The sequence below is a fragment of the Setaria viridis genome, chromosome 5 (genome assembly GCF_005286985.2).
Source record: "Setaria viridis chromosome 5, Setaria_viridis_v4.0, whole genome shotgun sequence".
Taxonomy (NCBI): domain Eukaryota; kingdom Viridiplantae; phylum Streptophyta; class Magnoliopsida; order Poales; family Poaceae; genus Setaria; species Setaria viridis.
The window spans coordinates 24,922,044-25,065,417 of record NC_048267.2 but is presented as its reverse complement, the minus strand read 5'-3'; the positions used below and the strand labels follow the sequence as shown (position 1 = coordinate 25,065,417).

The following is a 143,374-nucleotide window of genomic DNA, read 5'->3' as shown; positions in this document are numbered from 1 at the left end:
ATAACGTAAATTCAAAATATAAATTGCTAGCTTAGATGACATCCACCAACAATAGCATGGATGAGAAATAAATACGAAGTCGCCGAGCCCACCGGCACTTAGCCACACCTTCAGCAGGACGAGACCTTTACTTGCAACAGGGTGGGATAAAACCCTGAGTACTATGTACTCAGCTAGACTTACCTGACAGGAGAGAAAACGAAAAGACTCTCAAGGATATGCAAGGCTTATTTGGTGGAGCCGGTTGGATAGCATAACTTTGCAAAAGAGCATAACTATCCTGAGTCCTTACTTTCAATATTTTATTCAATATTTTAGCATCAAGTTTAGTGAAGCTATTTAAGACTAAGTTTGGAGCATTACAATAATAACCATATCCAGCTTATAAAAATAATCCACAGAACCATCATCTTTCATCAGAATACTACGATGTTGGAAGCTCCTCAACTTTTTCACTATTCGGGAGAGACGGCGATTCGAATCGATTGTAACCAGCTGGGTAGAAATCCATAATACAAGCCCAGGCATATTGCACGAAGGCAGCCTTAGGTCACCTTTGGCACAATTTGGGAACACGTCGTGGGTTTGAGCTAAGCCGCACACTCAGGGGCAGCCGGAGCCAGGACAACAGGCCAAGCCTGTCGAAGGTTCTCCCTATCCCCCGCACATACTTCCTCCCCTCGAGTGTGCATGTCATACATAGCATCTCCCAGCCCGAATTGAGTTATTCAGCTTCGCGGTCTGAACGACTTATCCGACCAACTAAGTGAAAGGGTACGTTCAATCTCGAGCAAGGTCCAACAATGGTACAGTCCTTAACCGACACAGGCGGGATAAAACATGCACACAAGACCTCCATGTCCTGCTGCCTCTCAATCACCAAATCCTACCCGGTCTCGATTTATTCCTCATCACATGGTTCTTTTGTATGATAGCAAATATAGTTAACCATGTCAGAGTAGCCACCTATCTTGCAGGTGATAGTAATCACCTGACTTCTACCAGTATAAGCATGGCTAAGCATTCGTTGACCTAATCATACTAGTAATGGTACAAGTGTGTGTGTGTGTGTATTGTGGACAAGGTAGGTCAAGTTATGCAGCAACGGTTTCATCCAACTCCTGTCAACCTAATGCACAACACAAAAGTATACTCGAGTGCATTTGCAAAAAGAGAGGGTAGGAGACTTAGAATGCTTCAGGGCTTGCCTGGGATCCAACACTAGGTCAGTGTTTGTTCGATGACACTCGCTTGGCGAGTATCTCCTGTCCAGGCATGTACTCCAGTGGGTCCTTCCATCTTTAGGATCCATCCACCAACACCATCTTCTGGTCGGCTCCAATCACCCCATTCTTTTAGTTCCTCGTGTCGGGCATCTAGCATACCTAGATGAGATGCAACAATGCAGATGCATGAATGCGGAGAATGATAACATGAGATGCATCACATAAAAGCATTCAAGACAAGCACAAAGTTACACCAAACATACATAAGCACTTCGCGTTGCATAATTAAACATCACACAACCTATCATGCTAGGATAGCAAGGAAGGTAGCACCCAGCATGACACAAGTTTCACAAGTTCTCAGGTATATTAACTTAACACCATCAAAGGCATGAGCCGCACTTAGCAACACACAAAGCAAAGCAAGGTGAAGCAAACAACTTTAGGTACAAACACAGATTCTGGACAGCAGCACAGCATTCAATTGTTTTATCCATAACCAGAGTTCTAGGCATCCAAAAAGAGTGATATTAGACTTTATGGAAAGGTAATTAAATTACCTACAACTTTTCTATTATTACCAACAACAGACTCTGTAGCTAACAAGGTCAAAACACACCAAGAAGCAGAACTGCATAAACAAAGATAGAAAAGTAACATGATCTTCAGAGATGCATATCTGGAGTTATATTCATCCAACAAGCATGATCCTTAACTTTATAGAGCTCTTATGAAGTTATATATAACTTTCTTATTACCATCTCGAGGTGATTCAACAGTTAACAAGACCAAACAACATCAAGAAGAAAATCTATCTAGACTCGGACAGATTCTGACATTAAACTTTAGACAACCATATCTGGAGTTATAAACCCCCAAAAGATATGCTATTTAACATTTTGGAAATCTTATAGAAAGTAATGCAACTTTTTAATTGTCACCAAGAGGTGATTCACAGCTTAGCTAAGTCAAACAACACAATCTTTCAGATATGTATAGAGCACATGCAAAACCTTTTAGGGAAGTTGTAAAATCTATAACTCCCTAACAAGCAGGCCTAAAATCATGAAATTTTAGGACAAGCAAGATACGGAAGTTATCCACAACTTTTGTATGGATCATATTCACAGATGACACCATTTGCATCACGAAATTATCACTACAACAGAAACTATGCATGCAGCCATTTCAGCACATAAGCAACAAGGCTCTTCATTTGGTTTTTAAACAAGATAGCATGTATACAAACAAACATTGATATAACAACTACAATTATAGAGCTACTCAATATTAGTCATAGCTAACATGAAAAACACATTAAACACATGTCTAAACATGGAGGCTACATGATGTTCATCTTTTATTGACATTCACTGGACACTTTGTTGGTGTTTGATGACCAGCAAGTCATCACGGGGTTACCCAGGACATTGTTCGGGGGTCTTCGGCATGTGTAGAACTCGGTGGTAAACACGAAGACAACTATTTTTACTAGTTTAGACCTCTAGAATAGCGTAATACCCTAGTCAAAGGGGCTCGCCGGGAACGGAGTCATTGGACGGTAAAACGGAACAAGGACGATAGAACAGCGCGATGGTGTGCTCACCTTCAGCCGAGGATTGACGGTTTTGCTAGATTTGCTCGCTAGAGTTTCACCGAAAAACTCGCCGGAGTTTAACAAATGTGTATGTTTGGCGTTGAACTGCGGGAGCCAGGGTGGTCGAAACGAGATGGGGTTTGCGGTGTTGGAAAGAGGACATCAAGGAGATCACCGAAAAGTATTTATAGGCCGGGCTGGAGTCTGGATTTATTTTCCTTTTTTTCTAATTTAGGAATTAAATTTGGATTTGGAAACAATTCCAGAAAATCCTGAAATCATAATTAAATCATGAAAAATACCCAAAAACTCCAAAAAAAATCAGGAAAATTCTTGGAGATGATTTGGGACACAAGGAACCCAAATAGAAGACATAGAGTTCCTAGAAGGATTTATAGAACCAACCAAAAATTGGATTAAGCTCAATGAAAATGAGAATAAATTCTAGAAAAAGTTGAAAAATTCTTAGAAAAACTTGGTCATCGTCTGAATGCATTTTAAAAGTTTTTGCACTCAAGAAAAACTAAGATGCATCGGCATGAATGCGCAGACACAGAACAATATTTTTAAATTTCAAAAAACAAACAATTATTTTTCCTATACTAAATTCCTGTAAAGAAAAATAAATGTTGGGAAATTTTTTAAAATTATGAGAAAATCATTGTTTAATTATTCCTTTTAATCACATCCTGAAATTTAAAAATTTTAGGGTGTGACAATACTACCCCCTTAACAGGAATCTTGTCCCGAGATTCGAAGAGAGAAGGAACAAGGAGGAGGGAGACAAACAAGATTCGTATTGCAGAGTGGATAGTCTTTCATCTTTGCTTGTCGCGAGTAGAATCTCCCTGCTTTCTTCATCTTCTTGGGTCTTGTAATCATCATTGGAGTAAGATTAGGGATACGAGGGTAAGGCCTTCTTTTCTTCAACTAGCTTCCATCTAGACGGTGGTGGTGACGATAACATCTGCTTATTGACATTGGTGTTGCCTTCACTTTCTTTCTTGATGTCCTTCATTGGAATAGGGAGATAGAAAGAAAGATGACAAGGATGTGGGAGGTACAAAATAAGAACCCAGCTACGCAACTAATGTCATTGTAGGTAGAAGACCCTCAATACACCAACAATCATTACAAAGAAACAAATCAGACAAATTCATAAAGACAAGCATCATCATGCAAACATAGAACTTCACCAGTCAACACACAGTCAAGGAACGATGCTAAACGTTGTTAGTAGGGTTGCAGGGGATCATCCTAAGCAGGGTGTGGCGGATCCACTTCGGATCTACTTGGTTAAACATGATTTAGCCGCCTGATACACGACGCTCATGCCTAAGCCGAGTAAACACGAAGTGCCGTCGGATTTTCCTCCAATTTAACCACTTGAACAGGACCATTTTAGCAAACTCACACGAAGGTGAGCGGTTCCAGAGAGTACAACAAGTCCACCGGGTTAACAACTTAACCACTTAGTTTGATTGTGAAATAAACATCAGAGTTTTTACAGGATTTCAGAAAAAACAACAGAAGGTAAAACGCTAGCGGAAGCAACGTCGGGGTCGGACATCCCTGGTGAGGCCAGCAGGGACATCACTGATCCCTCTCCTCGCTGTCCGAGGAGGGATCCCACTCGACCGTCCAACCCGGAGGGAGCTGGGGCGGCCAAGTGCCAGCAGGAGAAGGGTCGGGAGCAGCAACTTCACCTGAAAAATAGGAGCCACAACAAGGCTGAGCTACTAAGCTCAACAAGACTTAACCGACAGGAGTAAAACTACTCCACACTTCTAGACATGCAGGGCTTTTTGGCTGAGGGGTTTGTTTGCCAAAAGCACTAAGCAAAACCCTATTTTCCAGTTTTAGCTCCGGTTCTAAGTTCATTAACCGATCTAGGTTTTGCAATCTATTCTAAGCAATCATAGAACCAAAACAAGGTATGTATATATCAACAAAACCATGTCATCATCAGATTCCTCATTTACTCAGGGTGACATAGCAATCAAGCAATCTCAAACTGTGAGAGGCAGACGAATCGATTCGAGTTCTTTAACCATGCATGGTGAACCTAACCTCACGACATCCGCGCACCCGGAGGTCGCTTCCTGTGTCGGCCTTCCCCATCAATCCCCTAACCCGTGTCGGGCCCATTTCCTTTGGTGCAAGGTTCCACAGACCCGGCCTCTGCCGTTTTGCGACCACGCTTGCCACCACGTGCGACAACCAGCAGGGGAAACTCCGTTCCAAGAACAATGGGGCGACCGCTCACGTCTAGGTTCAATCCGGTACTTGGCTTCCTCATCCCATACTAAGTATGAGGTTAGTACTTTCAAACACTTGATCACGAACACCACCACTGTCGGTCCTTAGCAAGTTTCTTAGATAGACGGGGCGATCATCCGACCACCAAAGAGTTACCCAAACCCTACCCCGTCCATCGTCCTTATAGTTGTAACAGAAAGGTAAACATCCAACTCCTACAACTCGCGAGTGACAAGGAATCACTCGGCTTTTACCGTCTCCTAGTTAGGCAAAGCAGCTACTCGGTCCAACAGCTAGTGTTCAGATCATAGGAAACTAGGTCATGCATCTAGGGTTTCAAACAACTCCCATACGTAAATGCACAAGCATGTTTTAAGGAAGGCATGCGCAAGTTTGGAAAACAACACAGGGCTTTCATGCAACCGGGGCTTGCCTTCGAGCAAGGAGGAAGAGAACTGCTCGACTTCGGGGGCGGCTTCGGCTTCGGAGGGTAGGAGCTCAGCTACACCGTCGTCTTCTAGCGCCGGGTGCAGCTCGTAGAAGCCATCGGCGAGGTGCAGCTCTACACGAATGCAATGCAAGAGTTAGCATAGACGGTTATTTCAACAGCAACACTTGCACGTCTGAGCCCAGAAACTCGCGACAAAGAGCAGGAGGGTGGGGAGGTTCAAGGGGGCTGGTGGAGAGCAAGAGGTAAGGGTCGGGAAAGGAACTTATGATCTGATCCTTAAACTAGAGGATTTGGTATACTAGGGATCCTGAGACGCAAGCGCTGAAGGGTTCCCAAGTTTTACACATACACCCTCGGGTTGAAGAAAAAGATCACAGCCGAGCCCTCGGGCGAGGCGGATAAGGGTCGGCGGAACAGATAGGGTCGGGCGAGACGGAACCGGGGTCGGGCGGATAAGAGGGGTCGGGCGAAGCGGACTGGGGTCGGCAGCTTACCTTCTTCCTACATGGAAAGCTTGGGGTCAGGGAGAAGCAGACTTGGGCGGAGGGACTAAGGCTTTGAACAACGGCTAAGTCCGGCAATGCTCCGGCGGCGGCGGTGCTTCTTGTGGATCACAAGTGAGCTCTTACGCAGCACGGAGGAGCAAGCGGCTAGGTGGCTTGGGGGAAAATGGAGTGGAGCGGAGAGGAGAGTTCCTCAAGAACTTAGTGTGTGGCCCTAGGAGCTTGAGCAGGGAGCCAGGGAAATGGCGGAAGGCAGCAATGGCGGAGGGAACTCCGGCGGGGCTCGCGCATTCCCTTTTATAGTGGCTGGGAAGGGAGAAGGGAAGCGGCGCGGGAGAGAGAAGGGGAGTGGCGCGAAGGCTGGGGAAGAAGCAATGGAGTGCTCTGCCTGGGCGGCGATTGAGCGACGAGGGCGGTGGTGCAGGACTTCGGGGATGATGCCAGCGGTCATTGGGCTCTGGCGTCAGGGCGGCGCAGGAGCGGGTATGCTGGTGGTTGAGATTTGGCGGAGGCGGGCGTCGTCGTGCGGTAGATTTGATGGAAGTGACCGGTTTAACGGTGCTAGAATCGAGGGCGCACAGGTGAGAAGACAGGCAGCCACGGGCGCGCGGGCGAGCGCGGAGCAACAGATTGTCGGGCGGCTTCTGACAGGGCGGGGAAAGGAGCTGTCGCTGCCATGGTCGGGGTTGGCGAAGGAGGAATCGTCGGGTAGTGAAGACCAGGCGGCGCGACTGTGTTCGAAGTGACGGAAAAGATGGGCGACATCGGCCTCTGCGGCCGAGATCTGGCGGTGTGATGATGGGCGCGGGAGGCGAGGCGTTGCAGAAAGGTTGCAGAGGGGCTTCCGCTGCCATTGGGGAAGGGGGCGCGAGAATCCATTCGGTCACGGGCCAGAGACGAGGCTGAGCGGCGGGCGTCGGAGAAGATGAGCCACGCGGCGGGGAGACTCTGAAGCGGGCATGCACTCGAGTGCGCCTGTCGCGGAAGATCTGGGGGAAAAAGATCTCGCGGGTCCACCGGTCAGATAGAACGGACGTCTGGAAGGACTTAGAGGGATCCGACGGTGGGCTGGGTTTGGCGGGGGTCGGAACCGGAGCGAAGCGGGGAGGGGTCGGGTCTCAGGGGTCGGGACCGGTCGGAAGGTTGAACACTTAGGCGCGGAAAAACTAGACAGGTGATCAGGGGCTCAGATTAAGATTAACTGGGAAGATTTGGGGCCGGTCGTCACAGCCTACCCCTCTTAAAAAGAATCTCGTCCCGAGATTCAGGTATCAAAAGGGGGTGTGCCGTTCTTACCTCCTTGATGAGATAGAAAGCCTGGGAAGTGCTTGTTCAGATACTCGTCTGTTTCCCATGTTGCTTCATCTTCGGTGTGGTTTCTCCAGAGGATCTTGTACATTTTGACCATTTGACGCCGGGTATGCCTCTCTTTCTGATCAAGAACTCGGTCTGGGTACTCGGCGTAGGTCAGGTCGGGCTCTACCTGAAGCTGCTCTAGCTCTAAGATCTCGGTGGGAACTTGGACACATTTCTTCAGTTGAGACACATGGAAAACATCGTGTATGGCCAATAGCTGTTCTGGGAGTTGGATCCGGTAAGCAACGGGTCCACAGATCTCCACAATCCCATAAGGGCCAATGTAACGGGGAGCCAACTTACCTTTCACTCCAAACTGTTTTACTCCTTTGGTCGGGGAGACTCGAAGATACACATGATCACCAAGGTCAAACTGTAGGGGCCTTCTTCGCTTGTCGGAGTAACTCTTTTGTCGAGATTGGGCAGCCTTGAGATTGGCTTGAATTACCCTTACTTGCTCTTCGGCTTCTGCCACTAAGTCAGGGCCATAGACCTGTCTTTCTCCTGCTTGGGACCAGTTCAAGGGTGTCCGACATCTCCGGCCATACAGGGCTTCAAACGGTGCCATCTTCAAACTGGCCTGGTAGCTGTTGTTGTAGGAGAACTCTGCCAAGGGCAGGCACTTGTCCCAATTCTTGTCATAGTGGATGACACAAGCTCTCAACATGTCTTCAAGGATTTGATTGACTCTTTCGGTTTGACCATCAGTTTGAGGATGGTATGTTGAGCTACGGATGAGCTTGGTGCCCATGGATGCTTGTAGCTGTTCCCAAAAGCGTGCCACAAACTGAACTCCTCGATCCGAGACGATGGTCTTGGGTACACCGTGTAGGGAAACTATGCGGTCGAGGTACAACTCCGCATACTGCTTGACTGTGTGGGTGGTGCGGACAGGAAGGAAGTGGGCGGTCTTGGTCAGGCGGTCCACTATAACCCAGATGGAGTCATATCGCTGTGATGTAAGGGGCAGTCCAACTATGAAGTCCATGCTGATGTCTTCCCATTTCCAAGAGGGAATAGGTAGGGGCTGCAGGGTACCCGCTACCTTTAGATGGCTGGCTTTGACACGTTGACAGGTGTCATATTCTGAAACATACCGGGCTATTTCCGACTTCATTCCACTCCACCAAAAGGTTTGACGGAGATCATGGTACATCTTATTGCTTCCATGATGGATTGAGAACTTGGAGAGATGAGCTTCATCTAGGATCTGCTTCCTCAATTTGGGGTCGGCTGGTACAACCAGTCGGTTTCCATAATATACGCCTCTAGTTTCGTCCTGCCGGAATTGCTTATATCCTTCATCCTTTAATGAGATCTTCCTGATGATCCGCTTTATTTCCTCATCCTTCACTTGTGCTGACCGGATTTGGTCTTCCAAAACTGAGTCAAGGGTGATGTGGCCGAGGGTTCCATGGGGAATAATCTCCAAACTAAGTTTTCCCATCTCATGACACAGAGTCTCGGCGAAAGCTGTTACCAACAAGCAGTTGCAACGGTCCTTGCGACTAAGAGCATCGGCCACCACATTGGCTTTGCCGGGATGATAGTGAACTTCCAAGTCATAGTCTTTTATCAACTCCAACCATCTTCTTTGGCGCATGTTGAGGTCGGCTTGAGTGAAGATGTACTTGAGGCTCTTGTGGTCGGTATAGATGTTGCAGTGGGTGCCCATCAGATAGTGTCTCCATATCTTTAAGGCATGTATCACTGCTGCTAGCTCAAGGTCGTGGGTTGGGTAGTTCAGCTCATGAGGTCGTAATGCTCGTGAGGCATAGGCAATGACTCAGTTGTCTTGCATAAGAACACACCCAAGTCCAGTGCCAGAGGCGTCACGGTACACATCAAACGGCCTAGAAGGGTCGGGCTGAGCCAAAACTGGGGCTGTGGTCAGCAGGTGCTTCAGGGTCTTGAAGGCTTTTTCACACTTGTCGTTCCACACGAATCTGACCTCCTTCTTAAACAACTCGGTCATGGGCTTAGCTATCTTAGAGAAATCCGGTATGAAGCGCCGATAGTAGCCTGCCAGTCCAAGGAAACTTCTGATCTGGTGCACGGAGGCAGGAGGCTTCGATTCCATAACTTCCTGTACCTTACTGGGGTCGACGGTTATACCATCCTTGGAGATAGTGTGTCCCAAAAACTTGACACTATCTAACCAAAACTCACACTTGGAGAACTTGGCATAGAGTTGGTGATCTCTCAACCGTTGGAGAACTACATGAAGATGGTCGGCATGTTCTTCTTCGCTCTTTGAGTACACTAGGATATCATCAATGAACACCACTACAAACTTGTCCAGCTCGGGCATGAACACCGAGTTCATGAGGTACATGAAATAGGCAGGTGCATTGGTGAGTCCAAAGGACATGACCAGGTACTCGTATAGTCCATACCTTATGGAGAAGGCTGTCTTGGGTATATCGCAGGGTCGGATCTTGATTTGGTGATAACCCGAACGAAGATCGATCTTGGAGAACACCTTTGCTTCAGCTAACTGATCAAACAAAACATCAATGCGTGGCAGTGGGTACTTGTTCTTGATGGTCACAGCATTGAGGGGTCGGTAGTCCACACACATGCATAGACTGCCATCCTTCTTCTTCACAAACAGGGCAGGGCAACCCCAAGGTGATGTGCTGGGTCGGATGAAGCCTTTTTCCAACAGATCATGCAACTGGGTCTTCAACTCAGCCAACTCAGCAGGTGGCATCCGATAGGGTCTCTTAGATATCGGTGCGGTGCCGGGGATCAACTCTATGGAAAACTCCACCTCTCTATCAGGTGGCATACCAGGCAAGTCTTCGGGGAACACGTCGGGGAACATCCTTTGGGTGTGCCTGAAATGCAAACAACAGATGGTATTAGTTGATAACAGATGCTCAGATAAATGTAGAAATAGTAGTGAACAGATGGATTAGTAAAAGTAACATTACCTGCACATGGCCCTTGTAGTGCTCATCCTCCAAAGTGATCATGAAGTTGTCATCATCCCACAGTGCACCACTCAGTTCTCTCAGCTTGATCACCCTGACCCACCTCTATCTCCACTTCCTCAAATGGTTGTAGACCTGCGTCCCTGTGACCTCAAGCCCTGAGAACTCAACCACACTCTTGGCAACTTGGTTCAAGTGCACTTCCTTGAACCCCTTGTCAGTTCTGACACCAGTAGAGATAAGTTGACAGAAGCGGCGAAGCAGAAATGCAGACATCACATTAGTCCACCTCATAGCAGCCCTGGGTTGCTGCCCAGCACCACCAACACCTGCAGCCAGGCCTCCAGCAGCTGCGGCAGCCTGGGCAGTAGCTTCAGGTGCAGCCTGGGCAGCAGGTTGAGCTGCAGCCTGACCACCAGCAGCTGCGGCAGCCTGGCCCCCAGCATGGATGGCAGCTTGGGCAACAACCTCAGCAGCCTCAAGTTCCTCCAGTAGCTCAAACTGACCATTCACTTGTGCCATGTCCTAGTAAAAATCATTGCATGTTGCCCATTGCCTCAGGAACTAGTAAAACATCATTGCATACAGCCCAAAGCCTCATGTATGCGCAATAATTATAGAACAATGCATATACAAACAGGAATAACATATCATCATTGCATATAGCCCAAAGCCTCATGGATAACTAACAGAATGCACATATCATCATTGTATATAGCCCAAAGTCTCATGGATAACTAACAGGAATAACATATCATCATTGCATATAGCCCAAAGCCTCATGGATAACTAACAGAATGCACATATCATCATTGCATATAGCCTAAAGCCTCATGGATAAGTAACAGAATGCATATATCATCACTACACACTTGTCCAAGCCTCAAAGTGAGGGATAAGAAGGAATAACAGATCATCATAGCACTGTTGTCCAAGCCTCAAAGTGAGAAAGGTATTAAGGAATAATAGATCATCATAGCATTGTTGTCCAAGCCTCAAAGTGAGGAAGAAACAGGAAAAAAGATCATCATAGCATTGTTGTCCAAGCCTCAATTTGAGAAAGAAACAGGAAAAAATATCATCATAGCATTGTTGTCCAAGCCTCAAAGTGAGAAAGAAATAGGAATAACAGATCATCATAGCATTGTTGCCCAAGCCTCAAAGTGAGAAAGAAACAGGAATAACATAACATCATAGACCAGTTGTCCAATGTTTCAAGGTACAAAGGGAACAGAAACATTACAACACCCTAGCAAAGTTATCCAATGTCTACAAATGTGCATTACCCCTACTAGCCCACATTTCATTAGCCCATTCATCTGTAACAGAAGCCCAAGCTGCATTATTATCAACAGGGACCCCATGTCCATTAACAGAATTAGGCTCCCATGTGGACTCAAGAGGAATAACCTCATCAGGTCCATGCCCCAGAATCCAATTATGTAAAATGCAACAAGCAAGGACCAACTTCACTTGTGTCTTGAATGGATGAAAAGGTTTGTTGTCAATAATGCGAAATCTATTTTTTAAAGCCCCAAAAGCCCTTTCAACCGTAACACGCAGACTAGAATGCCTCAAATTGAACAGCTCCCTTGGATTGGTTGGGTAATTTCTACCACCAAACTCATTAAGATGATATCTAGTACCCCTGTAAGGAGGTAGGAATCCAGGACGGCATGCATATCCAGCATCTACCAGATAGAACTTCCCTAGAAAGATTATAAACAGGTATTAGTCCTACAGTCAACTAGTTTGTAACTAGGTTTAAGGAACTAATTTATTTCATTACCTTCTGGAACCCTTAAACCATCCTCTCTCTCTAGTGCATCTGCTAGAATGGTGGCATCATGTGCAGAACCCTCCCAGCCAGCCAACACATAAGTGAACTTCAAATCAAAGTCCACTGCGGCTAGCACATTTTGAGTTGTATAGTGTTTCCTCCCCCTAAATGCTGATTGCATCTTAGCTGGGACTCTAGCATAGATGTGAGTGCCATCTATAGCCCCAACACAATCCTACATAAACCCAACAACACAATCATCTACAAAAATTTTACTCAATTATGCATTATTTCTATCATAAGGATACTAATGTGTTACCTTGAAATATGGGTACCATCTTGAGCTGTTTGTAATCTTAAGAGGTGTCTCAGTTGATGGAGCCTTAATGATCTCATGCCTAAGTTCACCAATTGCATACAACACCTCTTTGAAATGTCTACTTACTGTCTCTACAGATCTCCTCCAACTTTGATGGATAACTCTTTACCTTTGGTTATGCCCAACAACATGGAGAAACATAACAACTTGCTCTTCTACACTGCTATGTATGGTATCTCTAAGCAAGTCCCTACCCCTAAGCAAATTACATAGCCTAAAGAAAGGGGCTCTTCTCATGCGAAGCATGTTTACACACTCTACATCATTACAGTTATATATTCTGTCCAAATTTTTTTGCCTTTCCTCGTCCATAGCACTCATTGGGGCATAACTAATCTGCGGACGTGAGGGTTTAGCCAGCCTAAGCCTATTCAGGAAGAATGCATACATGGCAGCCACTAGAGCAGCTGCATGAATAATAAGCATGCGTCTCTTGTCTTCAAGACCCATCTATATGAATAACATGCAAAACAAGGGTCACTGACATGGGCAACAGATCCTCAGAACTACATATAAACACATCACTGGCATGGGCAACAGAAGCTCACATAAATGTATAAACATCACTGGCATGGACAACAGAAGCTCAGATCTAAATGTATAAACATCACAGGCATGGACAACAAGGCTGAGATCAGTATCTAAACACATCATTGACAAGGACAACAAGGCTCAGGTCAATATATGAAAACATCACTGACAGCAGAGAACATGCCTCAGATCACTATTGTAAAACATCAGTGACATGGACAACAATAATAAGATCAACATAGTAGTCATCATTGACATGAACAACAATGCTCAGACCAATCTAAAAACATATCATTCACATGGAAAACATGCTCCTATCCATATACACACATCAACATCATGAACAAGTGTGCTCAGAGTATGCTCACATATCAAACAACACTGGTACCAATCATTTCAACCACCTATTAACCATCGACAGCATGGTTTTAGGATACCATGCGCATGCACAGAGGGGCAAGGGCTAGGATATTTTACCGCAAAAAAGCAACAGGGAGAACAGCGTGTCAGAGGACGGGGAACTCAGCTCCGCAACCGAACCACGAACAGATCAGCGGCGTCCGGAGGAGGAGGGGTCTGATCGGGAAACCTAGCAACCAAACAAAAATAATACTTTACTTTCAAGTCGGCGACTTCATCAAAATACCTTTTTCTTTCACGAGTTCGTACGGGTTGGCAAGGCTGTATCGACACGATCTCCGACCAATTCTGTAAATTCTGCTTATCGAGTAATATCTAAGTTTTAACTTCGGGCGCATCGCTATTGTTTTGTTTAGATTTATTCACCGGTTATCGATAATAACTAGGATCATAGGTTCCACCTATTATTTTAGTTTTTATCACCAGTTATCCAGCTTGAGATACGAATTGTCGGCTTTTATTGCTTTCCTTCTCTGTTATCATACAGCCGATTAAATCTATCCCAAGTGTTGTTTCTCTAGCATTGTTTAGTTTGCTCTAGTAGCTTTTCTTTACAATCGCTACGCGCAACCGGCTGTTTTATAGCTGCTTACCACTACAGTGAATCGGCCGATTCGCCGATACATTTTTGAAGATAGATCGGAACTCTAGCCGATCGGAACCCCTAGAATTTAATACTTTTATTTTCTTGTCAATCAACAGGTCAGATTGACTGGCACGCCGCGCGAATGGCACCAGGGCGATAACTCGAACAGGAGTTAAGCAGATTCTCCCAGGTCATGTGTCCGACGTTGAGGATCATCGGCTGATTTCTAGCGCCAACACCACTATAAAAACGTGTGCTAGGTCATGGGAGCCCGAAAAGAGTGACACCGTCCACTGGGGTCGAAAACGTGGGGGATGGACCGAAGACGTGGAAAACGCGTTATTGACCATTAAAACATGTGCTATACATCACAGAAGCCCGAAAACGACCACACCGGCCACCGGGGTCGAAAATGCTGTGGATGGACCGAAAACGTAGGGGATGGACCGAAAACGGGAAAATGGCCTCCGAACGCGTTTTCGGCCATGAAAACGTGTGCTATAGGTCACGGAGCCGAAAATAGTGATACCGGCCACCGGCGTCGAAAACGTGGGGAATGGATCGAGGATGTGAAAATAGCCTCCGGACGCATTTTTGGCCATAAAAATGTGTTATAGGTCACGGGAGCCCGAAAACAGCGACACTGGCCACCGGGATCGAAAACGTGAGGGATGGACCGAAGACGTGCAAAACGTGTTTCCGGCCGATTTCATGTGCTATAGGTCATGGGAGCCTGAAAACAGCGATACCGGCCACCTGGCTTGAAAACGTGGGGGATGGACCGAACAAGTGAAAATTGCCTCCGGACGCGCTTTCCGCCATGAAAACGTATGCTATAGGCCACGGGAGCCCAAAAATAGCAACTCCGGCCACCAGTGGCGAAAACGTAGGGGACGGACCGAAGATGTGAAAAACCTTCGGACACATTTTTGGCCAAGGAAACGTGTCACGGGATCCTGAAAACAGCGACACCGGCTACCAGGGTCGAAAACATAGGGGATGGACCAAATATGTGAAAATAACCTACGGACGCGTTTTCGGCCATGGAAACGTGCGTATTGGTCACAGGAGCCTGTTAACAGCGACACAGGCCACCGGGGTCAAAAACATGGGGGATGGACTGAAGACGTGAAAATGGCCGCCACATGCGTTTTCGGCGATGAAAACGTGTGCTACAGGTCACGGGAGCCCAAAAACAGCGACACCAGCCACCGGGATCGAAACGTGCGGCATGCACCGAAGACGTGAAAGTGGCCTTCGGACGCGAGTTTGGCCATAAAAACATCTGCTATAAGTCACAGAAGCCCAAATAAAGCGAAACTGGCCACCAGGGTCAAAAACGTGGGGTATGGACAAAACAAGTGGAAATTGCCTCCGAACTCGTTTTCGGCCAGGAAAACTTGTGCTATTGGTCACGGGAGCCTGAAAACAGCGATACCGGCCAACGGGTTCAAAAACATGAGGAATGGATCGAGGACGTGAAAATAGCCTCCGGACGCATTTTTTGGCCATGAAAATCTGTGCTATAGGTCACGGGATTCCGAAAACAGCGACACTGGCCACCGGGATCGAAAATGTGGGGGATGGACCGAAGACGTGCAAAACACATTTTCAGCCATGAAATCATGTGCTATAGGTCACGGGAGCCTAAAACCAGCGATACCGGCCACCTCGCTTGAAAACGTGGGGCATGGACCGAACAAGTGAAAATTACGTTCGGACGCGTTTTGTGCCATGAAAACGTGTGCTACACGGGAGCCCGAAAACGGCAACACCGACCACCAGTGGCGAAAACATGGGGGACAGATCGAAGACGTGAAAATAACCTCCGGACACATTTTCAGCCATGGAAATGTGTCACGGGAACCCGAAAACAGCGACACCGGCCACCGAGGTCGAAAACGTCGGGGATGGACCGAATATGTGAAAATAACCTCTTGACACGTTTTCGACCATGGAAACATGCGTATAGGTCACGGGAGCCCATTAACAGCGACACTGGCCACCGGGGTCAAAAACGTGGAGGATGGACCGAACATGTGAAAATTGCCTCGGAACGCGTGTTCGGCCATGAAAACGTACGTTATAAGTCACGGCAGCCCGAATACAGCGATACCGGCCACGGGGGGGGGGGGGGGGGGGGAACGTGGGGGATGGACCAAAGACGTGAAAATGACCTCTGGGTGCATTTTCAGCCATGAAAACGTGTGCAATAGGTCACACGAGCCCGAAACTAGCGACACCGACCACCGGGATCGAAAACATAGGGGATGGACCGAAGACGTGAAAAAACGCGTTTTTGTCCATTAAAACATGTGCTATAGGTCACAAGAGCCTGAAAACAGCCACACTGGCCACCAGGGTCGAAAACATCATGGATGGACCGAAGACATGAAAATGACATTAGGATGCATTTTCAGCCATGAAAATGATAAGTCAACATAGCCCAAAAACAGTGATGTCGCCCATTAGGGTCGAAAATGTAGAGGATGGACCGAAGACGGGAAAATGGCCACCGAACGCGTTTTGGCCATGAAAATTTAAGCTATAGGTCTAAGGAGCCCGAAAACAGCGATACCGGCCACCAGGGTCGAAAACGTGGGAATGGACCGAAGAGGCAAAAATAACCTCCGAACGTGTTTTCGGCCATAAATAATGTGTGCTAGGTCACGGGAGCCCGAAAATAGCGACACCGACCACCAGGGCCCAAAATGTGGGGGATGGTGCGAAGACGTGAAAATAGCCTCCGAACGCGTTTTCAGCCATGAAAACAGGTATAGGTCTCGGGAGCCCGAAAACAGCGACATTAGCCAATAGGGTCAAAAACGTCGGGAATGGACCGAAGATGTGAAAATGGCCTCCTGACGCATTTTCGTCCATTGAAAGGTGTGCTATGGGTCACGGGAGCGCAAAAATAGCGACACCGGCCACCGGGGTCGGATACGGTTGGGATGGACCGAAGACATGAAAATGATCTCCGGACGCGTTTTTGGTAATGAAAACGTGTGCCATATGTCACAGGAGCCCAAAAACAGCGACACCAGCCACTGGGAACGAAAATGTGGGGGTGGACGAAAGACATGGAAAAACACATTTTCGTCCTTGAAAAATGTGATATAGGTCACGGGAGGCCGAAAATAGGGACACCAGCCATCGGGCTCGAAAACTTGTGTGATGGACCGAAGCCATGAAAATGACCTCCGCACGCATTTTCTGCTATTAAAATGTGAGCTATAGGTCTATAGCTCACGGGAGCCCGAAAATAGCGACACCGGCCACCGGGGTCGAAAACGTGGGGGATGGACCGAAGATGTGGAAAATGCGTTATTGGCAATTAAAACATGTGCTGTAGGTCACAGGAGCCCGAAAATGGCCACACCGGCCACCGGGATCGAAAACGTCGTGAATGGACCGAAGACGTGAAAATAGCCTTGGGCGCATTTTCAGCCATGAAAACGTATGTTACAGGTCATGACAGCCTGAAAACAGCGATAAAGGCCATCGGCGTCGAAAACGTAGGGGATGGACTGAAAATGGGAAAATGGCCTCCGAATGCATTTTCGGCCATGAAAACGTGTGTCATAGGTCACGGGAGCCTAAAAACAGCGATACCAGCCACCGGCATTGAAAACGTGGGGAATGGATCGAGGATGTGAAAATAGCCTCCCGACGCATTTTTGGCCATGAAAATGTGTTATAGGTCACGCGAGGGCGAAAACAGCGACATCGGCCATCAGCGTCGAAAACTTGGGAGGTGGACCGAAGACATGAAACAGACCTCCGGACGCGTTTTCGGCCATAAAAACGTGTGCTATAGGTCACGGGAGCCCGAAAATAGCGACACCGGCCACCGGGATCGAAAACGTGGGGGCGGATTGAAGACATGAAAAATGCGTTTTCAGCCACGAGAACGTGTGCTATGGGTCACGGGAGCACGAAAACAGCGACACCGGTCACTGGGGTCGAAAACGTGGGGGATGGACTGTAAACATGAAAATGGCCTTCGAACGTGTTTTCGGCCATGAAAACGTCTGCTATAGGTCTCGGAAGCCCGAAAACGGCCTCACCGGCCACTGAGGTTGAAAACGTCGTGGTTGAAATGAAGACGTGAAAATGGCCTCCGGACGCGTTTTGGCACGAAAACATGTGCTATAGGTCCCGGGAGCCCGAAAACAGCAACACCGGCCACCGAGGTCGAAAACGTGGGGGATGGACCGAAGATGTGAAACACGGCCTCCGGACTCATTTTCAGCCATGAAAACATGGGCTGTGGGTCAGAGGAGCCCGAAAATAGCGACACCTACCACCAGGGTCGAGAACATTGGGGATGGATCAAAGACGTGAAAATGGCCTCCCGATGCGTTTTCGGCCATGAAAACATGTGCTATAGGTCACTGGAGACCAAAAATAGCGACACCTACCACCGGAATCGTAAACGTGGGGGATGGACTGATGACATGAAAAAATACATTTTCGGCTATGAAAACGTGTGCTATAGGTCACGGGAGGGTGAAAACAGTGACACCGGCCACCGGCGTCGAAAACTTGGGGGTGGACCGAAGACGTGAAAATGACCTCCTGTTGGCGCTGAAAATCGGACACACAACCCGGGAGAATCTGCTTAACTTTTGTTCGGGTTATTGCCCTGGTGCAGTTCGCGCGGTGTGCCAGTCAATCTGACCTGTTGATTGACAAGGAAAGAAAGGTATTAAATTCGAGGGGTTTCGATCGGCTAAAGTTCCGATTTGTCTCGAAAAGCGTATCAATGATTCGGTCGATTTACTGTAAAGATGACCAGCTATAAAGCAGCCGATGACCACGTAGCGAGTACAAAGAAATAGTAGAGCAAGTTAAATAATGCTACAAATGCAACACTTGAAACAGATCTAATCGGCTGTGTGGCGATAAATAAGAATAACAATGATGAAGCCGATAGTTCGAAACTCAAGCTGGATAACTGGTGATAAAACTAGAACAATAGATAAAACCTATAATTCTAGTAAATATCGATAACTGGTGAATAAATCTAAACGAAACGACAGCGATGCGCCCGAAGTTAAAGCTTAGATATTACTCGATAAACGGAACTTACAAATTGGCCGAAGATCGTGTCGATGCAGCCCGGCCAACCCGTACGAACTCATGAAAAGAAAAGGTTTTTTTGGCGAAGTCGCCGACTTAAAAGTAAAGTGTGAGGAATAAGTAGATTTGTTGTGTTGATTGATGTGTCCCCTACAAATCTCTAGAGACGGCTATTTATAGCCTGTTACAACTGATTTCCTAACCGACTAGGATCTATCTCTAATTTTAAATGATAACAAATATTTACAAACAGAACCCGTATCGGAGTTGGTTATCGTATTCCACGGGTCAACCTTCTTTTTTAACCATTCTTCTTCTCCGGTCCACTTTAGGCCCATACTGGCCAAGCCACTCCAACTTCCAATCGGCCGACCTTCATCAACTCCGTTCGCTAATCGGCCGAAACACTGTAGTACCAATCGGCCGATTCCCAGCTGTAGCCTTTAGCCTGCCGCGTCGGCCAATCTTTTTCTCCCTTGACGCCAATTCAAAATATGTGTCAAAATCCGGCGTCAACACCTCCGAACGCTTTTTCGGCCATAAAAACGTGTGCTATAGGTCACGGGAGCCCGAAAATAGCAACACCAGCCATCGGGATCGAAAACGTGGTGGACGGACTGAAGACGTGAAAAACGTGTTTTTTGCCATTAAAACATGTGCTATAGGTAACATGAGCTCGAAAACGGCCACACCGGCCACCGGGATCAAAAATGTCGTGGATGGACCGAAGATGCGAAAATGCCCTTAGGACTCATTTTCACCCATGAAAAACATGTTAGAGGTCATGACAGCCCGAAAACAGCCGGCCATCAGGGTCGAAAACGTAGGGGATAAATCAAAAAAGGGAAAATGGCCTCCGAATGCGTTTTCGGCCATGAAAACGTGTGGCATAGGTCTCGGGAGCCCAAAAACAGCGATACTGACCACCTGGGTTAAAAATGTTGTGATGGACCGCAGAGGCGAAAGTAACCTCCGGACGAATTTTCGGCCATAAACAACGTGTGCGGTCACGGGAGCCTGAAAACAGTGACACCGGCCACCTATGTCGAAAATGTGGGGATGCACCGAAGACGTGAAAATGGCTTCCGGATGCGTTTTTGGCCATAAAAACATTTGCTATTGGTCACGGGAGCTAGAATAACGTGACACCGGCCATCGGGCTCAAAAACATGGGGGATGGACCGAACGAGTGGAAATTGCCTCCGAATGTGTGTTCGGCTATGAAAACGTCTGCTATAGGTCACGGGAGCCTGAAAACAGCGATACCGACCACTGGGGTCGAAAACGAGGGGGATGGAATGAGGACGTGAAAACGGCCTCCGGACGCTTTTTTGGCCATGAAAATGTGTTCTGTAGAAAACTTGTGGGATGGACTGAAGCCGTGAAAATGACCTCCGGACACATTTTCTGCTATATAAACGTGTCCTATAGGTCACGGGAGCCTAAAAACAGCAACACCAGCCACCAGGATCGAAAATGTGGGGAATGGACTGAAGACGTGCAAAACGCGTTTTCAGCCATGAAAATGTGTGCTATAGGTCATGGGAGCCCGAAAACAGCGACACCGGCCACCGAGATCGAACACATGGGGGATGATCCAAAAATGTGAAAATGACCTCCAGACACGTTTTTGGCCATAAAAACATCTGCTATATGTCACGGTAGTCCGAAAACAGCGATACCGGCCACTGGGGTCAAACACGTCGGTAATCGATCGATGATGTGAAAATGACCTCAGGACACGTTTTCAGCCATGAAAATGTGTGCTATAGGTCACGGGAGCCCAAAACCATTAATACCAACCACCGGGATAAAAAACGTGGGGGATGGACCGAAGACGTGAAAATGGCCTCCAGATGCATTTTCGGTGATGAAAACGTGTGCTATAGGTGACGGGACCCCGAAAATAGTGACAATGGCCACTGGGGTCGAATACATGGGGGATGGACCGAAGACATTAAAATAGCTTTCGAACGCATTTTCGGCCATGAAAACGTGTGCTATAGGTCACGGGAGCCTGAAAAAGCGACACCGACCACCCGGGTCGAAAACGTGGGGGATGGACCGAAGACGTCAAAATGACCTCTGGACGCGTTTTCAGCCATGAAAACGTGTGCCATAGGTCACGGGAGCCCAAAAATAGCGACACCGGCCACCGGGGTTGAAAACGTCGGGGATGGACCGAAGAAGTGAAAATGGCCTGCGGACGCATTTTCGGCCACAACGACGTGTGCTATGGGTCACGGGAGCCCAAAAACAGCGACACCGGCCACCAGGGTCGAAAACGTGGGGGATGGACTGTAACCATGAAAATGGCCACCGAACGCGTTTTCGGCCATGAAAACGTTTGCTATAGGTCACAGGAGCCCAAAAACGGCCTCACCGGCCACCGAGGTCGAAAACGTCGGGGTTGAAATGAAGACGTGAAAATGGCTTCCGGACGCATTTCCGCATGAAAACGTGTGCTATAGGTCCCGGGAGCCCGAAAACAGCAACACCGGCCACCAAGGTCGAAAATGTGAGGGATGGACCGAAGACGTGAAAATGGCCTCCGAACTCATTTTCGGCCATGAAAACGTGGGCTATGGGTCACGGGAGCCCGAAAATAGCGACACCGGCCACCGAGGTCGAAAACGTTGGGGATGGATCGAAGACGTAAAAATAGCATCCAGACGCGTTTTCGGCCATGAAAACGTGTGCTATAGGTCACAAGAGCCCGAAAATAGCGACACCTGCCACCGGGATCATAAACATGGGGGATGGACTGATGACGTGAAAAAATACGTTTTCGGCCATGAAAACGTGTGCTATAGATGATAGGAGGGTGAAAACAGCGACACCGGCCACCGGGGTTGAAAACGTTTGGGATGGATCGAAGACATGAAAATGGCCTCCAGATGCGTTTTCGGTCATGAAAACGTGTGCTATAGGTCAAAGGAGCCCGAAAATGGCGACACTTGCCACCGGGATCGTAAACATGGGGGATGGACTGATGACGTGAAAAAATACGTTTTCGGCCATGAAAACATGTGCTATAGGTCACGGGAGGGTGAAAACAGCAACACCAGCCACCGGCGTCGAAAACTTGGGGGGTGGACCGAAGACGTGAAAATGACCTCCGGATGCGTTTTCGGCTATAAAAATGTGTGCTATAGGTCACGGGAGCCCGAAAATAGCGACACCGGCCACCAGGATCGAAAATGTGGGGGACGGACCGAAGACGTGCAAAACGCATTTTTTGCCATTAAAATATGTGCTATAGGTAACAGGAGCTCGAAAACGGCCACACCGGCCACTGGGGTCGAAAACATCGTGGATGGACCGAAGACGTGAAAATGACCTAGGACTCATTTTCAACCATGAAAACGTGTTAGAGGTCATGACAGCCCGAAAACAGCGATTCCGGCCATCGGGGTCGAAAACGTGGGGATGGACCAAAGACGGGAAAATGGCCTTCGAATGCGTTTTCGGCCATGAAAATATGTGCTATAGGTCTCGGGAGTCCGAAAACAGTGATACCAACCACTGGGGTTAAAAACATTGTGATGGACCAAAGAGGCGAAAATAACCTCCGGACGTGTTTTCAGCCATAAAAAACATGTGCTATAGGTCACGGGAGCCCGAAAACAGCAACATCGGCCATCGATGTCGAAAACGTGGGGATGCACCGAAGACGTGAAAATGGCTTTCGGATGCGTTTTTGGCCATAAAAACGTCTGCTATAGGTCACAGGAGCTAGAATAAAGCGACACCGGCCACCAGGGTCGAAAACGTGGGGGATGGACCGAAAGAGTGGAAATTGCCTCCGAACGTGTGTTCGGCTATGAAAACGTCTGCTATAGGTCACGGGAGCCTGAAAACAGCGATACCGGCCACCGGGGTCGAAAACGAGGGGAATGGAACGAGGACGTGAAAACGGCCTGCGGACGCTTTTTTGGCCATGAAAATGTGTGCTGTAGAAAACTTGTGGGATGGACCGAAGCCGCGAAAATGACCTTTGGACGCATTTTTCGCTATAAAAACATGTGCTATAGGTCATGGGAGCCTGAAAACAGCGACACCGGCCACCAGGATCGAAAACGTGGGGGATGGACCGAAGATGTGCAAAACGCGTTTTCAGCCACGAAAACGTGTGCTATGGGTCACAGGAGCCCGACAATAGCGACACCGGCCACCGGGGTCGAAAACGTGGGGGATGGACTGTAAACGTGAAAATAGCCTCCGAACGCGTTTTCGACCATGAAAACGTCTGCTATAGGTCACGAGAGCCCGAAAACGACCTCACCAGCCACTAAGGTCGAAAACGTCGGGGTTGAAATGAAGACGTGAAAATGGCTTCCGGACGCGTTTCGGCATGAAACCGTGTGCTATAGGTCTCGGGAGCCCGAAAATAGCGACACCTGCCACCAAGGTCGAAAATGTTGGGGATGGGCCGAGGACATGAAAATAACCTCCGAACGCGTTTTCGGCCATGGAAACGTGTGCTATAGGTCACGGGAGCCCGTTAACAGCGACATAGGTCACTGGGGTCAAAAACATGGGGGATAGACCGAACCGAACATGTGAAAATTGCCTCCGAATGCATGTTCGGTCATAAAAACGTGCGTTATAAGTCACAGCAGCCCGAATACAGTGATATCGGCCACCGGGGTCGAAAACGTGGGGGATGGATCGAAGATGTGAAAATGACCTCCGAACACGTTTTCGACCATGAAAACGTGTGCGATGGGTCACACGAGCCCGAAAATAGCGACACCGGCCACCGGGATCGAAAATGTGGGGGATGGATCGAACAAGTGAAAATTGCCTCTGAACGCGTGTTCGGTCATGAAAATGTGTGTTATAGGTCACGGTAGCCCGAATACAGCGATACCGGCACTGGGGTCGAAAACTTTGGCAGAACCACCCATCTTAAACTGGGTTAAGTGTGCCTAATCGCTATCAGAACAGCAATTATCCGAAACACACTTAAAATAGTGTAAGTCTGGTAATCCGTCAAGTGTCCCTAGGACTCCTCAAAACATGCACGACGTGATCCATAGCCATACATTAGGATCACTTCCGCGATGGGAAGGTATCAACAAATATTACATTTTTACATACATATCGAGGTGTGAATTATTACAAACCATAGTTTGAAACAAACTTAACAATGTGGGTTAGAGCAGTTCTAAGGGGGTGTTTGGCAGCACTCCACCTTTCATATATCAAATTGAATACATGTTACCTTGTGGAGGATGTGGAAAAAATTCTTCATCCACTCTTAGTGCATTGTACAACACACTTGTATCATGCATAGCTCCAGGTTGTCCCGTGGAAACATAAGTGAAACGCATGTCAAAGTCGCATACCGCTAGTACATTTTGAGTGGCTACCCCGGTCTTTCCAATATATCTCACTTGCTCATCAGGTGAAAGAGCAACACGGATATGAGTGCCATCAAGTGCACCAATGCAATCTTTGAAATGTGGATATGCACGTTTGTCATCTCTTATCCTTTTATGGACTGTGGGGAAGTTGGGATTCTTTGGTTGAATGAAATCTTTCGCCATAGCCATCAAAGCATTTAGAACCTCATCAAATTTCCTACTAATAGTTTCGCCAGAATGCTTAAATCTATTTTGAGCTCTCCTATTAGACTTGTTTCCAGCACATGTGTATAGGAACATAGCAAGCATCTCTTTTGTGTTAATGTGCATAGAAGGTCGCAGCCCATACCTTCCCACCAACACACCATGAAGATCCAAGAAGATTTCATTGTTCATACGTAGTTGTCTATGACATTCTCCAGGACTTTTCATTGTCTCTAGCAGCCATCCTGTTCCACTTACACCAGATGTCCTTGGTGGGTTTTTAACAAGGTAGAGGTCAACATATATTTGTGCAATTTCTGCAGCACCCAACATAAGATTCCAAAAGACCTCGCTTTCATCATTAGAGTCATCACTATCGCTCTCACTTTCCTACAGATAAGAGATCATATGACATATAAAATAAAATAAGTACTTGGCATTAAAATAACACTTAAGGTTGAATGACAATACTTCAGTCCAACAAGTAAGTAAAAATTGAAAAAACACAAAATTAGTTTCAATAACAAAAGTATTATTAAAATGACACAATTCCTCAATTGCCATGCTTGGCATTGTACTTTCTGCGAAGCCAATTAAATCTAATCTCGTTTGTTGGCAGGGTCATGAACATTTCCCTTTGGTCCTTCTTCACAAACAACTCTGTGGCGATATAATGCTCATCTGTATCATATCCTGCCCCACATTCCAACACAAGATCCATGACTTGTTGCACAGTTACACCCAATTTTTTAGATGTAAAAGAGGAAGCGGACTCAGCAATCTTGGTTACTTGTTCCTGAATAACTTGTGCTGTTCCAGTTCTTTGTTTCTTTGCTGGTGGAATTCTTTTGTTTGCTAACAAAATAGTAGGAGAAGGAGTAACCTCTTGGACCTCATCTATTTCATCCCAAGCAACTCCATCATCGTCACAATCATCAGGGACATCATGAATCTCATTCACATGTCCGTTGCCAACATCCTCTTGTATTGGTGGTATGATGGGATTAGAGCTCATAGGATTCCAATGATCGCTTTCATCATTAGTTATGTCAGCAAACATCATTGTCAAGTCCTCCTCATTTTGCAACGGTTTTTTTCGAAATTTGCCGCAACCTGGAATTTCCTGCAAGGACATCATCATTATTTAAAAAATAAATGATATGAACCTATTGCTTAACAGAAATAAAATAGTTTCGGAACTCACCGCTCTTGCCTTCTTCCACCACTCATCATCCATATCAATCACACCTCTTGCTCTGTCCCATCCCGTACCCGTTTGCTTCCTCATTAATTTCTTCCAAGTTGTTAAATCGATCTTTAATTTATCCCACTTGTTCTTCATTTGCCGCTTGGTCAAACGAATTGCTGTGAGGTTGAAAAATTCATTGCTGACCTCATCATAGCCTACTGAGTTCAAATGAGTGTTCGATCTATTCCCTTTCTTAACTTGTTTGGCAAACAACGAACATATGATCGTCGTGTTTGCATCAGTCCATTCAATTGAATCACCCTGAATTACATATGACAGCCCATTCATTTACAAGCATTCAAAGTAATCTGACCTCGTTGATAAAACCACAATTGTTATTCAATCACAATCCATATTAACATGCAATCCATATAAAAAAAATATTGGCTTTGAATATTTGCTATGAATCTTTAACAGATTCACACAGCCATATCTCTTTAACAAATTGATAGTACAATCGTGCATACTACTGCTTATTATGCTCTGAAGTAAGATTATGAAACATGGTTGTATTTCTTCTTTAACTATGATAGTAACAGTTTCCTTTCAGCCTGGTGCCTGATGCAGTGATGTTACCAAAGGACTTTTTAGTACTAAGAATTAATTGATGTTACAGCAAGCTCCTTTCTTTATTTTCAACAACTAACAGAAATTACATGGATGAGCATAATTAATAGCAACAGATAGCAAGGAATAAATACTACAGGTTGCCATGAACCTTTGCTGAACATGGGGTTGGGATACTACTGTAGGTTCATAACCAAGGAATGTGGTCAGCCAAAGTGGTTAATGAATTTGATACTACTATAGGTTCATAACCAAAGATTATGAGTATAAGATCTGAATCACATCATCTGAGGAATTAGACTATGCAAAATTCCCTCTAGAGATAAAAAAATGCAAACACAAGCATGCAGTAGTGCAAGTACCAGTAACACTAGCTACATAATTCGTAATGTGCCTTCAAATGTGCTAGTAACTAATAATGCCCTAAGAGCAGTACGTCTAATCCGTAGGCAACAAGAGCTTAATCGAAAGCCCACACCCATCGGAACAATAAGTTCTGTTGATCGGGTAGTGGGTACCTGTAACTTAGAAAACTAGGTACTAGCCAGTTATATAACAACTAAAGTCCATTATATAACCAAATGAACAACTAGATGTGACTCCTACCAACTCAGAAACCTAGGAGACAACTGTATATGACAGCAAAGAATATATATTCTAGTAATATAATGATAACTCTTTATGAATTATGTAGCTAGTGTTTCACAACATCTGAATCACATCATCAGGTTCGGCTACAATACTTGGTAAGCACTGTCAAAGAACAGAAACAGAATTTCACAAGCATGCAGTAGTGCAAGTACCAGTAACAAGGATTACCTAACACAATTCAGAGTCAGTTGTACTTCAGTGGTGAAAAATTACAGTGGTTCAGGACACTACCAGGAACTGAATTTGCTACTTCTTGAATTCCCCATATAGAGTTTGTCATCCACAAGCAACACAAGAAAGGAACACAAGAAACCATTACCGTGTCAGAAGCTTTTCTCTTTGATGTCTTCTTCACGCCTGAGTGTTGTGCAGCGTAGGCGGCAACATCCTGGCCAATGGGCTCGCCGCCTAGCCCGGCCATATTGTCGCTGCCAAGCTCGGCCACACGGCCACGGCCACGGCCGCCGCCCTGGCTAACACGGCCACGATCCCTGGAATTGCCCAACATGGCTGCAGCGCCCCTGCGACCTATACCTCTTGCGCCGCTGCCCAGGACACCTCTTGCGCCGCTGCCCAGGCCACCTCTTGCACCGCCGCCCAGGCCACCTCGTCCGCCGGCCATCTCCCCGTCGCCTTCTTCCTCGCCCCCCAACCCACCCCTGGTGCGGGCGCCCAGGGGCCCTTGACCGCCAGCGCTGAGGGGCCCTTCACCGCCGGCGCCCAGGGGCCCTTGATCGACGGCGCCCAGGGCTGGCGTGCATTCTTCCTACATGGCGATGCCGGCCCAGGCCGCGCCACCCAAGTTCCCCTGGCCGGTGGCGCCGGCAAGCAACCTCTGGGCGGCATGGGCCCCTGCCAAAATTGAGCCCTGACGATGAGCCGAGGATGAAATTGGAGCAATAGGTGGAGGAGGGTCGCCGCCGCCATCCATCTTGCCAGTAAAGACCACCGGCGGCGGCCGGGAAAGGAAGGGGCGGCACGCTAGGATTGGGGCGGCACATTAAGAAGATGGGGAGAAGGAGAAGGGGCGACGGGGAGAAGGAGCTCTGTTCTTTTTTTAGATCGAATCGTTATCTGTAACCGATGGCAATGGTGGGTAAATACCCACCAACTCCACGAGCAGGTCTGAAAAGGAGATTTTTGGAGCACCTCTTGAGGTACTCCACAAAAAACGTGGATCTACCCCTGCTCCACCTTTTTTCTGGAGCCGGAGTTGCTGGAGCTAGACGCGTTTGGCTGCAAAATTTGCAAAATTTTTGGAGTTTGTGGAGTGGAGCAATTTTTCATGGAGTGAAGTCCTCCCAAACAGGCCCTAAGAGTTTAAAACATAAACCAGTCCAAGCAATAAATAAACAACTAAGTTTTATTCTAGGGTATTGTGAGACTCATAAAATACCATAGTTCTTCGAGGTTTCTCCCTCGGTGAACTCCTACTGAGTTTCTAAAACAACAACGAAGGATCTCCTGAGTACGAGGGTACTCAGCAAGACTGACCCGGCTGACCAAGAAAAACGACTTTCAAGACGGGAAGAATGATAGTTGTTTGGTGTACTGGCCGACTCACATTTTGCGAAAAAGCTTACTATAGGTGGATCCTTAACATTATTCTTTTACTTCCATTTAGTTTTACCTATCAGACTAGATGCAAAAAAATATTTTGGCAATCAAGTGAAATTAAGTCATACAGCATGTTAATTTTAGGAAAAATATTATATTTAACTTGATTACACTACGATGCTTAACAGAGAAACAAGTGCATTCATATCCGAGAATTGCGGCGATCCGGACCGATTTACATCCTGTAGGAGATACCCGGCCATCAGCTATGCACAACTATCCGGGTTGCACATAACGACCTTTCGATTAGTCGTACCCAACGATTGGGAATATGACTACCCAAACCCAGGGACGTACCCCCACATGGGACCCCACGTCTGGCCTAGTTTCCATGTGAGTTTCTAGTTTCCATGTGAGTTTTAGGCTACGTCCCTGCTATTTTTCAACACGTCAAGCACAAGTACGAAATATTCCCGATCAGAGAGCCAACTAACCTACCGAGCTTGCTGGTTCCCATATGGTAGTAAGTAACCAGGTAAAAATCACTTGAATCAATGGTTAAGACAACGATCGGTCCTTAATTAAATTAAGCGAGTAGACGGAACTACGGAACTCAAGACTCCTTTCTTGATTCCATCCAAGCTTCCGTCCACTACTTTTCAAAATAGGCCATTTCCTTGATTATGATGTATGACCATCTTAGCCTTAGAGTTGAATAACCCAAGCTACTCGCAGGTATCTAAGCATTGCTAAGCATAGGATAGTTACTAATTAGTTGAACAGGTGTCAAAGATGTCCTTAATAACAAGGTTGGATTGTGCATAAAAGTGAGTTTCAATCAACTCCTAGACCTAATGCACACATATAAGGAAATAACCATTAATTGGACTCATGAATAGTAAGTTCTGAAAGTAGATGGGTTTAGATGCACCGGGGCTTTGCCTTGATCCACAAAAAGGTTAGTGTCTTCTGAGGGTCCTGCTTCACAAGGGATCAATTCAACAACCTCTTCAAACTCCGGAGGTTCTTTAGTGATTTCCAGAAAATCCACTTCAGGAGCTTCAGAGTCTACGATTAAATATATGTAGGGGTTAGATATGCAAATTTTTAAATACATGACTATACGACTTTCCTTCGTGATAAAGTTGCAAGCCAACAAGTGACTATACAACCTATCTCATGATAAAGTTGCAAGCCAACACTAGACTACCCATAAAGATTAACCCACAATTTTTAATTTTTTTACTAATCTACCCTAAGCCTTTTCTTTTATTTTAGAAAAGCATTATAATAATTTTCTAATCTCAAAACTTAATTCCTATGGTTTAATAGCAAATTTGTTGTTGGGAAAGTATTATTCAAAATTTTATACATTTATTAAAGGTTAAGCATTTATTTAAATATCTTAGTTAAAAGGTAATAAATAAATACCTAAATTTTATTATTTTTCTTACGGTTTAAGGATTTTAATGCATAAAAGAAAATAAAACAATCCTACTAAATTGGTTTTACTATTTTTGGACATTTCTACTCTGGAGAAGTCAATGAGATATCAGTAGTGTGAAAATATGAACGGACATTAAAAAGATATTTAATCAAGTACTTAGTTACATAACCTAACAAGGTACAGCACGATAAAATATTCTGAAGAGATGCCTCAATCCTCCATTAACAATGCTTGGGAGTTCCTTGACACTTCATATAATCGAAAGTCAGATTCCACAAATATTCTTTTGCTTATGTGGAGGAAAAAGTGGGACTAAACACCCTTTGCATGCCGAGGGAAACATCATACATTACAACTTGATCCATTGTGCTTGGCTCTCCAGCATCACACCAGGTCACAACTTGCAATAGGTTGCCTCAAATGCCTCTTATGAGGGGAACAACCGAACAAGTTTAAGGAATACCTCATTCTTTTGTTAAATTGAACCGGTGCAGATTGAAAAATCTGAATCTTCAAGAAAACCCATGAGAAACCATCTCCAGCTTGGTTCGTTACACCTATCATGTCTAATAGCTAAGAAGATAAATAAAATATCCACATAGAAAAAAGGCATTCTGCAGTTTTATACGAGAATAAAACTAACTAAGTTGCAGGGAAACGAAGCATGAACAACTGCTTGATTACTGCAAATTTTGGTATGAACAAGTAACATATATTTTGTGATTCCGTTTATTTCTCTTCGCAATGAACACGCTATTAGCACCTTCACTTATCTATTTCCTCCATTAAAGCTATACGAATAGCTCCCATCACGGTAGGCGGATACTCCTCAACTGGCTTTAGCAACAATTAAGGACGACTGAGGTGTAATATCAGCAACCAAGGTCCCTCTGGCGACATGGTTAACAGGTTTTGCGTCATCTGCCCAGAAGCTTGAGGTTTTGATGTCATCTTCCAGCATCAGCTTGGAGTAGTCCTCATGGTTCTACACCACATTCTTCCTTCCCCCAAACTCTACAGGAAGTACCTCGGGATCAGTGCACTTGTACAGGACCTTCACGCCCTCCTCATCCTTCAGGTACACGAAGTTCAGCTTCTCGATCGATCTTGGGTCAAGGAAATATTTGACAGCCTGAAAGGATGAAAGAATTTGGAATAATTAAGTTAGAATAGGGAAATAAAACAGGAATAATTTCTCTCTATCAACTCTCCGTGCAAAGGTTGAGTCTTTACCTTGTAAAAGGTTTCAAATACTTTTGGGGGATTAAACAGAAATGCAGTGGCCAGCCTCTTAGGGTAATAATTTTGCAGGATGCTTGTACATTCTCTAGCAGTTTTTATAGGCGTGGCATGGGCCATTGTCCATCCTGTGAAGTCTATCAGCCATACAATTTTCTCTTGACCTTCATGCAGGCTCAGGATAGCGTTCTCCAAAACATACACAAGGAACCGGATTTGCCCGTCATGGGATGTTGTATTCTCAAATTTGAGAAAAGCATGCAGGTGATATTGAGGTAAGCATTCTAGAGAGACTACTGACTTTTAGGAAGAAGGAATGGCAATTCAGAAGAGGAAGCCTTGCCTCCTTTGTAGGTCTCATAATAACAACGGCTCTCCCCTCTTTATCTCAAAAATTTGCCCCGTACATTTTGCCGGTTTCTGCTTCAACAGAAACATCAGGCTAAAAGGCAGTTAGCGTGTCTGTGGTTACTTGATCAGGATTCAGAGAACAAAGTAACTTGATCCTAGCGAATATCCTCCGGCCTATAAGCTGCCCTCCGCTTGAGGCTTTCTTCCAGCATTTTTTTCGACTTGGCAACATCCCAGTTCCGGGCTTCAAGGTATCTTGTCAAACAAGCTTCACTGCAGTACTTCTCACAGCGGGCAGACACAGGTCCAAGTGCAGATTTTCATTCATTTATCTGCTCATAGGAGAGATCTGCGTGAGAAATCAACAATACCTTACAGAGATGTCTGAATAACAAACGGGTCCTAGATTGGCCTCAAACCAAAACAACCAATCTAAGACCCTGAATCTGAAGCTCCAAGATTCGGGCTGAAACGACCATTTAACTGAATCAGACGATTCAGTTTCGTCAGACATAAGAACAGGGCCATTTGCCCAATTTTAGGCTCAATTAAAATAGCATAAAATTGATCCATAGCATCCATCCTTTATCCCTCTTTGTTCTACAACTAACCAAGGTTCCATTTTGCACCTGAGCCCATATATCTTCTACACTGGATTCCTCAGAAATTTGCACCAAAGATGGTAAAGTCACTCTACATTCAGACTTAAGCAAAAATTGCTCCAGCAGCAATCCTAGTCCGTTTATTCTGAAAAATATCATCTACAGGTGACACTCTTCAAGATTGTTGGTGCTAAAAGTCGAAGAGGGGATCAAGCATCAATTTGGTGTGCCTCACTGCCTCATACCGGTCTGACCGGTACTGGATACCGGTCTGACCGGTATGTCCAGGCAGCAAGGCCCAATGTGTTTGAATTTGGTTTAAAGTTTGTCAATTAGACTATTCACCCCCCCCCCTATAGGAGACATCAAGATCATTTAAATTGGTATCAGAGATTGGACTCACTTTCAAGCTAAACCGCCCTGAGAAAAGATGTCGACAATCCTTTGAGCCTCTCGATTGTGAAGGCTCAAACTATGCTTCTTGGTCTGCTGATGTACTCAATACTCTTAGGAACATGGGTCCATCATATGAGCATGCTTTAGTTGCTAGAACTCATCCTCCAAAATTTGATATTGATCACATTGATTGGTCCAAGATCACTCTAGAGGAATTAGAGTACTAGCAACTCAAGGCTTGTGTTATTAACTTCTTGCGTAGCAATATTTGTGAAGATTTGCAGGATATTATCTTTGACATTGAAGATGTTCGTGAAGACGCACATCTCATTTGGAAGCTTCTCATTGCAACCTATGCTACGCCCGAATGCAGTAACGAAGACCAAGTAGAGGAGGAATCACTTGAGGAGTGCTCTACATCAACTGAAATTAACACTCACTCTCAAGTGTCACTTCTTGTTGAGAAGGCAGGCCGAAAGAACAAAGATCCGGTTCCTCCGCAGGAACCGGTCAGACTGGTTTCACAAACCGGTCAGACCGGTCCAGACAGGGCAACCGGTCCAGCGATCGTTACGGCCCTTTGTGAAGGCTCAAGCCAAGCTTCATCTACTACAAGTATTGATAAATCAATTTATGAAGCTTATCTGTTCTTGATGACTAATAAAAGAAAGAAGAAGACCAAAAAAGGGAAAAGCCAAAAGATTGAGTTGTCTAGTCCTTTGAACAAAGAACTAGAGCTTCTCAAATCAAATCATGCTTTCTTGGTATGTAAGTATGATTCATTGGAAAAATATTTTGCATGTGCTACTAACCGTCTATCATGTGTAGCATCCTTAGAAAAAGCCAATGAAGTGCTCAAGGCTCAACTTGACAAGCTCACTAGTGAACATATGACTTTGCATATCACTCACAAGGAACTTCAGTGTTCCCATGAGAGGCTTGTGGAATCATATGCCATACTAGACATAGCTCATGAGGTTATGGTAACTTCGGTAAAGACTATTCAACCTCTCACACATACACGCTCATGCTCACAAGTAGAAATCAATTCTCTTAGCACTAACCCTTGTTGCTCTCAAGTAAGCCAATCTAGCATTGAGCATGTATTTGTAGAATCTTGTGACGTTGCCCAAGAAAATAATCAACTAATGCAATAGGTTGAAAAGTTCAAGAAAGATTTGAGCGAGTTGAAAGAGAAGAGTCAAGTGCAACTTTCTCAAGATAACCGTGAAAACATGGTGAAGAAGCTTGAGAAGGGATCAATCTCCACTTGCTCAACTCCTCAACTCCATCTCAAAATCAGCAAGAGCACGATTCAAAAAGAGAACAAGTTTGAACATATCAAGTGCTTCAACTGTTAAAAAATGGGGCACTTTGCACCTATGTGCCCCAACAAGCTCAAGGAAAATAAAGCTCACTCAAGCAAGAAAAGAAGCGTCGCAAGCAGAGAATATGCTACAAGTGCAAACAAAAGGGACATATCGGTGCTGTGTGCACCTTTGAGATCATTGGAGGGGAAGCTGACCCAGACAGGTCAAACCGGTTTCTTAAACCGGTCAGACCGGTCAAGGCCAGAAAAGTTCATAAATCCACATTACAGACTGAGATTCATGATTCAGGTTTTCTTTTATGCTTTCCTGATAATTTGAGATCCGTGATTCAGGTTTTAAATCTGATACCTGTGGGTGACCTTGAATTATCAGGAGCGTTTTAGCAGTTCTTAAGTCTCCTCACATGCATTTCATCATACAATCACACATCAAACACGGAGTGAATTGCTGCCATTCCACCTGTTAAAGGAAACAATAAAGGAGTTCCTACATGCCGAGAAGTCGTATTACCAACAAACAAAAAAATATGGCTACACTGACTCTGGACAGTGATAGCCATAGGTAAAGCATAACACTGTATGCTGAAAATGGACAATGGACAGTAAGAATGTATGCTGAAAATGGACAGTAAGAATGATGTTGTCAAAAGGAACTGCTAGACATTATTCTGAAATTGGACAGTAAGTATGATTTTGTCAATAGGATCGACTAAAGTAGCGGTGATGGCGGCGGCACCTCTGCATCAGGGTACTGGACGACAATGCCCCAGAGGCCCGCAATGTCTTCCCGCAGCTGTTCTACATGAGGGATGAGAGCAGTGCAGAGATCAGCTCGAAATTCTGATTCATCTTCTTCACTGACAGGATTGTCGGGGAGCGCTTTAAGCATTGTCTCAATCCGTGGGATGAGTACTGAAAGGACGTGGGCGCTGAGGTTGTCTGGCTGGAGCTCGCATAGAGGGGGGAGCTTCCGTGAGGTCGTCCGGATGTATTCAACCTGTGATCTCAACCACTCCCGCCATTCCATCCTGTCAACCTTGGGCCAAATTCCCACGAGCTCGAGAGATTGAGAAATCCAACCCACCTGACGATGGAGCTCGGAAACCTGCTCGAGCCGGTCCATGTTTCCGACCCACCACCCGTATTCCCTGACCCCCTCCTCGATGTCTAGGTACATGGTCTGTGCGTCAGCCATCTTGAACTTGATGGATTGAAGCATGTAGCGGCGCGGTTTCTCCAGGATAGTGGTGAGGTGTTGCCGCCCATCGATGCAGACACCGTGCTCCTCCTTTTTCAGTGCAAGGAAGTTGGCGGCTCCGCGGCCCCCCGGGTACGTGAGGAGCACGCCTCCAAGCAGAAGCACCTCCATATCTTCCAGTAGATGAGCGACCGTGGTCACGAAGTAGTTGGGGCGGGTGTCCGCATCGCCGCTCGCGTTGCCGAGGTCGGCGGCGTTGGTGCCGAGCGCGCCGGAGACGTAGTTGGGGCGGGCTTCCGCATCGCCGCTCGCGTTGTCGAGGTCGTCGGCGCGCCCGTCAGGGAGCGCGTGGAGTACGGCCTTGACGCGTTCGAGGAGCGGGAGGACGCGGTTGCGGAGGCTCCCCGGCTGCGCCTCGCAGAGACCGGTGAGCAGAGGCGGGTCGTCCTCGAGGGCACGGCGGACCACGGGCCACTGGGTGCTACCGTCGGTGCCCAGCGTGGCGTGGAGGTTCCGGAGGGACTCGGAGAGGCGAGTGAGGCCGTCGTGGAGGTCGCCGGCCTGCCGGAGGCGGTCCAGGTTCCCCAGGAACGAAATCCCGATGTCCGCCGCGGCGGCCTCCTTCAGGCGCTTCAGCATCATCGGCGCGTCGCGGAAGAGGACCCCGACGACGCAGACGTGGTAGCGGTTTGGGAAGTCGTCGGGGCGGTCGATGATGGACGCAAGGGCGTCGAGGTTGTCGATAGGGACGGGCTGATCCTCCTCCTCCTCCTCGTCGGCGTAGAACCCGTCGCCGTCCTCATCCCACGGCAGGCCCCCGTCGCCGTCCTCATCCCAAGGCAGCCCCCCGTCGCCGCCCAACCCCGGCAGCTCACACGGAGGCATTGATCGAATTTCGGGCCGGACGGGGTGGATTTTGAGGATTGGTTAGCCTCTGCTTTCGGTTTGTTTCGTTTCCCTCCCTTTTATACAGATAGATACAGGTAGGTCGGTGGAGGCCGCCGCCCAGCTCAGCCGTCCGATCTGACACCACTTAACGGCTCCGGATGACCAACCAAGGTATATACAGTATCAGCTAACCAAAACGAAATGTTAAGCTATCCAAAATGACAAGTAGTACTAATACACTAGCAGGCTTAACCACATTTTATTCATTAAGTACGTAGCAGCCTAAGTTAATTGCAAGATGACTCAAGTTAATTTAAGACATCCTTATTCTGTCATCTGCCATTTTAAATTTCAGATTGTATTAAGGATGTCTAGCTTCTGTTTGCAGAGTTCAGTTCCACCAAAATCATGAGGGAGACCAGATTATGCTCAAGGAAAATAAAGCTCACTCAAGCAAGAAAAGAAGCGTCCAAAGCAGAGAATATGCTACAAGTGCAAACAAAAAGGACATATCGGTGTTGTGTGCACCTTTGAGATCATTGGAGGGGAAGCTGACCCAGGCCGGTCAGACCGGTTTATCAAACCGGTCAGACCGGGAAAGGCCAGAGAAGACAAGTGCAAGTAAGAAAATCAAGAAGATAAAGTGTCAAGAAAATACAAAACTCGTATTTTCTATACTTGCCGGAAAAAAAGGTCACATGGGTAAGGATTTTCCCACTGGTAACATTTCCAACTCAAACCTTGTCCATTATGATTTTAACAATCTTAGGAATGACAAAGTTGGTACTTATGCTATAAAAGTGATTAACTCACCTCAAACTAGCATAAGAGCCATTTGGGTTCCTAAGCATCTTGTGACTAACCTTCGTGGACCCAATAAGATTTGGGTACCAAAGAATGCTTGCTAAGTTTGCAGGATCGACGAGATGCATTGGATGCTTGGCTAAGACAAAGAAGTCAAGGATACATCAAAATGGCCCAGAGAAAAGCTATGTTGTGAAATTCACATAACCAATGTCATCTCGGTAACTAAGTGCTTAGTGTAATGTTCTAAGTCACACATATCAGCTTTGGAATCTTAGTAAGAAGCAATCTCACAAACTCTAAAAATACATGTTTCATGAAAGTGACTTGTACTAATTTGTGAAGCTTACTCCATTATGCCATGATGCTCCTAATGGCTCTATATGAGAGCATGTGTCCTGTTCCATTACAGAAGACTAAAGATGGACTTAGTCACTAATTCTTGGAACAAGACGCAGGAAAGATGATCAAAATGGGATGTCTCTGACAAGACCGGTTTGGCATACCGGTCTGACCAGTTTGGACCTGAGCTGCAAATTGATGAGGTAACCAAGTCCTTGATCATAGCATGGAAACCTTAAGATCATGCATATTTTGCAATAAGACCTTTGGCACAAACTTAAGTTGGTTAAATGATACATGTGCCGTGACCAAGATTGTGAATAATCTCCTCTCGTTCATCTATGGACAATGTGCAAATAGCAAGAAATTCAAACTCTTCTTGCACCAATTCAGGGGAGCTTATTCCAATGCTTGTGTCATTTGTGAGACTAACAATTTCTTCTAGTGAACTTGTAGTCTTGTATATTTGTGCACTTTATGCTATCTCATGGTATATTATGCTTTGGCTAAGAAAAATCAATGAGAGATAGCACTATTGTTAGAGAGTTAAGTTATGCACAAAAATAAATGGCTTAGGCAAAGGTACACTTCTTATGCACTCTTGTATCTACCTTATGCATCTAGGCCCTTTCTCATGCTAGTGTGTGCACTTGCATGTGATTACCTCAAGTTACCTTAATGTGCCTCTTTTAGATATTTGGTTGATACCTTCTTAACCTTGAGCCTGCGTCATAGGCCTTCATATAAAGTAAGGTATGAACTAAATATACTAAAATGCTTCCTAACTTGAAGTGGTTGCATGCTCTATGTGACATAGGATAGATGTTTGGAAATGCAACTAGCATGCCTAGGATGTGTGTTACTTTGAAAATATTTGGCTCCTGTCCTCGTGACTCAATTGACCCGCTTGTTCGCCTTGATTGCTTGATGGCTAGTCACAAGTGGTGAGATTTTATCAAGTCCATATAATCTTTATCTATCTCTCTCACTTCTCTCTTGGAAGAAACAAGAAATCTTGATCTACTTGGACTGCCAATAATCTCTATAAAGATTTTTCAAGCTTGGATTCATGTCTATCTAAATGCTTTACCCAATCTTGAGAACAAAGAAGTGGATCAAAACCATCCTCAGCATTCATCTTGTCACCTGGGTCAGACCGGTCTGACCGGTATTGAATACCGGTCTGACCGGTTACACAGGAAATTTCTCATTTTCACCCCTCCGAGCTTTTAACTGTATATACCTTTCTCCTTACCCCCTTTACTCCTCATTTCACCTGATACCTATCCCCTCCTGTCCTCAACACCGGCTCCTCTCATCCTTGGGTGATTTGATGATTTAACCAAGTTTTGACTTGCCTTCTTGAACGATTGATCTCTCCCTAGGCGGTTTGACCGGATTCTCAACCGGTCATCCGAATTCCTCTCAAGTTATTCTCTCCAAAGGTATTCAAATCACATTCTTGCCCGATCTATCAATTCCTTATGTTGATTTGAAATCCCTTTGGTAGATCATCTCTTGATGACCCTTAGAACCTATTCCTGTGATATGACTCAATTCCGTTGGCTGCATTGACGAGGATAACGATTCAGGGTTAGACTGGATAGACCGGTCGAACCGGTCATCCATACCGGTCTGACCGGTGTGTACAGTCCAGCCCCAGATCTTGATTTTCTCATGCATGCTCAACTTTATCTGTAAAGTATTGCTTCTATCACCCAAATGTTCATATTATATCAGTTACGGCTGCCAGTATTGATGTATAGGACCATTGGTACATTTCTAGGTGCAACCGGTTACGCAGACCGGTCTGTCCGGTCTGGCCCAGAAATGTTCCAATTTTCTTAGTTCTTAGCTCTTTAATCCTTACATCCATCCTATATTATTCCTGGTGTCTTACAATATCTATTTCACATATCTGTGACCCAGGATCAGCAGATATGCCTAAGGGAGCGCATGCCGAAAGAATTAAAAAGAGAAGAGAGGAAGAACCAATTGTGCATGGAGCTAGCTCTCGATCCTTGAGGCCGCGAGGACAGAAAAGAGCTCCTGCAGATGATGATATTGAGGAGTGTGAGGAGAGTGATCATGAGACTAGTAGTGATGACATAGAGGAGGAAGAGTTCACTATTCAGCATCGCAGTGGCAAGGAGCCCGCTGGCAGTAATGGGAGGAGCAGTGATAATGATGAGGGTGGAGAACATGATGATGATGGAGATGATGGTGGAGAAAGTGATGGTGGTGGTGATGAGGAGGATGACCGTCAGATGCCTGAGATACGTAAGTCTCCTTATCTTATATCAAGGGGGCCTACAAACTACTTTGGAGACGGTATGATTGGGCTTGCCAAGAGGCTAAGGAGAGAGGATCCCTATAATGTGCCTAAGAATGCTTTCGACTATAGATTTTGGAATTTGTTTCAGCAGGATTACTACACCATCGTCATTCTTAAGAAAACCAAAATCACACGTGAGGCACAGTGGGTGGATTGGGACTACATGAGGAAGAAAAATGACCCCATCTTTAATGAAGTCATAGAGGCTTGTGCTAGCAAAAGGATAAAGCACATCATGGGCTTCAAGCATAGTTGGAACCGGGCTTGCTTAACCACATTTTATCCATTAAGTACGTAGCAGCCTAAGTTAATTGCAAGATGACTCAAGTTAATTTAAGAAATCCTTATTCTGTCATCTGCCATTTTAAATTTCAGATTGTATTAAGGATGTCTAGCTTCTGTTTGCAGAGTTCAGTTCGACCAATTTCAAATTTAAAAATAACAGATGACAAAATCATGAGGGAGACCAGATTATAATTTTATAACACCACAGATAGCAGTAGATTGACAAGCCGGTGTAGAAAAAAAATATATCAAACTAATAAATTCAAACAAATCGAATAGATAGGGTCCACAAACAATCCCTCAAAATTTAACATCGAACACAGCATGCACAACGTAGCTAGAAGAACCTAAAGATTGGCAACATGGCACTGGCTGCAGGGCTCCAAAACCTTAAATTTAACAGTTGAGGGAACTTTCCCCACAATATATCTTTCGACAGCCTCAACAGCACAGTGGGCTTTTCTGATAGCATGCATATTCATTCCTTTACATGTGCCTCTAGGGTCAAAACCGCTGGTTGTATCGAGCACAAGGTATCGTAGTGATGAGGTATTCTCAACAATTTGACATGTTAGCTCAATCAAGCTCTTTGACGAGAAGAATTGATTGATTGATACTTTCTTGAGGCTGGCATGGTGGAATCCTGGAATCCGCCTAATATGTAATGAATCTGCATTGAAATCTTGAGGTATTGTGTCCTGCCTTCCAAAAACATATTCTCCTGTCTGCACAAAATCAATATTGATGCCACTATCCTCCAATGACCAAATGCTTTGAAGTACATGGACATTATGATAAATATTCATTGCAGATCTATTAGCTAGCAGAATAAAAGAATTACAGAATGAAAATGTCACCAACAAGTTGCCCTGCACAGAAGGAGATTTAAGTCCTAGAACAAGTAAAAGGTTGTGTGTTTGGCATGGTAATGAATATCATCCGTGGCGCCTAATAAATAATAATGTCTACAGAATACTAAGCATGAGTAGTTCTCAACTCATGAGAAATATAAGCCTATGTCATGGCCAAGTAAGTATCATATGAAAGACAAACTTAGCCAAATGATTATGTAGAAGATGTACTGAGGTACTCAAAGTTAATTTTTTAGCATGTACATCTCTGAGAAATTAACGTACTTACCGATAAGAAGAAAGTTTCCAAGGCTGGACAAGCTTCAAGAAAAAAAACCAGAGAAAAATAATCGTATCCAGTGCCACAAAAATAAATCTTCAGGCGCTTGAGGTGGAGGAAGCCAGGCAACACTGGCATATTGAAAGTCTGAAGAAAGATATGCCAAGGTTAATAAATGTTCCAAGTTGTTCAAGAAAACAATAAATATTCCAAGTTGTATTGTATACATGGAATAAGTTAACAATTTAGATTTAGAGACCTCTTCTGATGATGACAAGGTAAGGGTTTGAAGTTTCGACACGATGGACTGGAGTTTGGTCTGAGCATATTGGATCATGCCAGAGTAATATACACCATGCATAGTCATGTATTTCAGTTGCGATGAGTTGCTGATTAATATTTCCATGGGTGGGCCGCTGAACAAGAAAGTGGTAAGATTTGGAGCATAAATTTCTATAGTTTGTAGCCTTGTGCACTTATACACCTTCAGAGTACTAAGCTCCTGCAGATGAGAAGGTATGATCAAGAAAGTGGTCTCATTGCAATTGGTAAGTTCAATATATTCCAATGAAATTGCACCGGAGAAAAGGCATTGTATCTCCTCCCCAGTAGTGTGGACAAGGTTCAGACACACGCTTTTCAAGCTTTTCAAACAACCAATTCTTAATGTCGGGTGAAAAGCACAAGAGAAGAGGGAGATAGACTGAAGTGAGCTTCCAGCACAAGATAAAAGTGAACATGGGGGGTTGTAGTCTAGCATGAGATGTTGAGGAAGCTCCACAGAAATATCTAAAATTCCAGATCTAATGGTAGCTTGGAGCCAACTGTCAAGATGGCCAGCCGTGATGACTTTGGCGCAACAGCGAACGTCAAGCTTAAGTGTCTTCACCCCAATGCCAGAGTGGTTTTGAATAATGTGGTCAATTCTGTCAACTAGTTTCTTCGCCCTAGCATATGATGTACCCTCATTCAATTTCAAGCCAAAAGTTTTCTGATTAAATGTGAGATTAGGGAAGCATCTCCAAGAGCGCAGACATCTATGAGACACACAGGCAGCACGGGCAGCATCTGGTAGTGGCAGAAGGGAAAGTATATGGCACAATATATCCTGCAACAACAATGGTTAAAAAGTTGGACATTGCTATTTTAAAAGTAAAAGCCAACTTCAGACTGATCAAACATCAAACAATAGACGATAATGCTATTCTTAGCACATGGACTTTGCACTGGATGATAATGTGCAACAGATGAAGAAACAAAGCACATGGACTTATAATGCCATTGGCAGATTCCCTTTTGTTTACTCTGGACCTATCACTAGCTCTAAGCAATCAACCCTTGTAAAATCCGATGCCGCCAAAAGTGAAAGATGTACTTTAGGAGTTAACTGCTTGAGGTAATTGCAGGAGGTGCAAAGCAAAAATCAGAGCAGTAATGTGGTTGAGTTCACACCAATTAAGTACTCATTATTAGTTGAGTAGTGGATAATTTTTTTTATGAGTAGATATGAGTTTGCTAACAAACTGCTACAGTTACAATCCAATGCGCCAGTTTTAAAACGCAATTGTTATTATATTCTACAGGCAATTATATTATTTTAGGATTGGCATTCGATTTCTTACCTCTGGAAGCTTATCAAGCTCGAACAGTGGCGCAGCGTCTTGGGATCCCCCAGAAATATCACCTGGTTGGCAAGGTGGAACCCCTTGCATGCGTGTTGAAACTTCCGTTCCATGGCGGTCTGCACCACAACATCATTCGAAGAGGACAGATACCCAAAATCAGGACCCCAAGTTTAACGCCAAACAGTACTAGCTGGGAGAGAATCGCGTTTCGAGGATGCCAACAGGCCAGCCAGATGCGATTGGTAAGGGAAACTGAAGAAGAGGGAGGGTTGCGGAGGCAGAAACCTGTTCTGGCTCGCTGCCGCCACCTCCAGCAATTCGGCTTTCGATCCGGAGCGCTGCCCCTGCCCGCCATGGGCTTGATGCGAAGGCGATCGACGGAGGGCGCGGAAGCTGGGAGGGAGATGTCGCCGGCGCAGCCGTCGTGTTCTTATTTATTTCAGAGGAGTAGAATCGTGTGTTCCTAGAGCTACAGAAGAAGCCTTCGATTGACTGGGCCGGAGTCAAAGACTTGTACAGCCCATTGGCCACAAAAGGAAACCCAGTTAACCCCAGCTCCAGAGACGGACAAGAAAGTTGAGACAGGCAAGCCCAAAGAGAGAGAGGCCTCTCCTCTCAGTTCCCAACGCCGCGTCGTCCCAACCCCACCCAGCAGCGAGATCGCCGGCCGCCGCCGCTGATGGGCGAGCTGATTCTCTTCCGCTTCCCGCCCGCCGACCCCGCTAGCGCTCGTCTGCAAGCTGTGGTTCCACATTCTCCGGCGAGGGCTTCCGCCGCAGGGCCCCCGTGCTGGTCTGGTCTGGGATGAGGACGATCTCATGAATGATGAGCTCGCCGTCTGGGACCCCATGACAGGCGAGGAGCGGATGACCCTTCCTGGTGGTGCTAGTGGACACCGAAGCAAGGGTATGCTCGTCACATCTACTCGTCGGAGATTGGCGTGTGGAACGAGAACAAACCTGCCATTTGGTTGTGTGGTGTGCTTTATGGATCGTTGGTGTCAGGAGTACTAGTTACTAGTCTCTTTTAGCTCTAAATAGAGTGCAATCATAGCATGATACTGATATTGATTCCTTATAAAAGTCTGGCATATGAAATTTAAAATGCTGCAATTTTACTCTAGTACTAATTTGCTTCAACTTGTTGAAATTCCAAGAATGCTTTGTTTGCAGGTAAAACTGTAAAAGTGGTACGGTGAACTGGTTATGCACTTGCTGCTGAAGGAGACTCAGAAAAATCTGCTCCTGAAGCTGACATAGAACAGCCTACTGTACGTCATATTGACTGAACTTGAAAAGAAGGTAAAACAATTAGAGTTGCGTTTTGTTTTGCTTCATAAGCCTTATACTGTATCATTCATTAAGATGATTTGTCTTGCTTCTGAGGAATAATGCCATCTCTGAATGGTTCTGTCTCAGCGTGAAGAACTGGAGCAAGCAATGTCGAAAGGGGGAATAACCGAGCTGGCCGGGGTTCCTGGATTTGCCAAGCCCTGCAATAGATGAGATCATGAAGATGATTGCATCCAGGGCAGCTGTTGGGTAGAAAGTTGCTGATGGGCAAAGAGCTGCATCTTTTACTTCTTCTCAGATGGCCACTTCGAGCAATGTCTCTGGCTCAGTCATGTCTACGGCAGCAACAACCAGAAGTACTGTAACTGACCTCGGGGTTGTAGGCAGAGGTGTCAAACGAGCTAGCAGCCTAGCGTCAAGGTGATAACAGCTGAACCTGCTCAAGAAGCCTGCAGTGGATTCAGCACCTGTGAGAGGAGATAGCAGCAACAGCTCTGAGAGCAGGTTCTTCATACAACACAGAATGGTGATGATTCTGTATCGAAGTACAGTACAAGTTCACTAGCCCTACCCCTCATGCTAACTTGCTGGAATCTGTTAGCTGCCTATGTGGTTCAATTCGGTTTCATTTAATGTGGCCTGATGTCAGCCGTTTTATGAAAGCTATTTAGAAAAATGTTTTAGAAGGGGCTGCTTGAGACATTGACTCATTCTGAGCTTTGTACCTTGTAAAGGTTAAATTGCTGAGAAGTTCATCAAGCATGGCGAGTCGTGCCTATGGGCCCGTTTGGTTCCCTTTGCTTATTTTTAAGCAAGTGTCACATCAATGTTTAGATACTAATTAGGAGTATTAAATGTAGACTATTTACAAAACTCATTACATAAGTGAAGGCTAAACAGCGAGACGAATCTATTAAGCCTAATTAATCCATCATTAGCAAATGTTTACTGTAGCAACACATTGTCAAATCATGGACTAATTAGGCTTAATAGATTCGTCTCGCCGTTTAGCCTCCACTTATGTAATCGGTTTTGTAAATAGTCTACGTTTAATACTCCTAATTAGTATCTAAACATTTGATGTGACGGGTGCTTAAATTTAAGCAAGTGAACCAAACCAGGCCTATATCATATTATCATGCACGTGTATGTTTCGAGAGACATGTGCTCTTATGTGTCTTTTATTCATTTATCTATCTGTTTGTTTCTCTGTATGTATAGTAGCCCATCGCTTGCGGATTCATTGCTTTGCTGTTGACCAAGGCTATTTCCGTATCTCGTTTCTTATCGTGATTCTGAATTGTGAAAACCTGTTATGAACACAATAACTAACCCTACAATACTACTGCCAAGCTTCTCGTGTATGGACCGGTTAGAGCATTGAACTTCAGGAGTCGTTGAAACTCCTCTCTGGACCCGGGTTTGAAGCATGGCACCTTAGCCCAGAGGGGGGAGTCTCCCCAAGTGATCAAGATTTTTTTAAAAAAGAACAACAGCAGCAGTACTTGGAAGCCTGTGAGTCTCCAGCAATCAAGGAGGAGACAAAGGGAGATAAGAGTGTTTATTGACTTCAGGACCAAAGAAAAGGGAGATAAAAGTGAAGGAACTTTCATGTCCATTCTCATTAAAACTTAAACACATATTAACAATTCAGTAAGTAGCTGATACAGATGAATAGTCAGGGAAAAGGATGCATGTATAATAATTCATGTCTAATTGTCTATCAACTGGGAAGTGTTTAGTGTCATCATACTTTGAATGTACTGGAGTTGTGACCCCACGAGAAACAGTTCATCCTCAACGTTTTCTTCGCCCTCCATATCTCAGTTCTGCACACATGCCGTACAAAACAAAACATAATTGAATACAGATGAACATTTAGTTTTAATTTTCAAAAACAAACTAACAATTGAATTTTAAAAGCAACCACGCCTATAGTTGAACAATTAAGTGGTTAAGAGAATAAGTAGTCGATATGGTATGCCCATGTATACTTACCAATTTAGTAGAAAGATAATATCTTTACAGCCCTACAATATAGGTGTACCAAGGCCTCAGGGTATGGCTGTACCCCATAAAAACCCAAACAAAGTGACCACTAGTATTAAGGATTGCCACACAGTTTGAAAAAAAAAAGAAAGAAAGCAAGCAAACATCAATGTAGCATAAGAACTAGCATTCTTCCCATTTGAATCCCAAGCCTCATCCTATGCACGGCACCTGTCCAGACCGGTAGAAGCTCCTAATATGTGAATTTTACAAGTTTTTTTTAATGTTCTGTAGTGCTCACTCTACTATCGATATTACTGTGTAGTTTTTTGTATTTTTTTTCTTATGACCATATGTACTTTGTAATTTTGTATTTGATAGCAAGGAAAATTAAATAGAGGCAATTGAAGAGATGAAACTAGGATGTCAGAAATTACAAAAGGCTAGGAAACAACCCAATCATTATAGTTGTAGATGAAGAGGGGTATATATAGAACACGGAGTACATGTGAGACCAAACGTTGACTAATACGATTATTTCCTCCGGTTGGTTAGAGAAAGCTACATATTTTTGCCATTGATAAGACCACATATTTTAAAATGTACATTAGCATCACTTCCGTGGATCATGTCAATTTTTAACCAATAATTGGGTACAAAAGATACAAACAGTTTGAGCTTTCCCTTGTTTCCCAGATATTCCTAACCACCAACAAGAAGCTGTAAGCATGTGCCCTGCCTTCTTCGGTTTTTCATGCCGCCCCCACTTCATCTTCCGAACCGTCGCCCCGCCGTCTTCTCCGGCCTCTTGAAATGCAGCGCACCCCTTTATCACTGCCATCTGAAGCCATTCTCCTGTCATTCCCCCTCCGATCCAAGAGCTGTTGTCGCCGCGGCCTACTGCTCCTCGTCCATGCCCAACATCAAGCATCGGAGCTACGCCATGCCCACCAAGACAAGGGGCCGCGGCACTGCACCCCCGTGTTGCCGACTTGCAGTCACATTGGTCCTCGGCCATCTCCGTCAGCATCAGCCTGATGCGCAGGCACCAAGTGCAACGACCCGCCTACGGTTGACGCCATCGAGGGCTCCAAGATCATCAAGGCCTACACGGTATGGTCCTTCCCCACTCCGCTCCATTTGTTGTGTGAATATTAATCCACATTACACGTTGGTAGGATACTAGCCAGATCCTTATTTCAGATGTATGGCTAGTGAATACTGCCATGGTTAGTTGATGTAACTTTGTTAATTTGTTGCCTCATGAACATCAACAATGGGAAGAAGAAGAAGTGTTAGCTAAATTTTGTTGCATGTTTGCTAACCTTTTATGCAGAGAGTTCGTTGTTTGGCCTATACATGCAGAGAGTTCGTAGATTTTTTTCAAAAATAAAAAGACAGAGTTTGTAGACTGTTGCCTGCCTATACATATTTCTCTACGTAGCAAGAGAATCCCTGTCGCGTGTCTCCGTCTAAAAGAATCTAAAAAGGAAATCTACAAAGGAAAAGAAAATAAAAGGCACGATTCGTGTAGCCTTCGGCCCGTGGAGATCGATGGTGTCCATGGGAAGCGAACAGACATGTCATCTCCCCTTCTCCCACGCTGAGAAGTAACTGTAGCCGACCCGTGGCTTCAGTTTACTCCCCTCTGCCTTCTTCAGTTTCTCATGTTCTTCCATCTTCCGGACCCTGAAGAGAGATCCTCGCCCACCAAGACGAGGTGCAAGTGGCACCTCCCGTGTTGCCGTCACCTTGGCCCTCGCCGCCACCGTGGATTGTCCTCGCTTGCAGCCGCCGCACAGCGCTTAAGACCTCAAGCAGATTGACGTTGTCGCTGGCGCCGAGAAGCAGCTGTGACTCGGTCGGCATCTGTCCAGATGCGCAGACACCGCTTCATCAAGTTCAATAAGGGCCCGACAATCCTTTACACCACTGAGTAAGGCCTACACGGTATAAGTATAACCCTTCTCCCTCCCCTATATTTGTAGTGTGGTGCGTTGCTTTAGATATGTATATGTCCGAGCATATGCATTTGCTTAAGATGCATGGCAGGTGAAACTGACATGGTTTGTTTGTTGAACTTTAACCAATGGGGGAGAAGAACTGAAGAAGCAGCCCTATACTGTACGATAATAGCTAAGACACAAGATTTAATTTTTATGAAATGAACGCACTAATCTAATATTCTGAGAAGAACTGAAGGAGCCCTATACTGTACGGTAATAGCTAAGACACAAGACTTAATTTTTATGAAATGAACGCACTAATCTAATATTCTGAGAAGAACTGAAGAAGCAGCCCTATACTGTACGGTAATAGCTAAGAGACAAGACTTAATTTTTATAAATGAACTCATTGGTCTAATATTGTAATCAATAACGCCATAACAGGCTCTTATGGTCTTCTGGCAAATTAGCTGTTGATCAGGGCCCTAGTAGGTAGCAGCAACCTGTGCGTGTGACGGTTTTCACATTAATTTTCCTTTCAATGCCAAGTCCCAACAAAGGGGCTTTTTTTTTATGTTTTGGAGCTCCACAGTAGTATCTTATTGTTTTGCTTTAGCGTGTGCAATCTTGTGGTCTGTTATCAACATTACTTTCTATATTTTTGAAATTATATCAGATGCAGGTTAGGAATTATGTTTCTGCTAGCACTTTTTCCCTAAATCCTAGACACTTAACTTCACATATTGCAGATTGAGATTGTAGATTGATGTTTTGAGTCAATATTTTGTTTGACTGACTGTACGACCCACAGTTTTAGCAAATCAGTAACCTTGTTAAGTGAGTAATTAATAGTTCTTAAATGAAGCAAGCTATAAGATAGATATACCATGAAAGGAAAAGACAATAATGTTAATTCTTGAAGTTGATAAATTGGTATCCAAGGCAAAGTAGCTGTACAGTATGTTGCACATCACTCTCCTTTGCACAACTATATATTTACCAGTATAGTGCAAATAAATTGCCACCACTCCAGCCTCCACACAAGTTGCACGTGAGGAGTTGGCATAAGCTTCTAGAAGGGGGAGAGCACCTGGCCGGCCAAACTGTAGCAATGACAGTATGAGTTCCTTTTCAGATAGCCAATGGGAGACCCTCAGGGTACCTACCAGTCAATGTGGCAGTTTGCGCTAACCACATTTCGACAAAGAGCATATATAAACAGGCAGGCAACCAATCACACTACAGGAAACACTTAATTTGCCGAGTGCCACATGCACTTGACGAAGACCAAAAACACTCGGCAAAGGCTTTGCCGAGTGTTACACTCGGCATATAGCACACGGCAAATATTGTGTCGGCAAACACCACTTTGCCGAGTGTCAAAACTCGTGCACTCGGCAACCATTTTGCCGATGGCCAAAAACCACTCGGCGAAAAGAAACACTCGGCGAAATTTGCTTTGACGGTGTCGAGGGTAATGGCAGATTTGCCGAGTGCCAGACAGCAGGCACTCGGCAAACACAGCCTGTTTGCCGAGTGCCAGCACACGGCAAAAATAGCCTCTTTGCCGAGTGCCAACACACGGCAAAAAAATAGCCTGTTTGCCGAGTGCCAACACACGGCAAAGACGGCCTGTTTGCCGAGTGTCGTGTCTCTTTGCCGAGTGTTAAGGCAAAAACACTCGGCAAACAAGTGGCGCCTGGTGCTGGAACAGACCACTTTGCCGAGTGTTAAAGCCAAAACACTCGGCCAAGGCAAAGTGGTCAGTACCCCCTTTTTTCCCGTTTTGTCACGTATAATGGACCCCTCTCATTTCACAATACACATCATCACAGGCATTTGTAATAAACAATCACATGCATAATTCACAACCACCATTAGAAGCATTATTCATAAACATCACAGGCATAATCCAACATAAGCATGAAACAATCCATAAATCCAAGTTCAAGTCACAATTTAGTTTCAACCAAGTTCACAACCAAGTCTAGTTCCGTGGAGGTCAAGTAGACCACTGCGATAAATCTTAATCTTCATTATTCGAAGCTGCCGATTGATTCTGCACATAGGATAGGACATTCTAAGCTAACATCTAAAGTTGTCAAAATTAAAGTATTTAATCTTAAACACAATGTGTCAAGTGACTCACAGGAGTAGTTGTGAGTGGCTGAGGCGGAGGGAACAACATCGGCGGTGGCGGAGGCAAAGATTGACCCATGCTCGAAGCAAAATTCTGCATGTACTGGAATATCTGGTCCATCCTCATCCGATTTTCTTCCTCCATCCTCTGTCGCATGTCCTCCATCTACGCCACCATCTCCTCTTGTTTCTTCCTTGCTACTTCCACCTGGGCCTACAATATTTCATTGCAATGTTATAATGCAAAGCTAAAGTATAACGACAAATGAACGATGAATGGAAGAGAAAGAACCTGAAGAGCCTCCATCTGGAACTGTGCAGTGGTGGGTCGTGGCTGTATCGCCAGGCTCGAGTCCGTGCTCCTAGCTCGGATCTGGGAGAGAGTGGGAGTAGAGGCCGTGTCGATTACGCTGTCGCCAATCCAATATCGGCCATGCTTCTTGCCTCCTCCCACCCTCATCACGATTAGTCTGGCCCGTGAACCTCCCTAGCCATCGCTGTATACTCGGAGACGCGATTGTGTATGCTAGGATGGCTGTACGCCTCGAACGGGTCGTCTGGGTTGAAATCGATATCAGCCGTCGCATCGCCCTTTTTGGAGAGGACCCCTGCCTTGAGCTGGGAGCAAGGTCGGCCATCATGTGACGACGACTGCGGCAAAAAATACAAAATGATTAGGAATTATGTAGAATTGAACGTTAGAATAAAGAATTAAAGTTGCATACCCATTTTTCTCTATATTCATCTAGGCTTAGGCTGCCTTGATCGTGTGGTGCAGTCGGCATCTGCAAACACCGCTGCCGGCAAGAAAGGTGGTTCTCCAACCACTCGGGCTCCAACCACACGTCGACCATCTTCTCCCAGCACTGGATATGCGTATGACACCACCACGGAGGTACCTACATCATCAAGCGTGTGACATATGAAAAAAGAAATTGAGCCTAATTAATCTTAAATAGTAAGTATCAACGTTTTTTACTTACCCTCATGAATTGGTCCTTGGTCAGGTTCATTGTCTTTGCCTCTTCTTTTCTAACCTTCATCCGTCTGTATTGAGCGTGGAATTCGATGATGGCCTGGATGCGCGCCTCGTAATACATGTCCTTCACGAGCTTCTTGGCGGCTACATCAGAGACGGCCTTCGCCTTGGCCTCGAATCCCTCCTGGCATCTATAGAAATCCTGCATATAGACGCGTATACAGTTATTATTTCAAGAATGTCGAACGTAGGTGATGTATTGAGCAATTTAGTGCGAGGAGTACTTACCCACAGCTCGGCCTTCACCCGCTCCACTATGTTAGGGAATCTCCTCTGTTGACGATCAGGGACGTCGGGGGCGGCAACGTAGTGGTCCCACGTGTAGGTCGACTGCTGCTGTCCGGCGTACACCACCAAGTCAGGGAAGTGAACCCTGCACAAAAGGCCAAGGATCCCGTTGGCCTTACGGTTGTGGTCACCCCTACTGAGCTTAATCCAACTCCTGCACAAGTGATTAATATAAATTATTAGTTTTTGTAACTTTCAACATAAGAACATTATTGAGAATATTTAAAGTTACTTACTTGGTCCCAACTGGTTTAATCAGCGGGCGTAAATGCTCAGGTATCGGACGCTTCGGGAGGGATGAGGGACCTCGCAACCATATCTTGGACTAGGCATCCCCTGCCTCCCCGTCCCCCTCCTGCTCCTGCTGCTCCTCCTCCTCCGCCTCCTCCTGCTCGTCGTCCCCAGAGGCGTGTGCGGAAGGTAGCTCCTCCTCCTCCTCCTCCTCCACCTCAGGTTTAGGCGATGGGGGCCTCGCCGCTTTACCCTTCCCTCGAGGCCTCTGGACCTCCTCCTCCTCCTCCTCCTCAACCCTACGTCGAGGCCTGCCTCGACGCCTCCCTCGACCGCTCCCTGACCGTGACCCTGACCCTGAACCAGTCCCTGTAGCGGCTAGTCTCTCGCAAATCGACGTGAGCTTCCTGATACCGCCCACCATTGCTCAATGACCTACAATTAAAAAGAGTAAACCAGTTAGCATAAATAAACAAAACATAATTAGAAAGATATGCAAATTATAAATACAGGGAGGGGCGCGGTCGGTCCTCGTGACAACACCAAGGAGCGGGGGAGGAGCGGTCACTTGGAGCAGAGGGGAAGGCGTCGCCGGCTCAGGCAGCGGCATGGTGCGGCGGGGAAGGCGTGGGCGCGTGGCCAAACCGGGTAGCGGCATGGCATGGCAGGGGAGGCGCGGCCGGCCTGGAGGTGACATGGAGGGGTGGGGGAGGTGCAGCCGGCTCGCGCGGCCACTTACAGCAACCGGGTGGCGCGGCCAGCCCACACAGCGGGGGAGGCGTGGCGGTGTGGAGCGGTGTGATAGGCAGTGGGAGAGTGAGGAGGAGAGAAAGAAGGGTGGTTGTGGTGGGATCCATATTTTTTCAGAGAGGCAAAATTATCTTTTCACATGGCATTTAACGGTGATCGGATGGAAAATCTAATAGAGTGTCATGTAAGGAACCAAAGTTATACCCGGTATTAAATAGGGAACGAAAAAAATTAGAGGACCAAGAAAGGAACAGTAACTTTTCTAGTGTTAAATAGGGAATTGCCTATGTTGTTTATGGTGACCTGGTGGGCTGTTATTCGCTGGAATTTTGGAACCAAATTGTGTAAGGATAGGTGTTTGAGATGAATCGTCTTTCTAAGGTTGACTATTAAAATCATAAGTGACGTGTGAACTTAGCGTAGCTCAGCCACTAAGACTCCGTGATAGAAATTGCCCACTTAAATTTGAGTTCTCAACCCGACACGGGTGCTCACATTTTTCTAGATTTATTGTAGAATTTAACCTACGTTATTCTTTCTAGATTTATTGTAGGATTTAACCTACGTTATTCTTCCTTTGATAGATTATGACATGCTTGTCTCTTTCTGTGATAGATTATGACATGTTTATCGAGAGCAAGACGTATACGGTGACTTCATCAATCTCAAGATAATGATGGACCCATGGTTTGAATCTAGGGTAGGCCTAACGAAAAATTTAATATGCAATACATAATTCGGTAACAACAATACGGTATATTCAAGTATAAAATAACCAAAATTCGCATGCCAATGGACACATCAATGACAAATGAATCGACCAACACTTCGATACGCAATCCGAAAGAGGATTGAGCACAATCCTATTCCTATGGACATGCCAATGACCAAATAATCAGGGAGTCAGTGAACCTATACTTCCAGTTTGCGATTTGAAAGCGGATTGAGCACATACTAACGGACTCTCGACACACCAACGACCAATTAATCACTGACATACACTGCAATTGATCGACCATGACAGCACTTGGGTGTGTTTGATTGGTTGTATCATTTGATTCATGTATGAAATGATTCAAAATAATAATTATCCTTTTGTTTGGTTGGGTGAATTGTACCAGCTCATCCAGGATGAGACCATCCCACTTAATACATTATTCTACTAATTAGAGTGAACCATATGGTACAAGCAAATTGGTCGAACCACCCCATTCAGGATCATCCATGCATGCATCATTTGGTGCATGCAACCAAACACACCCTAAGTGATTAAGACAGAGGGATGGCTCCAGTGCCGGCATCGCCCGTCGGGCAAGCGGACTGCTCAGCAGTATTGAGGGACTGAGGCGCGGACGGCATCGGGGGACTCGTGGGCGATGTGGGGCTAGGGCTTGCGGCGCGTCAGGAGGGTGGCGACGCCGTCGAGCCGACACCGCGTGAGTCAGGGCCGTTTGGTTCGGCTGCTTATTTTTATTTTTAGCACCTATCGCATCGAAGGTTTAGATACTAATGAGAAGTATTAGACGTAGATTATTTATAAAACCCATTACACAGATAGAGGCTAAACGGCGAGACGAATCTATTAAGCCTAATTAATCCATCATTAGCAAATGTTTACTATAGAAGCATATTGTCAAATCATGGACTAATTAGTCTTAATAGATTCGTCTCGCCGTTTAGTCTCCATCTATGCAATTAGTTTTATAATTAACTCATATTTAGTCTTTCTAATTAACCTCCGAATATTCGATGTCACACGGACTAACCTTTAGCTCGAGGAACCAAACACCCCCTAATCAGTCAGCCAGGTGGGTCGAGCTGGCCTCGTGCCCGTGTGAAGGGGTTCTATGAGCAGGACTCCATGGCATCAGCTTTGGCCAATTATTAGTTTTGGGATACAAGAACTACTACAAATATTTGGGCTAAAATTTAGGGTAGTTCCAGGCCTACTGGACTACCCTTTGGGTCTATTAATATCTCGAGATCTGCCAGCTCAGTCCGTTAGAAAATGCTAGTAGGGTGAGTGCACGTATGTGTATGCAGGTGTACGTGCCGTATTTTGGGGAAAAAATCAAAAGTGACGTTTTTCTAAATTTAATTTATTTATTTATTATATTTCCACACTCCACGGTACGGCAAACTGCAGTAAACCCGTTCTAGCAGGACCCCGACTGCCTTCTGGAAGCCGGTTGCAACCGCTGGAACTTCGGGAAGGCTTCTGAGCGCACGGTTTGCTCGAGCCTCCTTCCTCCTCATCTGTTTCTCCTCGTGAAAAAAATCGATTGCTACCATTTTTACCCGGAATTCTCCCTTCTATTACCGTTTTCTTGCACCATCTTGATCCCCGTTCCGATCTGCGAATCTATTCGTTACTCACCGCGATCCTCCATTCTCGCCTTGTTGCAGCTTGTTGGAGCATCACCTGTTCGACGAAATGCCTCGCTACCCTGACCCAACGGCAGAGGCGTCTGCTGGAAGCGGTCGCACGGTTGTGGCCCCGGCGCTCGCTCCCGGGACGGAGTACGGGATCGACGACCTCCCCCGCGACCTTCTGCTCCGCGTCCTCTCCTGCCTGGACGCACGCCAGGTCGTGCAGACGTGCGTGCTGTCGCAGCTGTGGCGCGACCTCTGGCGCGACGTGCGCCGCATCAACGCCTCGCGCCGCGAGTTCGAGATCAAGAACGACGGCGACTACGACGCGCGCAACCCGCTGTTCAAGAAGCTTGTCAACCGTTTTCTCATGCTCCGTAACCCGGTTCCCTTGGAGGAGTTCCGCCTCTGGTACTGCAGCCGTTCACAGATCAAAGGCGACCACGAAGAAGCTAACCTATGGATCGGCAACGCTTTGCTCTTTAATGCTCGGTCTGTCGAGGTTTACGTCTGGGGTGATAAATTGGACATCGATCCTGCAGTGTTTACTTCAGAGCACTTGAGGAGCCTGCTTTTTGATGGAGTTATTTTGACCCCTGGTTTCTTTAGGCAACTCCAATCCGAGTGCAGAGCATTGGAACGTCTGATCTTACAGGACTGCCCCATTACTGACGTTGAGATTTCCTCCCAGACTCTGAAGTTTTTGTCCATTGGGCAGGAGTGTTTGTTTCAATCTGATGATCAGGCTTCTATTTGCACTCCAAACCTCATTCATTTTGGCTTCTTTGCTCACGCTCCTCATCCTAGAATACCTTTACTGAAGAACATGGAATCACTAGTGACAGCATACATTACACTTGATGGGTTTCAGTTCAATGATACTCTGGTTGATGATATCCGTCAATTTCTCTTGGGCCTTTCTTGTGCCAGAAAAATGGACTTGTATTTTGGACAAACAAAGGTATGCTTCTTTGTTTGACATTTGTGCATCCATGCAAGTATCCATAAGCCAATATCTGAGACCTAAGAATGGTATATTGTCTTTGTTCTGTAACTGCAAATCTAACTGCTTGATAGTTTATTCTATTGCCAAGTCATGTGTATACTCTATAGGATGATTACTTGTCTCAAGTGCCACCATAAGTCCATAATACAATCCATTTCATACACTTGACTCATTCAGACATTCAGTAAACAATTCACCGTACATTACCTTCGTGGTTTGGCACTCAAAAGGAATTGATACATCCACGTGTTCTAGGCGGCAAGGGCAGAAAATACATCTTGTTCTGTAGTAGGATGACTATCTATCATCAGTGTTAATTACTGCATTTACATATGTGAAAAATAAAGGTACAGTGCTACCAGCAGGTGCATCAATTAGAACATTAGATCGCTACAATCCAACAGATTGGTCTTGCATGTGAATCTTTCATAATGATTAGATTACATGTGATTTACATAATCAACTCACTTGAAGCATAGTATGTGAAATGTTGTGATTTCTCTCATCCACTGTGTAGCTACATAGACAATTGCATGGCTTGTATGCCATATCCTAATCATTTGGACCTTGTGCAGCTGGCCATACTTGGAAATAATTTGCAGTGGTGCCCAAAATTCAACAATCTTAAGCTGCTGACTCTTGGCACATGGTGTCTGGATGCAAATTTCTATGGATTGATAGTCTTCCTTCAGAACTCACCTAATCTTGAGAAGCTAACTCTGGAACTAAAAGAGGTGCGTGATTCTCTCCACATGCGTATTCTCCTCGCATGAAAATTTTGTGCATGTGCCATGAAGTTAAAACTTGTATGCTTTTCTTGCTGTAGTATGTTGGTGCACCTAAAGCACTCATGGGCGAGCAAGGAAATAGATCGTTTGCATGTGAGCACCTTATGACTGTTGAAATCATTTGCTCGGAGCATGGTCCCATGATCGACAGGCTGAAGGAGCTTTTGCTTGGGAGTGGCATGACCCCTTGTCAGATTCATATCAGGCACTAGATAAAGCTCATTTCGTACAATTGAACCTTTTCAAACTGTTTCTTGTCCCTTCGTTTATTTGTGTATTACAAGAACGTATGCTTGTTTAGCTGGGGTCAGACTCTGTAGAAAACTTTTTCAGTTTGAATGGATGGATGGATGTATGCATGTTCTGATGAAATACAATCATGTAGACGTCAACATTGTGTTTCCTAAGCGGCCTTATGGTGGATGCATCTTCGGAGGAACCGGTCATTTTCCTATGTAACTGATCAATTTCAATGTAATAACGACAATCTTTTGGAAGCATATTTATTTGGGTGAACTGCTTTCTTGGTTTTTTAGCTCCCTTGCTGCATGTCTATGCATATGACGTGTTTACTTTCTTTGCTAACTATATAATCTGAAAATATCAAATGCAAAATATTGACTTGTAATATAGTTTTTTTTTTTTGAAAATCTCCATGACATCTATATGCGTGTCTAACGAGATAGAAGAACATATTGGAAGTTAAATTGTTGGCCGACAAAAAGAAAATAAATTGGGAGGAGAGCTTTACTTTAGTCCACGAGGCAAAACCCTTGCTTAAAAACCACCGCTGCCCCCAGAAGCAGCGGTCGGCGGCGCCACCAGGTGGAAGCATGTGGTGGCAGGACGAGGAAGGTGGACCAGCGCATCCGCAAGCTCATCTAGAACCACATAGAAACGAGTTATGGACTTTTAAAGTCTGAACAATAAATTTGTCTGTATGCTATTGCTAACTTTTTGTTGGTATGTGTTCACCGTTGCGCCTTCAGTACCGGGTCCAAACCCCCTTTAATACTAGTTGTGCAACTAATATTACTAAATTGGTATTAACGTGGGTCCTTTAGTACCGGTTCAAATAACCCGTGGGTCCTTTAGTACCGGTTAAATTGGCTACCACGTCGCACGTGGCTGAGGCCAATTTAGTACCGGTTGGTCTTCCAAATCGGTACTAAATTCTTTTTTTCTTTTTTCACTACTGGAAAACAGACCTTTAGTCTCAGTTGGTAGGGATCAAATCTTCCGAAAATCCATCCGGGATTAATTTTTCAAGACAAAAGGGGGTCCTCCATCCGCTCCGGCCCCTCCGACACCTCCATCCACCGAGTGCCGCTCCGCCCGCTCCGGCTCCTCCGTTCGCGCCGGCCGCCCGCTCCGCCCGCCCCCTGCGTCGGTGCGCCGGCTCTGGCTGCCCGCTCCGGCCCTGCTTGCTCACGCCACCACACCTGCCCGTCCCGCTTGCCCGCGCTACCACCGCCGCTTGCCTGCACCGCCACCCGCCCGTGCCGCTGCGCCAGCTTGCCCGCCCCGCCTGCACTTGGAGGACCTGCGCCTGGAGGAGATAGAGATAGTCAGATAGGAGAAGAGATAAGATAGAAAGCGAGAGGAGAGGAGAAGAAGATAAATGTGTGGTGAGGGAGGGGAGGAGAGAAGAAGAAGATAAATCTACAGCGCAGTGCGATCGCAATAAAAACAATGTCCTTTTTTACGGAGAGCAGGGTTTTGTTGTGGTTGGTGTTACCAACCAAGACAAAAGGTCCTCCTTTTATCTCGGTTGGACTAAACATTTTGCCCTGGTTGGAATTACCAACCGGGATAAAAGGGTGGTCTTTTGTTCTAGTTGGAATTACCAACTGGGACAGGGGGCGTTGCTGCTAGATCTTTTCAACCGGGACTAAAGCTCCTCCCGTTGGTGTCCTTTTGATTCCTCATTTTTTACCCGGGATTGTGTCCTTTTGATTCCTCATTTTTGACCCGGGATTAAAGACCCTTTAGTCACGGGCTAAATTTAAATCGGGATAAAAGGGGTGGATGGAAGGTCAGTTCTCCAGTAGTGTTAGTTTCTTTTCTTATTTTCTTTTATGTTTCTTTATTCTATATTAGTATTTCGTATTTATTTCCGTTACATATATTAGTTCTAATACACAATATATACAAAGTTATATTTGATCTATAATATTACATTTGAGATAATATTATACATAGACATATTGTGCATACACATATATGAATAATATTACATTTCATCAACTCTCCAAGTTCAATATTTGGGATCAACTATATTGAACCCGAGTCCTGACGGTGATGAAGATTTGATCCATCATTACGAAACTCTCCCGCTGGATTTACTACCTCATTCAGAAGAAATCCACTGAGTTATTCTTGAATTGCCCTGATTTTCTCCGTCTTGAGGAGTTCTTCCTTCATGTGCATAATCTTTGTCATTAGCAAAGGTTATTATATTAGATCAATGGATCTACACCATTAAAACTAATTTATTGTTAAAAGTTTTGTATACGTACTCTAAATTCGTGGTCGGTTATACACTTGGGACCTACAAAGCCATGCATGAACTCACATAAATTATTTCCCGAATTCTATCGCAAACACTATATGTGTGTGTTTGGTTGGGCTGCGGCTTTTGGAAAAGTTGATGTGAGCTGTGGAAAAGCAACTGTGGGAAAAGCAGAAGACCGTTTGGTTAGAGCAACTGTGAAACTATAGGCTGTGTAAGAAATACTTGGAATGCCCATAAAGGCCGGTGGGTGTGTTTATATGCAAATTGCTCGTAACAAAATAATGTGTTCACTAATTCGCATGTAAACAACTATTTTAGAAAGGAAAAAAAATAAATTTTATATGTTCTTCATCCATCAAAGTGATTGGTCCATATAAATAGAACAATATCCATCAAAAGGTTTATACAATGATGCCATCCCTCAACATTACTGTTGTTCTCTCGCACTAACCAAAGCATCAGCTATCCTAGTACGAATGGTATTCATGGTATCCTCATTCTCCACATCGTCACTCTCATCTCCTTGTATTTGTTTCATGCCACTTGTATGTTGTACCAAGTACTCCTCATCAACTTCACATCTCTTGAACTCTTTATCACACAAATTGCTGTCACGGATAAAATTATTGCAATGCAAGACAAGCCATAATGATATGCTTCTGAGTACGAGGTGAGAAACTTGGTATGCCCTTCAAAATACGCCACTTATACTTTAAGACTTCAAAAGACTCTCCTTATCACATAAATTGCTGTCACGGATAAAATTATGCAATGCAAGACAAACCATAATGATATGCTTCTGAGTACGAGGTGAGAAACTTGGCATGCCCTTCAAAATACGCCACTTATGCTTTAAGACTTCAAAAGACATTTCAATGATAATACGAAGAGATAAATGCAAGAAATAGCTCAAGCTGCTTGGGCGGCATGATTACGATCACAACCGGAGACAAAAAAAAAAACTCAAAAACATACATGGTAGCCTGTTGGCCTGCCTTTACAGTATTGGATAATTTTGTGATTTAATCAGGACAAAAAGGGAAGGTTATGTGACCCTCAAATATCAGCCAGTAAGCCTAATGGCTGCTCAACAAAGGTTAAAGCATAGTGTTCAGATATCAGGGTGGAAAATAAGTATTTTTTTAGCTAATCACCGAGACCATATTCTTTAGTCATCTTTGATTTGTGGCCATATCTATGATTCTGTGTGGTTAATAGTTTTTAAATTTGCAGCGCATCTAGCGGTTCACAGTACCTAAAGGGATCACTGGTCAAATAAGGAGCCATGTAGTATCATATAGTATATAAGCAAGTGCAAAGATGGAAGCTTCAGCATGTGCAGCTTACATTCTACAAACACAGACCATTCAAGCAGAAATTATCACATAAAAAGGTGCAGCCTATCTTCTACAAAATACAAACTCTACATGGCTAGATGATGTCAATAATTTGTGGTGTTTGATGCAGATCATTCAAGCAGAAGTTTTCACATAAAAAAGTGAATACTTTAAAAATCCTACTCTCATCTTCAATAGTGAAAAATCACCTTTTTTTTAGACCAACACACCACAGGCACATATTATTTAATTACCTGGTAAGAGTATTGACTATGCAAATCGATCGATGACAGGAAGCATGTTTGTGAAGGATGAGTCTGGAAAAGGGGAAAAGTATCAATTCTCTGGAACTGTTAAAGAAAAGTGACCATTCCATCCAAGCCTCCAAGAGCACTAGAAAGGGATCTAAGATTATGAATGTTCAAAAAACAAAAAGGATCAACTCCACATTCTGTAGTAATAATAATCAATAAAGCTAATCAAATTGAATTTGAACTAGACAGGAAATCACATTTCTTTGAACTAGGCAGATCAGAAAAAGGGATTCAAACCTTGGGGGGGGGGGGGGGGGGGGTGGCAGGGTTCGGCGGCCGTCCAAGGGCAGGGTGCGGCGGGTGGCCGGGGCCGGTGGACTGGCAACCGGGGGTGGCGGGCGACGGGCCGCCGGGGGCAGCGCGTGAAGGAGGCGGACGGTTGTGTGGGGGAGGAGCGGATGGAGGACTGCGCGTCAGGAGAAATAGAACGGGGGAGAAAAATGAACCGTTACCTTCATAACTAGTGGTAGGTGGGTAATTTTTTGACCCCAAAAGCACTTGAAAGCAGGGAGAAGGTGTTTTTGGTTTTGTACTAGAACAAAAGCAGTTTTTTAGGCAAAATCACATATGACTTTTTGGCCCTTTGGTTGGCTTTTGCAAAAGAAAAAGCAGGTTGAAAAGACCAACCAAAGGCACCCTATGTATGGAAAAAGAAGTTATGAAATATTTGTTGTGTTCAAGGAAGTGATACAAAATGTGCAAATTAATACATACCTGGAATTCATGGTGGATATGAAGTTGCTCCTTGAATTCACCTGAGTGATGTTGACGGAAGTGAGCCCATGCTCTGTTAAGCATGTCTATGAGGTTGGTGTATTGATTTCTTGGTCTCTTCAAAGAGTCCAGAATATAGACCATGCTTCGATCAACCACGTCTTATTTTTAACTGCTAGTTCGAAAAATAAAAGAGATGGGAAACACGTTCACTTGAAGTTGTACGGTAGAAGTATGTACCTCTTGTAAGGTTGCTTGTCCAAAAAATTATATATATTCTTCATGGTCCAGTTTGATTTTGATTTATCTCTTACAGTTGCCTCGTTTATAACATCTGGGTCCATGAAGCTGACGTCATACAATCTTTTCCTCCGGCAAGCTTGAATCTCCATCCTGCATGATACAAAATAGAATAGGAGATAAGACATTGCACAATGACTAGAGCAGAGATTTTGAAGTTAGAGCAAATTAAATACTTATAGAACCTAGGAAGTAATGAGTGATTTGTCAAGTGCACCTTGATTGTAAAGGAAATAAAATTTCTTGAGCGGCACATTTATAATGGCATCACCACAAAAATAATGTTGATCTCTAATCCGAACTTCTAGCCTGAGTAAACTAGTGGCTGAAGCCTCCATGGACTATTGGTGCAATTTGCACATCTTTGTTGGAAGACGGTCCACCAACTACGACCACACAAGCTCTTTCCCTAACTCAAATTTTCATTTACTAGCCCAGCGTGCTTTGGGATGTGATCCTCCCCTCGAAGTTGAGCTACAGTGAGATTTGTATATTTGGCGAATAGAAGTAGGTTCTTATCAAACTCCAAAAGCACTTGGAGCAGGGCAATCAATTGGTTGGATTGGGTTCTGAGCTGTGGAATACTTGACCCACTTTTCTTCTTTTTCTGAAAAGCCTTTGTTATTGTGCGGTCGTAGTCAAATAGTGGTGGTTTATCTAGATTTTTCTTTTTCTCCAACTCCATGCCTCTAATGAAAGCTCGAAATTTAACCTTATCAAGTAGTGGATCTTTCTTCACGGGAGGCTTTGGTGCGAAGTGAGTTCTAATCTCAGCATCCACAGTCGCGCGGAGCTCCTAATCAGTCTTCTCATAAGCTTTCTTAGGCTCTGGTTGCTTCTCCTTTGGCTTCTTCTGCTTCTTCTTTGTAGGTGGAACTGAGGGCGTCTTTCGCTGTGTAGCCTTGCTCGTAACAGGGGGAGATGGACTCATGCTAGGATCCCTGTCAACTGGTGGAGAGCATGGATTCATGCTAGGATCCCTGTCAGCTAGTGGACTCATACTGTAGGATCCTTGTTAGTTAGTGAAGAGGGTGCCCTAGCAGATGGCGTAGGTGATCTTGCCGTTGAGCTCTGAGGAGATGATCCTAAGGTCGAGGGATTCGGTTGCGGAATCCTTATGTAGTGCTTGGGCCACAGAATCCAATCGTGGATGGCTTCTCCTAGATTCTTTTCCCCATCATCTCCAGGTACCTCCAGTTCGAGGTCACCCCAACCGTCGAGCACTCAGTCCACCCCAACTTTGGCGTAACCGCGAGCTAGAATCTCCACATCATGAATTGGTTGGCCTTGTGTCGGTTGTTCAACAACACCATAAGCCACCATGATAAGCTTGTTTTTCACAGGAGTAACAAGCTCACAAGGGGCCCTCCTAGTGATGTCGTCCGCGGGGTGGTGTTGGTTGTCCACAACCATGTCAGAAGATCCTCCAGCTGAGGCTTCCGTGGAAGCGACGCTGCTTTGACGCTGAGAGGGGCTTACATCGACATTAGCCCATAATGATGCAGTTGCTTGTACACTAGCTTGTTACTAAGAGCTAGAGCCACACGCCGGTCGATTGCTTCCTCCATTTTTGCCCCTGTCAAAGCTACGTGTTCTTGCAATTATCACAACTGTCGTGCGTGTTCGGCCTTACTTCTTTGGTGACTTCTGTAGGAATCAATATGCGCACAAAAGGCAAACTTCCATGGAATTACTCCTTTGCCTTGGCAACGTCCAGGGTGTTCTGAATTACCTAGTGCCATAGTCAGCTCGTCCTTCTCTCGATCAGGCACAAAAGATCCTTTGCTCGTCACCTTTATTAACCCAACAAGCCTCGTAGCCACTTCTCTTAATTCTTGGCCGAACACAAATGGTCCATGTTTCGTATTGAGTGAATCACTGGAACTATTCCCTTAGCAATTATGTCATCTTCCATCCTCTACCATTTGATGATCCCTTCTTGTAACCTCCTGGCCCAAGATGATGAAAGTATTTCTTCCGACAATCATTGTCGGTGTTGGTTTTAGTTGCCTTAGCGATCTTTTGTGAGTACTTGAACTGCACAAATGAATCCTAGTGATCTTTTAACTTCGGGTGCTTCGTGAAATCTAATGTAAGGCCCTTCTTTATGTAGTATTTTTGAGATTCTTCTTGTACGTCTGAAAAGGAATTGCACCCTTCTAAAAGCCCCAATCTTTCACTTTTTCTTCATCTACACCTTCGAACATGAAGTTTTATTTTATCTGCTCCCATATCATTTCCTTCTCTCACTCGGGGACCACGCTTATGGGGACCATGCTTGTGGGGACCACGCTCTTATCGATTTCAGGACTTTTCCAATTATGAAAGCTTATGGGGATCTTATCCCTAACAAGAAACTCAATTGGATTCACCAATTTGGTCTTAGCATTGTTTGTAGCAGTTGATTCTCCCTCTTCATTAAGTTCTGTGATGATGATATGGCCCTCTAACTTTTTCTTTGAGCCTCGTTTCCATTTAGGCCTGTTCGATCCACATGGCTGAAAAATGAAAGAACTATTAATTTCCCCTAACCTTGATAAGTAGAGGATTCAAATCATGTTTACGTATAATAATTGCTATACCTCGCCTTGTTGTCCATCACTGCTTCCCTCGGCAATTGGTTGCTCCTCACTGCCATCACCAGACATGTTGAGGTAGATGTCAGTCTGGCTATGGTCGACCTCTATGTTTGGCGGATCGTTCGTGCGACCTTGAGCAATCAAATCCATTAGGTATTCCTCGTCCAATTGGGCCTGCTCGTCCACTAATCGTACCATTGTAACTAATACAATATAAAAAGAATTATTCTAAGAATGACTATAACTTATACAATTTTCAAACAATAAATGACTAAAAAAAGAATGAAATGCTTATATAATTTTTTACAATAAATGACTACAACAATATTTACTGTGAATTGCTAGTAAATGAAAAAATAGAATGACTAAATAAAACTTATACATTTTGTAAAAATAAATTATTAAAAAATGACTAATACTTATACAATTTGTTACAATAAATGACAATAAAAAAGAATGATTAACACTTATACAATTTGTTATAATAAATGACTAATCAATGTTGTACATAGATCAAATTACAATTAATAGGCTTTTCAACAATTTTTCTATAATTTCTAGCTAATTCAACAATTTTATGCACATTTCTATAATTTATTGAACTATACTATATCTCAATTTGTGGCATAATAAAAGAATTATTCTAAGTAGTAGGCAGTTTACAATTTATAGCGCTATTTATATATTTTCTACCACTATTCCACTAATTGGCAATAATGTACAATAATTTCCTAGCACTATTTATAAATTTCTAATTTTCATAACGCAATTTCTATATTCTCCATTTCCATACTAATATTTTTAACATTTTTTTATAATTTCTAGCAATTTTAACAATTTTTCTATAATTTCTAGCTATTATGACTTATTCCTAAATAACTAGAATTAAAAAGAAATAAAAAGAAAAAAATGACGTCAGCACAGCCGCGGGCTTACATCAGCAGACAAGACGACGAACCCGCGGCCGCGCGTGCTGTCTTGGGCGGACGTCGGGGAGGAGTGTCGGTGGGGCGCGGTACGATCGTCGATGAGCTGGGGCTGCCGGGGGCAAAATTTACCTGACTAAAGCACACTTAAGTCGCTTAACACACGATCATGTACTTTAAACAAGTCAACTTGGTCGTCCATCGGATTTCATCCGATAAAGCACTTAACTCAGGATCGAGAAAGCAAGACTCGCACGAAGGTGAGTGGTTGCAGAGATCACAACAGTCCATTTCAATTAAACAAGTACATCGAATTATTACAACATCAAGTCCGAAAATTTAAACAAGGTTGGCAGAGTTTTCAAATAATAGACATAAATAATCGGAAGCTAGACGTCGTTGCATGATATCATGAAAAAACCGATCATGACATCAATAATCTCTGTCCTCGCCGTCCGAGGAGGGATCCCACTCAACCGTCCAACCCGGAGGAAGTTGGGTAGCTAAGTGCCACTTGCAGCGAGCTCAGGGGTATCAACATTACCTGAAAAGATGTGCCACAAGCAAGGCCGAGCAACTATGCTCAACAAGACTTAACCGACTGGTGGTACTAATCCACCAACACCTAGACATGCAAGCTTTTTGGCTATGGGGTTTGTTTTAGCCAAAAGCGACTAGTGTAGGTCCTTACTTTCAATATTTTAGCCACAAGTTCTACTGTTGTTTTACCATTCTAAGTTAGCAATTATACTGAACCAAGCATAGTTTCCAAGAAATTAATACAAGTAACAATATTAGATCATCATCATCTTTCATCCTTACTCAATGTAGCATAGCAATCAAGTAGTCCCAAACTGTGAGAGGCAGACGAATCGATTCGAATTTCTTAACCATGCATGACGACCTAATCCCACGACATCCGCGCACCACGAGTGGTCACTTCATTTGTCAGCCGTCCCCATCAGTTCCCAGACCTGTGTCGGGCCCACTTCCCTCGGTACAAGGCTTCATAGACCCAGCCTCTACCGTTCTATGACTGCACTTGTCACCACATGCGGCCGCAAGGGAACTCTGTTCTAGAGACAATGGGGCGATCCGCTCACATCCCGATTCGATCAGGTACTAGGCTTCCCCATCCCATACTAGGTATGTGATTAGTACTATCAAACACTTGATCACGAACACTATCACATCTTGACCTGAGTCCAATTCATGTAGACAGACGGGGCAATCCATCGACCACCAAATAAATTTCACAGAGCCCTGCCCCACCTGTCGTCCTTAAAGTTGCAACAAAAGAAAGGCACTCAACACCTATAACTCGCGAGTGATAGACAATCACTCGACTTTTACCGAGTCCTATTAAGCATTGCAACTACTCGACTTACTATACAAGTATTCATATCAAAGGTACTAAGTTCATGCATCTACGGTTTCAACTCCTGGAATGTAAATGCACAATCAAGCAATCAATTGTGTTGCAAGTATTTAAAGATAGGAAATCATGCTCCGGGGCTTGCCTTCACATTGGGAGTTAGCGAACTGGTCCTCGTCTGGCTTTGGTACGGGCTCGGCTCCGGTGTGGTGCAGGTCTAGTACGTCTTCTTCTTCTGGCACCGGGTGCAGCTCGTACGTTCCGTCAGCAAGGTTCAACTCTACAAATAATGCAAATGCATCAAGTTCAAACTTCCATGCTTTCTCATACAGGATGCAAAACACGAATTAGTGCTGAAGTGTAAATTACATTACGACCACATTCACCTAAACAAGGTTCTAAACTTTCTTTATCTTCATGAGGTAAGGTGTGTTGTGGTATAAAACTCAGGGTTAATTTGATGGTGATTGTGTACATATATACAACTTAACTTTATTAAACTTTAGAGCGGAAAAGTTATCCTATTATTGAATGTTTTTCTGTACCTCTTGCGAAAAAAGATCATTACCTTTACTTAAGGTTTCTTTCTTCCATTTAATTAGGTCCATCTTCCAAATTTTATTTCAGTCTTCAACAGTGAGGTATGACCTTGTTAAATTCAATAGTAGATAAGACATAACATCATTAGATTACTGTACAAATTTTGGGTGCATTGGATTAGTACAAAAATAATTAAAATTATTTCATCATCTCAAGGTGACAAGTACTTAATCATTTTTAACTCAAGTTATTCAGAGAGTCTATTGCTGAAATTTTAATAGAGTGTTACAAAGAAGCAACATAGCCTTTGGTGAATTTCTCAGAATTTTTAACGAAGGGCATCTATATACCATAACTTCTTCTTATTTATCTTCCTATAAAAAGGTAGATGGGTTCCAAGAACCTTCAAACAGGGTTTCAATTTTTTCTTGTGAACTAGGCTTCACCACCGATTTACTTAATGTGGTTTCACATTTTTCTCACCTCTTGCAAAAACACAAAAAGCAACCTTAGATTTCAATTATAAAATTAAAACAGAGACTAAAACATCTGAGCTAGGCTCCAATTTATTTTTATAAGCTTCCTTTCTCTGAAACAAACACTGGAGAGTTGGATTCCTCATTTTAGCATTTTTCTATGATTTACTATGATTTAAATAGCTTCAACAATGATTTAAATAGCTTCAACAAGGATTAAAACATATAACATTAATTTCTAGTAGAGACATGTGCCAAAAGTATTTTTATCAGAAACTATACTTTATACTGAGTCTAGCAAAATTGATTTGACATTTTTCCAATTTTTGTACAATTTATGGTGTATTTTCAAAGTTTGGATTATTTTATGCCGAAAACAAAAGAAAAACTGTAGTAAACTTGCGATCTAGCCCTTATGTCTATAGGTTAAACGCACAGGAGTCCATGATTTTAGTGCTAAGGCCCCTGGAAGAAGGAAAAAGACACAAGTGTGTCCTTGGCGGCGCACATGGCGGTGGTCCGACCAAATTCTAGCGATGCACCGGCCAATCCCGGACAAGAAGTTGCGAGGAAAGGCGTGGTAGCTCACCGGGAGTTGATTGGTGGCGGTTAGGGGCATGAAGGAGGCTCGGTGGGGGCGAAATAGTGCAGGGACAGGGAGCTTCGAGCGGCGGCAAAGTCCGGCGGCGTGCCGGCGTTTCGGCGCTTAGGGAGCCCAACAAGCGGCTCGGGAAGCTTCGCGTGGGCACGACAGAGCTAGTGGTGGTGGCGGCGAGGAGCGGGGAGCTGCGGAGGTGGGGGCTTCGTGGAGAGGTGGCTTGGCAGCGGGCGCAAAGCAGAGCACGGGGCGGCGATAGGTGTGGCAAGAGCGAGCTGGAGCGGGGAAGGGGAGTGCGGCGGGGTTTGTAAGGCACTTATAGGTGAGCGAGGATCCAGGGCTTGCGGATGGGACCGGAGGAGGAAGCTGGGCATACTACTGCCGCCATTAATGGTAGCGGCGCCATTGGCGCAGAGGACAAAGGGGTGGCGCGACAGGCGAGGGCGCTGCAGGCGAGGTGTGCAGGCGCGGGCAAAGCAAGCGTGTGCATGGGAAACGGCTTTGCCAGAGCGGCGGGTTGGTGAGGTTGCGCTCGAGGTGTCGCTTCCCGGCCAATGGTTGGCGGAGGCGGCGGCGTCGCGGGGCGTGAGCACGGAGCAGAGCAGTGGGCAGGGCGTGCCCTCGGGCGAGGCAGAGCTGCCGGGAGCAGGGGGACCGCGGAGCTTCACTGGCGGCGGGGCGCGCGAGGCGTCATCCTACCGCGGCTAGAGACCGGGCGGAGGCGCTGCGTCAGTGAGCGGGGGCCACCCAACGAGCGACGGGTGGAGCGCGGGCGCGCCTGAGTTGAGCGTGCTCTGGCCCAGAGGGATTCACGGAATCTGCCGAAGGGCTGGTCTTCGAGCGTGAGTTAGTTCAGATTTTTGATCTGCGCGATGTTTACTCCCTTTACAAAAGTTGTAGTCCTCATATTCAAGTTCAACTTTTGTAATTGAACCGAGTTCAAATTCACAACAGGTTTGAAGATACAAAGCTTCGAAGTTTGAGGGAACACTTGATTTCTAGACTTAGAAGAATTTCAGCGATTTGGCTGTTTTTCAAGATTTTTGGCTGGCTTGAGCTCCAGTTTCGAAAAGCTTCTTAGGTTAATTTGACCAGGGTCTATTGTTGTATGAACTTAGTTCTCAAACTCTTATAAAGGACTTTGCTAGCATTCTGTTCATGTTTTGTGAGACATGCTTATGCCAAGATGCATGGTTGAACTGATTCCAGACTTAGCCTAGATTTGCAGGTTTGGGGCTAAGTTGACCAATTTGGCCGACTTTGACCTAGGTTTTCAAAGCCTTCTGTGCAGATTTCGACCTTATTCCTTTAGTCAAAGTTGTTAAGGGCTCAAAACTCTAAAACTTTTGTAAATAGTTGAGCTTGAGTTCATATTGGAAAATTTTAGATAAAGAGCTCCAAAGTTGGGACTTTATCTGTTTTTCTTAAATTGGTGCAGATTCAAATTTTGAGTTTTTAAAGGTCTTCTGCTCAGATTCAGACAAAACACCAAAAATAAAAGTTGTTAGAGAAGTTGAGTTATATAACTCTTAGTTGGACAGATTTTTAAGTTCTTAATCAAAATTTTGAGTTATGGCATAAATAGTTGTTTAGCTTGTGAGGGCAAAAATGTCCTTTTTACTTGCCTCCACCACTGCCAATTGTTCTCTTTTTTCTCTAATGACCTTACTTAAGATTAAACACGGTTTAATTAGGCTAGGTCATTACAGCGGTGGTGCGGCGGTGCGGCGGAGATGGCGGCGCCGGGTTGGAGGAGGAGGAGGAGGAGCGCGTCGGAGCGGGTCCGGGCGCGATGGCATCGTGGGGACGAGAGCTGGCAAAGGGGCAGCATCGTCGGGGAGGAGGAGGGCTGGCAGAGGGGCTGCGATGTCAGGGAGGGAAGGGCCGTCGGAGGGGCGGTGGCGTCGTGGCCGCCGGGGAGAGAGGAGCTCCAACGGAGTGGGGGCGGGGCACGGCGGCATCGCGGGGAGGAAGGCCGATGGAGGGGCGTTGTCACGGGGATCGGACGAGGGCCTTCGAAGGGGCACGACGGCGTACGTCATCAGGGAGAAGGGCCAGTGCGCGGAGTTGTTGCGGCCACTGGCGAGGACGCGGATGGCGGGGAGAGGAGGAGGATCACGGCCGCCGACGGCGTCGGGCTAAGGATTGGAGAGCGTGGCGGTGGCGGCGGATTAGGGTTGATGACATGAACAACTAAGTGTTGGGCGCGAGGAAGATAATGGGCTTATATGCCCCTCTAGTACCGATGCTAGAGAGCACCCGGTATGAAAGGCCTTTGGTACCGGGTGACAGCTTGCACTGGTACTAAAGGCCTACCCTTTAGTGGCCTTTAGTACTCGGTCCAGCAAACACCCGGTACTAAAGGGGGGGCAGAGCACGCCAAAACGAAACTGCCCCCCTTTAGTACCATGTATTTTTATCACTCGGTACTAAAGGGGGTTGTAGCCCATTGTTTTGGCTTCCCGACTGAAACATCTTTTTATTTTTTTTACAAATGCTATTATATTAATTTATTGTGTAGCAAATCAAATAACATTCATAAAAATTAAAAAATAATTTGTTAGCTTGATGTTGATTAGATATACACTATAAAAATATTATATGTAGTCAAATATCAAACATAGTAAAGTTATTAATTTTAACTTAGTAATAGGTTATAATAGTCATAATACTTATGTTAACTTTAAAATTAGAAAAAATAGATATTTTGACCACGCAAAAATTTAGAAAAATAGTGCCTATAGTGTTATTAACATGTTTACCATGACTTAGTCATATACTTGTTTAATTGTACCTAAATTTATTGTTTAATATTTAATGGTGCTAGAAAAAATTGAAATATTCAATATTTTAACCATGCAAAAATTAGTTCTTGTTTAATAGGGTGAGATTTTTGCAAATAGTATTGTTAATAAACCCATAGAATACATTACATATCATTACAATGGGTTATTACATTAATTTGTCACTTTACCACAAAATACAACATAATGGTTCTAATACATTACACATCATCATTTAATGGAATGTTAATAACCTTCCTCTTGATGAACATCCCTCGGTTATGATTGTGGCGTAAGTATGGAGTGTCCTCTTTGGCTCAGAGGATACTTTGGTCAACCTTGACTGAAAATGGAGGAAGATCATCGAACTGATCATAATCTTCTGAAATGTTAGTTTTGTCCTCAACTCTAATGATTTTTCTTTTCCCTAGAAAAACTATGTGGCGCTTTGGCTGGTCATCTAACTTATTACCACCCTTCGGTTTTGGTTTGCTTGACATGTCCTTCACATAGAAAACTTGAGTAGGACGAATGGTCTGTCTCTGTATCCAATCTTGTTGAGGTCCACAATTGTCATCCCATAGTTGTCTGTCGTTATGTCTGCTCCAGCAAGTTTCACCCATTAGAACCAAAACAGAGAGATTTTCAAAGGTCCAAAGTCGAGTTCCCATATCTCCTCAATGACACCGTAGTATTGTCTTTTTTTCTATTATTGTCTATTACATCTATACAGACACTACTATTTTGGTTTGTGCTCTTTTGATCTTGGGTTGTCGTGTAAAATGTATACCCATTTATCTTGTATCCTTGGAACGTTGATACTGAGATAGATGGACCCCTAGCCAACCATGCTAGTTGCTCTTCAATCGTGTCATCACCCATCAGTCATTCTTCTTCTGCAACTATTCTTTGACTCCTTCATATTCTTGCAGTCTTCCTTCTTCTGCAACCATGCTTCTGCAAACATACGCTCGAACTTCTTTGTTTCTTTCACATTCTCGCAATCTTTCTTTGCATCTCGCAACACCTGACCTAGATCATCGGTAGGACCTTCTTTTGCAACCATATCTTCTTCATCCTCGCCCATTGCAGCATCTGCAAAGGTACCTCCTTGAGTCCAGTCAGGAATGTAGTTATCATCTTGTTCTGCATCTTCATCTTCCATTATAACTCATTTTTCCCTGTGCTTGGTCCCAAAGAAATAGTTAGGCATGAATCACAAAGAGTAATCCTTCTCATTTTTGCAAATTCGGCATGGACAACAAATGAAACCAAAGGGCGGCTTGTTGGACTCTGCTAGATCGAGAAAACCACGTAAGCCATTAATGTACTCCATGGAGCGTTTGTTTGCACTGTACATCCATCTACAAAGTATTACCGAACCAAAGATATTCTGATCATCCATAGAATTATATATGAAACATAACAAACATGATACAAATTTTATTAAACTCAAATGTTGCTGAAAGTTTAGATAGAAATACACAAATTTAAATTTCAGACTAAAATAACATGATGCACTACGACAAACTCAAATGTTACTTAATGTTTAGATAGAAATATACAAATTTAAAGTTCAAACCCAAACAACACGATACACTACAACAAATGCAAATGTTGCTAAAAGTTTAGATAGAAATACACAAATTTAAATTTCATACCCAAACAATATGATACATTACGATAAAACCATCCACTGAGTATTATCTAAGAGGACTTTAAGCATCCTTTGGTGACGAAGATGAATATTTCGCTGACCCAGCCTCATCTTGTGGTTTATTTGTGCATCCTGCGATGGTAGTTATCAGTGGACCTGAAACCTCGGGACTGGCAGTGGAGCATAATGACCACCAAAAAGGAGGTTCTTGACCCGCCACAACAGCATCTTCATGACATCTTTCCAAATAACGAAGCATTGCTCTTTCCCACATGCTCATTTTCTTCGGCTTATCATGAGGGCAACTATGATTTTCCCCTTGCTACGAGAGTAACGACGATCGCCCCTACCATCGCCACTACCTCCAGCAGCAGTAGCCATCTCTATGTACCACAATTTATTTAGCTCATATTTGCAAGTGACTAAACTATGAACAAATTATATTTTTTCCCATAATTTATTTAGCTCAAACATAACATATAAATGAAAATATTCTCCATTGTAGTTTATTCTAAAAATGACTAATTACATACATCTATTTCATCTTATTATCTCTATGTACCATAATTTATCTCGCTCATATTTGCAAATGACTAAAATATGAACAAATTATATTTTTCCCCATAATTTATTTAGCTCATATTTGTAAAGGACTAAACTATGAAATTATTCCTCTAACCTTATATCAATTTCTTTAACTAATATGAGCTCTAAATAACACAAATGACTAACATAGCATTCAAAAAATTGTAGCTTATTCTAAAAATCACAAATATGAGCTCTAAATAACACATGCATATAAATGAAAAATTTCTTCATTGTACCTTATTCTAAAAATCACAAATTACTCTAGCTCTAAAGTATAAAACTTAGTATACTAACCATGTATCAAGTGAGGATGAAGTTTCTAACCTTTAGAACACTTGACTGAGTAAAATCCCCATGAAATGGTCAAAAATCCGGCAGCACCTCCCCTATTTTGCCATGAATGGATGAAGCCCGAGCTGGAGGAAATGGTTCAGGCAAGAGGAAGAAGACACCTGATTTATAGGAGGGAAGTTAGTGCCGGTTGGGAGCTCCAACCGGTACTAAAGGTCACTATCGGTGCGGAATCTGGCCGACTAGTAAATATTAGTAGTTTTACCGTGCGTTGGATCGGATATGGCCTAGCACACAATGACACAGGATTTATACTGGTTCGGACAACGGGCTCTATGTCCAGTTCGAGGTCCGTCAGTCGACTGTATTCCTGAGCCTAGGTGCTCGAAGTTTGCAGTGGGGGTACAAACGAGTAAGGAATGAGAAGGCGGTGTCTGAGACCTAGTGGTGCTCTTGTCCGAGTGGAAGAGAGTGACAGGGGCTCAAACATGCGCTAGGTGTTGGAGAGAGTCAGAGAGTTCTGATGGCTTAGATGTTTCGTGTGGAGGGCCCGTCCCCTTTTATAGTTCAAGGGGACGACCTTACAAGTCACACACAGAGAGAGAGAGAGCGCAGGCGCTGCCTCGTCTTGTCGATGCCCACATCGTCGGGTACGGGATGGCCGTCGTCCTTCATCCCTGTTCATGCTCCGTTGTGACAGGCAGGTAGCACAGTGTCCGCCTGACATGGCAGGGCGACACTATTCGGTGCGTGCATAGGGCGTGGCGAGGTACGGTCCTCTGTACGGCGGTTGACCTGTGCACCTTTCCTTATCTGCTTTACCTGCTCCTCGGGCCTTCACTGAGCGGGCGTCCCCAGTCGGTCGTCCCGGTCGGGAAAGAGCGGTGCGCGTTGGTATGGCAAATCCCCGGTCGGGGAGACTCGGTCGGTGTCGGACTGTGGTCCCAGCCCCGACCAGGCTTCCTAGTCGGAAGCACCGGTCGGTGGTCGGATCATGGTCTCGGCCTGGCGTCACGTATTTGGGTCGGCCTAGGCGCGCGTTGTCGCTGCGCGGCAGGTTGGGCCGAGCTTTGTGGAAAGCGGTCCCATTGGGGACCCTGGGTCTATGGACCCGTCAGTCACCCATTAGTACCGGGTGGACCACCCGGTACTAATGGGTGAGTCCACCCGGTACTAATGGGTGACCTTTAGTACCGGTTGGAGCCCCCCAACTGGTACTAAAGGGGGTTACGGGGGGATCCTGGGGAACTAGCCATTAGACCCGGTACTAAAGCTCACATTAGTATCGGGTCAAAAACCAACTGGTACTGAGCCTCAGGGTGAATGTCAAGTTTTCCAGTAGTGGTTCTATTTTTCATAGCTTCGAGGATTGATTATTCAAACCATCAACCTTCATAATATGAAACTATGATAGCAATAGGACATTAAAGCTGTCGGGAGACATTGCTATGATGCTATCGCTATCGCCACATGACATGAAACAGTTAAGAGCGTATTCCAATATCGCTACATGATGCAGTTAGAAGCGTATTCCAATAGTTGATTATCATCTGGTAGAAGAAATGCTATGCAATAATACATAAGATCAAGTGCCTGTAGTTTTAATGCATTTGCAGAATATATTTCTTCTGGGGTGCTGTGAATCGAGAGAAATCAATCCAAATTTGTACGTTCTTGGTATTGCAGGATCTTGTCCCCATCCTTGCACACCAGTATTTTCGGAGATGCTTCCTATTTCACTTCATGGTGCCCAAGCAAGCAGCTGTTTGGATGTATGGGACTCCTCCGGTACAAAAAGACATAGGGTTTGTAACTTTGTCAGCTCATGTTTAATCTCAAGCAAGTCCATAGTACTTAATAGTTAATACTGTCATCAAGATTGTTCCCAACTAAAGTACTCTCTTTCTTTTTTTTAATCAACTGGAAGAATTCGGGACAGAAAGGGAAGAATAAATACTATCTAACTTCATCAAGACAATGAAAAAGTTATATGGCTACCTTCATAACGTTGCAGGAAAAGAAATATTATGTTTTCCTTTTTTGTTTCAATAACACACCGAGGACCCAGATTCTGTCTGTTTTGAAGCATTAAGTTGAAGTTCAGCCCCAATACAATATTTCCCCCTTCTACTAACTTCATTTGGGTAAGATAAGGAAAACGAAGAGTTGCGAGAATGAAGCTACTGTGGATCCAAAGCTTCTGAAAACGTGTGCAATGAGATTGAGAGAGCCCCTGCAGATCAATGCCGAGGTGTCTGGAGGTCCGGAGCAGCCGTTATCAGTGTGAACTGTAGTCCAATAAAACCAAGACAGACAAGAAAGAGAAGCGCAAGGAAACGGGCAAATCGAAAAGGAAAAGGGGGCAGAACCGGGTCGAAATAGTTGCACTGTTGACCCGGGTGTTTTCGAGTTGACCAGAAAAAAGAAGAAGTGATCTGGTTTAGCTGGGGAGTACCCTTTTTAATTAGTGAAAACCGCAAAGATACCCATCTCTCGGGATGAAAAGTAAATTAGTAGGGTCTGAGATGGTGTCAACGAGGAGAATTATGGGCTAATGATCATGGTGACAATCATTCAGCTTTTGATGTAATTTCTGATTTCAGTATATAGTTTTTGTTGTATTGTATCATGACTGTTATACAGTTCATTTTTTCGAATTGAAGTAACACTTCCAATTTTGATCACACCGTTGATATTTCCTATAGCTAACTGCTGCGGTTTATCTGACAGAATTCTGAATTGCTTGTGCCTTATTGGTTAAGTAATGTGCAACCATGCTTGAAAAAGTAAATCCTTACTCACTTTTTAAAAGTCTTTTTAAATTTTTTTCTCTCAAATCTCACAGAACAAAACTGAAGAAGTACGTAATATATGCGTGATTTTACCTGTTTATAAGTATGATTATAGGTATAGTCGAGATTTTTGTCCCGATTTCTGAAAATATCAAACACAAGATGGCCAGCTAATTGCCATCAGTAACGACGCTGGCATTCCTCGAAGCACCAGCTAATTCAGGCGCGCGGACTTGTTCCTCGTTGGTGATTAATTTCCTGTGGGCTTTTACGACTTCGACACAGGATGACCCCGGTCCATTCTATTCTGTGCTTAAGGCCACCTGTTTTTTTTTTTTTGGACCGAACTTAAGGCCACCTGTTATGTGCCAAATGTGTTGGAAATGTGAAAATTTCCTCAACCTGCCCTTTGTTTCTCTCTTTCTTCCCTCGCTACAAAACATCGACATAAAAAATCATATTTACCTGCTTTTTGAGACAAAATAATCCTGTAATTTCCCCTTCTCCCGTGAATCATTCATCTGAGAATTCATTTATCAATATTGATAGCAATTACATTTTGTTTCCTTATTCTTCTCGGCTTCACTGCATTATATTAAGTTGCATGTTTAGCCTAAAAGTCTCAGTTGACGGGGAAAGATGTGTACAAATAATTCACTTGTCCGTCGAGATTCAAACTCGAGATTTTTTATTCTGATATATTAAGTTGCATGCACTCCTGCTAATTGGATTAGGTTTAATGATTTTAATGGATTGGGTTTCTTTTGGAAGTTGTTTAGATTGATTATTAATAGGCTCATTCATCAAATGGTTGGTTTGGTTTGGATTCCTCCAAAGAGAAAATAGTTTAGGAGTGGTTTAGAGTAGGTTGCATTGGTTTGATTCGTAAAACAATTTAAGGATCTGATTCTTGATGTGGGCCCACATATAAGTCCAACTATACTTTTTTCGCATGAAGTAGCTAATTATTAAACTAAATCATCTCTAACAAATTTCAATCAATTTCGTTAAAATTTTAAAGTGTGAAAAGGAGGGTCTAACTCTTGACGTGGGACATATATATATATATATATATATATATATATATATATATATATATATATATATATATAACTATACTATTTTGCACAAAGTAGCTGACACTTAAACTGAGTCATCTCCAACCAATTTCGATCAATTTCGCTAAAATTTAAAATGTGAATGTTAGGTTTAATTCTTGGGTCCGGCTCTTGACGCGGGACCCACATGTATGTTTAGCCATACTATTTTACACAAAGTAGTGGGCAGTCAAATTAAGTCATCTCCAACAAATTTTGATGAAATTCGCTAAAATTTTAAGGTGTGAACATGATGTTTTAATTCTAAGGTCCAACTCTTAATGCGGGGTCCAAATGTATGTTTATCCATACTATTTAGCACAAAGTAGCGGGCTGTCAAACTCTGTCATCTCCAACAAATTTTGATCAATTTCGCTAAAATTTTAAAGTGTGAACACGATATTTTAGTTTTAGAGTTTGGCTCCTGACGTAGGACCCACTCGTCAGACTCACATTTTTTATATGAGCCCATAGATTTATATAGCAAACCATGGTTTTTTATAGCAAATCCATGAGTTCTATCAACTAAGTAGGGTGGATTGGCTTGGTTTAGATAATATAAATATGGGGTGAGTTGGGATGTGGATTGATGTGGGTTAGAGTTGGATTACAATTCAACTAGCAGGCGTAGCACGAACCAAACTTATCCGAAAAGAGGGATAGTACCTATTTTTCTTATTAAGTGCATACATGTTTTTTTTTCATTTTCGACGAACACATGTTTTTTTCTCAAAATAATGGAAGCGTAGAAGCAAGTATTTCTATGAAAATAAAATTAATTAATTACACAAGGATGACCAGTTAACACTGTTTGCCTTGGTCCGCCTCAACGACAACGCGGCGGGGGAATGGAATCGGAGTTGGAGTATCACGCACGTCACTGCACAGCAAGCAAGCCGCCTCGGCGAGACGACCGAGTAGCACTTCTTCCTCTTGCTCGATCGCTTGCCGTGCTCTCACACGCGTGCTCCAACCTATATATACATAACGAAAAGCCGTTACGGAACCGGCCGCCGATCCTCATAGCCAGCGGCGAAGTCAGGCGACACACGCACCGCCCCGGCCGATCGAGAGGTTTCACGGCGCAGCAGAGAGCTAGATAGTGGAGCGAGACCGCGTCGATCGAGCCGTCGTCGACGTCCATGTCGGTGGGCAGCAAGTCACTGCCGGCGCGCCGCGTGGCCCGCGTCGACGAGGGAGGAGAGAACGGCGGCGATGCCGTCGCGGTGAGGGAGGAGGACGGGATGCCCAGGGGCGGCGACGGTAGCGGTAACAGTAAGCAGAAGGCGGCGGCGCGGTACGACCGCTGCTTCTCTGGTCTCGAGCTCAGCGGCATCGGCTCCGGGCCGTTGAAGGACGTGGACGCCGGGAAGCTCAAGAACCAGATCCGGAGGTGGGCGAAGGCCGTCGTGGCCTTTGCGCGCCAGATCAGCTTCGGCTCGCCGAGGTCCGTCACCACGTCGTCCGGCGGCGGGGACACGCTGCGATCGGCCACGTTCCCGGCGACTTCCAGGTCCAGCCGCCTCGGTGGCGCCAAGGATGAGCCTCCGACGTGAGAACTTGATTGATGGAAGACTTTAATTTCCTGGCCTGCTCCCTGTATAGCAAGACTACAGAGTATGAACTACCGTAGCACGAGAGTTTGATTTATTCTTTCCTTTTTTTCGTTCAAAAACAAAATAATTTGATTCATTCTACTTGTCTAGTTGCCATATTCTTCCTTGTTTCTCTTTGTTATTGTTCAGAATTTCAACTTTATTGGCTATACTCTTCATCCATTGTGGCCCTATAGCTAATGTAGGCATATATTTCTTTTCTTCCTTTGTATATGTTGTACCTAAGAGACTAGTCCACGTACGCAATACAATTGTTACCATGTAGTAATTATTTGGAGTTGTAAGAGGTAACTACCTTTTGTGCTAATATAATAATCTCGGCAAGTTGATGGCTTAATGTGCATAATCTCGCGTTCTTGACAATTGGCATTTTTCGTAGTACGATCTTTGGTATATATGTCTATGGAGTAACGAAATTAAATGTGTGTGCCATATCTTTTTTTTAAAAAAAATAACTAATGCATAACAATTCCATAGAAAATTGGAGTGCCTGATCACATTTATGTTGCCAAAAAAATTCAACTAATTTTATTGAACAACTATGAAGTTTTCTTGCAACCAAATCATATACATGCTTGGAAATATAGCCAGCCATTATTGTTCTTATATTTAAAATAACTCTCACATAATAAAATAACATTATGTATACGTACTTACTCCCTCCGTCTCAAAATACTATTCGTTTTGACTTTTGTAGATACATAATTTTTAAAATGTATCTAGACATAAATATATATCTAGGTGTATAGTAAAAGCTATACTTAGAAAAATCAAATGGATAGTAATTTAGAACGAAGAGAGTATATATATACTACTAATAACTACAATATTTTTTCTCTGCAAGAGGCACAACACAAACATTTATCATCTACCTACGGGACACCGGCAGGCTTTGTGAAGGGAACAATTTATCAGCTAAAGGAATCCAAGACCTTCAGGTTGTGAGCGTAGCCGGTGCTATTTTTTCTAAAGGATCAGTACGGCAACTAGAGGGGTAAATAGGAGCCTCAAAAATTCTAGCTGAGAATAGTGGCCTCTGTCCCGGAAACAACCTCGTATGACCCTATCTTCTATCAACATCAAGGCACGCAACTGTAGACAAATTGCTAACACTATTGCACCATACCCTATCACCATCGGCCTCAAACTATGCATCACCACCGGTTTGGACTCCCGTTAGATTTGGGTTGGTGTTGATAGGGTCTCATCACCACCGAATGGGTAATCAGCGGTGATGCCTTTTTCCAAAAATAAAAAGAAATAAGAATAAAACCAATGATGTGCACCTCCACCTCTGGCTGCTGCGCCCCTCCACCTCCAGCCGCCATCGTCGCCCCACCTCGACCTGCACGCTGCTCCTCCCCGTGGCCTGCCACTCCTCACGCCATGCATGGTGGAGCTCCGCCACACCGTGTGTCACCCGAGCCACCAGGGCCCCACCGTGCTAGATCTGGAGTGGAGGGGAGGCAGAGAGAGGCGGCACAGATCCGGCGCAGAAGGGGGAGGAGAGGCAGAGGAAGGCGGCACGAATCCGCCGACCTCTTGAGAAAGAAGTGGAGGGAGGGAGTGTCGGTGTTTTATACCGGCAACCTACCAAGGGAGTATCTAAGATAGTCAATTTGTCGGTGGGGGATCACCGGACCTGGAACTTGAAGGTAAAAGCAAGGACACAATACACGGATTTATATAGGTTCGGGCCACCAGAGTAGCGTAATACCCTACGTCCTGTTTGGGTGTTGTATATTGCGCCCTGCGCTTGAGTGTTGAGTAGCCTAGTTGTTGGCTATTGTTGGTGGTTCTGGTTTTCTGACGATCTAGATACCCTCGCCTCCTTTACATACTCCAGGAGGCGGGAGAACTATTCGGATTACAAGAAGGAGTCCTAGGAGGAGTACACGGTATGAGTCCTAGTAGGATTACAGGGAAATCCTAGTAGGAGTCTATCTTCTTCCTTCCTTGCGAGTACTAGGGATCTATCCCTGACAAAGAGGGAGGGAGGTGTGAAAGAGAGGGAAGGGGAAGTGTACGTGTGGCATGAGGGAGAGAGGCGAAGTGGCATGTGCTAGTGCTAGAAGGAGAGAGTGGGGGCTTGACTCTAGACGCAAATTAAGTTGATTGAACTCGTTTTTGGGGTTCGTGCCAAGTATCTCTACCGAATGATAGGAAGAACCGACGGTGATACTTTCACCCGGTTTTAGCCACCAACCGGCAGTAAAAAGCATCATCATCGATGGTTTCAATGGTCGCTGCCCCATTTCCTCCTAATTTGGCGGTGAAAGGATACGACCGCCGGTTCATCTAAAGCGGTGATAGGATGTTGGTGAAGACTATATCTAGTAGTGTAAACCTAGCAATCAAGTTAGAAAGCAATCTCACAAGAAGCATCAGCAAACTCTAGCTAGAATTGCGACAAAATGATCAAGACATCACTATCTGGTAACTTGCGGACCATCCGGAAGTTACTGGTGGACTGGTAGAGGGGCGGATTATCTGAACCTCATGGCGAAATGTCAGGGCACAAGTGCACAAACTCACAAAATTAGATCGAAAACTCAAAGAGAATGATGGATTGTCCGGCCTTGGAGTGTGGACCGTTTGCTTTACAAAAGTCAAAACCAACATAATCAAACTAAGTCAACAGAATGAGTTGCGGACCCTCCGCCTTATATGGTTGCGGACAGTCTGCCTTACGAACCTCAAAAAGGTCATAAACAAAGGCATCAACGGAATGAACTGCAGACCATAAGGGGGGTACAGGGGAAGACCATCCGTATTGTACCAATGATTTTTGAGGCCTAAACCATCAAATCATTCATCAGCTGCTATGCATCCTTCACAATGTTGATGCGTGTCTACTACGGGAAAGCTAAAAATTGCCGAGTGTATTTTTTTTGCCGAGTGTTTTTTTCCGAGCACTCAGCAAACAAGCTCTTCGCCGAGTGCCAAGCCAAAAATACTCGGTAAATAAAAAACACTCGGCAAATCGGGGCTTTTCCGAGTGTCAAATAAAAAACACTCGGCAAACCACCCTCTTCGCCGAGTGTCAAAAAAAACACTCGGCAAAGAGGGGGGTTTGCCGAGTGTTTTTTTTTGACACTCGGCAAAAAAATAATTTTTTTTCCTCTTTTCACCACGAAATTTTTTCTACTCCCCACATACAACATGTGGTACTCCATGTTAAAATTTGGTATATTTTTGGATTTATTTGCTATATTTATTTAATTAATTGTATTTCAAGGAAATTTTTGGTATAAGTCAAATTTGAACGGCAAGTGATTCAAATTATGGAACAAAATGAGTATAAAAATGATATTCATGTTATTTGGCCCAATTTGAGACCTGACCCATGAAATGAAAAGAAATTTCGAACATCTTGTTCAAGAAACACGACCATGAACGTGTGGCAGTAGTATTTTTAAATTGTAAAAAAAATAAGCAAAGTCTGAAAATCATGAGATTTGTCATGATGTGATGATATAATACATGGAGGCTATGGAAAAAAATTGAGAAGGATTTGCACATTTCATCATGTACAATGATTACAAACCGAAGCATCTCAGAAGAAGAATAGTAACTTTGAGAGGGTTCGATAAGATTTAGAGTCGAAGTGACGGTCAAGTTTGGTTTGACTACAAAACTTTTTGTATAGTCAATAGAGAACATATATTGGTTCGTGTGAAAATTTGGTATTTTTTTGAAACTGTTGGATATTTTTTAAATTTTTTTCAAAAAAAGTTTGCCGAGTGTCGGCAAAGAAACCCTTTACCGAGTGTCCACGTAGGACACTCGGCAAAACAGGCACCGCCCCCTCAAAACAACACCCCCCCCCCCGACCGCCCCCCACTCTCCTCTCTTCCCCTCTTCCCCGCTTCCCTCCTGCCGCCGCCACCGCCGCACGCGCGCCCCCCGGCCCCCTCCCCTCCCTCTCCTCCGGCGGACCCAGGACGGCCCCAGCCCCCTCCCCTCTCCTTCAGCGGGCCCATCCCCTCCCTCCCCTCCGCTGCGCCGCCCCTCGAGGCCGGATCCGGTGGAGGCCATGGTGGGCGGGGGGCGTGGTGGCCCCTCGGGGCCGGATCCGGCGGTGGCCGGCCGCCACTCCTTCCCCCGACGGCCGCCCCCTCCCCGCGCCCCTCCTCGGCGAGATCCAGGCAGCGGCCCCTCCTTCTCCCTCTCACCGGCGAGATCCGGGCGCCGGCCCCCTCCTTCTCCCTCCCCCTCCCTCTCCGGCCGCCCCCTCCCCACCGGCGACATCCGGCGGCCGGGGCCGCCCCTTCCTCCCCCAACAGCGAGATCCAGGGACGGGGAGGGAGACGGCGGCACGTGTGGGCAGGGGCGGAGGGGACGGCGGCGGCGCGGGCCGGGGGAGGAAGACGACAGCTCGCGTGGGCAGGGGCGGAGGGGACGGCGGCGGCGCGGGCCGGGGGAGGAAGACGGCGGCTCGCGTGGGCAGGGGCGGAGGGGACAGCGGCGGCACGGGCCGGGGGAGGGAGACGGCGGTGGCGCGGTGAGATCCATGGAGGGGGAGGGAGATGGCGGCGCGGGCCAGGTGGAGGGTGATGCCTGCCATGGAGGTTCAGCAGGCGGTGACGACCGGCGGCGGCGGCACCGGCGGCTACGTCGAGTTCCTGGTGAGGTGCACGGAGGGGCTCCTCTCGGCGCTGGGCAAGGTCTGGGGAGCCCTCTGGGCTGTGCTCACCCTATGGGCCGTACTCACCGTCGCCGTCGTCATGGAGTACACCGTCGGTAAGCCTGTACGCCGCCGTGCATCACAGTTAGTTGCAGAGATCGATGACGTACAAGACGCATGCAACGTCACGCGTGGACGGCTTGGGCCAGTGACAGCGGCGGCGTGTGGCCGGCAGTGGCAGCGGCGGCGGCGGCGGTTGCCAGCGGTGGCAGCGGCGGCGGCCAGCGACCTTTTTTTTTTATTTTTTTGTGAAATTGTTGCCGAGTGTTTTTTGGGCACGCGGCAAAGCTTTTGCCGGGTGCCCGGCAAAAAACACTCGGCAAAGTTTGTTTGCCGGCAGGATTTTTGCCGTGTGCCCATTGCCGAGTATTACACTCGGCAAAGGGTTCGCCGAGTATTTTTGGGGCTTTGCCGAGTGCCTGGGCACTCGGTAATGTTCCTGTCTCCCGTAGTGGTCTGACCTCTGCCAACCTCTTGGCACTGATCAGCTGTTGCACATGGACTGCCTACTGAATCTTTATTTCAATATTGGTTCGACCGACGATATCTTCATCACCATATACTCTTGCTATACATATAAATGATGTGGATCGCCATCGCCACGTATGGACTTCTTGGATCCTTTGGTCCAAAGAGAGAGGAGCAATAAGAGAAAGAGGAGGGAAAAGAAGAAGAAAAGAGAGGAAAAGAAGAGAAAAGAGGAGGGAGAAGAAGAAGAAAAAAGATAAGCAAATAAGCCGCCCCTAGGCCCTAGGCTGGCCACTGCATATGAGACTATGAATGTACTTATGGGGTTAGGAAAATCATGATACCCATGATTTATATTTATACACGCTTCTAGTTGTGCGAGTGTTGTTTGATTGATAGTGGTACGAGTGCGTGCGTAAGACTAACCTTGTAATCAACAGAAAAATGCTAGGGTCTAGGAAATTTTTACAAATTTTTTAATGTGGATCCTTGCATCCTCATGTACTCAACAGTAAGAAATTTTACAGGTTTTCGAAGCTCTCCGTGACTTCGTCAATGGCTTCTTTTACAACTTTTTCCTTCAACATTGTAGCTTGTGCTTTCCACCTTCCTCATTCTCATTCTATTTACGTCTCGTTATAGCGCCTCTTTAGCATAACCAGCCCTATCGCTGCAAGGAATATTCTAACCTCGAACCTCTCAACCATCCCTTCCGTTGTCACCGCCGGCTCAGCACACGCAGCACCACCACTGGCTATTAGCTTCTCCTCTGGCGCCGCCGCCTCAGACTTCATCTGCCCCGTCGTCCCCGTCTCCTGCACCGGCACCACCTCGCCAAGTTCGTCGTCGCCGCGCTCCGGATCGGACTCGTCGTCGTATTGCAGCACGACCATGCCGAGGGAGCCGTCGGGGTGACCGATCTCCTCGCGGACGGCGACCTTCTTCCCTCCATCTCTCGTCTCGTACCGGTTGGGCAGCTGCGGGGACCGGAACGCCCACAGCTCGACGCGCATGCCCTGGCGCAGGCCGTTCTCCCCGACCAGCTTCTTCCACTCGGTGATGAAGCGGTAGCCGTAGTTGGAGACGAGGTACCTGCAGGTGAGGTCGTAGCTCCGGCCGCCGCGGTCGAGCGCGGTGACGAGCAGCCCGCCCTTGTCGTCCCAGACGTACCGCTCCTCCCGCTCGGTGAGGCAGGCCGTGAGGGGGCACCGCGGCAGCGACTCGCCCTTGCAGGAGAAGAGAAGCCGCGCCTGGTTCTTGAGCACGTCGCTCATCTTTAGCGTCTTCCCCGCGAGGTACGAGGGCTCCGTGGCGCCCAGCGCGGCGAGGCGGTCGCGCAACGCGCCGCTGATGCCGCCGCGGACCCGGTCGAAAGGGACCACGTCACGCGGCGGCACCGCCGGCCGCCCGTTCTTCTGCTTCTTCTTCTTCTGCTTGGTCGCCGCTGCCGCGGTGGCGCGCGCACTCCGGCTGCTTCCTTCCATGGGGGCAGTTGCAGCGTCGATGCAGATTGATCTGTGGGCACTTGAGTCGGATGCCATGCTGGAATTTATAGTCGTGTATGAAAGAACTGTTGGGTTAGTTAGGTTAAGACAGATGCAGATTTTGTTTTTCGAAGTTACGATACGTAAGGACAATGGACACTGTGTGCCGCCGTATTTGAGCGCGTGTACTGCATTTCCAAATATTCTATCTCCAAGGCCAAGGGGCGCGTCTTATAAGATTTTTGGAAGACGATTGAGGCATCGTGCGTGCGTCCGGCAAAGAGTTGTGATGCACTCGCTCCGTCCAAATTACTATTTATTTTATTTATTTTGATTTTTCTAGGTATACATAGTTTTCGCTATATATGCATCTAGATATATTGTATGTCTAGATACGTAGCAAATACTTTGCACTTAGAAAAACCAAGATATATTGTATATCTAGATACATAGCAAATACTTTGCACTTAGAAAAATCAAAACAAATAGTAATTTAGGATGGAGGAAGTATACTGGTGCGGATGTTGGCATTTGTATTGATGCACGTTGGAAAGACAGTGCTATGTCTATGTGTGTAATGTGTGTATGGCTAGACGTGTGTTTCTTTATTTCCTTTTTAGACGCTATAAATATAGTCATGCATATCTTACCGAACATCATAACGAGCATTTCCAAGAATCCTAAAAATATGGTTTTAACAACCTTACCAAAAATTCTATCTCCAAGGCATATAGGGGGCGAAGATGAGGCATCATGCTTCCATCTAGTTTTTTTTTTTAACACAGCGCGACCGCGTGACGCTTCGGCGTAGCAAGCCTTCGCGTGGGCCTCTTTTTTTACTCAGACACGTCCGTTACTACTCCCAGAAACGGATTGGCCTTAGACATGCCCATTACTCCCTTCTACTCAGACACGCGAGCGGAGAGGGCAACGTCGCAGCCGGGCCCCTCATCGGCGGTGCCCGCGAGAGGCGATTCGCGACCTCCGCGCGCTTTCCCACCCGCACCCGCACCGAGGGTAGGCGGCGGCGCACAAATGCCGACGGTCTCCGGACCACCGGAGGGCAAGACAACGCGTCGGTTGCTGAAGGACGCACAAATGCCGATGCGAAGCGTACGGCACACCCCACCGACAAATCGAGGTGAGCCCCCTCCCCCTGAATGTTCCTTATAGGGTTCGGCTTATTTTGGGGGGAATTTAGGTTTTGATTTGGGAGGGATGGGATGGGGGGGATGATGCTGATGAATGATTTTTCGCTGGATTATACGCACTAGCAACATCTCCCGCGGATTTTTTTCGTACTGGCAATTTGTTCTTGTGGAGTGTAGCAATTTTCATGCAGAGAGACATATACCACATGTACATTTTTTCCCACTAGCAATTTGTTCTTGTGGAGGGTAGCAGTTTTTATTCAGAGATAAATACACCACATGTACAGTTTTTTTTCTAATAGAATTTTACTGCGAACCTGTCTACTGTTTTTAGTGTTATGAGGTTCCAATTTTTGCCTTTTCACAGCTAGTGTGCAAGGTGGCTACAATGTTTGCTATATGCCATAATATAGAAAAAATACACATGCATGTCTGCTGTTTTGTTCTAGGTAGGGAGCAGTCTCAGTTTTTGTGCTTCTATGTAAAATGGCTTTTTTCGTACTGGTTTTTGTTGTACCACTTGGTCAGGTACTGTGTTTAAACAGGAAATTATGTAGCAATCTCATGCACACAAGTAACAACTTTTTATTCAGAAATCTTAGCTGCATAAGCATATACTAGCACAGCAGCAGAGTAGACTAGCAGTAAAAGGCATAGCGGTTCAGCTTTTTTTTTCTACTTCAGTCAGTCAGCATGTACGTCTTCTTTTTCTAGCAGTAAAGCTGATGTATGCATGTGCTGGCCTGTGTCCCTACATGGTTCAGCGGGGGTAGTAGCAATTTAACTGTGTTTCTTCTCCAGAAATAAGCAGTAACTGATTATCTTTTCATCCACCCTTTATGCGAACTTTTTTCAGCATGGCAAAAAAGCGAAAACTTGAAGTCATCGATCCAGCCCCCTCCCCAAGGAGAATGACCAGGGCTTCCTTAAGAATGGAAAGGTCCGAGGACTCACAAATTGCAGAGGCAGCACTAAACAGACGTACCAGAAGGCAGGAGCACATCAAGAATGAAACTGTTAATGCTATGAAGAGAAAAGAGGTTGGAGGGTCAGACGATGTAGAAAATGATTTTAAGGGAAAAGCTGTAATGGAAGAAGGTGATCAACTGAAAAGGCGACCAGATAAGGTAACAATGAAACAAGGAATACACACAACCATGCAACTGTTAGTTGAATAATGACCAATACCACACTCTCTTTCTCGCAGTGAACTGAATTACCCTTTTTTAATTGCATTTTTATTTTTTTTTCCAGGATGTTAGGAAGAAAGGCTCTGTTAGAAAACTCATCACCATCAACCAAGGGTTGAACGATGATCGAAAAAAGCTATTGAAGATGTTGGTTTTGGAGGGTTGTTGAAAATCAAATGCACCTATGTACCAGAGAAAAGGTCTGCTTGGCTCATTAAGATTTTTGACACAAAGACATCAGAGCTGGAGGTCCCATTCAAGGGCAGAATAAAAGTTGATGCCCATGCTGTCCACAAAGTTTTTGTCTACCAATGGGTGAGGATGACATCGACTATGAGAAGAAAAGTGGCACTAACACTTTTGTTGAATTCTACAAAGTGTTCGGTCATGAGAAGGATCAAAAGGCACCATCGTTTGCTGAAGCTGAAAAATGGTTGGAGGAAAAGGGAAGGGCAACACCAGTGTCAAGTGGCTCCAACATTGGCTCATCTTTGCCATCAGTACTTTCCTATGCCCGCATCGAGCACAAAATTGTGCGTTCGAGGTTTCCATCCAATTGCAAATATAGAAAATATTGCAAGCTACAACTGGTGCCGGCTAGTTATGGAGAGATTGAACCCACAGATTTTAAGGAAGGTGATAAGAAGTTTGTTTCGGGGTGCCTTTTCTTCCTAACTGTAAGTGTACTAATCTCTCCTTTTTCTTAACTGCACTTTTCCCCCTCTTCTTTTTTATATCACAAGTAATGAATTTTATTTTTTTGGCAGGTTTTATATCCTGATTCGCTTGAAGTGGGCCAGCTTGTAGACCAAGAAGAGGAAATAAGAGCTGCTGGTTGGATCGGAACCATTGTTACAAAAGTTTGCTCCATGAACAGGGTATCCGACACTGAGTTCGGCAAATTACCAGTAAGCCCAGCAACTCACCTTTTTTTGATTTTTCATCACTACCAACTTGTGTTATTCATCACCAGCAACCTATGATATTCATCACCAGCAACTTGTGCCATTCACCACTAGCAACTTGTGTTCAACATTTTTTCACTAACCTTTTTTCCACCCTTTTTTCCTGCAGCTGAAACCAGAACACTTGAGCTCAACCCAATTAATGCTAATCCCACCACAGAGAGTGCATGATTTTGTGAATTCAAACATGCCAGGAAACTCCATCACAATGGTAAATTTCTTTTTAATTTTCATCCACTTTTTTCTATTCTTGGAGTTAAATGCGGACACATGTAAAATGACAGCCCTTTTTCGACTCATGTAGCTGCAGGACAGAGAGGCTCTCAAGGATGTCTTGAGTGATTTCAGCACAACCATCAACCAAGCTGTGCTGCACAACCATCAACCAAGCTGTGCTGAACCTCACACGCAACTTGTGTCAGGATGGTCTTCAACAACGACAAGCATATCATAATGCTGGCCCACATACAAGCGCAAGTTATCACACTAACATACAAGCGCAAGTTATCACACTAACATGGATTATCGCCGCTGCTGATGGCCAACCAAGCACTTCTCATGGATTAAGAAGGCAGATCAACAAGGCAAGCAAAAAAGCACCATCAAAGAACGCTGAGACAATAGATGAGGACGAGTTCGAAGATAAAAGTGACACGCCATCCGGCACTAGAATGGAGTGTGATGATGGGTCAGAGTATGACAGTGGAGGGACTCATGAGCTTAGGTCAAAAAGAAGAGAAGATAGCCCCACGGCACAAGTTGACGAGGGCATAGGAGATAACGATGAGCACTGCAGTAGCAAGGAATTAGAAGATTACGTCGATCCTAAGGCCAGCAAACATGGAGATGAATGCAAAGACAATAGCCTTCCTAGGGAAGGACAGTTCACTAACACAATAATCCAAAACACTATCAGGTACACGCAGCAAAACTTTTTTATTCCTCCTTCTCAGCGTGATGTAGGGGATACACCAATCTGTGTGTTTTCATGTAGGGATACATCAGCCACATCCAGGAGCAATGCAAACAGCGGTGATGGATCCCAGACTGTACAAGTAGATATTACTGGATCACAGAGCCAGTCAGTTGCTGCTGCAAAACAAGGTAATTCAGCTGCCCACCCCCCTCCCCCTTACAACTAATCAGAGTTTAGGCTATGACATGCTGATTTCTGGATTGTTTGCTGAATAGTTCTATCATCATGCTGTATGGTTTTGGAATGTTTTGACACTATGGCTGCCATCAAAACGGTCAGAGCCACAAATAGTTCATTGTTACCATGTATAATAGAAGTATAGAACACACACTAACTAATTGATCATAGATTCTATATGTCCTTCCACTTAGTGCCTCATTTATTCGTGATTAGTATGGTTTTGTCAATGGAAGCCGGTAGTTGCTATATATAATTTGATTGCTAGCTAAATAGCTGTGCGAAGAGTTTTAGCTATAATCTTTGTCGATATGTTTAATTTAGAAACGTTGCACGTGACCCTGACACACCACAGGTTCAATTTTAATAAGGTTTCCTGCAAAATAGCAAGACAGCAAACTACTCACAGTTAGTGTAATTTGCTAGTATTCATAGCAAGCTTTTATTGTCCCACCATTGCGAATAGTCACTTTTCTCTATAATGTGTCATTGCTTTTTCTGCATGTGTCATTGCTCAAGCAAATTATTCTCCTGATGGTGGATTTTTGCGCAACTAATGTATTACTAGTAGAGGCAACTTATGTATTACCAGTAGCAGCAACTTATGTTTTTGCGCAGCATTCTTCCGGTGTTGGTTGTTGATCTCTTTTTTTGTTGTTTGTGATGTGCAAATTAGTAGCAGCAACTTATATTTTTCCACTAATTGTGTTTCTCTTCCTTTAAAAATATTTTTTTGGCAGGGTGCAACCATGAAGGGCATGATATTATAGATGGCGACAAAGAAGCTCACACCGACGCCATCACTGCTGATATAAGCACCAAGGTAGATGGTCTACAAAATGTGTCAAAGGAGTGCTCAATTGAAGGGCAGGAAGACACACACCCCACACCAGCAAATATGTTCAAGGAGGACAACGATAAAAATCAGGGGACACCAGGTCACAGCAATGGCGAAGCTTCCAACAGCTGCAATGAGTATTACGAAGATCTGACACCCCCAACACCTGCAAATGCACAAGGATTGTTTGGGGCATGTCAATGTTTGAGTTATTGGGCACACCACCAAAACAGCGAGCTATTACGAAGGAAATTGCAAATCAAAAGGTCTTTGAACCTCTAGAAATTCTAGAGACAAGGCCAAAGCTTGACACGGGAAAAATGCTCGCCCAATTTGCTGAGATAGAGATTGAAAAGGTGAAGGATGTGGACACAATGGCTGAGGAACTGAATCTGAAACTCAAGGAACAAGTTGAGAAGTTTCAAGCTAAGATAGTCTAAGATATGCTAGTCAAACCAGAAAGGGTAAAGAGGTGTGCTCGGAGAACAAATTTAAATTTGAGGAAACAACTTGCAAAGGAAGTCAAGGTTGTCGGTGAACTGCCACCACTTTCACACAACAAAATCGAAGGGGACCAAGGTGCGGATGCAGCCGGGCAAAACAAGGAAACCTCAAATGATAGCGAGAATCAAGAGTCAACTGCTGCAAGGACGGTAGTATATACACGGAAGCAGAAAGAAAAGACAGCAACAGGAGTGGAAAAGACGCACCAAATAGAAGACAACTCCAAAAAGGATTCGGGGGCGCCCCTCTACACAATTTGTTTTGTTGCGCCTAGTAACTTTTTTGTAAGAATACTAACAAGTTATGTTCACATATATGTAGCAACTTGCCAAGACCACACAAGCAGCTGCGGGAGAGTGTATCAACACCCTTCAAACGTCATCAGATGTAATTTTTCAGCAACACAACTTCACAGAGCAACATGTGTTTTTTTTTAAAAAAAATTCAAGATATTAAAATGTTTTCTTTTTTTTGTGTGGCTCTTGATCTCAGGTTAAAATCAAGGAGAGCAAAGCATTCAAGGATGCACCAGATGCACCAAGCTTCTCCCTTGGCTTCAACGACAACCAGGAAAACAGTCCAACTAAATCATCAGGAGAAATCACTGAGTCAATGATCAACAAGGCTTATGAGCAAGCAATGGAAATTTCAAGTAACAAGACAAGAGAACAAACCACTGAACAACCAACACATGAAGATGACGAACCATGTGATGAGCATATCCTCAAATACACACCAAGGCCTGAAGAGGACAAACTGTACACTGAATTATCCAAGTACGACAGGGCAAGATATGAACCTGACTTGAGGTACCCTGGTGTTTCTGTTACTTGTGTTTTTCCTTTTACAAATTCGCGGCAAATTATTTGAGAAATGCCCCCTTTTTTCTCTTTTTGTTTTGCATGACTTTTGGTGCAGCCCAATTCTATTCAGATCCACAGAAATTTTTGTCAGTGCATATGAAATAGCAAGAAGTTTGCTGATGAACAGATCCTTAAACACCAACGCAATTCACATGGGAACTTGTGTGCTCTCAAATGACCCAAAGCAAAAGAGGAAAAAGATTATGTCTCCATGGGTTTGAGTAAATTTTTAATTGTTTACCGCCTTTTTTCCTCTTTTCTGATTTATATTTATCTCAGGAATAGCAACATCACATACATGTTTTTCAGCTTTTTTTCCTTTCTTTTTGCTAATGGGGCAGATAAAAATGATGACCAATGGAATGTATGACAAGCTGGTAGAGAAGGCCTTTGACTTCCTAAACACAGATTATGACATGGTAAAGTAACTTTTTGCGCTGAACATGAATTTATTTTCCCCTTGAAAATTACAACTTGTTAATGCTGCCTAAATAATATGTACGATTTCATTTCACAGATATTATTCCCAATCCACCAAAAAAATGACAAAGTACCAGACGCAGACGGCCACTGGTTTACAATCGCAGTAAACCTGGAAGCCAAGAAGTTCCAGATCATTGACTCAGCAAGGGCACCAGGCAACGCTGATTTTCACATTTCAGCTGGAGTTCATTGCCGGATTCAAGCAATTTGGAATGTAAGCACATAGTTTTTCAACCACATTTTTATGAGAGCAACTCCATAACTGATGTCATTGCTCACATACTGTTTTTCCATCATCTTAGAATTCTTTTTTTAATCCATTCCAGTCACGACTGTGGCTTGTTCACAATCAAGGCAATACAATATTGGGATGGAAGTAAGTTGCCCGTGTTTATAGGATACGATGAGTTCAAATTGAGAAAGGCTGTGCTTTGGGAATGGATCAACGCCCCTATAAACATAGCAGACTGGAGGGGTGTGTTTCATCCACTACTTAAAAGAGTAAGCTTGCTGTGCCCCCTCTAAAAAATGTGCCTGTTTCAGCTCTGCTCCAAGAATCCGAAACTCTGTTAGGTCACAAGTTTTCTCGTTTTCTTTCCCAACAGAGAGGGAAGCTCAAAGACAGCTGAGATTTAGCCAAGGAGCAACACTTTCTTTTCCAAGGAGAATCACTTTCTGTGTAGCTGTGTCAATAAACCACTTCTGTTCGGTGTAATATATAAAAAAACAAGATGTAATCAGACACTAGTGGAATTATCTGACAAATTCAGCACTAGTCGAATCACTCAATTCAAAAAGTTGTTGAATGCAAAAGTTGTCCCTTGTCTGCAAGTTCAGTTCTTTGTTTTTTCGGTGTATTCTTTTGCTGGGATGGTATGCAACTGCCTTTTCAGATTTTTGGAAATGGCTGGATAGAAATTCTTGTGAAAAAGGGGGCAACGGCAGCAATATTGTGCTGACCTGTTGGGAGTGAGAAGGCAATCTCTACTTTTCTTTTTTTCTGAGACAAGTCTCAATCGCACTGCTGTTTGCTCGCTCCTGCGAAAAACACAAGAGCGCTAATAGTGTTTGCTCCTGGCCAAGCTGGGTTGCAACTACACAAGTCATAATTTGCCACATTTTTTGGCCTGACCCAAAATTCAAAACTTTTTTTGTTGACAGTGTTTGCAACCGCAAGTCGCCACAATGTGTATATATAATCTTAATTAAAAAAATCTCCTATGCATTGATTCCTTTTTTTTCATAAATTAACAATCAAAATTTTTCCTACAGATTACCCCCTACACCACTAATCCTGCTTGATTTGTTTATCAGCAAGTGCCTTTGTACGTCTCCTTCGCGGCTTAGACAGGCATCTAGCTGTAGTATGCTCAATAGATTCACAATAGTCACATGGTTTCTTCGTTGGTGGAACGAGGTCCAACCCACCTTTTTGATCTTGGATGCCCCTGCCTTTTTGTTATCGGTGGGTCCTTGATCATTTTATCACCACCAAGCGATGCTGCAATAAAAAGAACACTTTGCTACATAAGTCTCCATCATTTTTCAATCTACAGCTACATAAGTCTACATAAGTTGCTTTCATCAATCAGAAAGTTGCCAGCTCAAATGAATATAACTTGCATCATAGTTGAATACACTATGACACATACCAGAAAGTTGCGAAGCCACAGCAGCGTCTCCTTGGGTTGTAGATGCACTTGCTTTCTTGCATTGCTTTTTGAGCGGCCTCGAGCTTGCAACACTAGTTGATTGCTCAACATCAACCTGCTCGGATTGCAGCCCCGAATCAAGACTTGACGCTCACCTCTTCTTCAATGCTACAAGTTCACATTGCATCACATCCATATGTTTTGAAACAACGCCGTAGCCCTCATTGTCCCCCATGAATGGTCTCACAATCTTTGAAAAGTTGTTGCACATCCTGCTATAACGAACAATATACTTCCCCTGGCTTGTAAGCTTCTGTGCTTGCAGTGACTCACTATCAACTCCCACATCATCCTCATCCACATCCTTAACTGACCATCTTGGTAAGATGTACCGATTAGGAACCTCACGAACAACAAGTGCATCAAAGGCCTTATGATGTGGCAACACAGCACACCATCCCTTTAGAATTTACAACAAGTGCAGCTATACGCCCCCTCAGATCTGGCTATTGTGACCCTGAATGTTCTAGTGTCGTATAGCAGCTCTCTACAACGTTTGTATGGAACATCTATCAGGTCATCCCCCTCAATGCGAACAATATAGTAGCTGGAGCTCATATTGGAACACGTTGAGCAGCTGCCTTGTGTAGATTTCTTTCATCTGGTGCTCATTGGGTGACCTGTCAAGTAGTGGGCAACTTTTGCAACCATTTTTGCCTCATGCAAGTCCTGCTTGCCAAAACTCCTTTGCTGGATCTTCCTGTACTGTTGAACAAAGTTGAAAATTGATTGCTTTGGGTTCGCATAGCGCTTCAAGGCAGCATTGAAGCCTTCACTTTGAGCTGTGGTCTGGAGGAATGGAAAGAAGCAATGCATGAAATAAGCGGGGACCCAGCTCTCCCTCAATCCATACAGATGCTTGAATCTCTCATCATCATTCAAGCCATGTTTATCCAACATGGCTTGCCACTTGCCCTCAAATTCTCTTGGCGAGCAGCTGTTATCAAGACAATCCTTGAAGTCATTAGATAGATCTTCCTTTCCATCCAAAAAAGAACCCATGATCTTGCTAGCATTCTCCATGATGTGCCACCTGCAATTCCTATGCATCGATGTGGTGAAAACTTCTGCAATAGTAGCTTTCATTGCAAGGTCCTGGTTAGTTATGATTGTCACAGTTGTCGTACATGCATCTATGGGTCCACCAGAAGGTTTGGACAGTCCTAAATATAGGGCTGGACACCAAGACGCATCTGACATGGAGACCACGGCGCAGGGCGGCATAGTCTGCATGGAAAGACAGAAACTAGTCAAGGATTAGGAAAGTACTTGTTGTAATAAGAGTAAAGCTCCTCTAGTCATATCCGACTAGTATTCTTGTAACCAACTGACCTATAACCATGCCCTCGGCAATATAAGATGAGGAAGGGACCCCATCCAAAGCAATTCAATCCAACCAACATACAAGACGTAGGGTATTGCGCAATCTAGCGGCCCGAACCTAACTAAATTGTGTGTCTATGTTTACCTTCAAGTTCCTGAACTCGACAAGCCCCACTAACCAAAATACTACCTCAGGGACCCCTCTCGGTAGGTTGCTGGGTCTAAACACCAAAAGTAGGCGCGCTAGGTAGAGGGTCTCGCCGAGAATCCACTAGCGAACTCGATGGCATAAGTCATCATCAAGCCAATCATCGTGTTTGAAGCAGGCGCGATGTTCGTCTTCGGCTCCTAGGTTTGCATCGCAGACGGCGCTAGAAATTTCCGCCGCCTCATTGCGTCGGCCCCGGAGAAGAAGCAGCAAACCATGAAGCTCCAGCGCCAAACTCTAGAGGGTCTCATCAAGAATTTCGGTGAATTTTCAATTTCTGACCTAGCCAGAGGCTGGGGGACAAATCCGAGGACAACTCGAATTCTTCCGCCGGTCGGATTAACTTGCACGAGCCGGCACATAAGCCATCGTGCTAGTCGGATTATCGCTAGAGTTAGTTCCCATTCGGACTCCACAACACGACCACTGTTTATCAGGCGGTCCTATCTAGATCAAAATCCGATACGGATACAATTGAGGATCTCGACTACTACTCGGATCCAGACTAGGAGATTTCTTTATCAAGTCTACAGCAAGGCCTGGTAACCACATCAACTCCCCAAGGCAGATTCATCTACTGGCCCAACATGAAGCCACCCGTTCTTGCCAAAAATGATGATTCGCGCCTTATCGCCTACCTTGACACTCTCCCGTACCAAGAGGGAGCTCCTCTGTCACCCATCTACGAGGAAGGCGGCACCACGGAGGACATCATTTCAAGCTCGGGAAGCTATTCCCTAGAACGATAACTCTTCGCTCTCACTACTAGACAAGAGGATGAAGAAGAAGAGCAACAGGAAAAAGAAACCCATGACATAAGCGTCACTGAATAAAATACGGCTTGTAATAACAAGTCTGCAAAATCTTAATGAGTTATTCAACTCACTGAGTAAAATTGTCCAATCACGGCTTGCAAAGTAAGTTCGTAGTAAACTTCATGAGTTAGTTAACTCATTGGACAAATTTGTCCCTTAGCGGCTTGCAACAAATAGGCCATCAGTACCTCTGGAGTTAATTAACTACTTGAGTAACTATTCACTAGACAAATCTATCTAGTTGCGGCTTGTAATAACAAGTTCGCAGTTTCAGGTTTTCCAGAACACAACATCAATACAACCCAGAGAGGTTGCAAAGATAGGCTCTAGTCAACGAAACCCTGAAGAGACCACTCGCCCAGAGGTCTACTTACCAGATAGCCTAAGTAATAGCAACCCACAAAAGGATAATGCGATCTTAAAGTACTCTACAATATGCATCTGATAAGGCTCACAAAACAAGCCTTGTGCGCAAACACTCACATTAATCGTATGAGCAAGCATCAGGATTAATTGTGAGAAGCACTAAAAATAACAAGTCGCAAAACAAAAAATAATTACGCAAAGACTACATTAATTACACATCAAGCATCCATAATCGTTTTCTTTACAATACTAATGTTTACTTGATACAGATCTACTCAAGGTTCAATTGCTTGGCCATTTCTTTAGCAATTGGGGACATCTCCCGCATATATTGTTGAAGAGATTCATCATTACAGTCGTCCGCCAAGCCCTCAACAATGGGTGCCAAATCGGCTTTCGGGTAGAACGACTTCACGAAGCTCAACACCTGCTAGGAGATTGACTTGGCCATCTTCTGAATGTAGCTAGAAAGCTTCTCCAGCACATCCTTGAGTATATCTTCCAGCGAACGGGACTCCACACCCTCAACTCGTGGCTCAATCATATCCCGCAATTGGTTGGGCAGTTTCAAAAATCTTGCTCAAAGTCGATGTCGCCATCATCATCTCAGTCTCACGCATGGTCTTCATGGCATTGACCAAGTCAACTTCACCATCTTCGCGCATTTTTCTCTCTTTCTCCAAGTGATGCTCCAGATTTTCATATTTTAATACTAGCTTATCATGCTGATCAGCTACATGGTAATGCATGTTCTTCCAATCTGTGACTTGTCTCTGGAGATCTTCATTTGACTTTTCGAGCGCTGCACCAATCATACACAAGAGGATCAGTATTACAAACAGAATCAATACTCTGAGTCCAACAAGGAGAGCAATTACCTTTGATCTGCTGGTTCAATGACTTGTTGCACCCCTTGAAAAGCTGCTGGATGCGGTTACAATACTCAACGGCAGCTCCATCATACTTCATCAGCAGTCGGGAGGAGTACTCCCTCTCCTTGGCAAGTTCTTTTTTAAGGGCCTCAGCATGGAGTATTCTATCCCCATAGCCTTTAAGCATCTGAGACTTGCGGTGGGAGCATTTGATGACATCCTGTGCCACACAATAAGTACTCGTATCAAGGCATGGGTACTAATTTCAAGTTATCTATCAATGGAAGAAGTAGGATCAAGCACAGCTCTATGTAAGCACCAATACGGTGGTGCATCTCCATCATTCCAGCAACTGCATCCACGTGCAGCAAAGGATCATTGATCAGTTGGATATCTTCAAGATGAATTTCTCCACCTGACAGAGGGTCCGCACGAGTTTCGGAATCAGTTGTGCTAAGCGGAACCACGGCAAGGTTTGTCGATAGACCTGGCTCGAAAGACGCATTAGCACAACTTCCAAAACTATCACCGCTTCAATTTCCATCTCTGGCTCGGGGGCTGGCACTACAACGTCAGTCAAAGATGATATGACATCTCGCATCAACGGTGCTACAAAAGACACAGCACCTGTACTACTCGTCATCGCAGGCTGATTCTCTGGCTATGGACTTACTTGGGCCGGGACAACAACCTGGACCGAGAGGCTACCGTCATCAGTAACGGGCCTCAAGCTAGGCCCTCCAAGGTCCATATTAGAGGATTTCCTGCATAAGACAAAGCTTTAGAGACACAACAAGTCGATCATAAGCTACCATTAGTACTCAAAGGAGCAGCAACACATACCTTGTAGATCTCATCAACTTCAAAGAGGGTTCTCTTGTAAGGCGCAACAGCTTGATGGTAGGAGATGGTCTCTTTGGCGCAGCTTGAATGGTTGCAGCACGATCATTGCCAGCCTTAGCCACTGCATCTACTTTTCGAGTTGTTCTTGCGCCGACAGGGTCCACCACCAATCTAGATATGTTGCTATCAACAGCAATAGGAGGCTACGGATCATCTTCAATATTGATCACCTCCTCAATGACCGGTAACCTATCTTGCATAGCCAGAGCAGCCACCTTCTCAGCATCCGTCACTGGCTCGAGTACCTGCAAACCACCAATGTCATCCTAAGTAGGCACGGTGGTGACATTGGAATCGCCTACTGGGAGTACACAATCCTCATGATCTTGTCCTTCCTCATAAGTAATTACCGCAGGAGGCACATCTTCAGCAGTGATAGACTTCTTCACGGGCCGTTTCGCAGCAATGGTTCAGTTCTTCTTCGATGGCGGAGGGATTGTGGCTTCCAACTCGTCAGCAGCCGAGCATTTCCTTGCTCCTGAGGAAGACCTAGCCTTAGCAGATGGCTGAGCCTTGACTTCATCTGCAGCGTCAGAGCTAGTGCTGCTAGAGGACTCGAGTACCTCCTCCTCCTGGTCATCATCACTCTTTGTGCTCTCCGTCATATACACGCGAGGAGCAGCTTCGCAAGTAACGTCCGATCCGGGAGGAGGAGGAGTAGAGAAGTGCAAGCCGACATCTTCCTCCAAAGAAAAAACAAGTTAACAAACCCAACAACTTCACATAAGTACTTGGGGGCTACGGCCACGGGTACTTACAGGCTTTGGCGGGTTGGCGGCACTGAATTCCCGCACAATAGTGGGGATCTTGCCCACGTTCTTGAACATCTGATTCAGCCTCACCATAATTTCATCTGTACTGAGCTCATCAGGAGACAGTCTAAATGGATTATTAACACCAGTATACTCATAGCCCCAGTGGCATCACTGGTAAAAGGACTGGATTCGTCACTTCATAAAACTGAAGGTTACTCCAATTCCAATGAGCCCTTCTTGCTTCAGCTTGGCTATTCTATCAATGAGATCGGGTAGTTGGAGGCAATCCCCATGTGTTGGCTCATAAAGCCACCGGTTATTCCAGGAGGGGCGATGTGTAACGGCCCAGTCCCAAATATGGCTTAGTCCTACTCGCACGTAGAGTAAAACACACACTCGCATCAACCCTGCTTACGCTTTCGTCCTCACTTCGCATAAAAAAGTTAACCTGGGGATTGCAATGCATTTGGCACTTGGTGAAACCTACCCTCAACAAGCAAGGCGGGACTATTATCCACACACATGACATGCCGCTCACATGGTCCTCTAGTGGGTTCAATTCATCCTTAGTTGGGCCGGGATGTCACACGATGTCCTGTCAGCTTGGTTAGTTTTGAATCGTGGTTGCCAATGTAGCACCATATTTCCTTCCACCTAGCATTAGAGTCTATCAACTCATAATCCAGATACGAGTTGATGAGTTTCTCCCGCATCTGGATACCAGCGCCTCCAACTACTAGAGTGTGTTCCCTCATCGGTTGCGGCTTTACACGGAAAAAATTTCTGGAATAACTGGAAGTGAGGCTTGATATTCAGAAAGGCTTCGCAGAAGTGAACAAAAATGGCAATGTGGAGAATACTGTTAGGGTTCAAATGAATCAGCTCCAACTTATAGTAATCCAGAAGACCTCGGAAGAAATTAGAAGATGGCAATGCAATGCCGCACTCGATGAAGTGAGCAAAAATTACCGTTTCATTGGGGTGTTCCTCCAATGGCCACGGATTGCCATAGGCGGATCTCCAACTGATGAAGTCTTGATTTTGGAGCAGCTTAGAGGCCACAAGCGCCTTGATCCCCTCCTCTTTCAAGGATGACCACTTCCAAGCACAAGCGGGAGTTGGTGGCGCGGTCTAATCGATTTTCCCGGACTTTGGCACCGGCAACTGAAGATTTTTTCCCTTACTAGATCCTTTTTTCTTCTTCTCCCCCTCGGTAGGCTTAACAACAGCAGTTTTTCTCCCCATCCTTGATGTCACGAGCTTTTTCTACCGCATACGCTTGGGGGCTGAGTGGTGGGGGACGGTGGTGCTAGTGCTCGGAGATCGGGCAGTGGTGGCGCTAGGGCTCAGGTGCGGAAGTTGGAAAGGCAAATGGCAAGGGTAACATAGAAGGGATAAGTTCCTCCATCATTTATAATAGCAGCACAGTAATAACTGTGCAATTAAAGGGATTTTGATTTAAAGGATTCCCTCAAATCAGGAAACCTGATTGGCAGTTACCTTTATTTTCGTAGAAGATAAGATTTCCTTCAACAGATAGTCACGTTGACCAAAGTTTCACCCTTATACCCACCAAACTAGTCGGCCAAAGGCTCGGGGGCTATGTGCCACGTGTCCATCGACAAAAAGTTTTTTCTCCGGATTTTAAGGGGAAAGTGATGCAAATTACGGATTGACCCTCTGCCTGATTCTTCGATTCAACCTAAGGCGCGGCTCGGGGGGCTACTCCATATGTATAAAATTCAAGGTTGAAAGATAGAAGACTAAAATTAAATGACGCTTGAGCACATTCTAGACACATGTCAGTTTTCGGGAACCATTGAAGATTCAACCAGACGAAGTACTCGAAGAGCACCAAAACTAGTCGGTGTAGTCTACAAAAGTACTCAGAACTGCTATATTTGACTAAAAAGTATTTGGGGGCTTGTCGTACATACATCTATGGGCCCACCAGAAGGTTTGGATAGTCCTTAAATATAGGGCTAGACACCAAAATGCATCTGACATGGAGACCATGGCGCAGGGCAGCATAGTCTATGTGGAAAGATAGAAACTAGTCAAGGATTAGGAAAGTACTTGTTGTAATAAGAGTAGAGCTCCTCTAGTCGTATCCGACTAATATTTTTGTAACCAACCGACCTATAACCCTAACCCCGGCAATATAAGGCCAGGTAGGGACCCCTTCCAAAGCAATTCAATCCAACCAACACACATAGGCGTAGGGTATTGCGCAATCTAGCAGCTCGAACCTATCTAAATTGTGTGTCTGTGTTTACCTTCGAGTTCCTGATCTCAACAAGCCCTACTAACCAGAACAATACCTCAGGCACCTTCCTCAGTAAGTTGCCGGGTCAAAACACCAACAACAGGATCTTTCCCACCCATCGCTTTCTTGAATTCAGTAAACACCCATATAAACCCATCGGTCTTCTCATTTCTCAAGACCTACAACCCAGCTGTATACTTAAGCCATTCCTATCAATCCCTGAAATTTTGTTGAACAAAAAACAAATTAGAGCTGACCACCAAAACTTAAGTTGTATATATTTTGCAAGTAGCAATATTTTTTTATTTCAGAAGCAGAAACTTATGTGCAATCATATAATCATTTTGTATATATTTGAAGTAGCAACTTATGTTCAGTCACACAGCAAGTCTGTCATGGCATGTCTTTTTCAACAACATCAACTTAAGTTTCGTTTAGTCATGCCATGTGCAAATTTAGAGCTAAGGAGATTGGAGGAGGGGGAAGGGGGAGGGTATTGTTTACCTAGGAAAGGTGCACATGGCATATTGTATGCATTTGTCAAATATGTTGTGTTAAAAGATATACAATCACCGTAGAGCTCATACAACTTCCTTGCTGCACCATCCACCCAAAACAAATTCTCAACCCTATCCTCGTCATCAATGTTGTACATACATCTATGAGCCCACCAGAATGTTTGGATAGATCCACATATGGAGCTATACACTGAGACATATTAGACATCGAGGCTATAGTGCAGGACGACGTAGTCTACATGGAGTCCAAGGGACTAGTCGAGGACAAGGAAACTACTCTTCCTAGTCGGAACAGAATTCTCTGGTCGAATCCGACTAGTACTCTTGTAAGACAACCGACCTGTAACCCTGCTCCCCCAGCATACAAGGGCGGGCATGGACCCCCTCCAGACAAGTTCAATCAAATACGAGCAAGCTACACACAGAACGTAGGGTATTACGTGATCTAGCGGCCCGAACCTATCTAAATCGCGTGCCTACGTACACCATCGAGTTCCTGATTTCAGCGACACCCACCAACTAAAACTCTACCTCGGGTACTCCCTTGGTAGGTTGCCGGGTTTAAACACCGACAGCTGGCGCACCAGGTAGGGGCAGTCGCCAAAACTCCCCTTGCAAGTTCAATGGCTCAAGTGATCATCAAGCCCGCAGTCGCGTTCATAGCAGGCACGACGTTCATCTTTGGCTCCTGGGTTTGCATCACAGACGGCGCTAGAAACTTCCACCGCTACATCGCGAAGGCTCCGGAGAAGAAGCTCCACGACATCAACCTTCGTCATCAAGCCACGGAGGATTTTATCGAGAACAAATTTTTCGATCTAACTAGAAGCGAGTTCGAGTACAACTCGAGCTCTACATCCACTCGAATTGATCCCCACGAGCAGGCAATCTGGCCATCGTGTGAATCAAACCAAACTCCGAGTCAATTCCCGTTTGGACTTCGTAACGCGATTTCTATCCATCAATCAACCCTGTCCAAATTGCAATCTGACTTGGAGGTGCTTGAGGACCGTGATTTTGATCTCTACTCAGATTTTGTTGAGAAGACCCCTTTATCAGGTCCACAGCAGAGCCTAGTGATTACTTCAACACCTCAAGGAAGATTCGTCTACTGGCCAGACATTAAGCCGTCCTTTCTTGCCCAAGACAACGAATCACGTCTCATCGCCCACCTCAACATTCTTCCGTACCAGGAGGGAACACCCTTGTCCCCTCTCCATGAAGACGATGGCTCCATAGAAGTCATCACCTCGAGCTCTGGTACCTATTCTCCAGACAGAGAACTCTTTGCTCTTATCATAGTGGGTGATGGGGAGGCAGCGATCAACGACAACCAGAGTGGAATCCTTGCCAGGAGCGTCACCCAGATCATGTCTCCAGGATGAACTCTCTGCCAACGTCGTCGAGGAAGAAACCGAAAGGCAGAGAACCCGACGGCGAGCAAGGAATGCATCGAGAGCAGAACGTCACCGACAATTGGCAAGTCAGCTCCCGATCACCAACCTAGACAAAGCTTTTGAGGTAGTGCAAACGTGGCAGCACCAAACGCCCCTCACCATTGTCGCTTCCATTGACCTCATCACTCGCGCCATGCCACAAGACAAGTACACCATAGTATTATCATAGTTAGCGGAACATGCCTACAAACTACTCAATAGGTAGAACCCGATTCCTTCAATATCACATACCCCATCGGTGTGAAGTCAACACGGCAGTATCCACAGAGACCATGCAGGACCCTCAGTTCGACTACATGAGGATGCCAGACATAACTGAGGTGCAATTGAAAGCCCAAGACAGAATAGAGATATACCATAGGGTAGTCAAACAACTTCTACGGGAGGCCGCCGCCACCGTAGAGCTGACCCCAAACCCGCACATGACATCAAGGACCTCCGACAAAAGATAAATAGCAATCGCGACACCCGAAACATCATCAATGGACGGCGTCATGAACGCGAACTCGAAGATAATTACAGGGGCGACGACAATGACAGCTTCCCCCACCTTTACAAGTCGGGTCAGAAAGACTATCCTACCTAATAAATTCACACCTCTGGGTATCTCCAAGTACGATGGCAAGCAAGACCCAGTCCAATGGTTGCGATGCTACTCACTGTCAATTCAAGCTATAGGGGGCACTGATAACACAAAAGTCATATATTTTCCCATATGCATGGAAACTGCACCACTAACTTGGCTCGAGTCCTTCAAGCCAAACTCGATCGACTCTTGGCAAGACCTGAAGAAGGCGTTCACCAATAATTACGCGGGAGCAATGCAGCGTTCGGGCAACAGAATCGACTTGGCACAAGTCAAACAGCGGCGAGACGAGACTCTGAGAAGCTACCTGCATCAGTTTTTCGACAAGAAAGCCACTATCGTAGACATCTCAAAAGAAGACGTAATTGACTGCTTTTAGAACAGTCTCTACGATCGCCGCATGTTTCAGGACTTCAGCAGACGACATCCTCTAGATGTCAAATCACTCAAAACCATGGCACAATCTTGGGCAGATGAAGAAGATAAAGAGATCTAAAGGTTCGAGTTGAATCGCAATCAAGGCCAACACAACAACAATCAAGGCAACGGACAGGACCATGACAAGAACCATAATGGTGACCATCGAAGTAACTACTCGAGAGGTCAAAACCGCAAGTGCAAGCCAGACAACATTGTCGTAGTGATGTCGCAATTGGCCAAGAAAGGATCCAGCAAACATGAATACAGGCCTACTTTCAGCAAGCTTCTGAAGAAACAATGCCTGTGGCACCTGCGATAGACTGCTACAGCCTACGCAGAGTAATGAAGGAGTTGCCAAAACCCTTGAGCACCAATGACAAGGGAAAAGCCAAGGTAGACGAAGGCCAAGACGGCGAGGGCAAGTTTCAGACCCCATCCAAGACTCTCAACGTCATTTTTGGTGGAATCCCAGGTACCGCCTCCAAGCAGTCTCAAAAGCTAGTACTTTGGGAAATCATGTCCATTGAGCCTACTATCCCAGCACCTCTTAAGTGGTCTGAGATGCCAATTACCTTCTCCAGGAAGGATCAGTGGACAAATTTCTCAGAATCGGGATGATTCCCTCTCGTCCTGGACCTAGGTGTTGCTGGCTCCAGACTTACCAAGGTACTCATCGATGGCGGTAGTGGTCTCAACGTCTGCTCACCAAGACTTTAAAGAAGATGGGCCTCAACATCATAGAAATGCTTACCCCGACGAGCTCTCCATTCTACAGGATTGTCCCAAGCAACGCAGCTATACCTCTTGGACAAGTAGTCCTACTAGTTACCTTTGGGACCAAGAAGCACTACCGGACCGAGTACATCCGGTTCAAGGTGGCAGACTTTGAGACTTCTCATCACGCCATCCTTGGAAGGCCAGCATTGCCCAAGTTCATGGCCATCCCGCATTATGTGTACTTAATACTCAAGATGCTGGGACCTAAGAGAGTCCTCTCCCTCCGCGAAGACTTGAAGAAATCATACAAGTGTGACACCGAAGCCGTCGAATTGTCCACGACTACTCAAGTACCCAATTCAATACAACAAGTCTTCGCCGCTTCAAAGAAGCTCTCCCCTACAGAACTCGAAATTCCAAAGAATAAGTCAGGAGCTACCAAGGTCAAGCCGGCAAATGACATGGACTCCAAAGCCATCAACCTCGAAACCGGTGACACCTCCAAGACCGCCCTGATTAGCACAGGGCTGGATGCTAAATAGGAAAGTGCGCTTGTCAATTTCCTTTGGGCTAACTGGGACATTTTCGCATGAAAACTAGCAGACATGCCAGGCGTGCCCTAGGAGCTGATCAAGCACTCACTTAATGTAGATCCTAAAGCTACTCCAAAGAGACAACGACTACGACAATTCACCCAGGACAAAAGAGAAGCCATCAAGAAAGAGTTGGCAAAACTACTTGCGGTAGGTTTCATCAAAGAAGTCTTCCATCCTGAGTGGCTCGCCAATCCCATCATGATTCAGAAGAAGAACAACAACGAATGGAGGATGTGCGTTGACTATACAGATCTCAACAAGCATTGTCCAAAGGACCCTTTCGGGCTCCCGAGGATCGACCAAGTCGTCGACTCCACAGCTGGATGTGCACTACTCTGTTTACTAGATTGCTACTCAAGGTACCACCAGATAGCTCTCAAGGAAGAAGATCAGGCCAAGACCGCATTTATCACCCCTTACGGAGCTTTCTGTTACACGACGATGTCCTTCGGGTTGAAGAACGCAGATGCCACCTACCAACGCGCAATGCAAATGTGCTTTGAGAAACAGCTACACCGCAATGTTGAGACTTACGTGGACGACGTGGTAGTCAAACCAGAGATCCAGATGACCTCATCGCCGACTTGGAAGAAACCTTCGTCAATCTGCGGACTTTCCGGTGGAAGCTCAACCCAACGAAGTGCGTCTTTGGCATACCATTTGGAAAACTACTCGGGTTCATCATCAGTCATAGAGGCATTGAAGCAAACCCTGAGAAGATATCCGCCATCATCGATATGCAAGCTCCATCCGATATCAAGGACGTTCAGAAGCTGATTGGGTGCATGGCGGCCCTCAACAGATTTATTTCAAGGCTTGGAGAACGAGGCCTTTCCTATTTCAAACTATTCAAGTGGCAAGACAAGTTTTAATGGACCAAGGAGGCAGACAAAGCCCTACTGCAATTGAAGGATTTCTTATCAAAACCACCGATCTCATGGCACCCACTCCTAATGAAGACGTGCTGCTATATATCGCCGCAACTAATCATGTCGTAAGCACGGCAATAGTAGTCGAGAGATCCTGAAATTGCTGTATGCCATGCTACTTACCTCACGGAAGCTGCGGCACTACTTCCAGGAACACATGATCTCCGTTATCACCGACTTCCCCCTGGGCGAGATTCTCCACAATTGAGACGCTACAGGTAGGATCTCAAAATGGGCAGTAGAACTCGGAGTGATGTCCCTCGAATTCAAGCCAAGAACCATGATCAAATCCCAAGCTCTAGTCGACTTCATGGCAAAGTGGTGGGAAAATCAACTACCAACGCTGGTAGAGCGCCCAAAGCATTGGGTGATGTATTTTGACGGGTCACTCAAGCTCGAAGGTACCGGTGCAGGAGTACTCTTGATATTACCCAAAGGCGAGCAACTCAAATATGTTCTTTAGATCTTCTGGGAGGCATCCAATAACGAAGTAGAGTACAAAGCGTTACTGCACGGGCTCCACCTGGCGGTATCACTAGGAATCAAAAGGTTGCTAGTCTACGGCGACTCACTAGTAGTCATCAACCAAGTCAATAACGAGTGGGATCACAACAAGGAGAATATGGACGCGTATTGCAAAGAAGTACGCAAGCATGAAAACAAATTTTCGAGCTTGGAGTTTCACCATGTAGTCCGCGACAACAACATCGCCATAGATGTCTTGTCCAAAATGGGTTCAACCCGTGCTCAAGTACCAGCAGGAGTCTTCATCCACGAACTCCGCAAGCCATCCATAGCAGAGTCGGCACCTGCTACAACCACCAATCGAGGTCCTGAGGCACCAGTTCGGGAGGTAATGATGATTGACATGGATTGGAGAAATCTATTCATCGACTACATAAAAGAGCAAAAACTACCCTCAGAAAAGCCGCAGGCAGAGCAGAGCAGGTCCTACGATGAAGCAAGAACTATGTCCTAGTCGAAGACAAGCTCTATAGACGAGGCGCATCATCCCGAGTACTTATGAAATGTGTCACACGAGAAGACGGCAAGGACATACTAGAGGAGATACATAAAGGAATCTGCGGCAACCACGCATCTTCACGCATGATCATGGGCAAAGCTTTCAGAGCAGTGTTCTACTAGCCAACCGCCCTAGCAGACGCTAAGGAACTAGTCCGTCGATGCCAGGGTTGCCAATTCTTTGCCAAACAGCAGTATGTCCCTGCCTACAAGCTTATTACCATACCTCCAACATGGCCCTTTGCATGCTGGGGGCTCGACATGATTAGTCCACTTCCAACGACACCCGGAGGATTCAATCGAGTACCGGTAGCCATCGATAAGTTCACTAAGTGGATAGAGGTGAAAATAGTAACCTACCCCAAGGAAAATAGAGTACTCTACTTCCTCGACGAGATCATCCACCGCTATGGATTCCCCAACCGAATCATCACAGACCTAGGTTCCAACTTCAACAACCATGAGTTCTAGGAGTACTGTGAAAATAGCGGCATTGACATCCGTTACGTCTCCATGGCTCATCCTAGGGCCAATGGCCAAGTCGAGCGCACCAATGGGGAAGCACTAAAGAAAAGATTACAGACATTGGCAACACCAAAGGAGGCAAGTGGCTCAAAGAGCTACCCAACATCCTCTGGGGGCTACGTACTCAACTGTGCAAGCCCATGGGGCAATCGTCCTACTTCCTGGTTTACGATTAGAAGCTATCCTCCCTGCTGACGTTACGTGGAAATCCCTAGTCGTCAAGCAATACGACGAAGGGGCAGCAGAGAAAACAAGGCGTCTGGGTATAGACAGCCACGAAGAATCACGCTGTGCAGCACTCGTCCAGTCCACAAGATAAGCTGTGCAGCACTCGTCCAGTCCGCCGCTATCATGATCGAAACATCAAAGAACGCTCTTTCAGCATAGGGGATATGCTCCTCAATCGTATTCAAGACACCAAGGGGTTGCACAAGCTTAATTCACCATGGGAAGAACTATACATCATATCCAAGGTCACAAGTCCAGGATCGTACAGGTTAAAACACCTCTCCAGTGAAGACGTCGAGAACTCGTGGAACATCGAGAATCTCTGTTGTTTCTAACCCTAGTCAGAAGACTACGGGGCACTCCAAATAGGCCACTGGCCCACATTGTAAGTTTTTCAGCATGTTAATGCAATTATTTTTCAACGAACATTCGACTACTTGTCCTCGCCTCAAACGCGGCTCGCAAAAGTGGGTCAGCAACATCTTATAAGCCATTGAGCTTTCCGAGCCATAACACCCCAGTGCAACTTATAATTACAAATCCACACGAGTTATTCAACTCACCTGGCGGTTCACAAAATGTACTAGCAACGCAAGACCTGCCAAGTTGTCTAAGAGTACATAAACTACTCATTTCGACTACTTATTATTTGACAATTTTGTCTTGAGGACATTCTGTTGGAGGTATGCCCTAGAGGCAATCATAGAGATGATGATATTCCATTTGTATCCATGATTTATATTGTGTTCCTTGAATATCCATTAAAGACTACTTGAATTGATTTGCAATTATATGAATGGTGTGTGAAACTCTTTACTTGTATGGTTATTCTAAAGTTGTCCCTAGTCGGAGTTCATGTGAGGACACACATGAATATTAGACTAGCACATGTATTAGTTGATGACTATGTTTCACAAGTCATGGACATGGAGATGTTGAACTAATAATGTGGGCACATGTGGAGACATGTGCTAGGACTGACCCAACACGAGAAGTAGTTCTCTCTTTAAACAACATATACGCTTTGTCCTTAGACCTGAGATTGTCGCATGTATTCAAGATGTGGATCGACCTTCTTAGGGGCTATCAAACACTACGCCGTAACAGGGTAGTTATAAAGGTAGCTTTCGGGTTTGTCAAGAAGCATACTGTGAGACATGGTCAATCAAGATGGGATTTGCCCCTCTCTAATTGAGAGTGATATCTCTGGGCCCCTCGAGTGATCGGATCCGAAAATGCATGGCCATGCTGCGTACGGTTAAGAGTTGACCTACAAAGGGATTCTGAATCACAGAATCGAGAAAGAGCGGTCGGCTTGAAGCTAGACCAAATATTGTGAGGCAAAGGGAATAGCATGTATATAATGTTGTGATGGTTCGTCTGATATGATCTTCGTGTGCATATAGGAGTTGGCACGTCTTGCTAGAGGCTGCTACCGACTATTGGGCCGAGTAAGAGTACTCGGGCCATGTCTATATGTATCCGAACCCATAGGGTCACACACTTAAGGGGCTGGAAGCCCAATTCGGATGTGATCCGAGTTGGATTAGGTTTAGAAGTACTAATGGGCCTCGGACCCAGAGGCCCGTTAGGAACCTCTATAAATAGAGGGGTGGGGGTGCCCTAGGGTTTACACCTTTTTGGCGAAACACATCTGCCGCGCCTCCCACGCCCTCGCCTGTTGCAACTCGCGGATCTAGCAGTCCGGCTTGCGACGCTTCCTCCCTGCACGTGTGGATACCTTGGAGGTGTTGTGCCTGCAGCACTTGGACGAGCCGCCGATGAGCCGACGACGAGCCACGGCACGAGGGCGATCTTGCTGCACGTGGACGAGCGGCTGAGGAGCTGCTGGACATCAACGTGATCGACTACGTACGACTACGTTGATCGACTTCGCTACATCGACGCGAATCTACATCTTCCGCACCAGTAGTGCGTCGAGTGGTAATCCCGTGATCCTTATACGGCAGTTTTCCTGGTTTACGCGGTAGAAAATTTTGATTTGCGCTAGTGTAGCCTACCTCGTATCCCAACACATTCCGTATTAATGAATTTTGCAGCTCCAGGATTCATAAGGTACATCAATGCCACCGCTTAAAGAAGTCAGGGCAACAACAGTATGCTCAACAACGACTACAAGCAGTTACAACAGAAGTCCTAGACTTTTACAATATCACGCAAAGCGTGTGTGAATAGCCCTGAGACTACTCTACACCTCGGAGCAAGAAGCGTCGAGGCGAAAAGAACATGAGTACATCCTCCTGGGCAAAAGGAGAATAAGTTGGTGAAATAGATCAAGAAAGCATAGATAATTGGAAGCTATGGCTACGAGTACTTACTTCTCTCGACTTGTTGAAGGCATCGAATTCTTCAACTACCTGGGGGATGGCCTCGACGTTTTTGAACATCCAGTTCAATTTCACCAACACCCCCATCGACGAAAATGTCCTCAGGCGATATCCTCGACGGATCATTCAAGCCCGAGTACTCATAACCCCAAGTGTGATGAAGCTACACCGGTTGTATCCGTCTTTTCAAGAAATTGGCAGTCACTACAACGCCTGTCAGTCCTTTTCTTTTTAGCTCGACGAGCCTGGCAAAAAGTTCAGGCACTTGCATACTCTCCCCAGTTGTTGGCTAATCAATCCATCTGTTGTTACAATCTGGGCGGTGGCCAGTAACTTTGGGCAATTGCGGCTCATGATTCTCAACATAAAACCATTTCTCCTTCCACCCGGAATATGAATCAATGGTTTCGTAGTCTAGATACTGACTACTCTCCTAGATCTGGATACCGACGCCCCCGACTACCTCGGTATGATCCATGCTAGGTTGTGGCTTGACACGGAAAAATTTTCGGAACAAGTTGAAGTGGGGCTGGATCTCCAAGAAATCTTCACACAGATGCACGAAGATGCTAATGTGAAGGATGCTATTGGGATTCAGATGGACATGTTGCACATGGTAGTACTCTAGCAGACCTCTAATAAAAATTAGAAGTGGGCATAGCAAAACCACGCTCAACGAAAAGCCTGAAAGTTACCATCTCATTGGGATGAGATTCAAAAGGCCACACATTACCATAGGCACTCCTCCAGCCCATGGTCGCCTGATCTTTCAACAACTTCGCTGCCACCAGCTCGAGGATCTCCACCTCATTCATGGTGGACCTCTTCCATGCCATGGTTTGGTTTGGTGATGCAGTCTGGTCAGTCTTTTCGTACTTCGATGGTGGCAGTTGGGGCTCCTTCCCCTTTCGAGATCCCTTCTTGGAACCCTCAGCACCCTTGGAACCAGCGGCTTTCTTCCCCATGATGATCCTCGCGAGTCTACTAATGCAAGTGCACTCGGGGGCTTGGTGGAAGGGAGGGGCAGCGCTAGCACTCTGAGATTGGATTGCGGCAGCGCTCAGGAAATAGGGTTTTTTCATAAGCAAATAGCAGATGCAAAATAACAGTGTGAACGGAGGAGTAATTTTCCCCATTCTTTTATAACAGCGGCAAAGTTAATAGGGGTAAGGGATCGGTGTTTTTGCATAACGGCAATAATTTTGGACCTAACCATCTATCACAAGATATTTTGCAACAAACAATATGGAAGCTGAAAGGTCACGGTGACTTTTGAATGACCCATATACCTCTTGAAACAAGTAGTTTAACGGCTCGGGGGCTACGTACATCGTGCCCATTGGCTAAAAATTTCTTTTTCTTCAAAATCAAGACAAAGATAGAGCAAATGTTGATTAACCCTCAGCCTGATTCTTCGATTCAACCTAAGACTTGGAGGCTACTCCACATGGAGTGCGATTTTCATCGCACTTTCATATAAAGATTTGAAGGCAAATATTCCAAATACAAAGTCAGATGAGGCTTGAGCACATTTCAGCTGCATGATAGTACTCGAGTACTTGAAGACTCAGCCGTGTCAGAAGTACTCAGAAGAGCACCAGAAACTAGTCGGACTAAGTCTACGAAGGTACTTGAGACTGTTGCATTTGACTAAAATGTACTCGGGGGCTTGTCGTACATACATCTATGAGCCCAGCAGAAGGTTTGGATAGATCCACATATGAGACTGTACACCGAGACATATCAGACATAGAAGCTATGATGCAGGACGGTGTAGTCTACATGGAGTCCAAGGGACTATCGAGGACAAGGAAACTACTCTTCCTAGTCGGAATAGAATTCTCTGGTCGAATCCGACTAGTACTCTTATAAGACAACCGACCTGTAACCCGCTCCTCCAACATATAAGGGTAGGCAAGGGCCCTCCAGACAAGTTCAATCCAATACAAGCAAGCTACACACAGGACATAGGGTATTACGCGATCTAGCAGCTCGAACTTGTCTAAATCGCGTGCCTACGTACACCATCGAGTTCCTAATTTCGATGACACCCATCAACCAAAATTTTACCTTAGGTACTCCCTTGGTAGGTTGCCGGGTTTAAACACCGACAATCAAGGGTGTAACCGTAATAGAAGTTTGGATCTTCCTTCTTCAACTCCTCAAAATATTCAAGTGTGGCCTTCATATATTTGCCTTTGTTCTCAGCACGGTACTCGACACGCAGATTCTTCGTGTCACCCTCTGTGTATGGGCAATGTGCAATGCTACCATACAGCTCACCCATTATTTGATAAGCTCGTGTAGTTGTAATGTTGCAGGCATGGAGTAGGTTGATGAACTCATTTTCCTTGCCCGGTATGTCTCTGTGGGAGTTCAGGTATTTTGTGAGCAAGAATTTCCTCACACGATCATGATTGTGTTCTTTTTCAAAATGAACAACCTCCCACTGATTTTGGGATGTCCTCCTCACAATCCTGCGAGTAGGACAACACGTCCTATCAACATAATCTCTACGTCTTTCCCTCACTACCTTTTTCTCCGTAATAGGGCCATCAACAGCAACTTTTTCCTTTTTGTTAACCCTAGCTCTTTAGAACACAAATATGAATTTTGTTTTGTCCTGACTCTTTTTCGACTCATGGGATGTGTCAATCCTAATGGAGAATCCGGTATGCCTAGCATAGAATTGTAATAATTCCTGGTAGCATCTGAACTGTTGAAGGTCATGCCAACAAAGGGCTCTTGTGGAGTAGATAGAACCTCAACACTATCCTCAACATCAACTCCAAAAGTGGATGTAGCAGCTGTAGGTACTGTTACACCGTCAGACTCAGCTTGCAATGCTCCGAGGTCAAGTTGTTGCTGATGATGATGGGTACCCAAGTTGCTACTGAACAAAGGAGGATTAAAAATTTACTATCTTTCTCTATCCTCTCTAAATTCCGATCATTCACTTTACTAACAAGCTGTAGTACTCCGGGGCCAAGTTGCTACTGATGATGATGAGTACCCAAGTTGCTGCTGGACAAAGGAGGATTACTAACAATCTGTAACAATGGGGCAGCTTGAGTAGACAGAACATCTACACAATCTTCAACATCAACACCAGTAGCAGTTGTAGCAGCTACTGACTGTAATGCTATATCAGCAAGATCAGAACTAACTTGAGGACCTAATTTGCTATTCACAAGGGGATCACCACCATTCTGCAGTAATGCAGCACCTGGAGTAGGCACAATGTCAACAAACTTGACCCTACCAGTAAGTTCACGCCGCCCCACACATCCTGTCTCTGGAATGTCAACAGCGTCAACTGGCTCTAAATTTAGGTCAAATAGACCCCTAAACGGCATCTTCAACCTAAAAAAACCAAAATCTTTTTCATTAATAACAGCATTGTTTTGGTGCTAGGAATAGGGGATTACAACATGCATATTGCTACAGAAAAATAAAGATGTTAACTAACAGTGTGTAAAAAACACTCAGCCTGATTTTTGTGTTTTTAGGATCACAAGCACAGATAACATATGCTGTTTTGCCACAATAACGAAGCATAAGTTGCACACAAACACCAAACAAAGAAACCTAGCCATTTTTTATTTTTGTGTTTAGTGTCAGGATCAGAAGCACAAATAACAAATGTTGTTGCCACAATAACAAAGCACAAATTGCCACAAACTCTAAAGTTAAATCGCAACACATCATTCGTAGGAGGTGAATCACAACATCAATCAGTAAATTACAGCAAGGTCGCAGCCATTTTACCTCCTCAACAATAGCTAGGGGATGATATGCTATCCGCGGCTAGGTAGATGTTGGATGCAGCCATCGATCAGTTTTGGGACGGCGGGAGGCAAGATGGCGGCGGCGAGAGCCAGAGGCAGAGATGGAAGTGAAGAGTTGGAGGCGCAGATTGGATTGGGGCGACTGCGAGAGACGCAGATGGGTGAGGTCACAAACGGGGGCAAGTTTAGAACGATGACGGGAGGTGCAGATCGACAAGGTCGGCGGAGGGGATGACGAGACCCCAGGAATTGCCCCGGAATCCCCCAACCCGCACGTGTGGCGCTCGCAGGTGTGATTTCCCTAACGAACGAAAAGGGAAAGGGAGGGCCGCTGCGGGCCGGCGCGTATTCCGGTCCGTAATAAAAATTCAGTTCAAAACATACTGAGAATTCTTCTTCTAACTTAGCACGTCCCTCTCATTTTTTAAGAAGGTACAACTTGCACGCACGTCACGCACACCACACGTGCACGCACATACGTTCTTTGGATATGCTAGGAGGAAATTGAAGAGCGTACAACGACGTGTTTGTAAATGTTGGTGCCTTGGCCCATGGCCCATCTGCATTCACCCGCCCGATTGAGCGGAGGCCCAGCTGAACCGACAAACCGCCCAACCCCTAGCGACCCCACCGGGCGGAGACCCCGAACACCACCAGATATGACCGACCAGACTGCGACCCGGTGCCGCCGGTGCGGGTGGCGCACTGGCGCGATCGTGGCGTCGCTGGCCTGGACGCGCTGCTGGACCGGGCTGGCAGGCAAAGTAGGTTGGCGCACGCAGACGCGACGGAGGCGTGCCCCACTCGACAACCCTTTCCTATTCCTTTCTTTCCCATCGCCTCTCTCTCTCTCTCTCTCTCTCTCTCTCTCTTTCCGCCGTCCCGTGCTCGTCTCCCCCAACTCCTCGCCTTTCCTCCTCCGCGGTCGTCGCCTCCCCCAGAGAGCAGGAGTCGCCCCGTCCCGTCCGCCGCCATGAACCCCGAGTAGTAAGTCCCCCTCCTCGGCCCCTCCCCCCTCCTCTAATCGCGCTGCAGCTTCCGATTCGGTCGGTGGCGGATTCGTGGAATCTAGAGCTTTGTTGTCGAGGGACGCGCCTGCTGATGCCCGGGGGGCGCCCGATCTCGCCGCCGGCCGCGCGGGCGGTTCGTTTGGCCGCCGATTCGGGCACCGATCGTGGGGGTTTAGGGGGGTCCTCCCTCCCCTAGCGCGTTTACCTGGTAGTTACCGCGTCCCTAGCTTGGTGCTGGTAGTCTGGTAGTCATAGCTTCGTCGGGCTCCATGCCAGAAATAGCAGATGGTTGGTTTTTCCGTACTTCCGTTCCCGCTAGCCTAGGTGCGAGCTAGATTCGTGGCGCACCCGTTCGGTCCGATTGCTCTCCTACTACCCGTGTGCTCGGGGCTTTGGGAGCTAGGATTGTTTTGTTTTATTCTATGCTATGATGTAGCAGATATGTGCGCAAAGTTAGTTCATAGCATGTGTTAATTTGTGTCTATGTGCGCGATGATGTTGACGAAAATACAAGATGCTTGGGCCATCGCGTGACAGGATTTCTCTTGTTATCGTGCAGTGACTACCTCTTCAAGCTGCTCCTCATCGGGGACTCGGGCGTCGGGAAGTCTTGCCTGCTGCTGAGGTTTGCGGTGAGGGTCCTTATCTTCCCCTCTTCCCCTTCCTCCAGATATGAGCAAACAGTTGTTCTTTAGTAGAGTATGCCTTGGAGGAATGGTTCTTTTGTTTAGTTTGAGTGCATCCCCTATGACAAGTTGATGGCACACTAAGAAAAGTATCTGCTTGTCTTAGAGAGTTTTCTTTCATTTAGTTTGTATGCATCTCACATGACAGCACCCCAGTAGGAGTATGCATTTGCTTCCGAAAGTAGATATTGTACCAGGTAGGATAAAAAGGTGCCTAAATCAATAGGCAAAAGTCATTTGTGTTCTCCAAGGCATGTTAGATTAGTCATGAACTAACAAGTGTCACATTGTTATTGACATGGTATGGATGGTTTACTGCTATAGCACTTAGCGTATGCTTGGCAATCCAAACTGAATAACTTACTGGAAGAAATGCCATTTCAGACTAGAAAGGAGTAAAAATAAGCAATGCAGTTATGACATAAAAAGGCATCATGTTTCTGATATGGTAATACCAATAAATCAAGAACAGAGAGCACAAAAAGAACAGTCATCTAATATTGGTCTGTCTAGGGTGGCTTTTAGGGACAACATTGGAATCATTTTTTGTAATCAATTTTCAAGAAGTTACCTCAAGGGTGTTATTTCATTAAACTTTGAAGTGTAAAATTGCAAAGGATGCAGAGCCTAGCATATAAATCGCCTTTCTGCTTGGGTTTCCATTTTACTTACTCTCAAACCTCAATATGTCCCTGTATCAAACGGAGCCATTAGGGCATCCAATACAGTACCCTTTGTAGAATGGTGTTTAAAGATGGCTGTATTTTCTATGATGCACATACTTTCTAATCGTTATCACGAACATCTTTTTTAATGTGGGTCTTTCTTATATCAGGATGATTCATACCTGGAGAGCTATATCAGTACGATTGGTGTTGATTTTGTAAGTTGGTTTCTCAATGAGATCAAACAAAGCTGCCCTTTGTAGTGTGCCAATGGCCTTGTTTCTCCTGTATGGCTAGGCTGTATGACCATTTTTTCACCTTTCTTTGACTTGCTAGAAAATCCGCACTGTTGAGCAAGATGGGAAGACAATAAAGTTGCAGATTGTAAGTAGCAGATTCTAGTACAGGTTGTATAGTTAATAGCAGTTTGAAGCTCCGGCTGATGTTTTCACACATTCTTCTGATTTAGTGGGATACTGCTGGCCAAGAGCGCTTTAGGACCATCACAAGCAGCTACTACCGTGGAGCTCATGGCATCATTGTGAGCTTTCTTTCTTTGTATCTGTTATTATCTCATCTAGGTTAATATTGTGTCTTGTATTAACAGTTGTATTTTCCATAGGTCGTGTATGATGTGACTGACCAGGAGAGCTTCAACAATGTCAAGCAGTGGCTGAATGAAATTGACAGGTATGCCAGTGAAAATGTGAACAAGCTTTTGGTGGGGAACAAGTGCGACCTGGCTGAGAGCAGAGTAGTTTCTTATGAGGCTGGCAAGGTAATATATCTGTGCATCAATTACCTTGTGCATATATGATGTTCAGTTTGGAAGATGGTTAAAATGGCTGCATATGTTACTACTCCCCACTGCAGGCCCTTGCTGATGAGATCGGGATACCGTTCCTGGAGACTAGTGCCAAGGATGCAACAAATGTGGAGAAGGCATTCATGACCATGGCAGGAGAGATAAAGAACAGGTAACAACATGCTTCACCTTTTAGACTCCAAGGCATTGGATCCATGAAAGGATGAAGCCCCCTTCCTCTGGGAGTCCAGATGATAAGCTGCTGCTTTTTTTGCTATTGTTCACCTCTATATGGCAGCAACTAAGTGATATTTGCTCTCCTTTTTTCTTGAATAGGATGGCAAGTCAGCCGGCTGCAAGTGGTGCTAGCAGGCCTGCAACAGTGCAAATGCGGGGTCAGCCTGTTGCTCAGCAAAGCAGCTGCTGCTCTTGATCGTCTATCTAGATCGCAGTAGTGTGATTGTGCAGCAAGCAAAACTTAAATTGGTTGCTCTATCCCTGTAAATTAAGTCTTATCACTATCGAAAAACTCGTGTTATATGTTGGATATTGAAAGTCTGTCTCCTGACTGCAACACATTTAAGCAGATGATGTGTTCTTACTGCCTGTTCATATTCAGTGTGGAAGTGATTTTCTTAGAAACTGGGAAAGCAAATTGTTAAATGCACCATCCTGGCAAATGTTGTCAGGGTTACTCGATGGACAAAACGATTGTTTCGTGCCTTCTGGTCAGAATCTACGCGACTGATCCAATCAGTATCAGGTAGTAGAACATGATTGTTTCGTGCCTTCTGGCCAGAATCGACGCGACTGATCCAATCAGTATCAGGTAGTAGAACATGACCGTATTCAGCATATTCAGAATTAGGAGTACATACAAGTTACTGGCTCCGCATAAGAACAGCATAAGCAGCTGTAAAAGTATGTTTGCCCTAAGCTGCGATGCGATAAACTAGATGTTGCAGAATTAGCACATCCAAGCATTACACTGGAATACCTGCATCAGCACGTTTCAAGGCAAGGCTGTATGCAGTTGCTCAAAGCCATGCTAGCGTTGCAACGACAGATTATGTGCAGCGACCAATGCTGCTGGCACATATGTGTGTGTATATATATATAATATGGAACTCTATAAGATGTATAGCGAACCTGGGCTGCTGCCATTTCTCTTCCACCGTCAGGAGAAACCGCAGCAACTGATTCCCCTTATTTCCTCCCAACATAGGCTCTTCCACCTGAATCTCCAGGAGGGTAAGTAATAACCACCTATCGCGTTTACAGATTACAAAAGACATGATACTGATGTAAACATGCCAGGCATTCAGATTTTAGATTATAGGGTAACTAATGTACAAAAGAAAACCTAGCAAATGTATATGCCTGCCCACATACTATCCCTGCCATGCAAAGGTGCTCTCCTGCCCACCACATCTTCAGGTGGGGTTTTCTTGCCTCACTGAGAAGCTTAGTGCTTCGTTGATCCTACTGAAGACGAGTCGAAGTGGAACGCATGCAACAGTAGGTCCACCAGTTTTCACGACCACAGGCTTCCTGTCTCCGCTCTCCCTCCGGCTGCCAGCAAAAGATGAGAGCCTCCGCATTTTCCTCGGTGAAGATGCTGGTTTCTTGGCATGGGGCCGCCAGGACTTGTCCAAATCATGCTCCGAGGCCTTTTTCCGACAACTAGACTTAGATTTTGATCGTGATGCATTTGAAGATCTTGCTTGCCGTGGTTCTGTAACTCTGCTCTTCAGTAAGGAGTCGAGACTGCTCATTGCTGGGCAGTGCTCATCTCTACTTGCTGCGGGACGACTATCCTCCAAAACCTCCACAGTGACAGGGTACCCAACAATTTGTTTACCTGTCCATTTACTCATGAGGGAAACAAGGGGCACGGGATGACCCCTCTGGCTTCTTCGGACAGTCAGCTCAACATCATATAATCTATGGTCTGCACGCGCTCTCTTGGTTGGCGGCCTCGTTACAGGGCATCTTGGAGGTTTCAGATCAGGCTGCGGTTCAAGCGGTGGTAGTACTTGCAGTGGAACATAATATGGTAATGATGCTGTGCCCTTCTCAGAGTTTGAATGGTTGCTTATAGTTTCAGAGGATTCTTCATGCTCAGGAGTTGCATGTCGTATACTATCCTCAAGTTCAGTAGGCCTAAAGACACCACCATCCAATTTTATTGTCCCTTCATACTGCTTTAGCAGCGAATTATTATCCTTCATGCGGCTTTCTTCAGGTATCTGAGCAAAAGAGCTTATGTTTTTCTTCTTGGAACTTCTATGATGCCGAGTTGAAGATGTACCAACTATGCCACAGTCAGTAGTTTGATTAATCGGCTCTGAAATCTGATCCTTTATGGACGTACAAGATCCATAAGTATCAACATGACCTGGAGAAAGAAAAACCAGTTCAAAAGATTAGGCAACACGCTCAATATAGTAGTTCAGACTTCAGAGTGATAAAATCAGATCATAGAGTAACAGTTCCATCCATCTGAATGTCAAACTTGCATCGAAATTGGATGAAAAATGAATAATAAACTGCACTTAAAGGCCCTGTTCGAAAAGGGTGTTTTAGGAAGTAAATCATTAGAATTTAGTAGAAATAGGAATTAAATCCCAAATTTTTCCTAGATCATTCCAAACAGGCCCTAAATGGGATTACTAATCATATATGTAGGCTACAAACCTAAAAGAACTCTGTTGTACTTGCCAATGAGTACTCATTTGTCTAACAGCACATGGCCTTCTGAATTGCAAAGCATGGAGCATAATGACATTACATGCACAAATACTGTTCTTGTGTGCATTCATTTACCTGACCTGTCTAATTAGTCACAGCAGATAAGGTTTGCTTAAATTTTTCACCCAAAAAAGGAAAAAATATAGTGCATCCAAAAAACAGAAAACATGGCATTGTGACTTTACCTTCCTCCAGAACATCATCAAAAAATTTATCACCATCAGAGATGGCAGAACCTTTGTGATTGTTGTGTGATGTATCTAATAATGTCTCCAAACTTGAAGTGCCTGAGCTGTAGGAACAGTTATTTACATCAGTTGAAAAAATAGTTTTTGCCCTACTTGGTTCAAACATATTGGGCATCTGGCCTCCTGGGTACTGGCTAGAAGACTGGCCTGAAGGGTCCCAGTGATAATATGTTCCAGACGCTTCTGGATCTTCACATAACTTCGACAGAGGACGATGCCTATCTTTCTTCCTCGAATTTTCATAGGATTGCCCGATATTGGATCGTTTCTTTTTTATGGATGAATGAGATTGCTTGCCCTTTTTTATCCCATTAGTACTGGACAAATCATAGCCAAAGCTTGGTCCACTTTCAAGAAGAGGTACATCGGAAAAGATGCCCGCACCAGACTTCTGCTTGGTAACATTCTTTGTTCCAATCTCCCTAAGATCTCTCATACGCTGGAATCCTTGAACTGTATCATCCTCGAAATTCTTACGTCCTTTACGCTTCTTCTTTTTTGATGATGCATACCTAGTACTTGAAGAGGATAAATTCTGTGGCTTTTTATACACTGTCAAGGCTTGAGACATATCTTGAGCTGAACTTTCTTCTATATCATACATACTCCTTGCGCCACGAGAAGATCTTTTGTTGAACCCATTTATGTTTTTAGATTTTGCAGAATAGATATTCTGGGATGCACAAACATCATCATCGGTGTCCTCTTCAAGATCATCATCATAGTTATTTGGAAAACGGGACCTTTCAATTTCAAGGGCATGGATAATGGCATCCTCTCGGCGAACATACCTCCCTTCAGTCTGTGTCTTCTTTTGATGGCGAGCTAGAGCCTTTGCTTTTTGTATACATTCATCATATTCTCCACAACGAAATGACTTCACACGTTTAGACTTCTCGAGATTATACCAGTCACTGTGGCAAAGTCCAACAGAGCAAGTAAGGCAGACATTTCAGACTAATACAGGCTATAATTTAGTAAAAATTCAGTGCTACAAATAAGAAAGAGTATCTGAAAGACACAGAAGAGTGATAAACATTAATTTTGCACTCGCTTTAGAAGTTAAAAGAAAATACTGAAGCTTAAAATAGGAATACAACTTCAAATGATCATATCACTAAACTGAAGAAAAGTCTCAAAATCCAATTTCAAGTAGACATTTTCTTAGTATCAACACAATTTTAGAGCTACACAAAATACAATGAGAGTATGTTCATAGATCAAAAAGACGCCAAGAAAACATCAATCACTGTGCACGCAATTTCAATCCATCTCTTATTTTCTGAAATTCATGCCCTTTTTTGCCCCCTAGTAAACATAGAAATAAGCTTATCACCTAACTACTTCTGATACCTATCCCAGTATCCCACTTTTTAGGTTCACATAACTGAGGAAAATAGGGGTTGAGAGATGCATTCTATTGATGCTATCAACTATGTGTCACAAGAACATCTACATCTAACTGTAAGCACCACTATCTCTAAGCTGTGGATGCAAAACATCAAACAAAAACAACTCAACAACTTTGAAGAGCTTGAGGTAGCCATAAATATCCAGACGGCGCGAAGTCACAATCAAACATATGCAGTGCCCTCCCTTTCCAAGTTCCCATTCTACCTAAATCAAGAGGCACAAAAAGAAAGATAGTTCTCTGCCAAACTTGGGAGTGAACACAACATGAGAGGGCCAATGATCCGATGACCATAAGGCCAAGACAAACCGCCGCAGTAGAATCAACACAGGCACAGGAAAAAGAAAAGAACATAACAAAGTCATTACAGGGGACAGCAGGGGAGGGTTGGGGTATTGTACGGACATGCTGCCGTCGGGGCGGCCGAGTAGCTTGATGGGCGTGCCAGCGGAGCGCGGAGGGATGACGGTGTTCTCGGGCAGCTCATCCATGCCGAGGATCCGGCCCGGCCACCAGGATCCGTTGCGGCGGCGCACCCAGACGAGCGCCCCGACCTCGGCGTCCGCCCCCGTCACGCCGCCGGGCCACTCCTCCTCCTCTCCCGCGCAGCTCCCCATCGCCCTGTATCTCTGCGACCCCTTATCTCCTCACCACCATCGCCTCCCCATCCCGCTCCTCCCCAGAACTGATCAAGTCAAGGAGCCTCCTTTTCTTGTCCGAGAAATCTGGAAGGGCCTCGGGTGAAAATCCAGAGACGACACGAGGGAGATGTCAGCGAGAGCGGCGGCGGCGGCGGCGGCGGCGAGGCGAGGCGAGGCGGCGGCTGCTCCTCCGAAGTGGTGGGTCTCGGCGTGCAGGTGGGGAGAAGAGGTGGAAGGAGCGGAGGGGGCGGAGTCTGGGGAAGGAGGAAGAAGGGAGTGGGGGTTAGGCGTGTGTCTTGGGCCGTTTTGGTGCTCGGCGCTCGAGCAACTGGGCTCTAGAACACGCAAAGCCCATTTCTTTTTATCCCGGTTTGGGCTTTAGGGTAGAGAGAGACAGACGTACGCAAAATGATCAAGCTTTAAGACAGCTTTAAAACATTCATTTGTGTCAGTAAGCTATTGATGTTTTAAAGAAGTTGCAAAAGTAATAATTATTTATTTGATAGATTACTAGCAGAAATATCCGTACATTGCTACAGGTCCTTACTTGCTCTCATGTTATTATTCGTTTGTTCCTTATATGTTAGTTTCGCTTCACACTATGTTAGTAAGATAACCGTGCGTTGCTATGGTGAATTTTTTTTTATTAGTGTGTTTTTTTAATACATCTCAAAAGGAATATCCTCCTTCCCTCCCCACCTTCTTCCTCCTCCTCCTCGTCGTCGGCGGCGGTGCTAAACATACCGTCACCCGCTTCTGCTCCCGTTAGTCCCTCCCTTCAATTCGCCGCCAAATCCACACCCATGGACCCCTCCAGGTGCACGTCCCACACCCAGGCGCACCACCCACCTATTTCGTATGTATCCTGAGATCATTATATTCCAAATAATCACATTGAGCCGAACACCAAGGCTCTCCTTACAGAAAAGCTCGTATGCTTTGCCACGATAGCCTGCTTGTGCATACCCTGCAACCATTGAATTCCAGGAGAAGATACCATTTTCACGTATCTCATTAAATATTCTCATAGCAGCAACAACTTCTCCACATTTCGCATACATGTCAACCAAGAAGTTCCCCGAGAGCACATTGTTCACACTCCCAACCTTAGGGGGTGTATGGATACACCCCCATAAATTTTAGTACCCGTCACATCGGATGTTTGATACTAATTAGGAGTATTAAATATAGTCTAATTACAAAACTAATTACACAGATGGAGTCTAATTCGCGAGATGAATCTATTAAGCCTAATTAGTCCATGATTTGACAATGTGGTGCTACAGTAACCATTTGCTAATGATGGATTAATTAGGCTTAATAGATTCGTCTTGCGAATTAGTATAGGGGTTCTACACTTAGTTTTATAATTAGCTCATGTTTAGTCCTCCTAATTAGCATCCGAACATCCGATGTGACCCCTCCTAAAGTTTAGTACCCCGCATCCAAACACCCCCTTAATTGCATGGCATTGGAGCTCCATTCCCTGACTGCGTAACCTCAAACTTGCACAAGCTGAGATGGCACTTGCAATTGTCATACCATTTGGTTCGACTCCAGCAAGACGCATACGGATGAAACACTGAAATGCCTCATCCCCTTATCACTGTGGACAAACCCAGACACAAGGCTAGTCCAGGTGACAACATCCAGAGCAACTCCAGACTCCTCCATCTGCTCCAGTAGCTCCATGGCCACATCAAGATCCCTAGACCTTGCATAGCTCGAAATCAATGTATTCCACGTAACAACCCCAGGCTCTGTACCTTCACTCCTCATATCATCAAGCAGCCTCCGTGCCTCCTCCTCCCATTCATCGGACCGGCAACACCCAAAAATCATCGAGTTCCATGTGCCCAAGTCCCGCTGCCTCATTTTCTCAGACACCCTACGTGCACGCCCCAATTCTCCGCACTATACATCACCAGCACCGAGTTACCGACTGGCACATCCCTCTTACTCTCCCCATGAAGGCTCCGAGCCATGGAGGTGCCGAGGATGATTACGTCGCTGCCGGCGGCCATGGAGGTGACGACGCCGTGGCCTCGTGCGGCCTGGCGCTCCAAGGGGTCAACGGAGAAGAGCTGGCCGCTGCCGCTGCCGTCGTCCATGGCTAGCGAGCGGGTCGGGGGCGATGCGAGATTGGGCTTAGGCAGAGGGGCGGTGGTTGAGGGAGATGAGGCCGCGAGGCGGAGGCAGTAGGTCACCGGCACTGACGGGGTCGCTATTGCCGCGGCCGTCCGAGCTCGCCGAGAGCACAGGGTAGCCACCGATTTTAGGATGGAGGTGTTCCGCCTCCTGCCGCCCGCCGCCGCGCCAGCCGTGTCCCTCTTCTCCCAGCGCTGGCTCGCTGTTGCGCCGCGCCGGCCGCCGTCGTTCGCCTCCCTGTTTTGAGAGAAAATTGCAATTATAGGACGCGAACATTTCACTTCGCTATTACACGACTCTAAACATCAACTTCGCTAAAACGACTCTTAAAACGTTGGCACTTTATTATACATGACATTTGGTCTTTTTAATCACTTTTCTCAACTAAAATACATGTATTTTGCCATGATGTGACCGTAGTGCCCTTCTAAGGATGATGTCCCTGAGCTCCTCGACCTCGTCCTCGTAGAAGGCGTAGCGCTCGTTGGCGGTGCGGTGCTGCTGGTGGGCCTCGATCTCGAGCGTGGACTTGTCCTTCTGCAGGCGTAGGATCATGGCCATGGCCTCCTCGGCCACCGACGCCGCGGCGCTGCGCTCCTTCTCGAGCTCTCGCTGCAACTCCGCACGCGCCTCGGCCTCCTCCTCCGCACCGGCGGCGGCCCGTTCCATCTCCTCCTCCGCGGCTTCCTCCTCCGGGTGGTCGGTGGTGGGGGGGCCAGCGAAGGGGAAAGGGGAAGCAGACGCAGAGGGCGGCGTGGATGCGAGGGCGCGGGGCGGGTAGCGGGCGAGGAAGTCGAGGAGGTAGGAAGGTGCGGGCGCACGCAGGTGCAGGCGAGCGGGAGACGGAGGAGGGTGAGGGCGCGAGTGAAGGCGGCAGCGAGCACGGCGAGGCAAAGGTAGGCCCAGGCGAGGGCGAGGTCGAGGAGCGCCCCCGCCAGGAACCGCGCCGTCCAACGGGCGCACAGGGCCGCGGCGCCCGGGCACGGCGTTGTCATATGGCAAAATACATGTATTTTAGTTGAGAAAAGTGATTAAGAAGACCAAAGTGCCAACGTTTTAAGGGTCGTTTTAACGAAATCGATGTTTGGAGTCCTATAATAGTGAAGCGCAATGTTTCGCGTCCTATAATTGCAATTTTATCTTGTCTCGAACGGAGAAGCATTTTTCACCTTAACCCCCTTCTTTCCCTCCTTTTTCCACCCGAGCTCCCCTCTCTTCAAAATTTGGACTGCAGGTTGATTACTAAAAAGTTGAGGGATCTTTTTGCACCCCTTCTTTCCCTCCTTTTCCACCCGAGCTCCCCTCCCTTCAAAATTTGAACTGCAGGTTGATTACTAAAAAGTTGAAGGATCCTTTTGCAAAATAACCCTAACGGTTCATCCGCTCTTTAATATTAGATATATAATATTAGATATAGAGGTTGGAGTTAGGTCTCCTATTTTTTGCGAGGAGTTCGGTCTCTCATTCGTAATGTTGGTTCACGTTTACAGTTTGGTCTAAAAAAAAGGGACTTCACAAAAGCCCTCACAAAATACATGTCTGAAAAGTACTTTCGCTTCTGATAAACTGAGATTTACCATATCCGACTTTTTCGTATTTCTTCTCTACAAGCACGCGCCCGCCTTTGTGTTACTTTCAGTAAAAAAAACACAGTAATATCCTCGCAAAAAACACACACACAGTAATAAGCAGGGAAAAGGGGGTTTTTGAGTCTCGTTTCTGTTTACGCCGAACGCACAGCTGAACAACACATGGATCAGCATGGTTGAGTTGATACCAATTAATTTGTGCAGGTGACTTGGTGAATTCTACTTGGGGGCCAAACACTCACCGACTCTTTTAGGTCACCATTTTCTTTGCTGTTAGCTCTAATCTACCTAGGAAAATAAGACCACTTGCTGATATTCAATATTCTGTCGGGAAAATTTTTGACCACTTAATTGTCAATTCCTAGGAAAAGATTGACCAGTAGCTGGTTTACTATTCATGTAGTGGAGTTTGCCGTTGACGGGGGCCATGGCCCCCATTGAACTTCACTGAGTTCCGCCCCTGAGAACTGCGTATCTTAGTAGGATAATATCCCCAGCTTTTCTTCACAACAGAACTAAACCAAACGAACAGGAGCACAGAGAGAGGAGGAAGAACACAAGTACAGAGAAGGGCAGCCATTGCGGCTCCCGGTGGCAGTCGCCGACAGGGACAAAGGTGGGCCGCAGGAACCAGAACCAGAAAAGATGGTCATCGGTCTCAGATGATACTCCCTTGAACTGCTGGCAGCACCCAGGGGTGAGCATGTAGGCGGCAGGGAGCCTTTCTCTTGCAGTTTGCTCCCGGCGGTGAGTGAGTCCGTAGCAGGGAGCCTTTCTCAACTACAGGATTCGGTTTTGAGTTCTCTCTTGCATGCACTGTGGCGGAATGTAGGGGGGCCACTTCCTCTTCCTCCTCCTCTTCCTCCTCAATCTCTTCTTCCTGATGGAGCTTCCAGCCATAGTAGGGGCTCATCAAGCCCACCAAGGGCCCATGCTGCATCATCCGATGATCTCTCCGATTACTCAAAGAAGATGAGAGCCTCTGGATTTTCCTGGGTGAAGCATCTGGAGCTGGTTTCTTGGCATGTGGCCAGCTGGATTTACCTAAATCATGCTCGTTGACCTTCTTATGATCACCAGGCTTTGATCGTGTTGATCTTTTTTTCTGTGGTAACGAAACTCTACTCTTCAGTAGGCATTCAAGATTTCCAATTGCCGGGAGGTGATCATCAATACTTGCTGCAGAACAATAATCCTCCGAAACCTCCACACTGACAGGGTAGCCTTTAATGGGATTACCCATCGATTTACTTGTCAGGGAAGCAAGGGGCAAACCAAGGCCCGTGTAGTTTCCAAGAACAGTCACCTCGACATCATAAACTTGTATATTATTCTCAAGGTCAGTGGGCTCACAGACAGCACCTTCCACCCTTGCCTCCAACTCAACCACGTCACTGTCTGGTGCGTGGCATTTCATTGTAGCTTCATGCTCCAGCGGCAACAAATTATCATCGCTCTTGGGGCTTCCTTTAGATATAGGGGTGATAAAGCTAATGATTTTCATCTTGGACCTTCTATGATCTTGTAAAGAAAACGTGCCCGCTTTGCTACATTCAGTAGTTTGATTGATAGGTTTTGAGACCTGATTGTTTATGGATTCACAAGACCCATAAGTATTCAAATGTCCTGAAAAAAGAGAGAATTAAAATATCTGTTGTCTGCTTCCTATGAGTTCAGAGAGTGATCAAGATCAGATTATGTAACAATTTCATCCATTTCCATGTGAAAATTTCACCGGATATGAGATTAAAGAAAGAATATGAAACTACACAACGAACTAATGAACCAGCAATTAAACCTGATAACGCAGGATGTCTGCTTCAAGATTATTACCTTCAGGTGGAAAACGGGACTTTTCTATTTCAAGGGCATGCATAATGGCATACTCTCTGCAAGCACACTTCCCTTCATTTTGGGACATGTTTTGCACGTGAGCTTGAACCTTGGCATTTTCTATGCACTCGTCAAATTCTCCACACCGAAATGGCTTCACACGCTTAGACTTCTCAAGATTATACCAGTCACTGTGGAGGTTCAAAACAACAGGTAAGATAGACGTTTTCATACTTGAAATGCTAGCTCAGAAAATGCTGCTTGAAAAGTAAACATATTTTGAAAAGGTTAAGTGACAAAAGGAAGGTGATAAGTATTAATCTGTGCACATGCTTGGGAAATTGAATACAATCCATCAAACCATTTGAAATATAAAATATGCATACAGATTGCAGTGATGAGATCATGAAATCATCAAATCAAACAACCTTTTCCCTTGACAAAATTCAGAAATCAATTCGTGGGAGGGTGAATCACTTTCTTATTTTCTGAGCACCAAACATTCTCCACATATTTTGAACCCGTGCCTCTTATTTTTAAGAAAACCATGACACCATTTTCAAACTGAAAGAAGTAAGCCTATCACGTAACTTATTATTCTTATACCTATCCCGCTATTTTGATTCACGTTGGGGAGGCAAATTATAACACCATGGGTAGCAGGAACTGGAGCTATGGATGCAGGAATCCAGAAAAGAAAACATCCCAGAGCAGCCACTCGCGGATCATCGGAAACGATGGAATCTACGCACGCGCACAGACCAGAATGTCAAGAAAGAAGAATGATGAAAGATAAGTAATTCAAACAACACGCAGAGTGAAGTCCTGGAGGGCGGAGAGCGGTACGGACATGCTGCCGTCGGGGCGACCCAGGAGCTTGATGGGCGTGACGGTGTGGCGCGGCGGGATGGAGCAGTCCTCGGGCAGCTCGTCCATGCCGAGGATCCGTCCCGGCCACCAGGACCCGTTGCGGCGCACCACCCACACGAGCGCACCCACCTCAATGTCCGCTGCCGCCCCCGCCACGCCGCCGGGCTGCTCCCTCTCTCCTCCGCAGCTCTCCATCGCCTCGTGTTCTCCCCAGTCCCCACTAACTCCTCCACCCTGCCCCGGACAAACTGATCCAGCTCAGGAATGCCTCCTTCCTGAAGAGAAATCGGGAAGGTCGTGGGTGAATTGCAGACGCGGAGCGGCGGGGCGGGGTTAGCTGCTTCTCCGGCGTGGCCAAGGGAATGGGGATCGCGGACCCAACCCCCTCCGGCCCTCCCCTGTTGGGTTGGACTTGCGAGAGCAGCCGCTAGGATGGCGCCCAGGCCCATCGGCGCTGCTTGCGCCGCCCATCCGGCCGACCCAACACATGTCAAGTCAGCGGCGTTTCTCTCTGCCCAGGCCTTGTTGCAACCAAAATTACCGTAGCGCAGTCGTAGCATTTCGTTTGTATTTGTAAATTATTGTTCAAATATTGACTAATTAGACTTAAAAGATTCGTCTTGCAAAGTACAACAAAACTGTGCAATTAGTTTTTGATTTCGTCTACATTCAGTACCGCAAGTTTGATATGACGGGAAATCTTCTTTTTGCATAGTGTTAAAGTTGGAATTTTAGGGGCACCTGAACGTGACCCTATTCAGGTTCAGAACGTTGAAGCGTTTTAGTGTGAAACCTGGACTTCTTAGCAAAACACTCCTTTTACTAAAAAAAACGGGGGAGTTTACCTCTGAATTCCAGGTTTTTCTTTTAGAAAGGAGCTTATTTTCAATTTCAAGCATTTCCCGTATTTAAATACTGCACAAAGAGAACATGTTGTTTTGACATTTGCTCAAGAAAACCAAACTTTCAACTTGGAATTTCAACCTTTTTTAAATCTCGTACTTCCAATCTTCTCTTAAAAATATGACATTTATATAGTTCAATCCCCTTTGGAACGACTGATTTATGGAAGAATTGGCCATCATCCAATCCTATAAAATTCCTATAGAATAGCTTAACCTATAAAAATTTTGATGGCACGAGGTACAAGTGTACAACCCATTGGAAACTTCCTCAATACCAAAGCTGCTTTACGCAACAACGCAGCTAGTAAAGTTGCAAATGTATCACCAAATTTGATGGGTATCTACCTAGAGAAGAGCGGCTCTCAAATACGTGAGTCTTTTCCGGTTCTATGCAATTAATGCATGTATAGAATCACGTTCTTTACATTGTGAGGGTGAATCTACGAAGGAGGCAGGTTCTATCTATGAAGGCAGGTTCCATACAATAAAAAATATGTTACTCTCATGCTACAACAACAAACATAGTTCAAAATCCTATCTATGAGTATATTTTTTTTGGGTCACATCCGACGATTCATCATGCTTCTAAACACTGAGCCCAATACAACATACTCCCTCTGTCCAGAAATGATAGGTGTATTTGAACGGGGAAAAGTTTTTCAAAGTAGATTTTCACTCTTAATTTCTCTTATAATATAATGTCAATCACTAAAAATTCAATGTCATCTCAAAATAAATTTAAGTACAAATATATTGATGCAAAATTTATATACTAAATATGCTTATAATTTAACTAATTGTTGATCAAAGTTTGTAAAGTTTGACTTTTGATTGATCAAAATACGCCTATCATTTCTGGACAGAGGGAGTAGGATACAAATTAATTGTGAGTTCTATCTTAGAATCAGAGTTGACTCTCATACATTGGAGATGCTTTAGGCTTACAAAAGGAGGAAGAAGGGAGTGGAGGTTATGGGTGTGTGTTGGGCTGTTTTGGCGCTGGGGGCTTAGAAAATGGAATCCCAAAACAAGCCCATTTCTTTGTTGGTTCTGGTTTAGGCTTTAGGGATCGAGTGTGACTAGCACCTTTTTTTCTACACTTAACCATTCTCGTTGCAAAGTTTTACTTTTATGTTTATGTTTTCAAGAAGGGAACGTATCTGGTGCAAACCATCTACCCCGTGCAACCTTATAAATGCCACAAGATACTAATCCAATAGATAGAGTTAGTAGTGGGATTATTTTGCAGTTAAGCCCCCCCACACGCCCGCCCGCCGGCCACAAGATGCTATTCACGATCAAGAAGGATTTGGCGAGACATAATACTATAATAAATAACTAAGTACTGTATATGGATAGTCTCTTAATTCATCTCTAAGTTTGGTGGAGATCAACAGATACGACTACCGCACATGCCATAGTTTTCCAAGATCAAAACAGCTGAGACTTGCCACTTGAACTGTACGCTGCCACGCCGCTATTCCATGTCCCTCCAATCATCAATAGTCCCAACTTTTCCTCTCAACTGAGCAGGAGTGAATACAAGTACAGAGAAGTGCAGCCGTTGCGAGACTGGTAGAACTCGCCGCCAGTGACAGGGACAAAGGCGAGCCACAGTAACCAGCGAAAATGGTCATGGTACTCACATGGTCATCGGTCTCACATGGTACTCCGCTGCGCTACCAGCATCAGCTGACACCCCTGGGGATGAGCATGGCAGAAGGGAGGTTCTTGCAACTACAGGCTTTCTGTTTGCTCCCAGGATTTGATCGTGATGCATGCAAAGATCTTGCTAGCCATGCTAATTAGTTTCTACTCTTGAGTAGGCAGACAAGGCTGCTAATTGCTGGGCTGCAATACATGCTGCAGAAGAACCATCCTCCATAACCTCCACAGTGATAGGGTAGCCCTTTACATGTTTACCAGTTGATTTACTTGCGAGGAAAGCAAGGGGTAAACCATGGCCCTCATAGTTTCCACGAACAGTCAGCTCTACTTCATAAAGTTGTGTGTCATTTTCAAGTCCAGAGGGCTCACAAACAGAACCTTCAACCCTTGCATCCAACCCAACAACATCACTGCCTTGTGCCTGGCATTCCACTGTCCCTTCATAAAGCGGTGGCAACAAATTCTTATAGCTCTTGTGGCTACCTTCAGACACTGGTGTCACAAAGCTTATGTTTTCCATCTTGAAACATCTACCATCTCGAATAGAAGATATGCCCTCTTTACTACAATCAGTAGTTTGGCTCATCGGTTTTGATATCTGATCCTTTATATGTTCTTGGAAACAGATTTGGTCTTTTATGGATGCACAGGATTCATAAGTATTTAATTGACCTAAAAAAAATACCAGTTGCAAGTTTTAGTCTATGCTTCCTATGAAAGTTCAGAGAGCGACAAATATCAGAATAAGTATACTTTCACCCTTTTACAAGTAAAACTTGCACCAAAATACGAAATTAATGGAAGAACACAAAACCTGAAGATTATTATTACCTTCAAGTGAAAAATGGGACCTTTGCACTTCAAGGGCATGCATAATGGCATTCACTCTGTGAGCATATTTCTCTTCAGTGTGCGTCTTCTTTTGCAGACTAGCTTGACCCTTTTCTATACATTCATCAAATTGTCCACACCAAAATGGCTTCACATGCTTCTTCTGGAGATTATACCAATCACTGTGACAAGGACCGAACATCATGCGAGGTAAACATTTTCATGCTCAGAAAACTAGAAATAAGAAAGAAAATACTCCCTCCGGACAAATTATAGGTCATTTACTCATTTTGGCTTTTCTAGGTTCATATTTTTTGCTATGTATCTAGATATACACATGCCTAACATAATAAAAATATATGAATCTAGAAAAGCCAAAACGACCTATAATTTGAATCGGAGGGGGTATCTCCTAAGTAACATACTCCTCTGTTCCAAATTGTAAGTCGTTTTGACTTTTCTAGGTACATAGCTTTTGCTATGCACCTAGATATACTTTATGCCTAGTAAAATTAATGTATTAAAAAACCCAAAACGACTTAAAATTTTGGATGGAGTACCTAGAAAAGCTGAGCACATGTTCAGGAAATCCAAAACAAATAAAATGTAAAAATATGCATACAGTTGAAGTCTGGAACCAATTTGGCTGAGCAATCGAATCTTTGGGGGACTTTTGTGTCAAATAATGATATACATATGCAAATAAGACAACATGATGCATTTGAGCAACAGAGTAAATTTTATGCCTATCAATTAAGTTTCTGAACTTCTGAAACTCAACTAAAGTTTTCCTACGGTATGCAACGGAATTTAATTCTCAGAAACTAATCGACTGCAAATAGACAGTTAAACTGAAATATTCTGGATGCAATTACATACCTTAGCAGGCAAGCAGCACTGCATTAGGGGATGTCGGGCTGAGGCCTGAGGGCGCACGACCGGACTGCGGACAGCCGGATCCAGGAGTCCCTGAAGGCTGATGACGACGGTGCCTGCAGGCTGAACCGCACTTCAGTTCGCAGCCAAGCAGAGGAGGCGCGGAGCAGCAGCAGCCAGCAGCCGGATGGAGATGGAGTGGATCCGCCCGGCCGCCGTAGCCTGAGCCTGGGGACTGGGGGTGCCGCCGCGCCTGCGCCGGCCTAGGGATGGAGCTGCGCGCCGCCGCCCGCCGGTATTGGGGCGGGCCGAGGCCGAGGGCGGTTTCGGTATGTGGGGATTGGGGGGGACTGCGGCGAGCCGGCGGCGACCGAAGCGGACGGAGCCCTGCCGCTGCGCCTGTGCGCGGTGCGAGTTAAGGTGGGGTTGGGCCTTCTTCCATGGGCTGCACATGGGCTTATACTACATGGATCCGCCGCTTAGGGCCCCGTCACGACGCCGCGGGGCCAACAGGCCGGCGAGCCTGCTCGCTTCTGATTTTGCTCAGCGCTTATGCTGCAGCTGCACGGCCGAAACAGCCGAGCTGCTGGCTAGCCAAACGGCTGCCTATATCCATGCACTCCTAAGCTTTGGCTTCCAGCTGCAATTGTACTGCTTGCTCGCTAGATTGCAGCTGTTTTTTTTTTACTGCTGCCGCATCTCTACCGAACGCAGCTAATTAACATTTTTTTGCAAAAATAATTGCCCCAACAAAAAAAATGCAGAAATATACTCCTGCGCCAAGTGAAATGGGGGGATTTTGATTGGCGGAATTTTCCTTACCACTGAGTATGTTGTCACGTGTCACGAAAAATTATTCCTTTCCGTGATGACAAATGCCTTTACACCATTCTTGTTCGTGTATAGTTAGTGTAGACACTTCTCCGTGTATATACTAGGAAGAACGGCGCCCTTCGCCGCGCCCGTAGAGTTCGCAAGCTTGATTGTGCGCAAAACTGATTTGAATGCTAGCTCGCTAAACGCAGTGCTGTTCCAATGATGCATGCTCAATGTACAGCATCGACGCCAGTTAAAAAGGTACAACCTTATTTGGCGACAGGAATAGTTAGTAGTTATTATTATAGCCCTGTTCTAGCATTTTATACAGATAACCCAGCGGAACATTTATTTGCTGCTTCCATGCACTTTAAATTTATTTTAATATTTTGGCAAAATTATGACAAATTACATTACCAATAGAAGACACATTACATTTTGGTGAAAGAACTGAATAGGAAATAGAGCCATGTATGCTGACCTAATATATTATTACCACCATAACAACCAATATCTAAAGATTAAAAAGAGGCTTAATGGAAACGACAGGTTAATGTTTTAGCACCCCTGTAAAATTGAAGGCAAATTGGAACCTGGTAGACTAGAACAATTTGATTCGCATCTTGAGAATCTCTGTTACCCGCATAATATTGCACCAACTGTTTTCAGTGGAACACAAAATGTGAAGTACATCAAAGGCCACAAATGTTCAGGTAAATAATACAAAAATGGGAAGCAAGAGGTCATGCTTCTAATAGCATATTTCCAAAAAGCTGCACTAAGCTTGAACTCTACAGAGTTATGAGATCTGCAATAGTGGACGGTGTAAAGAGGCCAATGTATAGACATATCATCACATATCAATACTAAATTGGTTGTAGTAAAGTTATTTTATATGTAGAGTTCCATGTAGTGTAGTAAACAAATAGTATGTATAGGCAAACCATGCGTTTAGTACCATGCCTTTTACAGTAAGCAGTATAGCCATTGTATGGAACATGAAAAATATCATGGAGCATCAGGAACTACAGAATTTTAACTATGAATTTGTAATCTACGTGATAAGGCTATGACTTTGCAATCCAAGTACACATATACCATGCAGGAATTGGCACACCAAGTGTTTCAGATAGTAACCAAGATGTCAATACAATCCAACTGTGTACCAAATCAAAACAAATATATAAGTCAAACGTACCATAGCTGTGCCATTGTCAGGTTCACAAGACATGTACATGTGGTTACCTATTCAGCAGAAACATGCATGAACATTTAGTATCTGGTTGCCCATCTTCGTAGCAGATGCTAATCTGAAGGAGCAGCATCATGTTCCTGAAGCCCTGTTTGTATCCGTGCTTTCCTGATCCACATCACTGATGTTAATTTGAGGAAAGCAAAGGTATGTGACTTCGATTGATTAAGACATGTTCCAGAAGAAGTCCTAATGTCTATACATCTTGTGGTTTACATGCATCAAGCTCCTATAACTGACATATATAGTTACAAAATAAATTTCATATCAAAGCAAAGAGATAATCAGAGATATTGTATCTCAGAGGTTTCCCATCTTGCAGTTGAAAATTAAAAAAAAAACAAACATCACCATATGGTCCAATCTATAGAAGCTCAAATTGTGGGAGTGATTAGTTTAGAAGACATTACCTGTAGCCTAAATCCAAAGCAATGGAAGGGCTTGGGACGGAAGATTGGGCCCCTGGCGCCTTGATAACGTTGGCCAGCGGCCACGGACGATGGCTGCGGAAGAGCCCGAGGAAAGTCGACGGTATGGGGGTCGACCTGGGCGAAGATGGCAGCTATGGTTTCATCAGACCCTACCACCGCCGAATCCATCTCGATACAAATCGGCAGGGACAGAGAAGCGACGGAGCCGCCAAGGGGAAGGACAGAGAGAAACGATGAGAAGAGAAGGATACGCTGACCGCACATGGAAGACGCGCTTGGCCAACCCCACTTGAAGGACGCTGCATCGGCGGAGATGGCTGAGGGGAAGGCAGCAACCGCGTTGGGCACGCCGCGGCCGTCGCAAGCTCAAGCAGAGGACGACGACGCAGTGACGGGGTCTCCGTGATTGACGTCGGGAGGCGGCGGCGTTGACCTGGAGCATCGGCCTGCAGCAGGCTGGCGAGGCCGCCGGCCAGCGCGGCGCTGAGGCGAAGCGTCAAGGCTGAGGTGTGGGGGCCGGGGATGGGGAGAGCGGCATGGTGCACGAGAGTAAACGGAGGAAGGGACTGGGTAGCACGAGCATCCAATTTTGAGGTGGAAGTGGCGGCGGCGGTGAGGGTTCGAGCGGAGGCGGAGGTGGTGGCGGCGGCGGCGAGAGCTCGAGCAGAGGGGTAAAGACGTTGACTCGATGACGAACTGGGCGAGGCGTAAAGACGTTGACTCGATGATGTGGGCTCGATTTCTTTGCGACATAAGGCCGAGGCCCATGACCGGCGCCATTTCACACTGGACGCACAGCACGGCAATACCAGCAGGCCAGCACAGTAAATTGAACCTTTAGGCCTCGTTCGTTTCCTTTGGACTGGACTGATCCAGTCCAGGAACCGTTCCAGTGGATCCCCTTGCTTCACTCGATCCCGGCTAGGAACCAAGCCCACAAATAATATGTTCAGCTGTACAGGAATTATTTCAGAGCTAGAACTATTTCAACAGAACTATTTGACAAAAAAAATTGTTCTTGAAGCAACAAATTCAACCAAAACAATTGTAGCAACAAAACGCTTGTAGCAACAAATTTGTTCTTGAAGTAATATTTGTATTCAACAGAGCCCTTTATAAGTAGCAACTAGCAAGACACTGTAGGTATCCTCTGCTAGCACGGCGAAGTTCGAATCACAGCACTCTCTTGGAAAAGAAAGAAGAACAAAACAAGTCACGCCCTCCTCTCGTTAGCACTTGAGCTCTTTAACTTCATTGCTGATGTCAATTTAAAGCCAAGAAAAGTAGAAATTCACACTGAGGATCTTCTGTTTATCAGGTATTTGAAGTTCCTAAACTTGGTTCCTCAACTGTAGAGGCTGCTCCCAATGTTGCAGACATTCATAGAATATATCATAAACAAGATAGAGCTTTTCAGAAGCATGTACAATTTATACACACAAATAATCTGTGCATGATACTATGATATTTATACACACAATCTAAGGATATGCAAATGGCACAGACACAGTGAAAGCAAGAGAAATTCAGATAAAACTATAAGAGTATAAATTAAGATGTAGTAAGCTTCTGAAATACTGTCACAATTTTCAAGCAGTAGAACTAAAACTATTCACAGGTTAGTTGTAGACAACACTACTTGTGAAAGCAACAATATATACACAAGTGCTAGTTAAACATATCCATAACGAAGTTTCTTTGAAGTCTCTCTTAAGCTGAGATTCATAATCATCATGCTTACTCAGAGACAAACTATAAACAATTTCAAATTTAACAAAGAACAAACAAGTTCAGATTTAACCAATGATAGACAAGTTCAGACTGAACAAAGAATAAACACACAATTTGGCAATCGATGAGTAAAGGAAGAGCAATGCAATAACTCACAAGAACAGGAAACGCACAGATAGGTGCCGATCAGTAACTGCAGATTGATAACATGAATTTGATAAGAGCAAACGTGTCTAAAGATGGGCACATATTGGTTCTCACAAGAGTAAAAAATAGGCAAAATAGCAAGTTATTCTACTTGTACAGACATTACAGGGAAGTCCACATTGTCCGTTCCCTACCAATAGGGGTTCATTTTTGACGCATTCCTAGATTGATTTAACAGTTAAATTTGAATGACAGATAACCAATTAAATCCAAAATTGAAGCTCTCAAGAGGCACATTATTGTAATCTAAAGATTATTTCTTCCTTTGGAATCTTAGGAGGCTTAAACAACTAACATTCTGTTCCTTGTTTAGCAAAGCATACAGCTATGCAACAGGTTGTTACTCAGAGTACATCTAGTTCAGAAGCAACGAAGAAAAAAGACATGATATACTAGTAAATAAATGCTCAGTAGAATCGATCACTCAGAACTGAAGGTGAAGCAAATAAGGTGAAGCTCAAGAAACCAAGAATCATCCTGTATTTATTTCGGTCCTGAACTCACAACAAGAAAACCACCTGACGAAACAAGAAAAACCATGCGCATCCCTCCCGTTATTATTTTCTGAGCAGGAACACGTAAAGGACGCCGAAATTCGCGGAATAGTTGGACTAATCCTTGCAGCAAAACCCAGGAAGAGATGGAGCAAAGAAGCATGCGAGAACTGAAACTTCACCCCCCACAAGAAAAGCCGGCGAGCCCCGATGATACCCGTAGCAAAGAAGAAACAGGGGGTGGTCGCTACTCGCTAGATAGGAAGGGTAGCAGTGCCATGGTGCTACCCCTACCTGCTGGCCAAGATCCAGAGGCGGCAAGCTGACCCCTATCAAGCGCCAGATCGAGCGCCATCGATCGAGCGCCAGATCGATCTGCCAAGGCGAGAGGGAGAGAAGAGGAAAAGGCAACAGCTTGCCGGCGAGAAGGCGGCGGCCGTCGTCGCGGTGGTGGCCGTTGAAGATGTCCCACGCCACCATGCCGTCACCTCACGCCGCCACCTCGCGCTGCCGCTGTGTCGCCTCACGCGCCGCCACCTCGTTCCGCCTTGCGTCGCCTCATGCGTCCATCGCCTGGATCGGAACCGGGGGGTGAGACCAGTGGAAGCGTTCCGGGCTGTGGAGAGGGTGGAAAGTTCATTCCGAGCCGTATCTAACCGAACGACCATTCTTAGTCCGGCCTGACTTCAAACCGGACCTATTTGATCCGGGTGGAACAGGCCACGTTCCGGGCCATTCCAGCCAAAACGAACAAGGCCTTAATGACTAAGGCCCATCACTAGAAACACTGCCAAACGGTCACATAAGAGATCAGTTCCGGCTAAAAATGTTTCAGTGTTTCTACTTTTTTCTACTATGGATAGGAATCACTACCCAGGTAGTTTCTCGTGATTCTGATTCTCATCCTACCTCCCATCTAATCTATAAATATTTTTATTGATCCATTTTAAGCGCAACAAGTTAAAATGGATCACATTTTAAACGTTCTTCACTCAAAAAATCAATATTTTTTTAAATATATCAATTTCTATAATTTTTTTAATGTAAATATTTTTTTTAACTACCTTTCAAGATTCCTAATCTAAGTCTGTTAGCCAAAACGTGCCCTAAACTGAAGCCGCAGGATCCACACGTCAGCAGCTATGAACAGTAGCTCAACGCCTCCGCAGCTCTCCAAAACTTCCAACGATATACCTATATAGTTATGGTGAACTACTGCCCAAATTATCTCAACTAAAATATGTAATGTAAGGAACCGCTCAAATTGTCTCAACTAAATCGGGTTACCATTCATTGATCGACCCAACTTAATCGAAATAATCCTGGTAGTCCCCGGTATCCGCCTCAAGCATCGCCTAGGAACAACACGCATACCATTTTACATCATGGCAACCATCACAAGGATACATATGAGAGCAAATTTAAACCTTGTTTAGAAGTCTTGATCATCTTACAAAAATCCAGAGATTATAATTACAACATATAACAATTAGAACAAGAGCGTTTTCACCGATTAAAGTGAGGTTCTTAACCAACATAGGTGTAACCTAAGTCTAGGTGGCTATCCTATCCTGTTTTTCTAAGATTGAGAGTTAAAACACAGCGGGAAATATAAAGTAAAAAGGTGCAACAATGATGTCCTTACCCATAAGACACCACCTGCACAAGCTTAGAGCGACCTCCACCATCCATCCACTTTGCCAGCTTTGGCGGGATGGATGTAGCCACCGGCCACCGCTCACAAGGAAACCTGCAAAAACAACTTAACGATAACACAATAAGTACGTTACGTACTTGCAAGGCTTATCCATAATACTATATATTTGGTGGATGCATGAGCCTTGTCAAGTTTTATCATTAAACCATAAAATGCGAGCATGTTTTGTTAAGTGAATAAGCAAAAGACATAGCATCTATAATTCCACATCAAGCACCAATATAATTGCATAAGTAAAGTGATCATATGTCATGAGCTCAATCTTCCATGAACCCATTCGGTAACTCTATTTTTAAATTCAAAACTCAGGAGCGTGCTCCGGAACCTGGAGTGAGGTTATTGCAATAGATTAGTACCCTATAAGGGTGTACAAGTTTTTCCACACGAGGCAGAAGACCAACGACCATACCCTCGACCTTTGATTCATGCCCCAATCGTTCACATACCCACACCGGACTATGAACAAACGGCCGGAAATATATAGATGCACCGGACATGACCGATCACACCTCATCCCATCCCGCACCGAATCCAGTCAAGGCAAGGTGCGACTTATGCTACTTGGCTTACCATTCCCATATTAAGTATGTGGTTTGTATGGAATAGTGCTCAAGAGTCCAGCTACCAAGATCGGTCCTTAACCAACTCAAACAAGTCTAAGTCAAGTGAGATCCAATCTCAACATGACTCTAGCATTCTTGCTCAAGTCTGAATAATCATTCATAGTTGCTCAATTTTAATCCATTCATGGCTACTCAAGTATTAATTAAGCAAGCATCCTACAACTCGCGAGTGGTGGTGACCTTGCCACCCCTCGACTTCTACTGAGAACTAAGCATGGCTAAGCAATTATATCGAGATTTCTAGCATTCATACTTTTACTAGATAAGTTGGGCTAACACCAAGAGTTGACATGTCTAATAGGTTCTACTCATTGCATATGTCTAGATAGAGCTAAGGCTATACATAACCATTAATAAATAATAGCATTTCACATTTAGAAAATAGAGTTGAGATACATAGGTGCCTGCTTGAGATTGGTGCTCCAAGAACGGAACACTCCAGAACGTCATTATCTACGAGATTAGATGAATGAATGAATTAGAAAGGATGACATGAATCTAAATGCATATGACATGCAATGACTTATGAGAAGTAAAGGCTAAGATGATTTCTGGTCATCAAGTAAGTACTTAAAGATTAGAAGTAGAGCACACAAGCATAACATAGAGAGAATGTGTCAAAATAATAGCTAATACATGTGCACATACATTTTAAGAAGGGTTGTAATATGAGAAGGTTATTAACACTAGTTGTTCTATTTTTAGTTGTCATATGAACTATCACATAATTAAATTGTCACAATATAAAGCATCCACCAAAGAAATTATCTCATGATTGTTACCAACATTAATAAATGAACATGCTCAAGTAAGATAGTTAGCAACACTAGTTAACCAACACAATTCATGAATTAATGGGGAACTAACCCATCACATCTTAACTAAGAGCAGTAAAGTTATTCCCTAAATTAGAGTTTAGCTAAACTTGTTATACTTGATAAATTAAGGCAAAAATTATCATTCTATGTTGTATCATGATGGTTTCTAATCACATAACTATAGCACATATATCCTTAGCTAACAAAGGTGGTTTTATAGCTTACATGAGCACAATTGATTACGTAGGTATTTTGCAAGCAAGCTAGTCCTAGAACAAGCATATAATTAAAGTTGTATCCTTATACAATCCTCTCATGAGAGCCAACAATTAAAAACAGCATATCATGATCATAGATAACTAATAAGATTGGATTCATGATTTTAGGAACATCTCTATATAATTGATCGTGTATTTAACAAGCTAAGAAAGATTATAATTCAACACTTCTATGTAAGTGTATGACCAATTCATAAGTCGTATTAATTTAAAACAGCAGTTGATAGTTAAAAGAAGCTATCAGAGTTGGATCCATAATTTTAGAAGCATATATGAAATTATTATGCATTTTACTAATTAACTAGACTTAAATATTTCTAAAATTGTATCAATCTGCACACAATTAACGCAAACAAGCACTTCCATTGAATTATACATACCATAACTGAACTAGCAAAATTGGTTTCATAATTTTTGGACCAATAGAGAATTAACGATGCAATTAACAAGATAAACACTTACCTAACTAAATTAGGTAGCTAATTAAATATTTTGTGAGCAAACATATTTTTAACGGATACTAGACATCATTATTGAACTAGCAAAATTTGTTTCATATTATTCCGAGCTATATTCAATTTCATATGAATTATACAAATGTCACATGTTCTATGCATTCAAACAAACAGGGCTGAGAGGGCTACGTACGGTGTGCTTGCGGAGGGCGGGCTCCAGAAGCACGTCGGTTCTGTGTAAACTTGGAAATTGAACTGCGGACCGTCCGCCATACAAAGAGAGGCCAAGTAGCAGACACGAACAGGTTCCGTGGATTTTTCGGGTACATGTGGTGTACCGTCCGCAGGTGATGAGCGGACCGTCCGCACCGCCGTCGTGGCTCGCCGGTGACGACTCCGATGTCGGTTTGGGGTGCGGTTTGTTTCTATGGGTTTCTGGGAGTGTCTAGAGTTCATCTAGGA

At 45.0% G+C, this 143,374-nt stretch overlaps 9 protein-coding genes, 1 long non-coding RNA gene and 1 pseudogene across 13 annotated transcripts; 5 read left to right on the top strand and 6 right to left on the bottom strand.

The window, feature by feature from the left end:
• Positions 1-11,597: 11,597 nt before the first annotated feature.
• On the bottom strand, positions 11,598-12,808 carry LOC140222846 (protein ALP1-like; annotated as a pseudogene).
• Positions 12,809-25,232: 12,424 nt separating this feature from the next.
• Positions 25,233-27,768, bottom strand: LOC140222845 (uncharacterized). Its single transcript, XM_072293970.1, has 3 exons — positions 27,466-27,768; positions 25,884-26,189; positions 25,233-25,802 (listed from the first exon to the last, which is right to left on the bottom strand). Exons 1-3 carry the CDS (start codon positions 27,766-27,768, stop codon positions 25,233-25,235), a joined length of 1,179 nt encoding a protein of 392 aa, XP_072150071.1.
• A 12,385-nt stretch (positions 27,769-40,153) lies between these two features.
• On the bottom strand, positions 40,154-42,165 carry LOC117858699 (F-box/LRR-repeat protein At3g58900; the record flags this gene model as incomplete). Its single annotated transcript, XM_072293969.1, has 1 exon — positions 40,154-42,165. A coding segment is annotated over one exon (1,071 nt), but the record flags the coding sequence as incomplete, so codon positions are not given.
• Positions 42,166-54,438: 12,273 nt separating this feature from the next.
• On the top strand, positions 54,439-57,030 carry LOC117856345 (MEIOTIC F-BOX protein MOF). Its single transcript, XM_072294195.1, has 4 exons — positions 54,439-54,579; positions 54,757-55,681; positions 56,302-56,460; positions 56,553-57,030. The coding sequence occupies exons 2-4, from the start codon at positions 54,785-54,787 to the stop codon at positions 56,724-56,726; spliced, it is 1,230 nt and encodes a 409-aa protein (XP_072150296.1). The 5' UTR covers positions 54,439-54,579; positions 54,757-54,784; the 3' UTR covers positions 56,727-57,030.
• Positions 57,031-78,325: 21,295 nt separating this feature from the next.
• Positions 78,326-79,349, top strand: LOC117855833 (uncharacterized). Its single transcript, XM_034738227.2, has one exon. The coding sequence runs from the start codon at positions 78,539-78,541 to the stop codon at positions 78,950-78,952; it is 414 nt and encodes a 137-aa protein (XP_034594118.1). The 5' UTR covers positions 78,326-78,538; the 3' UTR covers positions 78,953-79,349.
• Positions 79,350-88,303: 8,954 nt separating this feature from the next.
• On the top strand, positions 88,304-93,629 carry LOC117855777 (uncharacterized). Its single transcript, XM_072293968.1, has 10 exons — positions 88,304-88,669; positions 88,760-88,900; positions 89,380-89,873; positions 89,952-90,061; positions 90,851-91,839; positions 91,945-92,261; positions 92,371-92,734; positions 92,833-93,012; positions 93,125-93,299; positions 93,404-93,629. Exons 1-5 carry the CDS (start codon positions 88,304-88,306, stop codon positions 91,228-91,230), a joined length of 1,491 nt encoding a protein of 496 aa, XP_072150069.1. The 3' UTR covers positions 91,231-91,839; positions 91,945-92,261; positions 92,371-92,734; positions 92,833-93,012; positions 93,125-93,299; positions 93,404-93,629.
• A 12,092-nt stretch (positions 93,630-105,721) lies between these two features.
• On the top strand, positions 105,722-106,258 carry LOC117856344 (uncharacterized). The gene has a single exon (XM_034738729.1). The coding sequence runs from the start codon at positions 105,722-105,724 to the stop codon at positions 106,256-106,258; it is 537 nt and encodes a 178-aa protein (XP_034594620.1).
• Positions 106,259-115,977: 9,719 nt separating this feature from the next.
• LOC117856711 (ras-related protein RIC1) lies at positions 115,978-118,931 on the top strand. Its single transcript, XM_034739084.2, has 8 exons — positions 115,978-116,140; positions 116,723-116,795; positions 117,685-117,732; positions 117,851-117,898; positions 117,984-118,055; positions 118,137-118,292; positions 118,388-118,491; positions 118,656-118,931. Exons 1-8 carry the CDS (start codon positions 116,127-116,129, stop codon positions 118,750-118,752), a joined length of 612 nt encoding a protein of 203 aa, XP_034594975.1. The 5' UTR covers positions 115,978-116,126; the 3' UTR covers positions 118,753-118,931.
• Positions 118,932-119,458: 527 nt separating this feature from the next.
• On the bottom strand, positions 119,459-123,648 carry LOC117856710 (uncharacterized protein At1g51745). Its single transcript, XM_034739083.2, has 3 exons — positions 123,135-123,648; positions 121,256-122,232; positions 119,459-120,717 (listed from the first exon to the last, which is right to left on the bottom strand). The coding sequence occupies exons 1-3, from the start codon at positions 123,344-123,346 to the stop codon at positions 119,753-119,755; spliced, it is 2,154 nt and encodes a 717-aa protein (XP_034594974.1). The 5' UTR covers positions 123,347-123,648; the 3' UTR covers positions 119,459-119,752.
• Positions 123,649-127,392: 3,744 nt separating this feature from the next.
• On the bottom strand, positions 127,393-130,268 carry LOC117854873 (uncharacterized). Its single transcript, XM_034737131.2, has 3 exons — positions 129,791-130,268; positions 128,941-129,131; positions 127,393-128,733 (listed from the first exon to the last, which is right to left on the bottom strand). Exons 1-3 carry the CDS (start codon positions 130,003-130,005, stop codon positions 127,766-127,768), a joined length of 1,374 nt encoding a protein of 457 aa, XP_034593022.1. The 5' UTR covers positions 130,006-130,268; the 3' UTR covers positions 127,393-127,765.
• A 1,755-nt stretch (positions 130,269-132,023) lies between these two features.
• LOC117856343 (uncharacterized) lies at positions 132,024-137,323 on the bottom strand. 4 transcript variants are annotated; one of them, XR_011898127.1, is made up of 5 exons: positions 136,569-137,323; positions 136,152-136,266; positions 134,094-136,064; positions 133,215-133,396; positions 132,024-133,055 (listed from the first exon to the last, which is right to left on the bottom strand). It is a non-coding gene; the product is annotated as an uncharacterized lncRNA (long non-coding RNA). The 4 variants fall into 4 exon arrangements; XR_011898125.1 differs by having other exon boundaries at positions 134,094-136,266; positions 136,569-136,703; positions 136,847-137,321; XR_011898126.1 differs by having other exon boundaries at positions 134,094-136,266; positions 136,569-136,703; positions 136,852-137,321.
• Between the last annotated feature and the right edge of the window lie 6,051 nt (positions 137,324-143,374).

Excerpts from the sequence above, each read along its gene's own strand:
- LOC140222845 (XM_072293970.1), bottom strand. The coding sequence starts at position 27,768 with ATGGCCGGCGGACGAGGTGGCCTGGGCGGCGGTGCAAGAGGTGGCCTG. Across the intron at positions 26,190-27,465 it reads AGAGAAAAGCTTCTGACACG|GGTGATTCAATTGAATGGAC; the intron begins GTAATGGTTTCT and ends TATGTAATTCAG. Across the intron at positions 25,803-25,883 it reads GGTGGAAGAAGGCAAGAGCG|GAAATTCCAGGTTGCGGCAA; the intron begins GTGAGTTCCGAA and ends ATGTCCTTGCAG.
- LOC117856345 (XM_072294195.1), top strand. The coding sequence starts at position 54,785 with ATGCCTCGCTACCCTGACCCAACGGCAGAGGCGTCTGCTGGAAGCGGT. Across the intron at positions 55,682-56,301 it reads TGTATTTTGGACAAACAAAG|CTGGCCATACTTGGAAATAA; the intron begins GTATGCTTCTTT and ends GACCTTGTGCAG. Across the intron at positions 56,461-56,552 it reads TAACTCTGGAACTAAAAGAG|TATGTTGGTGCACCTAAAGC; the intron begins GTGCGTGATTCT and ends TTCTTGCTGTAG.
- LOC117855833 (XM_034738227.2), top strand. The coding sequence starts at position 78,539 with ATGTCGGTGGGCAGCAAGTCACTGCCGGCGCGCCGCGTGGCCCGCGTC.
- LOC117855777 (XM_072293968.1), top strand. The coding sequence starts at position 88,304 with ATGGGTGAGGATGACATCGACTATGAGAAGAAAAGTGGCACTAACACT. Across the intron at positions 88,901-89,379 it reads CTGAGTTCGGCAAATTACCA|GATGGTCTTCAACAACGACA; the intron begins GTAAGCCCAGCA and ends AACTTGTGTCAG. Across the intron at positions 90,062-90,850 it reads AGTTGCTGCTGCAAAACAAG|GGTGCAACCATGAAGGGCAT; the intron begins GTAATTCAGCTG and ends TTTTTTTGGCAG.
- LOC117856344 (XM_034738729.1), top strand. The coding sequence starts at position 105,722 with ATGGGCCTCAACATCATAGAAATGCTTACCCCGACGAGCTCTCCATTC.
- LOC117856711 (XM_034739084.2), top strand. Across the intron at positions 118,056-118,136 it reads GTGGAGCTCATGGCATCATT|GTCGTGTATGATGTGACTGA; the intron begins GTGAGCTTTCTT and ends TATTTTCCATAG. Across the intron at positions 118,293-118,387 it reads TTTCTTATGAGGCTGGCAAG|GCCCTTGCTGATGAGATCGG; the intron begins GTAATATATCTG and ends TCCCCACTGCAG.
- LOC117856710 (XM_034739083.2), bottom strand. The coding sequence starts at position 123,346 with ATGGGGAGCTGCGCGGGAGAGGAGGAGGAGTGGCCCGGCGGCGTGACG. Across the intron at positions 122,233-123,134 it reads GGCCGCCCCGACGGCAGCAT|TGACTGGTATAATCTCGAGA; the intron begins GTCCGTACAATA and ends ACTTTGCCACAG. Across the intron at positions 120,718-121,255 it reads TGATGATGTTCTGGAGGAAG|GTCATGTTGATACTTATGGA; the intron begins GTAAAGTCACAA and ends TTCTTTCTCCAG.
- LOC117854873 (XM_034737131.2), bottom strand. The coding sequence starts at position 130,005 with ATGGAGAGCTGCGGAGGAGAGAGGGAGCAGCCCGGCGGCGTGGCGGGG. Across the intron at positions 129,132-129,790 it reads GGTCGCCCCGACGGCAGCAT|TGACTGGTATAATCTTGAGA; the intron begins GTCCGTACCGCT and ends GAACCTCCACAG. Across the intron at positions 128,734-128,940 it reads GTCCCGTTTTCCACCTGAAG|GACATTTGAATACTTATGGG; the intron begins GTAATAATCTTG and ends CTCTTTTTTCAG.